Source organism: Rhinolophus sinicus, linkage group LG02, assembly GCF_036562045.2.
Source record: "Rhinolophus sinicus isolate RSC01 linkage group LG02, ASM3656204v1, whole genome shotgun sequence".
NCBI classification, from domain to species: Eukaryota; Metazoa; Chordata; class Mammalia; order Chiroptera; family Rhinolophidae; genus Rhinolophus; species Rhinolophus sinicus.
Genome location: NC_133752.1, coordinates 59,605,403 through 59,749,581, shown reverse-complemented (window position 1 = coordinate 59,749,581; position 144,179 = coordinate 59,605,403). Strand labels below are relative to the sequence as shown.

The window sequence follows — 144,179 nt, the reverse complement described above, 5'->3', positions numbered from 1 at the left end:
ATGGCTTCCTTCCTTAGTGCCACTTTCATACTTTGTTTCTCTTCAGGCAGAAACTTCTCTGGGTTCTTTACCTGGTACAATGACCCACATCTTCATTCCTGAAAGGTCTGAGTCTTTAATCATTCTCCCATATTCTGGTTGTTGTTAGTGTTCCATTAATATTTATAATATGGCATGAAAGTAAAAGAGGCATTCCAGAGAATCCCCTTGGTTCCAGACATAGTTCTGCTCACCTCCATTGTGTAGCAACAATTACACTTCCCCTGTTAATCAGAATGAATCACTCCATACAGTAGATTAACGTGGATTAACTTCTTTTTTTGGTTCAGTGATTTAAAAAGCCCCAAATGGCTAGGTGGTAGTCTCACATTCTAATTCAATAGAACCATTATAATGTCCCCTGGGGGAAGCATTTCCCACTGAGGATTAATATAAAATGCTGGAATGGGAAGCACAAATTCTGCACCTGTAATAGTGTAATCTCACTTCTACTTCTTGATCCCTGCACCCATGTATTCTGGCCAGGGGGAGACAGTTCCATATAATGGTCTCTGAATCAAAGCATACGTATAAACCAGAATCCCATTCTTTCAGGGTCTTGCCTCGAAAATGTTGTGACTTAGTCATCAGTTAGCCATTCCACCTTTCAGTTAGGCAGGTACTGAGTGATAAAACCCATTGCAAACTTCTCTGCTTACACTGTGTGCCTTGTCTATTTCCCTCATTTCATTATGTTTTTAATGAGTAGAGGTTCTTCATTTTAATTTGCTTAAATTTATCTTTTTTCCTTTTTTTTATGATTAGTGCTATTGCTGTCTTGCTTTTAAAGCACTTCTCTATGTTGGGATGATGAAAATGTTCTGTAATGTATTTTAAAAATAGTTGATAGTTTTGCATTTCACATTTTGGTCTTTAATAGTTCGCAGTTGATTTTTGTATATGTTGTGAGGCAAGAGGGCAATCATTTTGTTTTCCTATATAGATATAGATAAGCAGTTGTCCCAACGCAATAAAATGAAATGTGTAGCCTTCTCCTTCTGATGTCTCTAACCATCTCTGTCATATAGCAAATATCTATATAAGCATAAATATTTTTCTGAGTCCTGTGTTTGGTTCTATTGCTCAATCTGCCTATCTCTGCTCTGATACCATATTGTCCTAATTATTAGTTTTCTAAGATGTCATATTTGGATCCTCATATGGCAGGCTGGTTACCAGGTGTTTACGTGGGCATGATTTCCCCCAGGTCCCTGAGCAGATTCCCACTGGTCACTTGAGCAGGCAGGATTAGCCCTGAACTACAGTTAAGTGGGGCTAGAACTGAGTCACACAGCTGCATTAAGGTCCACAGACAGGTCCAAGGAGTATAGGACATGCTGGACATCTTCCTGTTGGGTCCCTGGGCAAGCAGGACAACTCCTGGACCATAACTTGGAGGGGTTAGATCAGAATGAAATGGTTGCTTCAGGACCTGCAGTTGTACTGAGATAATCAGACCTGCCTCCAGGAATACAGATGGGCACGTCTCCCACTGGATCCCTGGGCTGGCAGGGGTGCTCTTAGACCAGTGCTGAGAGGGGCCGAAGCTAAGCTACAGAGGTGCTTCTTGATCTGCAATAGGGACCAAGTTCTGCAGGCCTGTTACTCAAGGTTCAGGCAGGTGTGGCTCTTGGTCAATGATGCTAGTAGCAGGACCACGGCAAGTCAGAGTTCTAGTCAAATCCACAGGGGTATGGGGTCTGAAGCTAGTATGCTGGTTGGTGAGTCTGGGTGCAGGCTGGCCTTTTTAAAATGGCTCTCCTCAGTCTTGGGCTCCATTGGTGTTTCACCACTTCATACATGGATCCCAAATCTCCTACAAAAACACTTTTGTCCATAGATGGCTACCAAATTATTATTGCTGTGGGTGGATACGAGTGAGGGACCTCCTATTCCGCTATTTTGTCAACATCGTTGGCCTAGCTCTGAGCATTTTGATAACTATAGAATTTGAACCGAGTCTCATAAGATACTAATAGATCTTTCCTTAATAGCAAACAATATAGTTCATTATATTCTGTAGTGAGCTAATTATATCTTAAGCATCATGTTCACATTCTAAATTCTATAATGAAGGATTATATTTAAAAACAGAATTCTTTGCAGAGCAGAATTTATTACAGCAAAAAAATAGTTACAGTGAGAATTTATCTCAGGTGAAAAATACAGGTGAAGCTGTATGAGACTTCATCATGAAGCAAATTGAGTGTTGGTGATTGAGTTAGGAAGTTTATCTATCATGAAGTTATGTTATAGAATGCATTTAGAGAAAAGCTGTCAACCAGCGCAGCTGTATATTTTTTCCTCAAGCAATTTTTGAGATATTTGTGGTTTGAACAAAGAAGATTAATCTTTAAGAACATGATGGCAGTACTAGCTGCTGGGTAGGAAAAAATGAGTTGAAAACAGATCTCTTTTTAAGACCTGACAGGGCAATTTTATTGTTTTCTTTTACTTTTGAAGAGCAAAATTATTACCACAATATAGTAAATCCATTCTTTGCATTTTAATGAATGAGAAATATTTAGGATCCAGAAATGACCAACAATGTAAAACTAATTACACAAATTGACGTTTCCAGATCCTCCTGTGGTTTAATATTAATATAATGTGATATAATATACAGTAGTACCTCTGTTTTCGAACGTCTCCGTTTGCAAACATTTCGGTTTACGAATGCCGTAAACCCAGAAGTAAATGCTTTGGTTTTCAAACACGCCTCGGAAGTCGATCATGTCCCGTGGCTTCCACTGAGTGCAAGATCCTGAGGCCTAACTGTCGGCTGTTTTCCAACATTTCAGAACTCAAACAGTCTTCCAGAATGGATTAGGTTAGAAAACCGAGGTTCCATTCTACTTATATTGCTATAATTACTTTAAAACACTTAAGTATAGATTCCGGCATTATGAATAAAAGCGTATATATGTAGTGTGTGTGTGTGTGTGTGTGTGTGTGTGTGTGCATGCATTCCTTTCATTAATACCCAGCAGTAGTTCCCTAACAATGGCATGCCCTAACTAGACTACATCCTAGAGGAAGCTCCAAAAGTCACTTGAATTTTTTCTTTTGAAAAGATCTTGCTGTAACTACACCTGAGCTCAATTTAAGCACAGGAAGGTCATAATCCAGAGTTATGATAAGTGTATTCCATGCTTCAACCTCTCATTCAGCTGATGATTAGTTAATGGGGCTGAACTTTGAACAGCCTGCCAATACCAGTGTTTGAAATTGAATGTGTGGCTACTCTGATCTAAAAGGTCAATCAAGTTGAGAAACATAGCTCAAACTACCAAAAGCTTCCTAACAGCTACATTTAGAGGCTAGGAATTTAAGTGGTTGGAATTAAACACAAATCAAAGTAATATCTAATTGGGTCTATAAAAAAGTCCACCATTGTTCCTTGCCTGCTCAAATATGATTGCTTGGGTTCCTTTCTTGAGATTCATTTGAATGTTTATTCAAACAGAATATTTTCTGTCACTGTGGTATTTTCTTAATATTGGGGTGATGTTAGGTGTGTACTTTGAGGAGTCATACTCTAATTTACTACCGATTTTTTTGTCCCTGGTTTATTTCATTTAGTATAATGTCCTGACATTTCTTCTATGTTATGGCAAGTGACAGAATTTCCTTCTTTCTTAAGGCAGAGTGACATTCTTTTGTATGTACATACCCATTTCTTTATTCATGTTTTCAAGGCCATTTGGCTTACTTTATCTTCCTGGCTATTGTAAATTTCTTATATACATATATGTATACACATACACACACACACACACACACACACACACACGCACACACTCATAAGTGGGATTGCCAGATCATATGTCAATTCCATTTTTATATTTTGGGGGAACCTCCATTCAGTTTTCTGTAGAGGGTACACCATTTACATTCCACCAATATTGCACTGGGATTCATTTATATCCTCTTATTTGTCAACACTTGCCATTTTCTGTTTTTTAGCTAGTGGTGCAATGTGGATATGGTCTAAAGGTTTACTTAGTAATCGGGAATTTAGACTCTCTCTTTCTCATAGAAAACAACTTGTCATATAAATATTTGACTAAGTGGTAAGATACCAAAATTTCAACATGTAAATACTGACTGATTGTGGAAAAGACTGTAGCTGCAGATTTAAATTAATGCTTAAACACAATCATTAAATAATACACCTTAAATTATTTTTAGAGAAGGTTATATTTGGAATTGATGCCAAAGTAAAGCAATGTAGAAGACCTGCCTTTGATGTCCAGGTATATGACCTAAGTCCTTCCTGTGTAATACCTTTCATGATTAATATGCTAATATGCTGATTGAAGGCCCAGAATAGCATGTTGCTAAGGACATGTAAGGCTGTTAATGTCATCTATAAAGTGCAATGATAATATCAACCACATGGAATCACTAAGAATTACAACTTAGTGTGTGAAAATCATGTAACATGGTTGCTGTTAAATTGCATTGGGTACAAGAATGATAGATATTATTAAATCGCTAACATAGTGTTAGTAGCATATTTATTGATAATAAAATAGAAAAAGAAACAATAAAGTTGAAACAGCAATATTATTTTGCAGAAAGCAGAAATTTGGAAACTGAAATAGATTTTAAAGAGAAGTTGGCCACTTATGAATAAGATTGTTTGAGATGGATAAAAAACCTACAATGGAATATGAAAGGGAAGTAGGGAGCAAGACATTCATAATATAGGCTCTTTACTTCTACTTTATCACAGAAAGCTGTTTCTGAGAAAGAAACATTAAATAATCTCATTTATCTTCTGGCCAATAGATAACATGGTTGGGCTAGATAAGATTAACCAAATAGGGCCTGGTGAATGTGGAAACAGAATGTGCCTAATTTCATTTGCACCAATCAATGACATGGAAATAAGGGGTGCCAGTCTTTTGCATAGTATTACTTTGGAAGTAATCTTTATAAAATATTTATTTATTTATTTATTTATTTATTTATTTATTTAGTTAGTTAGTTAGTTAGTTAGTTAGTTATTTGGCACAAATTTGGTTAAACCTATTAGTAAGTTTTAAAGACACAAATATTTGCTATTTAATTTAGACAATAACAGATGACTGATGCTTAATTGAGTAAACCATCCCCCAAATTTTTCTTTAAATTATGGATCAAAAAGAAAATAATAACCTTGTTCTTTGCTCATCTAGACCTTACTCAGTGTTTTCCACACTTTACTGCATATTGGAATCACCTAGGGATCTCTTAAAAATATTAAATTTTGGTCTAAACACCAGAAATTCCACAAATACTAAAATTAAAATTTAAAGTGGATATGTCATTAAGATTATGAGAGTAAACAAACTTAAAAATTTAATATATTTGTTAAACTAAGGTAAAAATGATGACAATATGAATATTTAAAGTAGGAATTTACATTCATAAATATTTAATATACCATATTCTGCCAAGCAGGCCTTTTAATATCTTAAATCCTTAGAATGAAAGTAATTATTTGATGAATTTACATTTCTAGAAGATAGGGACTAGAAAACAATATAATGATCTTACTTTTAGAGTAAATATTTATTTTCTTTGTAGTAAATTATACCTTTGATTATAAATAGTGATTAGAGGTTAGTAATTTTTAAATTGATGAATTGACATTTAAATTCAAGTTTATCCAGTGTACTGTTAACTAAACCTCTCATAAAATTAGTACAGTAATTTTTCTAAATTTCTTATGGTTACTTTTTCTAAAATAATCTTTTTCCCTTTAACGCATTGTTGACATTTTTCTCTCCCTGAGAAGAGACTGATTCCCTTTATTGTTTGAAGATGGAAGCAGATATAGGGCATGCAAGAAATATTAGTACCCTAAAAGCAGAAATGTAGGCCAGCATTATCTAGAAGAATTCTATGAAAATAAAGTAAATCTTTCTTAGAGTATGGCCTTATCACTGTCATGTCAATTCATGTTCTAATCCCAGTAATACTGGGCATGTAGAAGGGCTCATTTTTATTAATAAAGGGAAATCATTGTTTCTCATAACAAGCTATTCTTTTGGGATACTTGCTTGATTTGTATGGTCTGTCACAATTTGTGAATTTTGTTCTTCTGAGATCCCTTCATCCATTAAATTTAGCCCATATTTGGTGTACTCTCCAGGAATCAGCATATCACTGAAGGTTAGATAGTGAAAATAATGATATCCTTAATAGAACATTTTAGTTATGATGCCCCTGTATCAAGAGAGTGAGAGGAAGAGGGTAAAGACATGTGAGACTTCTAGATTTCTGTCTTTCGTGTGATGTTGACTTTATCTATATAATTAGTAGAAAGAGTCTGCACTTCATCTTTTTCTGAGACAGGTTTGTTAGTCACTTTACTGAACGTTTCAAATGTTACTGTGAGAAGCGTTGTGAACAATTGTGGGAGTAGGCTCCTAGTGAGTATAGCATGGAAGACTACACTGTTTGGAAAATATTTTTTCCTCCTGTTTTCAAAGTACTGGATTCTATATACAGATTGTATTCAAAAGAAAATATTATTCATTGAAAGAAAATTCTTTGATTAACTGATTTTTTCTCCTTAATAGAAAAATAAGAGACACTTTTTGATAATCATTTTTACGTGAAAGTAAGAGGAATACCTATTTATTTATAACAGAATGAAAGGATTAGACATTGTGGACTGTCTGAAGTGTTGGATTCCAAAGATTCCACTTTCTTTTCCTTTAAGGTCTCCCTGTTTTATTGCATCCAGGAGATACAAGAGTTGGTGTGACTCATGTACCTGAAATAACTTCATTAAGTGTAACAGAACACATATTGAGAAAGTTAGACTTTGGATATTTTGTCATCAGATTGCTCAACTTCCACAGCTGTAAAGTCACATATCTTCACCTCACTGGTCAAAGATGGGAGAAGGGGTCAGGGGTCACATCTCTGCTTCTTGCATAGCGTGTGGTACTTATTCTTCAAATGAGCAACTCCAAAGCGAGATACAAAGACTTCTACTTTGCAGTTTCTCCTGTTATTATTTGTCATTCTAGGGTCTGTGTAAGTGCTTTATTTGATTTTCCAATGGCCAAGTAGTAGAAAACAGGTAGTTACAACCTAAGGAAAAACAAAATCTCAATATGGATTGCAGCTAGGAAGATGGAAAAGGAAGGTGTTATGAATGAGTATTAAAAATGAGTTTATTTTTGACTAAAGTTCTCAGGATTATCCTGAGGAGACACAGGATTGCATTGACATTTTAGGGAAACAATGGGAAAAATGTAATTATTACTTCCTTACCGAAATGTTATAAACTTTCCTGTAAATACAGCTATCTTTTCTTTCTCTGCCCCAATTACATGAATGAAGTATCCCTATCCTTAACCCCTGTTAAGACAATCAATTTTTTTATTAGTTTCAGGTGTACAAAGCAGCATACTAGTTAGACATTTACACTCCTCACAAAGTGATAACTCCCCTCCCCCAAGCTACTACCCCACTGACATCTTGTATATCTTGTATAACTGTTATAATACCATTAACTATCTTCCTTATCCTATACTCCAGCTCCTGTGAATATATATATGTGTATATATATATATATATATATATATATATATATAAAATAGTTGACATACATATAGTTGACATATACATAATTTATAGTTGACATGCAATATTATTCTACTTCAGCTTCAGTTGTAGAGCACATTGAAAACCAATCAATTTGAAGAATATTGATTATCCTTCTTTTTTATATCTTTAACCTCTTCTCTTTATTGGCTCTTTTGCAGTAAGAGTTACACATTCATGAGGTATATATAATGTAATTTTTAACAATATTTACTCTGGTCTCTGTCTGCTTATGGTAAAATCCTCCCCCAACGACTAGCCAGTAATATGCCATTGGGAAAATTATTTAAATTATTTGCATGTCAGTTTCCTTATATGTAAAACATGTATATTAATAATGATTGCTGTAAGAATTATTTGAATATATTTAGAGTACTTAGAATTATGTCAAATATTTCACACTTAATGTTATGAAGTAAAATACATATGTGGACATATACGTATGGTCTTGATGGCATACATTCCTTAGGCTCCATGTTACCTCCCTTTCCCATTCACCCTCAAACAGTTCACTTCCTAACCTGAATGCTACTTTATGAGAGTTGTCTACATGTTTTGTCTTATTTTCTTGTCTCCCATGTGGTAGTCTAGTTTCTGCCCTATCATTTCCCTGAAATAGATTATACTAAGTTTAGCAACAATATCTCAAATCAGATAAAAATGCTTCAGTAGTTTTGTTTACATAGCCTAGACTGTATTACTATTTTACTTCATCTATTAAAATTATTACTGTGGTTCCTAACTCATTATACCCTACCTTCTATTTGCTCTACTCAGTGTTTCTTTTTCCTTTTTCTGTTAATAGTAGCCTCTGTCTGTCTAGTAAATATAAGTGCTCATTATTCATTCACTAATTCAATTAATAATAATCAAGTACCTTCTAGGTCACTGTTGTTAGTTTCTGGATGCCTTATCATTTCTTTTTATTCCCTGATTATCCACATTTTTTTGTAAGTATCATCTCTTTTTTTTTTAACCACAATGTTTTCTTTTTTTATTTTTTATTAAAATTTATTGGGGTGGTTAACAAAATGACATAGGTTACAAGTATACAATTTTATAATATATCATCTATATACTGCATTATGTGTTCACCACCCAGAGTCGGTTCTCCTTCCATCACCATATATTTGACACCCTTTAGCGTCTTCTACCATTCCACCTCCCCTCTTACCCTCTGGTAACCACTAAACTGTTGTCTGTATCTATGAGTTTTTGTTTATTTGTTTGTGTTGTTTCTTTGTTGCCTTCAGTTTTATATCCCACATATAAGTGGAATTATATGGTTCTCAACTTTTTTTGTCTGACTTATTTCCCTCAGCATAATAATCTCAAGATTCATCCATGTTGTGAAAATGGCAGTATTTTATCTTATGGCAGAGTAGTGCTCCATTGTGTGTGTGTGTGTGTGTATATATATATATATATATATATATATATATATATATATATATATATATATCACATCTCCTTTATCCGATGATCTATCGAAGGACACTTTGGCTGTTTCCATGTCTTGGTCACGTAAATAATGCTGCAATGAACATCGGAGTAAATATATCTTTGCAGATAAATGTTTTCAGATTTTTTGGGTAGATACCTAGGAGATGGATTGCTGGGTCATATGGTAATTCTATTCTTAATTTTTTGAGGAAACTTTATACTGTTTTCCATAGTGGCTATACCAATTTACATCACCCCCAACAGTGTATGAGAGTTCCTTTTTCTCTACAGCCTCTCCAACACTTGTAATTTGTCTTGTTAATGATAACTATTGCAACAGGTATGAGGTGATATCTCATTGTGATTTTGATTTGCATTTCCCTAATGGCTAGAGAATTTGAGCATTTTTTTAAATGTATCTATTGGCCATTTGTATAAGGTTGGACAAAAGTTCAAGAACTTATCCTAGAAAAACTGCTACATACCTCATTGCTGAATATCACTATGGTCACCTTCAAAATACTTCCCTTGGGAAACTACGCACTGACACCAGTGCCTAGTCCACTCTTCAAAACAATTTTGGAACTCTTTTTCTAGATTGGTCATCAGAGCTTTCATCGTATTGCCCTTGATGTCCTGAATGGCATCAAAATCTCTTCTTTTCAATATTTCCTTTATCTTCAGATAAAGACAGAAATTACTGGGGGGTCAGATCAGGTGAGTAGGGAGGATGTTCCAATACAGTTATTTGTTTACTGGCTAAAAACTCCCTCATAGATAGTGCTGTGTGAGCTTTTGCTTTGAGTGATGCAAGAACCATGAATTGTTGGTGAAAAGTTCAGGTCGTCTAACTTTTTTTTTTTTTTCTAACTTTTTCATGCAGCCTTTTCAGCACTTCCAAGTAGTAAACTGGGTTAACTGTTTGTCCAGTTGGTATAAATTCATAATGAATAATCCCTCTGATATCAAAAAAGGTTACCAACATCGTTGTCACAGTTCTTGCAGTTAATTGTCAGACTTTGTATGACTTCTTGGGAGAAGTTTCTGTTCAGTTGGATTGTTTGTCTTTTTGTTGTTGAATTGTATGAGATCCATATGTATTTTCGATATTAGCCTCTTATTGGAAGCGTTTGTTTACAAATATCTTTTCCCATTCAGTTGTTTGCCTCCTTGTTTTGTTGATGTTTCTTTTGCTCAGCAGAAGCTTTTTAGTTTGATATATAGTCATTTATTTCAGCTTTTACTTCCTTGCCTTTGTGGTCAAATTCATAAAATCCTCTTTGAACCCGAGGTTTATAAGTTTAGTACCTATTTTTTCTTCTATGCAGTTTATTGTTTCAGTTCTTATGTTTAGGTCTTTGATCGATTTTGAGTTAATTTTGATACATGGTGACAGATAGCAGTCCCGTTTTATTCTTTTGCAAGTGGCTTTCCCATTTCCCGAGCACCATTTATTGAAGAGGCTTTCTTCATTCTATGTTTTTGTCTCCTTTGTCGAAAATTATATGTCTATATTTATGTGGGTTTATTTCTGGGTTTTCAATTCTATTTCATTTATCTGTGTGTCTGTTTTTCTGCCAATACCATGCTGTTTTGATTATTGTTGCCCTGTAGTACAAGCTGAAGTCAAGGACTGTGATACCTTCAGCCTTATTCTTTTTTCTTAGGATTGCTTTGGCTTTTTGGGGTCATTTGTGATTCCATACAAGTCTGATTTTTCGATCTATTTCTTTAAAAAATGCCATTGGGATTTTGATGGGGATTGCATTAAGTATGGATATTGCTTTGGTGATTTTAACTATGTTGATTCTTCCAATACATGAACACAGAATGTCTTTTGATTTCTTTTTGTCTTCTTCAAATTAAAAAAACACACATATCTTATAGTTTTCTAGTATATTGGTCCTTCATATCCTTTGTTGTTTATTATTATTATTCTTTTTGTTGCAATTGCAAAAGGAATTGTTATTTTTGTATTTCTTTTTCTGAGAGTTAGTATATAAGAGGGCTGTGGATTTTTGTACAGTGATTTTGTAGCTGGCAACTTTAGTGTGTTCATTTATTGTTTCTAATAGTTTTTTGGTGGAGTCTTTAGGGTTTTCTATAGAAAGGATCACGTCATTTTCAAAAAGTGACAATTTAACTTCTTCATTCCCAATTCGAATGCCTTTTATTTCTTTCTCTTGCTTGATTGCTCTGGCTAGGACTTCTAGTACTATGTTGAATAACAGTGGTAATAGGGGGCAAGATTGTCTTGTTCCTGAACGTAGAGCAAAAGTCTTTAGTTTTTCATTGTTAATTATGATATTAGCTGAGGGTTTGTCATATATAGTCTGTAGTATGTTAAGATATTTTAATTCTGTACCCATTTTATTGTTTTAATCATAAATCAGTGTTGTGTTTTGTCAAATGCTTTTTCTGTATCTATTGATATAATCATATGGTTTTTATCTTTTATTTGGTTTATGTGATGTATCACCCAGTGATTGATTTGTTGTATGTTAAACAGTTCTTGTGCCTTGGGATTAACCCCACTTGATCTTGATGTATAATCTTTTTAATGCATTGTTGCATTTGATTTGCTGGAATTTTGTTTAGGATTTTTGCATCTGTATTCATCAGAGATATAGGTCTGTCATTTTGTGTGTATGTTATCCTTACCCAGTTTTGTTATCAGGGTAATGTTGGCCTCATAAAATGAGTTAGGAAGTATTGCCTCTTCTTTAATTTTTTGAGGAGGACAGGTGTTAGATCGTCTTTGAATGTTTGGTAGAATTCACTAGTGAAGCCATTTGGATCCTGGACTTTTTCTTTTGGGAAGGTTTTGGATGACTTAATTTCCTTATTGTTGATTGGTCTATTTAGATTTTCTAGTTCTTCGTGATTCAGTCTAGGAAGGCTATTTGTTTCTAAGAATTTGTCCATATGTAAGTATTATCTTTATTAAAATTTCCCTCTTTGAATCATTTGGAGTGAATTTTGTTATCCATAGGTAAACTGAGTTATATTGAGTTGGAATAGTCTCTTTAGTGTGATTAACAATTTATGCACCACTAAATTGTCCATCATGTTAAAAGAGGGCTCAAAGCTTATTAGACCCATTTTGCATAATGGGAAAACAATTCCATATATGGTTTGTAAGCATAACCTATTTAAGAAGTAACCTGCAAGTTCAAATTTTTCAGTTCATCTAGGACATGAATAGTATCGAGTATATATCCAGGCTGAATTACAAGGTACACATTGACACTCATTATGACTCAGAAATGTGACTTCATGTGCTCTGTGACAGACAGAAATTCTAGACTGATGTCAGCATCATGGCAGAATAGACGACCTTTTTATATTTTCCCTTAAATCTACAATGTGTTGGTCATCTGTAACCTAACCAAGGTTCCTCTCCTCAGCATGCCAGGACACCTGAGGAATCCATTCATTGGTGGATCTGGAGGTGGGTGTATTGGAATGCAGAAGGAGACAGCATAGGGGAAGGATGGAGATGGTGTACACAATCCTGGTTCCATAGCTGCTACAGATAAGATGTGCTTGCAACCCCAGTGGAGGTTGGGGTGGAGGTGTCAGGGAGTGGTCAGAAGAGCACCAGCAGCTTTGGACCTGATTGCAGTGGTGCTCATATTACTTGAGATCCCAGAGATGTGTCTATGGCATTCTGGTCATAGTACAATGGTGCCAGAAGCCATAGGAAACCAGGTAGCTGGCTGGCAGGTTCACTAACCTAGCTACTCCCAACCTGCCACATTCGCATCACAGTGGTGTGCCTCGAGAAAAGGCAACTCTAACACAGTGAGGGCATCCATGACATCGGATCCAGGTGTCAACTCCCATGACCACAACAAGCTACCTCCACACACTCCACAACCCCTGAGGCACAAGAAGTGCCGATAAGAGAAAAATCAAAAGGGTACCTAAATAAGAAAGATCTTTGCTTCTTCAAATGTGCCAGCAGAGAAACAACCCATCCAGGTAACAACTAACCAAGGTAACATGGTAATACAGAAAGAAAACGACTGTTCTCCAGAAATTCACTAGAGAAGCCATTTAGTCCTGGACTTTTGCTTTTGGGACAGTTTTGGATGACTGATTCAATTTCCATACTGTTGATCAGTCTATTTAGATTTTCCAGTTCTTAGTGATTCAGTTTAGGAAGGTTAGATGTTTTTAAGAACTTGTCCATATGTAAGTATTACCTTTATTAAAATTTTCCTATTTGAATCATTTGGAGGGAATTATAATCTCAAAGTCATGGAAGATTATAATCTAAATGATGGAAAATTTAATATAGCAATCATTAATGTTACTGTACACCTGGAATTTTTATAATGTTTATTACCAATGTTACCTCAATAAAAAATAAATTAAAAATCTAGGATTTTGTAGTGAAACCTCACTATATTTTCCTGACTACTCTTCTGTATTTGAGAAACAGCTCTTGGGTTTGGTAGACATCGAGCTCTGATAGACATTGAATGAATGAGATGAAGATTACTAAGGTACCACTTAATACTCTGATATCTAACAGTAAGTTAGTGAAAAGGTGAAACAAACAAACGAAAAACCCCAGATCATTACACTGATTCCGAGTGAATAAAGATTTAGGTCATACAACCAATTAAAGAATCCTAAACACTGGAGGAGCTTCCAAGTATAAAGGACACATGTAATGTTATGGGGGAAAAGTTAAATGATCCACTTCAGCCTGCTGAGCAGCTCTAGGAGCTGGGACTGTAAAGCCTGCACAAAAGTGCCCTGGCTGATAAGCTCTGCTTTGAGATGAGAGTTATGGATGAGAATTTCCTCATCTGAACAACTATAATAAGAATGACTGCTAAGGGAATTCCATTCTCAGTCTTTTTCATCCTGATATTTGCTCCATGGACTCTGGTTAATGCCGTTTGTATCACCCAGGAGTTTTCGCAGCTGAGTTTACTGAGATTCAGCTGGAGGAGAGGCTTACAGATAATCAGAGCAAGAGGAAAGAAATCTGGTAATATCTTTCCTACTACTTCTCTGTTTTGGCCTTATTTCTCTGGTAGTAACTGTGTCACTATGACCCTGTGTCTCCGATGAGACTAGTTTTTCTGGGGTTTAATAATAATATTGTTTCTCTCTGTCCTTTCCACACTGGAATGATAGAGTTTCTTTTGGACACTCATCATCACTTGTTTATTCCCTTGGCTATGCCAACATTTCTGAGAGTAGTCACTAATGTTGCTATAGTTTAATTATTTTGAATTAATTCTGTTTCCTATTGGGACAATAATATTATAGATATGCAAACCTTAATTTCTCTTAACATATGATATTATCTAGTCCCATGGTAGAATATATTAAGGCTACATAGTATGGATATACAATTTTATATTTTTAGAATAGAGTGCCTTTCTAAATTTTAGACTTGGTTTATCTGCTTGGACTTCTAATAGACATACAAAACTTAGTGCATAGCAAAAGGAGCTCTTTTTATACCTTTTGTAGCAGACTGTTAATTTGTTGGCAAGTATAGACAGTACTACAAGGCCAACTTATGTCTGATTATAACTTCATTCAACAGGGAAGAAGTATGAACGGCAGCTATTGAGGGGCAGCAAATGTTCTATGCCAGGATGGCCAGTGTCAGAGTCCAGAGGATGCATGAATGTATGCAGGGCACAGCTCTAGGGATGGCAGGCCACCCCTCACCAGATCTTAGCCATTTGCTGCATTCTGTTTGCAGTGAACAGACTTACCTTAAAGCAAATATAAATAGCTTTCCAGGATACAACACAATTGTAAAAGTCAAAACACGTAAATATGAAGTACTTAAATATTTTCTTTACACATTACATAAGTAATTTTCAGTATTCAAAAAATTTTTGCAGCAATCTATTGGCACTTTTAGTCACCTGACATTCAAGAAATAATACTTATATTTTCTCATTATATAGGTATTTAAAATTGGAAAGTAGTTTATAAATATGCCATATTAAAATATATAGGAATTTTAAAGTATTTACTAAGTCCATGGAGTTCATTTATCTTTCCTATCAACTATGGAAAATAAAACATCAAGTAGATATATGATTGAGAGTATGAGAGGGCAAACTTACTGCAATGTTTCATATGTTTGTTAAAGTAATGCATAGCTGATTAAAATATGAATATTAACCTTACATTAGATAAATTGATAAATTACATTGATAAATATTTAATATGCCATATGTTGGTGAAGCAGGTCTTCTAATACCTTATATTATTAAATAACAACTAATTGATGAATTTACGTTTGTAGAAGGTACAAATGATCTTACATTGAAAGTATATGGCTTTTCTGTAGGAAATTATTTCTTTTATTATATGGAATTATTTAAATTAAGAATACTACAGATTTTTAAATATAATGAATTGACATTTAACTTTAAGGTTATCAATTGTACTGGTCTTTAAAAATTTCATTAGAATTAGTGAAATAATTTTTCAATGATTCTTTATTTCTCCTAAAGTAACCTGTTTACCTTTAAAACAGTACTGACATCCTCATATGCTAAAAAAAAAATCAAAAAAAAAAATCATTCCATTGATTATCTTTATTATTTTAAGAAAATTCTCAGAATTGTCCCTTGTACATAAAAGTCACACAAGAAATATTTGTTGACTAAAGGCACAAACATAGGCCATGATTGTTTGGTAAAGCTTGTTATGCACTGATGTGTCTCCACCCCCTTCAAATTTATATGTTGAAGCCTTAAACCCCAGTGTGACTATATTTGGAGATAAGGCCTTTAACAAAGTATTTAAGATGAAATCAGGTCATAAGAATAGGACTCTTATCCCACAGGACTTACATCCTTGTAAGAAGAGGAAGAGACACAAGGCATCTTTTTCTCACTATGAGAGCACAGAGAAAAGGCCATGAGTGGAAATTTTGTAAACCTTCCGAAGCAGAGTATCTCATTATCATTATTTTCAATTTTGGCCTAATACCGGTAACATTGGGCAAGTAAAGAGGCATACTTTTATTAAAAAAGGAAATCATATTTTTCAAAGCAAACTAATTTTTGAGGATACTTTCCTGATTCACATGATCTGTTGCAACTTATAAAATGTACTATTCTAAGCTTCCTATATCTATGAAATTCTGCTCATATTTTATTCTCTCCAGCAATCGCCATATCACTTAAGGTTTACAATTAAAATAGTGTTAATATAAATAGAACTTTTAGAATTATTAATGTCACTGTGTCAGAAATTGGGTAAAGCAGAAGAGGGTAAGAACAGCTGGGACTAGAAAAAGGAAGAATGGGACATGCTCACTAGTTAATGGTCTTAATGGAATTCTTGGCTTTCTCTTTTGGCTAAAATAGAGAAATGGAAAAATTTGAAAATAGAAAGGACGGGTGGTGTTTTCATTAAATAATTTGTGGCTGAATTGAACAGAATTGTCCACTCAGGACTTTGCCAAACATGGAGGGATCTATTTCTTCTTTTTCTTCTTTCCTGTTTTACCCAATTTTCTACAAGAAAACAGACAACATTTGGTGACTAAGAAGATAGCAGATGCTGCACAGGCAAGTAGAAATCCAATCACATCCAAAGAGTGGTACTGAAACCAGGTGAGGTCGTGGATGGCTGGCCGCAGGTGTTTGGCTCCTTTGTGGCGCATGACAAACTCCATCCAGAAGACTGCTCGATCTAAGGGCTTTACAGGTTGATCATGGTGAATCCTTGATAACCTCATAGCATTCTTTTTATAACTGGAAGGAAAATACAAAGAAAAAATTAATGAAGTTTTATTTTTGTTAGTTATATGATACAAGTTATAAAAATTAAACAATCTAAGGGCCCTAGAAATTATTGTTATAGCTCTGCTCTTTGTATAGAATTTTAACAGGAGTAGTAGGGAGATTGAAAAAAATATATTCTTAACAGAATGTGGTTAAATGCAGACATAGGAAAACTCAGAATAAACCGGTTGTTAATTCAAGACTAATTTTACTAAGAAGGACGTGTGACATTGTCTGAACTATACTTTTCAGGAGTTTTCCAAGACCCCAAGATGGTGAATGATTCAAGATTGGGAAAGTGTCCAATATTAGGTTCATAAGCATGGTCTCTAACATTTTCTTGTGTGTGGCCCAACACAACCAGTGGTAATCCTTTAGAAACCAATTGTACTTACGAAGGATCGTTAATGACTGTTCTCAAGGCGCTGAGCAAATCTGCACTGGTCATTGTGTTCATGTTCAACTCCACAGCCACTCCTTTGGCCTTCATGTGAATGATGTTATCGTGCTGATCGCCAAATATGGGGACTCCCACCATAGGGACTCCATGATAAATAGCTTCATAGATCCCATTTATTCCACCATGAGTAAGAAAAGCTTTGGTTTTTGGATGCCCTAATTTGGGAATAGAATGTGAAGCAGATGAAAATGTCATTATAGCTCATTAACAGAATGTTAGAGAAGGGGAAGATCTGTGGGATAAGTTACTGAAGAAAATACTGAAGAAGGCAGTATTTTCTACTGAAGCTGAGCATATGGGGCACTGCCACCACAGAAAATTGCTATCCTAGGAAAAGGAGGCACTAATTTTACTATATTGCCTGAAATTCTTATCTGAATCATAGCAAGTATGGATCTATAAATGTAACAGTCAACTATTTAATTATATCTTTTAAAACTTAAGGTAAAATGAGAAACATTTACAATTGTTAAATATTTGTTGATATTAATTATATTACATTAACTGTTAATTAGTCAACTGTTAATTAAGAATTAATCAAGTTCTCAATGAACTTCTACACAGTGTTTCTTTCCCATAGTCTTACCAAGAAGATCATTCTGGGGTATCCAGTCATAGAGCCGAGTATTGGCTCCTAATGTGGCCGGTTTCTTTCCTGTGTATCTCCATAAAACCTATGGAAGACAACATACATATTTCACAAGTAAAACCACAGTGTAATGACATTTTCAGGTTGTAGAATTATTTGTAAATCATGCAACCACCTTACTGTAGTATAAAGATATAATTTGTAAACACTGAAAGAAACAATGGGACTGTTTACAACCACCATTTTTAAAGAACTTATCGTAGTTGCCCATTAAGTGTACTATTATTTTGTCTATTACCACTTAAAAGCTTCTGGGAATGAGAGCATAAATGAAGAAGTAGAAAATTCATCAGTACTGGCCTATTCAATCAGAATGTGTAAAATTTTTATGACAACATTACTTCTGTGTAAATTTATGTTCCTTACCATCATAGCTCTATCTTCAAAGTAGTGCTTCTAACAAATCCTATTGCTTTAGATTTTATCTACTTGTTTACTTGGATGTTTGGTTATCCTACCATCCTCCTTTCTATCTTCTTGTTCCTCCCACAAATTCTTTTTCTTTCTTTTAATTAAGAATGAAATATTACATTTGCTTATATTATTTTGTCCAACGATGTATCTTGTTTGTTTTGTTTTTTATAATTAGCATATTTGCCTTTATATAGAATTTTATATAGTTTCACAGAATTTAACCAAATATAAAAATAAAAGGACTCTTGAATATTTAACAAGCACAATATAAAAAGAGTTGAAATATAGAATTGTGGTGATAACATAAAAAATTAATTGAATATCATAAATTAGAACATTTAAATTGACAGAGTATAACACTAAAATTTCTAGGGCCTTTTAATACTAGAAAAAGTGAATTAAGAAGACTGAATGGAGTGTCACCGGTTAGCTCAGTTTGTTGAAGCGTTGGGTTAAAAACAAGGTTGTCATTTAGAACCCACATGGGCTGTGAGCTGCACCTTTCCCCCTTCCCCCCACAAAAAAAGAAAGACTGAATGGATCTAACCTTCTACTTCTATGCACAGCTATAATGAATCAAGTCCTAATACAACCAAAGATGTGGAGAAAATTCTTGAGAGTGTTTCATCTTTATCTCTGTCATTTCAGTTCTCCCTTCTCCTGGTCCTTAGAGTGATTACACTTCAGATCTATTTTGGGAGTTGTCAGAACAGGCTTTAAGATTTCAAATACTAAAAAATATGAGCAATGGGCTTAAAGTTTTCATCTCTATTTTATTAAAATAAATTATTCCAAAGACATGGGTTTCCATAGTAACAGCAAAACTCAGAAGTCAAGGCTCAAATGTGCCAAAACTCACTATTGTGATGGTCTACAAATTTTTACTTGATATTAGTACCTGATATATTAACTGTAAAATGAGATTCAACTTTCACCGGGAAAGACACCATTAACCCCACTCTCTCTCCAATTGGTAAATAGCTGCCCAGAAGGAACAAAGTTTGTACTAACCTTCTGTGGAATCTGGGCTAGGGCTGAGGCAATAATATTGGCCTTCTCTTCTGGGAGATTTTGGATAACTGAACCCAGAGAAAATACCACAATACCATGTTGGCCTGATTTCTGGACAAATTCTTCTATTTCCTGGAGAGAAAACATTCCTGGTTTATGAAGGTACAGCATCACAGGGAATAAAATAAATTTCACTTATACTTCTAACATGAAGATTCAAGGGGATTGTCAGAGGCATGTTTAGACTATTTTTATCTTTTGATACCTAGAGCCACTTAGTCTCTTTAGGAAGAAGTATGTGTCGAAAACCTATGCCTTAAATATATAATAATTGATTTGTGAATAGCCATGGAACCAAATCATTACACAAAAAGATTAGATGATAAGAACATAATATTTTTCATGATTGATGGGCACTGTTACTCACCCGGTTTAATTTTATGAAAGTGATTAGTGATGTCAGACACAGGGCAGTGTGAGGGGTCCACCTTGATCTCTCCCCTTGAAGTTACAACAAATTGAACAGCTATAATTCAACAGAGGATTTCCTGTGCACTCAGACACACATCTGAGAGATCTGGACATTTAAAAATGGGCAAATTAGGGTGATCATGGGAGGAGGGAAGGGCAAAGATCAGAGACAGGTGTGCAGACACAGCCCAGAGCTCACTGCTGCAGACACAGCTCCGAGCTCACTGTGGGTCACAGGAGAGAGGAGGATTCAGTCTGCTGGTGCCTTCTCTGTGGTCCTGAGCATTTCTCCTGGAGTGGTCAGCATATAATACCGCTGAACCCAGCAATTGGGGCAGATACCTTAGGGAAGAGGCCAGATACAGAAGTGTGACAGCTGTGATGTAGTGGCCCTCATTGCCAGTCACAAAAAAAGCCATTGAGCCTGGCTGCCTCTCTCTACTCTCCCAGAGCTTGCCTTCCTGTACCCGCCCAGAGCTAGCAGCGGCCCCGGAACAACATGTATCAGTGAGTATAGGGATAAAGAGCAGAATATGTATAATCCTGCGAACTGGAGAGATAGCTCCTGAGTGGCAGACACACTGCAGCTAATCCCAATGACAAGGGTGGAGATATAGAAGTGAAGCAGCTGTTGTCTGGGAGTCACCATTACTCTGAGGAGAACAAAGCCACAAACACACCAGCAGCCTCTCCCAGCCCACCATGATTCCAACTTTCTTAGCTGATCCCAGTGGGGGTACCTAGGACTGCTCAGACAGCACAGCTCAGCTTGTGGCTACAGGGGCGGTACTGGGATTTCAGGGGTTCAGAACACCATTGCCCATTACATTCTCCCATGGCCCTGAAACAGAGGTGACTTGGTCATGGAGGAGACGTGAACCTCCCCAGCGAATCTTACAACACTGGAGCCAGTACAGGTCAAGGTAAAATAGAACACTCCAGCACCACCTACTGGAAAACAAAAGAAAAAACTTTTGTATCAATCTGCAGCACAGCTCATTTCTGTAAATGCGTAGGAAAAATAAACCATCAAACACCATGAAAAACCAAGGTAACAAGGCAACTCAGAAAAAAAAGAAAAGTCTGTAGAAAGTAAACTTAAAGAAATGAAAATGTATGACTTAAATTACAGAGAATTCAAGATTGGAGTTCTGAAAAAATTTAACAAGATGCAGAAAAACTCAGATAGGCATTTTAATGAACTGAGAAAATCAGTGAAGAAAATACCAAAAAGATTGAAATTTTAAAAAAGAACTGAGTAGAAATTCTGGAGCTGAAGAACTCAATAAAAAATGATGGAGAATGAAATATCAAGCTTAGGATATAGAGCTGACCAGATGGAGGAAAGACTTAGTGATATTGAAGATAGAAATCTGGAAATGATGCAGATGGAAGAAAAGAGAGACTTGAATATTAAAGAAAGAATGAAAGAACTCTACAAGAACTATCTGACTCTATCAGAAAGAGCAATATAGAAGATATGGGTTACCAGAAGGAGAAGAGAGAGAGAATGGCACAGAGAGCCCATTCAAACACATAGTCAATGAGAACATCCCTAACCTATGGAAAGAACTGGGTCCTAAAATCCAAGAAGCAAACAGAACATCTAAGTACCTCAATCCTGAAAAGCCTTCTCCAAACCACATTATGTTGAAACTGTCAAAATTTAATGAAAAAGAATTCTCAAGGCAGCCAGGGTAAAGAACATGGTAACCTACAGATGAAAGTGCATTAGATTATCATCAGGTTTTTCAGTGAAACTCTACAAGCTAGGAGAAAATGGAATAAAATATTCAAACTATTGATAAAGAGAAAATACTAGCCAAGAGTAATATACCAAGCAAATTTATCCTTAGATATGAAGGGATAATAAAGATCTTTCCAGAAATACAGAAGTTGAGGGAATTTTCCACCCCAAGGCCTGCATTACAAGAAGGGGCTTATTCTACCTGAAACAAAGACAGAAGGATACACAATTATGAGTAAGATGCGTAACAGACTGACAAAAGCGGGAAATGTCAATGCTTATTCAGAATAGGGCACTATCCACTTAAATATAACATAAAGAATAAAGCACATAAAAACATAAAGAAAGAAGAACATACTTTGCCAAGGCAACTCAGAAATGAACTCACAGCATAAGTAGATACTTTGTGACAACAGAAACATAAAAGACTAGGGGTAAAGGTTTGACTTTAAAAGACCAATGGAGATCAAATGTATTCTGAAGAAAATAAACTGCTGTGTGTATGAAACTTTATTTACATAAACTTAAAGGCAACCACTCAACAACAACAAAAACAAAATCCAGAACTGCAACACATAATATATATATATATATATATATATATATATATATATATATATATATAATCATAGAATATGACCAAACTAAAATAACAGTCAGAAACACAAAGGCAGGAGAAACAATGGAGATCTCAAGCTACCAGAAAAGAAAAGATGAAATGGTCATAGGAATTCCTCATCTATCAATAATCACCCTAAATGTAAATGGACTGAATTCACCAATATAAAGGCTCATAGTCACAGATTGGATTAAAAAAAAAAAAAAGCAAAAAAACCCAAAAAACCCAACCATATATTTCCTTCAAGAGACACATCTCAGCTGAAACGACAAATATAGACTCAAAGTGAAAGGGTGGAAAATGAAACAAATGGCACCCAGAGAAGAGCAGGTGTAGCTATACTTATATCTGATGATATGGACTTGAAAATAAAGAAGATAAGAGACAAAGATGGACATTTCATAGTGATAGAGGGGACAATATATCAAGAAGACATAACACTTATCAATATATATGCTCCCAATCAGAGAGCACCAAAATATATAAAGCAACTACTAATAGACCAAAGGGGAGAAACTGACAGAAAACAATAATAGTAGGGGAATTAAACACCCCATTGACAGCTATAGATAGATCATCCAAGCAGAAAATCAATAAGGAAATATCAGCTTTAAATGACACATTAGATGAAATGGACATAATTGACATTTACAAAGCATTTCATCCCAGAACACCAGATCATACATTCTTTTCTAGTGCACATGGAACATTCTCAAGGATAGACCATATGTTCGGACGCGAGACTAGCCTCAATAAATTTAAGAAGATTGCAATCATACAAAGCATATTCTCCAATCACAGTGCTTTGAACTTGGAGATGAACTGCAAAAAGAAAGCAAGAAAAACCACAAATGCATGGAGATTAAACAATATGGTCCTAAAGAACTACTGGGTCAAGAAAGAAATAAAATGAGAGATCAAAAGATGCATAGAAACAAATGAGAATGAAAATACAATATATCAAAATTATTAGGATGCTGCAAAAACAGTAGTAAAAGGGAAATTTATATCATCACAGGCCTATCTCAAGAAACAAGAAGAACCCCAATAATCAACATTTCATCTTGAACTACAAAAAGAGCAAGAAGTAAAACTCGTAGTCAGCAGAAGGAAGAAAATAAAAATTAGAGCAGAATTAAATGAAATAGAGACAATAGAAAAAAGACAATAGAAAAAATTGCTGCAACAAAGAGCTTGGTTCTTTGAAAAGATTAATAAAATTGACAACCTCTGGCTAAACTCACTAAGGTAAAAAGAGAAAAGACAAACAAAATCTGAAATGAAAGAGGAAAAGTTATGACAGATACCATAGACACACAAAGGATCATGCAAGAATACTATGAAAGTATGCCACTGAATTTAATAACCTAGAAGAAATGGACAAGTTCTTAGAAATATATAACCTTCCTAGACTGAATCATGAAGAACTGCAAAATCTAAATAGACTGATCAATAGTAAGGAAATTGAAACAATCATACAAAACCTCCTCAAAAGCAAAACTCCATGACCAGATGGCTTCACTAGTGAATTCTACCAAAAATTCAAATGGTTTAATACTTGTTCTCCTCAAAGTCTTCTGACAAATGGAAGAAGCAATATTTCCTAACACATTTTATGAAGCCAACATTACTCTGATACCAAGTAACAATAACACCAAAAAAGAAAACTATAGACCAATATCTCTGAGGAATATAGATGCAAAATAAACTAAATATTAGCAAATCAAATAGAAAAATACATTGAAAAGATTATTCATCACGATCAAGTGGGGTTCATTCCAGAGGTGCAAGAATGATTCATTTTATGCAAATTAATCATTGTAATACACCACATAAAATACAGGATATATGCAGGAAAAGCATTTGAGAAGCTACAACAACTATTTATAAATAAAACACTTAATAAAATGGGCATAGAAACAAAGTGCCTCAACATAATAAAGGCCATATATGACTCGCCATTGGCCAATGTCGTACTTAATGGTGAAAAACTGAATCCTCTTCCTGTATGATTAGGAACAAGACATGGATGCCCCCGCTCACTCCTGTTATTCAACATAGTACTGGAAGTTCTAGCCAGAGCACTCAGGCAAGAGAGAGAAATAAACGGCATCTAAATTGGAAATGAAGAAGTCAAATTGTCCCTTTTGTAGATGATATGATTATTTACAGAGATAACCCTAAAAACTCTACCAAAAAACTATTAGAAATAATAAACAGATACAATAAAGTTGCAGGACAGAAAATCAACTTACAAGCTTCCATTGCGTTCCTATATAGTGACAATGAAATTTCAGACAAATAAATTAAAAAACACTTCCTTTTGCATTGGAAATGAAAAAAAGAAAATACCTGGGAAAAAGCTTTTTAAAAGGTGTGAAGGACATATACACTGAAAACTACAAGAAATTATTAGAAGAAGTTGAAGAACACCCAAAGAAATGGAAAGATACTCCATGTTCAAGGATTGGAAGAATCAACATTTTTTAAATGGCCATATCACCCAAAGCAATATACAGACTTAATGCAATCCTCATCAAAATCCCAATGGCATTTTTTTCAAGAAGTAGAACAAAAAATAATCAGATTTGTATGGAATCACAAAAGATCTCAAATAGCCAAAGCTAAGAAAATCATAAGAAAAACGGACAAGGCTGGAGGTCTCACACTCCCTGACTTCAATTTATACTACATATCGACAATAATCAAAACATTGTTGTATTGGCAGAGAAAGAGACACACAGGCCAATGGAACAGAATTGAGAACCCAGAAATAAATGCATATCTATATGGACAGATCATTTTTGACAAAGGAGGCAACAACATACATGGATAAAAAAGCCTCTTTAATAAATGGCTCTGGGAAAATTGGAAAGCCAAATGCAAAAGAATGAAACTAGATTGCTGTATGTCACCATATATGAAAATTAACTCAAAGTGCATAATAGACCTAAACATAAGACCTGAAACAATAAATTGCATAGAAGAAAGCATAGGTACTAAACTTATGGACATTGGATTTGTAGAGAATTTTAGGAATTTGATCTCAAAGGCAAGTAATGTAAAAGCAAAAATAAATGAATGGGACTATATCAAACTAAGAAGCTTCTGCACAGCAAAAGAAACCATCAACAGAGCAAAGAGTCAGCCAACTTAATGGGAGAATATATTTGCAAACAACACCTCCGATAGGGGGGCTAATATCCAAAATATATAAAGAACTCATGTAACTCAACAGTAGAAATCAAACAATCCAATTAAAAAATGGTCAAGAGTACCTGAACAGACACCTCTCCCAAGAAGACATACTAACAGTGAACAGATTTATGAAAAAATGCTCAAATTCACTAGCTATTAGGAAAATGCAAATCAAAACCCCAATGAGATTCACTGCACACCTGTTAAAATGGCTATTATCAACAAGTTAAGTAATAACAAATGTTGGAGAGTCTGTGAAGAAAAGGAACCCTCATACACTGTGGGTGGGAATTTAAATTTGTATAGTCACTATGGAAAACAGTATCGAGGTTCCTCAAAAATTAAGAACAAAATTACAATACGACCCAGTAATTCATCTTCTTGGTATCTACCCCAAAATTCTGAAAACATTTATTTGTAAAGCTTTATGTACCACTATGTTCACTGTAGCATTATTTATGGTGGCCAAGACAAGGAAACAACCAAAGTGTCCTTTGATAGATGATTAGATAGAGAAGGTGTAGTGCATATATACAAAGGAATAACCCCGGGCCATTAAGAAAAGATGAAATACTGCCATTTGTGACAACATGGATGGATCTTGAGATTATCATGCTAGGTAAAGTAAGTCATAAAATGTTCAGAACCATATGATTCATTCATATATGGCATATAAAACTAAAAGGAACAAACGAGCAAGACAAAAAAATCATTGACACAGACAACACTCTAGTGGTTACCAGAGGGTAAGGAGGGATGGGAAATGTAGAAGAGGGTAAAGGGGATCAAATATATGGTGATGGGAGAAGAATTGACTTTGTGTAATGAATACACAATGCAATATATAGATGATGTGTTATGGAATTGTACATTTGAAACCTATTTAATTTTACTAACCACTGTCGCTCCAATAAATGTAATAAAAATTGAAAAACTACAACAAAAAGCCCCCAAAATAGTAACAACAACAACAAAAAAACCTGAGTGGTTTGCAAACTCATGAAAATATTCCTCAAATGAAAGTTTTTAAATGGGTCTGAATTAGGTGTCTAACAATTTACAACAAATAAATCATCACTGTGTTGATCTGCCTGTTTTTTACACATAACTTCCATGGTAATTTTCTTGTGTTTAACTTTTCTCTTAAGAAGGTTAAGAAGATATTTGTTAGAATTGTGACACATAGTGATGTATTGTAAAAGGAGATAACATATTTAAACAACTCTGTAATCATAAATTATTTTAGGAGACAATGATTGCCTATCTACCTGGTGTATAAAACTTGAATCTTAGTGGACACAAGCTGCACGTTCTTAATTTGAGCCTTAGCACACAATTGATATGTAGTTACTTCTGTAAATTAAACCCCTGCTTCACCATTTAGAGTTGTGCAAGTTGTCCATGGACTCTGGGGTTGGGTGCAGTCAGATCATATTTTATGAGAATGGCATCATCTAGATTTGTCGTGTATTTCTTGTGAAATCTTTTGTGGCAGCTCTGGAGTCACTATGTTCCCCAATTAAAGGCTGTTAAATGATTAGACAAGCGATGATGTCAAAGTTGAAAGTAACTGCATTTTCAGCTTCATTAATGTTAGAACATATCTAGCATCACACAAATTATTGTGTTATTATTGTTATTCATCTTCCCAAACACATGGAATTTGAATAAACTTTTGAATATATATATATGTATGTATATGTGTGTATGTGCATATATATATACACATGTGTGTGAATGTATGCATATATGTTTTATATATAATATACTATATGTATATACACATACACACACACTAAATTCATTGACTTTTTGACTGGAGGTCCTATAATCACTATTTTTTTCCTTAGGTATAAATTTTTTATTTTATTTTATCTTCATATTTTATTAAATATATTGGGGTAACACTGATTAATAACGTTACATACCTATCAGTTGTGTAAGATTATGAATTCAATATCTGTGTACTTGATTGCATGCCTCTACCTGAAGTCTAGTTTTCTTTCATTACAATGTATTTGACCCCCTTTACTCACTGTTTATTTATGTGTTTATTTATTTATTTACTTATTTATGTTAGTTTCAGTTGCCATGGGGATATGAAAGACAATTTGGGGATTATAATGAATAATGTTGTAAAAGTTTGGTAGGGTGTTAGCTGGATGCTTGTCTTATTAGGGAGACCACTTCATGTATGGTGTAGATGCCTCACCACTGCACTGTACACCCTTTGCTCACTTTAATTCTCTTTCCACTCTCTTTATCCTCTGTTAACCAACATTTGTGTGTGGATGTGTTTGTTTTATTTTCTTAGTTTGTTACTTTTTTTTTTTAATATTCCACCTAAGAGTGAAATCATGTTCTTTGTCCTTTTCTGTCTGACTTACTACTTAGCATAATATTCTCAAGATGTATGTTGTTGGAAATGGCAATATTTCATTTTGTTATGGTTGAAAGTATACATATATACACACACACAACACACACACACACACACACACACACACACACACACACACTGGAGATGCCAAAAAATATATACACATTTTAAGAGATGTTATCGATGTATTACTTTTTGAAGTTGAGGTGAATTATGGTAGGAATGTTCAAAAGATGGCATTAATCAAATGAATGCTAGGGTTACCATGCAACAGCCAGGACAGTCAAAGAAAATGGTGGAAGTGCGATTGTTGTTTGGAAGAGCAAGACCATTTTGAAGTGGTATTTGAAATTCCAGAACGTTGTGGAAGTATAGTGGAGGCACGAGTATGCAACAGAAACTCCAACACGCCTAACAATTGCAGGCATTCGTGATAAGTTTGAGATACATGGTACTGTGTGTGATGTACACAATGGAAGATCTGGAAGGCCTTGTATAGCAACAAGTCCTGCTGCTTCTGCTATGTTGTTGGAACAGTTTACACACTCGCCACAGAAGTCTACCAAACAATGTCTGTAATCAGAAGTGTCTGGATGCTGTTGGTAACCACTTTGAGCACCTGTTGTAATTACAGCAGTCAATTGTGACTTGTATTCATCTTTTGTTATTGGTATATATTTAGTATCACAATTTTAATGCACTTTTTTCCTTTCTTATAATGTCTGTACATTTTATTGGCACCATCTGTATTCAGTCATCTTCTTTCTCCAATCATCTGTCAATGTAGACACATTGTTTGTTTTCATGTCTTGGCTATTGTAGTTAATACTACAATGAGCACAGTGGTACATATATCTTTATGAACAAGAATTTTGGATTTTTTTTGATAAATACACAGAGAAGGAATAGTTGGGACAATGCTAGTTACATTGTTAATTTTTTGAGGAACTTTCACACTGTTTTGCATAGTGGCTACACTAAATTACATTCCCATCAACAGAGTATGTATTCCCTTTACTCCACATTTGTTTGGAGAACAAGCAACAGTTGTTTCTTGACTTTTTGATAATAGCCATTCTAATGCGTGTGAGGTGGTATCTCGTGGTTTTGATTTGCATTTCCCTAATAACCGTTGATGTTGGATATCTTTACATATGTCTGTTGGCAATCAGTATGTCTTCTTTGGGAAAATGTTCAGATCCTCTGCCCATTTTTAAATTGGATTGTTTGGGGTTTTTGTTGTTGTTATATAGTTGTGTGAGTTCTTCATATATTTTGGATATTAACCCCTTATCAAAGATATTGTTTAAGTATCTTCTCTCATTCTTTTGGTTGCCTTTTTGTTTTGTTCGTGGTTTCCTTTGCTGTGCATAAGCTTTTTAGTTTGATGTTGTTTCATTCATTTATTTTTGCTTTTGCTTTTCTTGCCTTTTAGGTCAAATTCACTAAATCTTTGAGACTAAGGTCCATAAATTTCATGCCTATGTTTTCTTCTATATATTTCATTGTTTCGGGTATCACGTTCAACTTTTTAATCCATTTTGAATTAATATTTATGTATTGTGTAAGACACTAGTCTAGTTTCATTGTTTTGGATGAGGCTGTCCAATTTTTTCAACTCCATTTATTGAAGAGACTTCTTTCTTCATTGTATATTCTTTGTTTAATAGCAGTTTCCCAGGTACATGTAGGCTTATTTGTGGGCTCTAAATTCAGTTCCATTGGTCTATGTGTCTATTTTTCTGACAAGACCATGCTATTTTGATTACGGTTACAAGTCAGGGAGTGTGTACTTCCTGCTCTGTTCTTTTTGTCTCAGGATTGCTTTGCCTATTCAGTGTCTTTAGTGGTTTATACAAAATTTAGGATTTTTTGTTCAATTTCGGTGAAAACTGCCACTAGGATTGTGATAGGGATTGCATTGAATGAATCTGTTTTCTTTAGGTAATATGGACATTTTAACAATGCTAATTCTTCCAATCCATGAAGATGAAATATCTTTGCATTTCTTTCTGTTTTCCTCAATTTCTCTCAACAGTGTCGTGCAGTTTTCAGTGTACAGTTTCTTCACCTCCTATGTTAAGTTTATCCCTACGTATTTTATTTATTTTGTTGGGATTGTTATTTTCTTCATTTCCCTTTAAGATATTTTGTTGTTAGTATATACAAATGCAACAGATTTTTGTATATTGATTTTGTGTCCTGCAACTTTACCATACTTGTTTATTGTTTCTAACAGTTTTTTGATGGCATCTTTAGGATGTTGTATTATAGAATTGTGTCATCTCAAAGTACTGGTAGTTTTACTTCTTCACTCCCATTTTGGATGCCTTTTATTTATTTTTCTTGCCTAATTGCTTTAGCTATGACTTCTAGTCCTATGTTGAATAACAATGATGAGAGTAGGCATCCTTCTTCCTGATTCTGATCTTAGAGGAAAAGCTTTTAGTTTTTTGCCATTGAGTATGCTGCTAGCTGAGGATTTTTATATATGGCCTTTATTGCATCGAGGTATTTGATTTCTATATCATTTTGTTGGATGTTTTAATCATAAATGGATGTTAATATATTGTCACATGCTTTTTCTGCATCTATTGAGTGAACTGTATGATTTTTATATTATATTTCATTTTGTTGATATGGTAGATTATATGATTGATTTTTGTATGGTCAGTTATCTTTGCATCCCTTAAATGAATCCTACTTGGTCATAATGTATTTTAAGGTGTTGTTGTATTGTATTTGCTAGTATTTTGATTAGGACTTTTGTATTTATGTTCAGTAAAGAGATTGGCCTATAATTTTCTTTGTTTTCCCCTGTGATTTCTTGACCTGGTGTTGGTGTCAAGGTAATGTTGGCCTCAAAATGAGTTAGGAAGTATTCCCTCCCCTTCCGTTTTTTCATTAGAGGTTCAGAAGAATTGGTATTAAATCTTTCAGATATTTGATAGAATTCACCAGTGAAGCCATTTGGTCCTGGACTTTTGTTTTTTAGGTGGATTTGATTGCTGTTTCAATTTCCCTACTAGTGAGGAGTCTATTTAGTTGTTTCAGTTTATCATGATTCCGTCTAACAAGGTATATGCTTAAAAAAACTAGTCCATTTTCTAGGTTATCTAATTTTGTGGCATATAGCTTGTTATAGTATTGTTGTATAACCGTTTATATTTCTGTGGTGTCCTAGTGACTTTCTTTCATTTTTGAATGCAGTTATTTCAATCTTGTCTGTTTATTTTTTCTCTTAGTGAGTGTAGCTCAAAGATTGTCAGTTTTGTTTATCTTTTCAAAGAACAAGCTCTTCTTTCTTTAATTTTTTTTTCTGGTATTTTTTTGTTCTCTATTTCATTAATTTCCACTCTGATTTTTATTATTTTCATCCTCCTACTGACTTTGGATTTCATTTGTTCTTCTTTTTATCATTGTTTAAGATGTAATGTTAGATTTTTTATTTGATCCTTTTCTTGTTTCTTGAGGTAGACCTGTATTAGTACAAGCTTTTCTCTTGGTACTGCTGCTACATCCCCAAAATTTTGGTATATCATATTTCATTTCTGTTGATTTCTATGTATCTTTTGATCCTTTTTTAAATTTCTTCTTTGACCCAGTAATTGTTAAATAGCATGTTGTTTAATCTTTACATACGTTTCGGTTTTCCAGTTTTCTTCTTGGAGTTGATTTCCAGTTTCATGCCATTGTGGTAAAAAAAAATAAAATAAAAAAAATGCTTGGTATCATTTCAGTCCTCTTCAGTTCATTGAGACTAGTTTCTTGTTTCAACATATTCTCTATGGTTGAGAATGTTCCAGGTGTACTTGAAAAGAATGTGTATCTGTCGTTTTAGGATGGAAGTAGTATTTATATTAATTAAGTCCATTTGATTTAATGTTTCATTTAAGACTAAAATTTTCTTATGGATTTTCTGTCTGAATGATTTATCCATTGCTGTAACTGACATATTGAAGTCTTCTACTGTAATTGTATTTTTGTTGGTTTCTCCCTCTAAGTCTTGTAATAATTGCTTTGTATATTTAGATACTTCCAGGTTTGGTACACACGTATGGATAAGTGTTATATCTTCTTGATGAATAGGTCCTTTATCATTATAAAGTGTCCACCTTTGTCTCTTTTGTTTTCTGGTCTTGAAATCTATTTTGTGTGATATAAGTATAGCCATCCCTTGCGGGAGTCAAACTGGCAACCTTGTGGTTGAGAGGATGCATTCCAACCAACTGAGCCATCCGGGAGCTCAGCCGCAGCTCAGCTCAAGGTGCCATGTTCAATCTTAGTTGCAGGGGATGGAGCCCACCATCCCTTGCTGGACTGGAGGAGTTGAACCGGCAACCTTGTGGTGGAGAGCCCACTGGCCCATGTGGGAATCGAACCGGTAACCTTCAGAGTTAGGAGCATGGAGCTCTAACCACCTGAGCCACCGGGCCGGCCCCCTCATTGAATTTTTTAATAAGTTCCTTTTGAATTCTGTGTCACTGAAGTCATAGTCCTCTATGTGTTTTTGTTTGATTTTTTGGAGATTTCAGTTTCTTTTTGTGCTACCTTATTACCTTGCTTTTTTGGGGTACTTGGTGGATTTTTTCCCTACCTGCACGTTCGAAAAAGTGAACTTTTTCTTGTTTAGAACTGTTTTGTTCTTAACAACTCATCAGGTTGAGGGGTAGAAATGTTTTTTGGTTTCTAATAAATGTTGCTATAGTGCAAGTTTTTTTTTTTTTAACTCACACTTAGCTTTTCCAGGATCTCAGTGGGATGGTGTTGCCTCTACGGTGGAAGATGCCCTGCATTTCCTCGGGAGGTGAGCATCCCATTTGTGTGTGGGTCACCTCAGTCTTGGAGCATCACTCCTGTGCTCCAAGTGGAATATTGCTGGCATTGAGGCTTGATGCCTGTGAGCACCAGGTGTTTGCCCCTTGTAACCAGTGGCCAAGACGTGTTTCTGCTGCCGCAACTTTTTCCCACCTCTACCCGCTTCTGCACCAATAGTGTAAGCATGGAGAGGCAGGTTCATAATTTTTCTGCTTTATGTTAGTAACGGCCGTCAGAAGACCAGGTTTTGCCTTTTGCCCATAATGGCTGTGAATAGCTATTTTGTATACCAGCAAAATTGCTGAAGTTAGGCATATATATTACCCACCATCAACAGGTTTGCATTAATGGGAGCTGCCTTTTCGGGCGGGTATGTTGCTTTTGCCTCTAGGGCCCTCTGTGTTGCAGTGTGAGAGCTATAACCCGACTGGTCCACCAGTATATGTTGCGGCTTGCTCTGAACTGTATCTGCAGCCACCATTTCTGTTCTTCCCCCTATTCCACCTACCCTGCTTGTTCCAGTGCTGCCACCTTCAGATGTACTGATGTATACAACTATGAGATGTGTGTGTGTGTGTGTGTTTACCAGAGGATTGTTTGCTAAATTATAGTTGTCCAATTCGTTGTATAAGGGAAGCTATAAAGGGCCTTTTATACTCTGCCATGATGCTGATGGCAGTCTCGCTCATTGCTTTTTGATCTGTGTATCCAGTGACTGGAATAAGTTTTACATAATAACCATAGCCGAGATTAGTATTGTTACTGCGCAAACTTCTTATCAGTAGGAAAGTTGAATTTAGAAAGATAAATTTTGCCCCTTTTCATCATTTTATTTGAGATGATTTTGTGAAATTATGTGGCTCATTACTGTGTGTGTGTGTGTGTGTGTGTGTGTGTGTGTGTAAAAGTGGGAATGTCAGGATAAACCATAGTTTGGCATGGGAGTTAATCTAGAGAGCCACAGAAATTGTTACCTCTTTTTAAAATGTCTCTAGTTAGACATTGGTTCATTATACCAAGACTTAATAGAGCTTGGGTTGTAGCTATTGCTTAATTGCTAAGACAATGCATCTTAATAATCCTGAATTGAAATGTCATTCAACAGTATGCATCTTACCATACAAGAAATCAGAATTTAGCCCCAGAACTCCATTTACCCTGCAAACTTCCTAAAGGGATTTTGTTAATTTTGCCACAATACAAGCAAATGAGAGTTTTCTCCTCAGTCCCTATTGATAGTTAAATGTAGTATCCTTATAATGATTATCTATTACCCTCTTTTGTTTCACAATACTGTTTCCTTCCAATATCCGGGGCACTCAGCCTTTTTTGTTGACGATACAGGGATATGGTATACATTTATTTTTTCCTTCCAAAATAAACCATCAATTTGGTGAAGAATCAGTCAAAGTTTGCATCTCTCATTTTCACGAACTCTTTGCTGATGACCCCCAGTCTTTCCTTTGCTGTGTGCTGAGATTGAAACCTTGTATTACCCAAATGGTTTCTAGAAAATTCTACCTGAAAATCCTACTGGATTCTTTAAGTGAATAGTCAGCAAATAGAATGCATTTCATTAATCTAAAACAAAGTTTAGTTCCACATGTTTCCTATTTCAGTAGAAGCCATCACACCAAATTTCCTGCAAAGGGAAAATACAGGAGTCTTTCTTATTTTTTTCTCTTCCCTTAACTTTTCCTCCTCTCACCTGCTAAATAGTGTGGAGCTTACCCCAAAGTGTCTCACGTTTATCTCTCTACCATCATGATAGACGCCCTGGTTCATAACTCCATCATGCTTGTGAGGAAGACTATAGTAGTCTTTTTAGAAATTTTCATGGCTCTAGTTTTCTGTCACTCCTATCAATGGTATTTTAAGACGCACTTTAATCGTGCCATTTTCAGCCTAATTTCTCAATAGGATGCCGAAAAGACACAGGTCTATAACTCACAAGAGCCCCTCTGACATGGAAAATGGAAATGGAGTGGCCTATCAGAGATGTTCACATCAAGTCTCTGTTATTAAGACCGTAATCGTTAAAAAAAATTCAAGTATCATATCATAAGATACATAAAGTCCTTCAATGTACCATGTTTCCCCGAAAATGAGACCTAGCCAGACAATCAGCTCTAATGCGTGTTTTGGAGCAAAAAAGTAATATAAAACCTGGTTTTATTTTACTATAATATAAGACTGGGTCTTACATTATAATATAATATAATATAATATAATATAATATAATATAATATAATAATATAATATAATATAACACCTAGTCTTATTTTACTGTAATATAAGACTGGGTCTTTATAATAATAATATAATATAATATAATATAATTTCCAATCTTATATTAATTTTTGCTCCAAGACACGCATTAGAGCTGATTGTCCAGCTAGGTCTTATTTTCAGGGAAACACGCTAATATTCCTACCTTAGGTAAAGGTTTTGCAGGTTTGCAGTGCAGTCCTCCAACAAATTCAAAATTAGGTAGGTGTGGACGAGGAAATTCAAAATCCCAATATGTTCGGATTAGCCAAATTTCAGCTTTCCCCAGAGTCTCACACAATGTAGTGTGTCTTCCTAGAGAAAAGTAAAAAAGTTGGGTAAAACAAAAACAGCCTATAATTTCAATGGGAAAATCTTACCATGAATTTAATAATAAGCTATCAAGGAAAAAATAAAGTTATCTATTCTAGAATAATATGGCTTCTAGATGTAAAATAAAAGGGTGCATTAATAGAATATATGAACTAAAAAGAAAGAGAGAAAATAGTAAAGATGAAGAAAGGAGGAAAAGAAAAAAACAGTTATATGCAAGTTTATTTTTACAATATAAAATAAAGCAACCTTTTAATCACACCTCCAAACTACAAATGAATTTATTACTAATTTTTTTTCTCCAATGAAATGGCAAATGATAGATTAGCCTTGCAATATCTGCACCTAAACACCTCTCAATGGTTTCTAGTCAGGAACATGTCTGTGACTCCCAGCATGTTATAATGTCAGGATTACTCATATTGTTATAGGATCTGTCAATATTAGTCCACCTTATACTTCTGAGTTATCTCTCGTCACTTCAATTCATGGGCCACTATTTTATTAGTAAGAACTCCCTGAGTAATTCATACTCGTGATGACCCTCTTTTTAGTATATTAGGCACACGAGTACATACTGCAATTATCACACACTTACTTTACTGCTGTCTTAAATGATGTGTTTTGAAAGGGACACATTTAAGGTTAATCTCGGAAATTTTATGCAGAAGAATGATTAATTACAAATAACCAAGTCAGTCTTTTCTATTTACAAAAATATATGTATATTTTGTGACAGAGAAAGGGAAAAAACTGAGATGAGAATCCTTTTCACATTAGGATTCTAATCTAATTTGGTGGTGATATACACCCAGGGGATGAAAGCCTCATTTTAGAGTCATTATTTTTTAATGTTTGAAATTATATCCAAAGTAATACAGTCTAAGAGCTATAATTTAATAGTAAAGAAACTTTTTCCAGGACACTCTGTTTGAAATTGCCGGAGATAAGATTAGAACTTCACCTCTTAGCTTCCAATTGATGTGTTTTTGTGCTCTGGATGCCTACTTTCTTGGAACTCAAATCCTACCTTGATTACAAACCCCTAGATGATATTTTTATTAGTCATTCTCATATTTCTTTTAATAATTTCTCTCCTTAGGTAACTTATTTTATATAACCATAGGTTTCATTTTAGAAAGGCAGTGCTTAAAGCAGTTAGGAAAATTCTGTATTTAAAGCAATGATTCAAATAATGAGTATAGAGGGCATAAAAGGAGGAGAATGGAAGTGAATTTAAGTATAAAAATAGGTTGCGTTTGAAATGTTCCGCATGAGGAATTACATACGTAAAACAGTGAGAGAAAATTGACAAATACTCCTTTTACTTTAGTTGTGTTTTTCATATAAAATTGAGTCATTATGGGAATGGACAATTCTAAAAATGTATATAATTAGTTGGTTATTAAATTTGAACTATCCAGTAGATATTATTATCATCAAATGATTCTCTTATGTTAACTACCCAGTGAGTCAAGTGGGATGGTTTTTAATTTTGAAGACTTTTTAAGGGTTGCATGAATGCATGTCAACTACAAGTCTTGCTTAATAGAAGATGCTCTTTTTTTTTCCTTTCTCCTTTGATAATGCTTCTGTCCTCTTGTTCTCAACTGGAGTCTTTTCAGGTCTTTACTAATAATCCTATTATATCAAAATGTACCGGTGACCTATTATAGTTCTCAGTTACTTCCAAGGGTAGTCTTGAGGCAAGATCCATGTACTTTTTCCTCGACCTACAGAGTCTAGCATGTAGTCTGTACCCAGGAAATGCATACTGAATATTACCTCAATTAATTAATTGATAATTATAGAAAAATCAATACATTGAAGTTCTAATCATGTCTAAATCAATAAATTTTAAGTGGGTTCATTTGAATAGTAGTTTTGTGAAAAATGGGATAGTGAAATAAATAATGTATTTAGTGTCAAATATGAGCTTTTGTGCGTTAGTTCATATTAGTACTTCTTACAGATAGTTTAAATGCAAGCCTGTCTGAGTTGACTGATTTAGATTAGAGCAGAGAGTATAAAATTGCAAAGCAAAATATTTTTATGTAGAAAAGGGAAGAAATTAAAAATAAGTAGAATAAATGTATATCAGTGAGATAAAAAAATAGAGTTTAAATGGAAGACAGATATTATAAAATGTACTCCTTTCATTTCATAGTATTCATTTAAATTCTTAAATTTATTTTGATGACAAGCTTAAAATGTAAAGTAGAGTCTCTTACCTAATGCCTCAGTGTAAAACTGGTCCCAAAAATGAATGTCATAATCCTGGACCCAGAAGTCAAAGAAAATTGAAAGCATTGTATTCTTTACTCTTTCCAGAAAGGTCATTCGGTCTGTTAGACCCACCATTTGAACAGGTACATAGGAAAGTGGGGCTGGAAGTTTCCCACAGTGTTTCTCCTTCATGCCTGCTAAAGAGGCTCTTAATGTGATCACAAAAGGGACTGCAAGCAATTCAGCCACCAGCTCTCCACAGGGCATCACGGGGTCTATAATCATTACATCATACTTGGTTTCCTGGAGCTTCTTCATGAGTGTCTGATTGTAGACTGTACTCTCACACATGGATTTTAAAAACTGAGTTATTTCAATAAAGAATTCCTTCATTTTAATCACTGATTGCCAGAGTGTTACATTTGGTAAGACATTAAGAGCTAGGTTGATAAATTTATCATTTACATTCTCAATTAGTTCTTTGTCATATGGTACATGCAATACCTCAAAGTTCAGTTGGGAAGGCTTCTTGTAGTCAATGAGCTGAGCATGTGCAGGAGTCAACACTGTCACCTCATGTCCTCTCTCTGTGAGTTCCTCCAGAATAGTCTTTAGATTGAGCCAGTGGCTCATGTCACAGGGCCACACCAGAACCTTCCCACAGAATCCACAGTCAGTGCTGCAGAGCTGCAGCAGCAGAATCACCAAAGCCCACTTGTCAGACATCATGTCAGCAGCTCCCTCACATGCTGCTCTGCAGGAGTTTCGTGTGTTTCTGCTGGGCACAGAGGTGAACAGCAATTAAGACACATAGTAAGTTAAACATTAACTTTTAAAGGGAAACATTTATTCATTGTGTGCAAGTTTAATGTTTATCGAAGGACTAAAACAGAAATGAAAATATATCTGGGAAAAATTCTTCCAGCTTTAGAACTTAAAATTCAGATAAATGACCTAGAAATACAATGATTCTCTAGATTGGCAATAAGGGCAATAAACAGTAAGATTTCTCTAAAGTTCACACACACACACACACACACACACACGAACTCCCATTGCACTCTGTGTTCAAACGTGCAAGGAGATTAGGTGAACACATACTGCACATTGTTTTCCCTGTGTGGAGTAGCAAAATAATTTGCTTAAGTAGACATGGCTGCCTATGGGGAAAACTTTGTTAACAGTCATCTGAATACAGGATGTTCAGAATACCAAAGGAAAAGCAATTAATTTTCTGTGGAAATATTGGGACCAGTTTTATTAAGGCAAATAACATATGAGGTAAGATAAAAAGCCTTGGTAGGATCTAGGCGGAACGTAGCAAAAGGGCAGATTTCACAATGAATAGAGGAATGAGAGAAGTTCATGGGACATTTGGAAAACATTCCAGTGGGTATGGATCACGGAGAAAGAGCTGGGCAGTAGTTTATGGAAGAAAATCAGATTGAACTAGGAGACATAGGTAGTCTTGATAGATACACTATAGGTTTTAAAATAGGCAAAATATAGTTAATCAAATTTAGAAGAAAGGCAGTCACAATATCAAATATTTTCTTTAGCAAACAATTCTAGAGGCTAAACATAGATTGCATACAAAGACAATTATGTTGTTGTTGTTTTTTTTAAATTTTATCGGGGAATATTGGGGAACAGTGTGTTTTTCCAGGACCCATCAGCTCCAAGTCATTGTCTTTCAATCTAGCTGTGGAGGGCACAGCTGACTGGCCCAAGTGGGAATCCAACTGGCATTCCTGTTGTTAAGAGCTCACGCTCTAACCAACTGAGTCATCCAGCCACCCCAAAGGCAAGAATGTGAAAGAAGGGAAAATGATTAAATATGTGAATTAGTAACTTAAACATGGAATCATAATAGTCTGAAACAAGGTCTGAAAATAGTAAATGTTAGGAATACAGTTGAAACTTGTGATTAGTGATTAGATCTGAGGCTGGAAACAATGCCTAAGAGCAAAGTTGTGGTTTTGTAGAAAGATGTAAAGAAATAGGATTTCTGCCTTAAAGACCAAATGGCTGATAGTATCATTAGGTAAAATATGATACACAAAATTGGCAGCAATTTAGAAATCAATATGATCTGTCAGATTTTTTTTTCCTGAAGTGACTGCTTTAATAAGACAACTCTATGGAAATGTTTATATGCCCCTGGGATATTCAGATTTAGGCAGTTGATAAAGTTTCAAGATATGAAGTGGTGGGTAATCATTCATCCTCTACTCATCTGTCTATCCCTCTACATTAATAATTAATATACATTAACGTAATTACTTTTGCATAAACCTTCAATAAGCAGTTGGTACCTCCTACTATACCCAGGTTTTATTCAAGAGAGCTGTAACTCATGATGGGTATTCACCTTGCACAAACTTTTATATTAACAGGTGATTTTTGGGGGAAGAGAACAACTTTTTCCATCTTGCATCACTTACATGAGATGACTTTGTGAAGGACTGCGGTTCATTGTGTGGTATGAATCTGTGCACGTATGTGTGAAAGGTGGGAGTACAAGAGTCAATATGATATTACAGAATGGGAGATTATATAGAGAATCAAGAAATATCTCAATCTGTATGTTTAATAAATACTGATTCATTATCTCCAATAATATTATCTCTTAATAGAAGTTGGATTGCAGTTATAATTTGGCTAGGGGAAAAAAAAGGATAGTCAGATTCTTGAATGAAATTTCAACCTCAATACACATTTATGATAAAAACAGAAATCAAGAGCTCTCCTGGGAACACTATATACCTTGCAACCTTCCTAAAGAATTTTGCTCATGTGCCTACAACCCAAGTAAAAGATGGTCTCTCTTCTCAGTCCTCATTGATTGCTAAGCACATTATTCTTAGCATATTTATATTGTTGGCTTTTCCTTCACTATACTGTTTCCTTCCAAAATCTCTAACACTCTGCATTTCTTCAAAGACTTGGAATGTGTTATATAGTTTTCTTTATTACTTATAAAAGTCAGTCAACATGCTGGTAAAGAAGTAACGCAATATTGCGTTTCTCATTTCCATACTCTACTTTATGCTGTTTATCCTTAATCTACTTTTTTGCTTTTGCTAAAATTGAGATCTTGCATTATCCAAATGACTTGTTTTTTTAAAATAACTGTTTAAAAATTTTTTAATTACAGTTGACATACAATATTATATTAATTTTTGGTGTACTACATAGTGTTTAGACATTTCTATAACTTACGAATGATCACCCTGATAATTCTAGTCCCATATAACCCCATACGTAGTTATTATAATATTATTGACTATTTTCCAAATGACTTCTAAAAATCTCCACCTAAATATTGCTTTGGCTCCTTGAAGTAAACAAATCCAAAAGAGAATACAATATATTCATCTTAAAAAGTTGTCTCTCCAATTGTTTCCTATTTCAGTAAGCCATCAATATGCAAATAAACACACTAGATAGAAATCCGGGAGTCCACCTTAACTCCTCCTCTTCCCTGAACACTTAACCCCTTTCACTTACCAAACCTTTGAATTGACTTCAAAGTGTGCTGTGAAAGTATCTTTATTGCTCTACCGTAATGGTAAATACCCTTTTTTCCTGATCTCAGTTGTGCTTGTCAGGATTACTAAAGCAGTCTCTCTAGTGATCTGTGTGGTTATACTTTCTATGCCTACAATCCACTATCTACACTTTAATTCCACTGGCATTTTAAGATGCCAGTTCATTCATGTCATGCTTCAGCTAAAATTCTCAATGATTTGTCCATATGAGCTAATATTGCTTAGAAGATCTTCTGTTATGTGGAAAATGATCTTGGAGTTGCAAACCAAAATGTCCAGTAGCATGTCACTCTTATTGAGGCTGTATTCTTTCAGGGAATATCAGGTGTCATATCATAAGGGATATAAAAACTTCACTGAAATAGGCGTACCTTAAGTAAAATTTTGGTGGATTAGCAGTGCAATTTTCCAACAAACTAAAAAGTAGCTAAGTACGGATAAGGACTTCAATATCCCAATATATTCAGATTAGTCAAATATCCACTTTCTCCATCACTCACATAATGTAGTGTTTTTCCTAAAGAAAACAAAGAATGGTTGAGTGGAACCAATTCACATATAACTTAAATGGGAAAATTACACCACTTACTGATGCAGTATTTGAGGGAAAAATAATCATAAATTTAGATCTTCTAGAATAATTATGGCTTATAGATATAAATAGAATAAATAAATAGGTGGAACTAATTAATAGGAAGAAAGGAAGATAGGTAGGAAGGGAAAAAGGAATGAAGGAAGGAAAGTGAAGGAGACAGAAAGAGAAAGGAAGAAGAAGAGAAAGGAAGATGGAGCAAGGTGTAAAGGAGAATAGGTAGTGAAAGAATAGATGTGTTAGTGTACTTTCACTACAAAAAAGTCAATCCACAATTAAAGCACCTGACTACTGATGAATTTAAAGCTCATTTCCATCCCCCAATTAAGTTGAATATAATAAATTTGTCCCAACATATTTGCAAGGAATCCCTATCAGTGATTTTCCGCTCTAGTCAGGGATATGTCCCAGTTCTTATCTTGTTATAGTCTCTGGTTGACTCCTATGCTTGAAGGATTTTGAATATTATTCCATCTCATCCTCCCAAGTCTCGTCAGGTCTCTTGGAAGGCCACTATATTCATAGCAAGAATTCTAGTATTTCACGCCGAGGACTACCATCTCTTTGGAATGTGAGGGACATGTGTATATGCAACAACTGCTGCATGCTTACTGTGCTGCTGCCTTTAATTGATGTTGTTTGAAGACAAACGCATATTAGTAATTTTAGGATAAAGCCTTTACAAATAAATATCAACTATTTAGTATGCACAAAAAACCGTTCTTTTCAACTGAACTAAAGAGAAAAATTCAGATGAGAATCCTTTTTCTCTTTAGGTTTCTAATCAAAGTTGGTGATGAAATACATCCCAAGGTTGAAAGTCTCCTTTGAGAGTCATCACATTTGAGCATTCAAAGTTATGTCTGAAGTCATACAGTTCGACGCTTTTAATTTGATAACAAAGAAATTTTTCCTGAGGACACTCAGCATGAAATTTCAGTGATTAATGAGAACCCCACTTACAGAGGATATAAAATGTGCTTATATCCTTCATATGCCTTGTTTTATGTGCCTCACATTCTGCCTTCACTACCAAACCTGTTGGTGATTTTGATTTTCAAGACCTTTAAGTCATGTTTTAAGAATGACTGAGCATATAATGTTTATGAAAATTGTGTATTTAGGAGTTATTCACATTAATAAATATAGAACATATCTAATAAAAGAGAATGAAAGCTCATAAAAGTAATTACTACATGACGTTTATTTAAAATGTTACATGTGAGGTATTGTGGATCAAAAGAGTGAATTATAAGTGACTAATAACAATTTCCTTTAGTTATATTATTCACATACAATTGAGTTATAAAGACAATGTATTAATCTATAAAACTAATAATTGGTAGTTTATTTTTGAGAGGTACAAAGTGCATATTTTTTATGTAATCATATATTTAAGCTCACATAGTAATTCAAATGAGATTGTTTTAATTTCAAAGAATTCTTGGAATTAGCCTTAGCACATATCAAATGCCTTCCTGTAGATAATTGCTTCAATTGTTAGCAATTATCATATTTCAGTTCAGAGTTATATTAGGTAGAAGGATATCTAGAGACAACTTTTACTAGGCTGTTTAGGTATGGCCATGTTACTGAGTTCTTGTGTACAATATCTTGATCACATGATCATAAAAATAAAATATGTCAGTTTACCTTGCAAATGTAACTAAATAGAATTCCCAAGTAAAAGATGTAAACATGTCAGGTTATAAGTATTCAATTATGTACTGGTTAAAAGAGGCACGCCTAAATATTAGTACAGTGTGTAACTTCCAGTAAGTAGATGAAAAAATTGGAAATGCACAGCAAAACAAACAAACAAACAAAAACTCCATCAGTTCTAGGGAATAACAGAAAAATGGGGAAATATAATTTTAAAAACCCAGAAAATCCATGGAAAGATACTGAAATTGAAATACTGTGGTTTCCAAATAAACAAAGTACATGAAAATTTTGTGTTTAGAAATATCTATACAGTTAATTTATAAAACTCTAGTTATAGTCTGACTAAAAAGAAAACATATAAAATATTGAAACATAAGAACATTTAAATATATGAAAAATGACATATATACACTTGACAAAAGAATATAGATGTTATATTGTATTATAAAATAATTGATTTTACCTCAAAAACAGTACCAAAAATGAAAGTTAATAAAAAATGATAACAAAATGTTTCATTCACTGGGACATTATATAAATGAAGCCATTGCCATCTTAAAATCTATAAAACAAGCATTGAATCATAAAGAGATTCAATTCTCTTTATGCATTGAATAAAGAGAAGAATTGAAAGATCTGGCCTGCTTTACAGATCTACAGGCTCATGAGCAGTGACTAATGGATTAATTAATTGGTATAAGACTTGGGAAGATTTAGAGGGAAGATTAAAGGCAAGACGATCTGGAGTAGAATTATGTGGATAAATTTTTGGGGGATTTGCATAGATTATGAAGGTCTTCATAATTCACTGGAATTTCCTTCAGGAATCCAGTGTTGTAGGCAAATGTCTCAATAATAAGGTGTTCTGACTGAGCAGTCTGGTGTATGCCACTGTCTTTTATCAGACCTTCCAGAATTTTATCATAAAACTCATGTACAGAGAAGCAATGGAGAATGGGATGGAAATTCTACATGAATGGACAGCATTGAATTCACCTCACCAAGGCTCATAAGGCTACTTCAGTTGTTTATATACTCAGTCTGTTAATAGACGATATTTCTCCACTTCGTTCTCCATATGACACCACTCCCTAGGGTTCTAGCCATCCAGAAGGTAGAAGATTGCATTGGTCACCTTCCTTCCTAGAGGATGCATCCATTTTCTCCTTAGAAGTAGTTATAATTTCTAAATACAAAGTACCGTCCCAATCCCCGGTCTCTGTAGTATTTTTGCCAACATCACAAACCACGGGCATGGAGTCTTAGTAAAAACCATAGTATTGATATTATCATTGTGTATGTCTAGGAAACATATTTATAGTTAAGGAAATGCGACAAAATCTAATACTGATGCAATTTGCTGATTTTACCAAGTTCCCTGTTCGCTAATGAAAGCTTTTCAGGATTTTAGTTGAGACAATACACTATGTATTATTAATGTCCCTGTGATAGAAATTGGGTAAAGCCAAAGAGAGGAAGAACAGCTGGGACTAGAAAAAGAAAGAATGGGACATGCTCACTAGTTAATGGTCTTATGGAATTCTGGGCTTTCTGTTAAGGCTAAAATAGAGAAATGGAAAAATTTGAGACAACACGGAGGGGCTGTGTTCTTATTAAACATTTTGTGGCTGAAATGAACAGGATTGTCCACTCAGGACTTTGCCAAACTTGGAAGGATCTATTTCCTCTTTTTCTTCTTTCCTGTTTTACCAAATTTTCTACAAGAACACACACAATATTTGGTGACTAAGAATATAGCAGATGCTGCACAGGCAAGTAGAAATCCAATCACATCCAAAGAGTGGTACTGAAACCAGGTGAGGTCGTGGATGGCTGGCCGCAGGTGTTTGGCTCCTTTGTGGCGCATGACAAACTCGATCCAGAAGACTGCTCGATCCAGTGGCTTTACAGGTTGATCATGGTGAATCCTTGATAACCTCATAGCATTCCTTTTATAACTGGAAGGCAAATACAAAGGAAAAATTAATGAAGTTTTGTTTTTGTTACTTGTATGATACATGTTATAAAAGTTACTCTAGAAATTGTTGTTATATTAACTCTGATCATTGTATAGGATTTTCATAGGTATAGTAGGGAGATTGAAACAGAAATATATCCTTAACAGAATGTGGTTAAATGCAGTCATAGGAAAACTCAGAATAAACTGGTTGTTAATCAAGACTAATTTTACTAAGAAGGACGTGTGACATTGTCTGAACTATACTTTTCAGGAGTTTTCCAAGACCGAGATGGTGAATGATTCAAGATTGGGAAAGTGTCCAATATTAGGTTCATAAGCATGGTCTCTAACATTTTCTTGTGTGGTACCCAACATAACCAGTGGTAATCCTTTAGAAACCAATTGTACTTACGAAGGATCATTAATGACTGTTCTCAAGGCGCTGAGCAAATCTGCACTGGTCATTGTGTTCATGTTCAACTCCACAGCCACTCCTTTGGCCTTCATGTGAATGATGTTATCGTGCTGATCGCCAAATATGGGGACTCCCACCATAGGGACTCCATGATAAATAGCTTCATAGATCCCATTTATTCCACCATGAGTAAGAAAAGCTTTGGTTTTCGGATGACCTAGTTTGGGAATAGAATGTGAAGCAGATGAAAATGTCATTATAGCTCATTAACAGAATGTTAGAGAAGGGGAAGATCTGTGGGATAAGTTCTGAAGAAAATACTGAAGAAGGCAGTATTTTCTACTGAAGCTGAGCACATGGGGCACTGCCACTACAGAAAATTGCTCTCCCAGGAAAAGGAGACACTAATTCCCACTATTTTGCCTGAAATTCTTATCTGAATCATAGCAAGTATGAATCTATAAATGTAATGGTCAACTATTTAATTATATCTTTTAAAACTAAGGTAAAATGAGAAATATTTACAATTGTTAAATATTTGTTGATATTAGTTATATTACATTGACTGTTAATTAATCAACTGTTAATTAAGAATTAATCAACTTCTTCATGAACTTCTACACAGCGTTTTTCCTGTAGTCTTACCAAGAAGATCATTCTGGGGTATCCAGTCATAGAGCCGAGTATTGGCTCCTAATGTGGCCGGTTTCTTTCCTGTGTATCTCCATAAAACCTGTGGAACACAATGCATATATTTCACAAGTAAAACCACAGGATAATAACATTTTCAGGTTGTAGAATTACTTGTAAATCATTCATCTACCCTACTCTAGGTCATGGTGGAAAAGGTAGTATATAGATATACCTCGTAGACACTGAAATAAGTAGTGGGACTGTTTACAATTATCTTTTTTTAAATTAAATTTACTGGGGTGACAATTGTTAGTAAAATTACATAGATTTCAGGTGTACAATTCTGTATTACCTCATCTATAAATCCCATTGTGTGTTCATCACCCAGAGTACAACCATCATTTTTAAAGCACTTGTGGTAGTTGCCTATTAACTATGCTATTATTTTGTCTATTATTAATTAAAAGGTTCTGGGAATGAGATCATAAGTGAAGAAGTAGAAAATTAAACAGTACTGCCCTATTCAATTAGAATGTGGAAGTTAAAATTTTTATGACCACATTACTTCTACATAAATTTATGTCCAAGGCTGTCATAGCTTTATCTTCAACTTCGTGTTTTAACACATACTCTTCCTTTAGATTTTTTCTACTTGTTTATTTGGGTCATTGGTTTTCCTTCAATCCTATTCTTTCTACTTTCTTTTTTTCCCCCACACAACTTCTTTCTTTTAAAGTAAGAATGAAGCAGTACATTTGCTTATATTCCATTTTCCAATGAAGTACCCTGTTTCTTTTGTTTCTGTAATTAGCATATTTACCATATATGGAATTTTATATGGTTTCATGGAATTTAACCAAATATAAAAATAAAGGGACTCTTAAATATTTAACAAATAGAAATATATAAAGAGTGGAAATCCAGATTCATGTTGATAACATAAAACAATAATTGAATGTCATAAGTATAACATACAAATTGATAGACTAGAAGATTAAAATTTCTATGGCCTTTTAATTCTAGAAAACTCTAATTAAAAAGACTAAGACTAAAATAATCTAGGCTTCTACTTTGATACTCAGCTATAATGGATCAAGTCCTAATACAACCAAAGATGTGGAGGATAATCTTGAGCATGTTTCATCTTTATCTTTGTAATTTCAGTTCTCCTTTCTCCTGGTCCTTAGAGTGATTACGCTTCAAAACTATTTTGGCTCTAGTTGGAAGAGGCTTTAAGATTTCAAATACTAGAAAATGAGCAATGGATTTAATTTTTCAATTTATTTTATTAAAAACAAATGATTCCAAAGAGATGTGTTTCCATAATAACAACACTCAGAAGTCAAGGCTCAAATGTGCTAAAATTCACTATTGTGTAGATCAAAAAATTTTTACTTTATATTGTTACCTGATATAATAACTATAAAATGAGTTTCTAGTTTCACCTGGAAAGACACCATTAGCCCCATTCTCTCTCCATTTGGTAAATAGCTGCCGAGAAGGACCAAAGATTGTACTAACCTTCTGTGGAATCTGGGCTAGGGCTGTAGCAATAAGATTGGCCTTCTCTTCTGGGAGATTTTGGATAGTTGCACCCAGAGAAAATACCACAATACCATCTTCACCTGAGTTCTGGACAAATTCTTCTATTTCCTGGAGAGAAAACATTCCTGGTTTACAAAGGTACAGCATCACAGGGAATAAAATAAAGTTCACTTACACGTCTAACATGAAGATGCAAGGGGATTGCCAGAGACGTTGTTAGACTGTTTTTATCTTTGGTTATCATTGATTAATTTGCATATGTTGAATAATTCTTGCTCCCTGGAAGGAACCCCACTTCATTATGATGTATAATCTTTTCAATGCATTGTTGTATGTGATTTGCTAGTATTTAGCTTATTTTGCATCTGTATTCCTCAGAGATATTGGTCTATAGTTTTTCTGTATGTGTTATCTTTACCTGTTATCAGAGTAATTTTGGCTTCATAAAATATTAAGAAATATAGCTTCTTCTTCCATTTCTCAGAAGACTTTTAGGAGTATAGGTATTAAATCATCTTTGTATTTTTGATGAAATTCTCTAGTGAATCCATCTAATAATGGAGTTTTGCTTTTGGAGAGGTTTTGTATGATTGTATCAATTTCTCACTGTTGATCAGTCCATTTAGATTTTCCAGTTCTTCATGATTCAGTCTAGGAAGGTTATGTATTTCTAAGAATGTGTCCATTTCTTCTAGGTTATTAAATTCAGTGGCATACATTCATAGTATTCTTGCATGATCCTTTGTGTCTCTATGGTACCTGTCATAACTTCTCCTCTTTCATTTCAGATATCATTTGTCTTTTTTTTCCTTAGTGAGTTTAGCCAGGGGTTGTCAGTTTCATTAATCTTTTCAAAGAACCAGCTCTTTGTTGCATCAATTTTTTCTATTGTCTTTTTGGTCTCTATTTCATTTAATTCTGCTTTAAGTTTTATTATTTCCTTCCTTCTGCTGACTTTGGGTTGTATTTCTTTCTCTTTTTCTAGTTCCTTATGATGAAATGTTGATTATTTGGGATTTTTCTTATTTCTTGAACTAGGCCTGTAATGATATAAAGTTCCCTCTTACAACTGCTTTTACTGCATCCCAATAATTTTGATATGTTGTTGTATTTTCATTCTCATTTGTTTCTATGTATCTTTTGACCTCTTCTTTTATTTCCTCCTTGACCCATTAGTCTTTAGGAGCATATTGTTTAATTTCCATGTATTTGTGGTTTTTCTTGCTTTCTTTTTGCAGTTCATCTCTAATTTCAAAGCATTGTGGTTGGAGAATATGCTTTGTATGATTTTAATCTTCTTACATTTATTGAGGCTAGTTTCGTGTCCCAACATATGGTCTATCATTGAGAATGTTCCATGTACACTAGAAAAGAATGTATAGTTTGGTGTTCTGGGATGGAAAGCTTTGTAAATGTCAATTATGTCCATTTTGTCTAATGTATCATTTAAAGCTGATTTTTCCTTACTGATTTTCTGTTAGTATGATCTATCCATAGCAGTCAATGTAGTGTTTGGTTCCCCAAATTAATGGTGTTTCTGTTAGTTTCTCCCTTTAGGTCTATTAGTAGTTGCTTTATATATTTTGATGCTGTCTGATTGGGAGCATACATATTGATAAATGTTATGTCTTCTTGATGTATTGTCCTCTTTATCACTATGAGATGTCCATCTTTGTCTCTTATCTTCTTTATTTTCAAGTTCATATAATCAAATATAAGTATAGCTATACACGCTCTTCTCTAGATGCCATTTGTTTGGAGTATCAATTCCCCCCCTTCCACTTTGAGTCTTTTATTTATCCTTGCAGCTGAGATGTGTTTCTTGAAGGCCCTATACGGTTGGGTTTTGTTTTTTGATCCAATCTGCGACTATGTGCCTTTGTATTTGTGAGTTCAGTCCATTTACACTTAGAGTGATTACTGACATATAAGGAATTCTTATGACCACTTCATCTTTTGTTTTCTAGTAGCTTGATGTCTCCATTGTTTCTTTGCCTTTGTGTCCCTGTCTGTTATTTCAGTTTGGTATATTCTATGATTTTTTTTCCTCTGTTTCCTTTTTTTTTTTTTAAGTGTGTCTCAGTTTTGGATTTTTCTGAGTGGTTACCTTTAAGTTTATATAAAAGAAAGTTTCATACATGCAGTACTTCATTTTCTTCAGTATGCATTTGCTCTCCATTCCTCCTTTAAAATCAAACCTTTACCCCCTCCTCTTTTATGTTTTTGTTGTCACAAAGTATATACTTATGCTGTGAGTTCATTTCTGAGTTCCATTAGGAAATTGTCTTCTCTTTTTCTTTTTCATTGTTTTATGTGCTGAATCTTTATGTTATATTTAAGTGTATAGTGCCCAATTCTGAATAAGGGCTGCCATTCCCTGCTTCTGTCGGTCTGTTAGGCATCTTACTCATAATTTTGTATCCTTTTGTCTTTGTTTCATGTAGAATAACCCCCCTCCAGTAATGCAGGCCTCATGGAGGAAAATTCACTGAGCTTCTGTACATGTGGAAAGATCTTTATTATTCCTTAATATCTAAAGGATAACTTTGTTGGATATATTATTATTATACTATTGGATGGTAATTTCTGTTTTTCAATAGTTGGGATATTTGATTCCACTTCCTCCTAGCTTGCAGAATTTCTGCTGAAAAATCTGATGATTAATGTGCTTTCCTTTGTAGGTTACTGTCTACTTTTCCCTGGCTGCCTTGAGAATTCTTTGTCATTAATTTTTGACAGTTTCAACATAATGTGGTTTGGACAAGGCCTTTTAGGATGGAGATAATTAGATGCTCTGTTTGCTTCTTGGATTTGAGGATCTAGTTCTTTCCATAGGTTTGGGATATTCTCATTTACTATTTGTTTGAATTGGCTCTCTGTGCCCTTCTCTTTCTCTTCTCCTTCAGGTATACCCATATCTCCTATATTTCTCTTTCTGATGGAGTCAGATAGTTCTTGTAAATTTTTTTCATTCTTTTATTAACGCTCAAGTCTCTCTTTTCTTCCATCTGCATCATTTCTAGATTTCTATCTTCAATATCACTAATTCCTTCCTCCATCTGATCAGCTCTATTTCCTAAGCTTGATATTTCATTCTTCATCTCTTTTATTGAGTTCTTCAGCTCTAGAATTTCTATTTGGTTCCTTTTAAAAATGTCAAATTCTTTGATACTTTGTTTTTTCATTTTATTTCTGACCCATTAAAATGCCTATCTGAGTTTTTTTGCATGTTGTTGAGGTTTTTTTCAGAACTGAAGTCTTGAATTCTCTGTCATTTAAGTCACACATTTCCATTTCTTTAACTTTATTTTCTGGAGATTTTTTATTTTCTTTCTGAGCTGCCTTGTTACCTTGTTGTTTATGGTATCTTATGGTTTATTTCTCCTCTGCATTTATGGGAATGAGATCTGTAGCAGATTGATATGAGAGTTTTCTTTCGTTTCCCACTATATGGTGGTGGAACATTTTTTTCTCTTACCCTGTTCTGGCTTCTTGTATGTAGATTTTCTGAGGAGCTGGGAATCTCATCTCTGATCAGACCACGTCAATCCCCGGCACCACCACCTTGGGAGAATGTGGTGGGCAATGGTGTTTTGAAACCTGAAATCCCAGTGCAGCCCCTGCCGCCAGATGTAGAGCTGTACAGCCTGAGTAGTCGTAGGTGCCCCCACTGGGATCAACAGTGAAAGGTGGGGTCAGGGTGTACTAGGAGTGCCTGCGGATGGGTGTGGCTTTGTTCTCATCAGAGTAATGGTGACACTTTTGCATAGTAATGGTGACACTGCCTCACTTTGATATTTCTACCCTTGTCACTGCGATTAGCTGCATTGTGTGTCCGCCACTGAGAAACTCTCCAGTTCTCAGGGATGTAGATGTTCTGTTCTTTCATCCTACACTAACTGCTACATGTACTTCTGGGGCCTGCTGCTAGCTCTGGGAGGGTGTAGGAAGGCAAACTCTGGTAGGGAGGGTGGAGGCGACCAAGCTCATGGCTGTTTCCTGATTGCCAGTGAGGGCCATTACATCACAGCTGTCACACTTCTGTATTTGGCCTCTTCCCCGAGGTCTCTGCTCCCATAGCTGGGTTCAGCGATATTATATGCTGACCACTCGGGCAGGAACATTGGGGACCAAAGAGAGTGAATCTGTAGACTGCATCCTCCTTTCACCCAGGACCTCCAGTGAGCTCTGAGCTGTGTCCATGGCAGTGAGCTCTGGGCTGCATCCACACACCTCTCTCTGTTCTTTTCCCTTCCCTCCTGCCTTGTTCACCCTGTTTTGACCACTTTCAGATGTCTCAATGTACAGATATTGCAGATGTGTTTCTGTTTTGGGCAGGGAATCCTTTGTTGAATTATGGCTGTTCAACTTGTTGTAACTTCAAGGGGAGAGATCAAGGTGGACCCCTCACACTGCCATGTGTCTAACATCATTAATCACTTTCATAAAATTAAACCTGGTGAGTCACATTGCCCATCAATCATGAAAAGTATTGTATTTTTATCATCTAATCCTTTGTATAATGGTTTGGTTCCATGGCAATTCACTAATCAATGATTACATATTAAAGACAAGTTTTAAACACATACTTCCTCCTAAAGAGGCTAAGTGGCTCTAGGTGTCAAAAGATAACAACAGTCTAACCATGCCTCTGGCAATCCCCTTGAATCTTCATGTTAGAAGTGTAAGTGAAATTTATTTTATACCACATAAAGTACAGGATATATGCAAAAAAGCATTTGACAAGAAGCAACATCTGTTTATGATTAAAACACTTAATAAAATGGTTATAGAAGCAAACTTCTATTTCATTTATTTCCACTCTGATTTTTATTATTTTCATCCTCCTACTGACTTTGGATTTCATTTGTTCTTCTTTTTATCATACTTTAAGGTATAATGTTAGATTTTTTATTTGATCCTTTTCTTCTTTCTTGAGGTAGACCTGTATTGGTATAAGCTTTTCTCTTAGTACTGCTGCTACTTCCCCAAACTTTGGTATATCGCATTTCATTTCTGTTATTTCTATGTATCTTTTGATCCTTTTTTCAATGTCTTCTTTGACCTAGTAGTTGTTAAGTAGCATGTTTTTTAATTTTCACATATTTGTGGGTTTTCCAACTTTCTTTTTGAAGTTGACTTCCAGTTTCATACCGTTGTGGTAAAAAATATGCTTGGTATCATTTCAGTCTTCTTTAGTTCATTAACACTAGTTTTCTGTTTCAACATATGGTCTATGGTTGAGAGTTTTTCAGGTACACTTGAAAAGGATGTGTATCTGTCATTTTGGGATGTAAGTTCTATTAATATTAATTAAGTCCATTTGATCTAATGTTTCATTTAAGACTAATATTTTCTTATTGAATTTCTGTCTTGATGATCTATCCATTGCTTTAACTGGCATATTCAAGTCCCCTACTATAATAGTATTTTTGTTGGTTTCTCCCTCTAGGTCTTGTAGTAATTGCTTTATTATATTTAGATACTCTCAAGTTTGGTACATATATATGGATAAATGTTATGTCTTTGGATTAATAGCCCCCTTTATCATTATAAAATGTCCATCTTTGTTTCTTGTTAATTTTTCATCTTGAAATCTATTTTGTGTGGTAGAAGTAAAGATATATCTGATTTTCTCTGGATGCCACTTGCTTGGAATATCATCTTCCACCCCTTTACTTTGAGCCTATGTTTGTCTTTGGAGCTGAGATAGGTCTCCTGAAGGCAACAAATGGTTGGATCTTGTTTTTTAATTCATCTCACTATGCTTGCCTTTTGATAGGTGAGTTCCATTTACATTTATGGTGATTATTGATATGTTAGCACCTACTACAGCCGTTTTATTTTTGTTTTCTTTTTATTTTCTTTGTGAGCCATGGCTAATGGGAACACTTTATTTCCAGAGAGCTATGGGAGAAGTCTTTCTGTCTCCTGTTGAAGAATTTTCAAGAGGCTTGACTTAAGCCAGAAGATGGAGAATTCATACGTTTGAAATAAATGAAATTTGAGTTTGGTAGACATTTGTTGTGAAGAATAATTTACTATTAGATCAGCTCTTTTAGAAAACACAAGTTTGAAGTTCCTGTTTGAATTAACCTACTAAGTGTATCTATGTGTGTATGTGTATGTGTTTCATTTTAGAAACATGTACTGCTAGGAATTGTTAAAAATAGTATTTTAATTCCTTGAATCATAAAATTAATATACGTCATATAAATCTGTGTTTAAGTCAACTCTGTCAACCCATAAATTATTGAGACATAAATATACACCTGTAGTGTCATATTTTAAACTAAGTACTGAATTTATATGCATTGCAGTTGTAAACCATTTAGACCTTTATAGCTTTTAAAAATATTTAATAATTTTATTCCCATCCTTTACCCTCTTCTGCTTTGTCAACCATGAACTTGTTCTGTATATTTATGGATATGTTCTGCTTAGCAAGAAGTACAGGGCACACTGAGGCTACATGATACTTATTTGAGGTTTGTGAACCTTTGAGAAATTTTAGGAAAGTTAACATTATTAACCAAATAAGGCCATCTGTATGGAAAAGCCACTGGAAGCAGCTTGGGTAGGTCAACGTGTTGGGTGGCAGTGGAGTACTTAGGGAATCACCAGTGCATGGTAATGATATTAGCCAGGTTGATGGAAACTCAGACATGGAAGCCAACTGCTCCTGTACTCTGAGTGGGGGAATGGTTCAACAAAGTAACAATGGCTTCTGCCACCACTTCTACCTGGGAGAAAGCTGCCTCTCCAGCTCTTACCTAAAGCCAGACAATTCATATCCTCCCCATATGTTTCTGGCACTTTTAAAGCTGTTGCCTCAGAGCAACGGAGCAATCCACCAATGACTAAGTCCATGTGTGGGCCCTTTAAGAGGAGCTCCTAGGACTCCAGCCACTCTCCGTCTCAACCAGCCACAATCTCTGCTGGTTTTCACAGGCAGAAGCTTTGGGGACTTCTCTTCCTGTCACTGGACCCTAAGCTCGGGATCCTGGTGTGGGACTGGGATCCTTGCTCCTCAAGGAGGACATCTGTAGCTAAGATATCACTTCATATTTTCAAATGCCACACGTGGGAGTTCGACTAGCTTGGTTCACATCTCTGCCCTTATTACCAGTCTCAATGTGGCTTCTTCTGTATGTCCTTACTCATAGGACTTCGGTTTAGCTAGAGCTAAGGTAATTCTCAATGACAGTTGTCATGTAGTTTAGTTGCAATTTTGATGTGGTCATGAAGAGGAGGCAAGCACAGCAGTTACATACTTAGTTATCTTGACCAGAACTCTGCATAGGTCTTTTAAAATCAGAATTTCTGTTTTCTTCAGATAAATACCCAGAAGTAGAATTGCAGGATCATATGACAGCTCTATTTTAATTCGTTGAGGCCTCTCCATACTGTTTTCTGTGGTGGCTGCACTAATTTACAATCCCTTCCACAGTATATGAAAGTTCCCGTTTCTCCACAGCACATCAGCACTTATTATTTGTTGATTTGATGATAGACATCCTGACAGATGTGAGGTGATAGCTCATTGTTGTTTAATGTACATTTTCTTGGTTATTGGGAGTGTGAAGCATTTTTTCGTATGTATTATTGACCATGTGTATGTTGCCTTTGGATAAATGTCTATTCAGGTCCTCTACCCATTTTCCAATTGGATCGTTTTAGTTAGTTAGTTTGTTTGTGTGTGTGTTTTGGTGTTGTTTGAGTTCCTTATATTTTGGATATTAACCCTATGTTGGATAAATCATTTGCACATATCTTCTTTCATTCAATAGGTTGTCCTTTTGTTGATGGTTTCTTTCACTGTGCAAAAGTATCTATTGTTTTCTAGTTGTTCTGTATCTCCATTGTTTTGTTTTGTTTCTCTTGCATTTCTCTCTGTTATTTGATTTGATAGTTTACTATTTTACCTTCTGTTTCCTATTTTTATTATGATTTGTATCTCAGCTCTGGAGTTTTCTTTTGTGGACATTATTATGTTTGTTTAAAATGTCTCATATACTGAAATAATACATTTTCCTTGCACTTATCTTCACTCACTTCTACATGTTCAGTCCTTTTCCTCCCCCTTTTTCATATTTTTGTTTGTCACAGATTATCACCTTTAATGTTGTGTGTTCATTACCACATTACAGTATAGTTATTTTTAATGCTTTTACCCCTTTGACCTTTATGTTATAATTGTTTAATATTTTATTCTCAAGTAAAGTTGCACTTCTGTCTGTGTTGCTCCTCATCTTACTCAGTTTTGTCTGCTTTTGTCTTTTTGTTTCTGGTAGAATGGATACTTTCTATATATCTTTCACTGGGGGCTTAGGGTGGTAAATTCTCTTAACTTTTGTTTATCTGGGAAAGCCTTTCTTTTTCCTTCATCTCTAAAGGATAACTTTAATGAATATACTATTTTTGACTCATGGTTCCTCTCTTTCAGTATTTTGAATGTTTCCTTTCTTTGAATATACCCTCTCCAGTCTTGAAGGTTTTCTGTTAAAAAATCTGATGATAATCCATTTGGGTTTCTTTTGTAGATTAATATTTTTCCTCCCTGTTTGCCTGGAGAATTCATGTTTTTGTCTTTATTTTTTGACAGTTTAAATATAATGTTTCTTGGTGAAGTCCTTTTTGGGTCGAGATCGTTAGGTGTTCAGTTAGTGTCGTGTGTACAAATGTCTAACTCTTCCCATATGTTTGGGAGGTTTTCATCAATTATTTCCTTGACTAGACTCTCTGTTCCCTTCTCCCTCTCTTCCTCTGGAATATGCATTATTCTCACGTTGCTCTTTATAATGGAGTCAGATTGTTCTCACAGAGTTCTTTCATTTTTTAAAGAACACTTGATTCTCTCTCTACTTACTCCTCTGTCATTTCTGGGTTTCTATCTTCGAGGTCTCTAATTCTCTCTCCCATGTGCTCTGCTGTTTTTCTAATACTCTACAATGCATTCCTCGTCTCATTTATTGAGTTCTTCAGCTCCACAATTTTGGTTGGGTCCTTTTTTATAGCTTCAGTTTCTTTGGTGAAGTACTCCTTTTGTTCATTAATTTGATTCCTGAGTTCACTGAACTGCCTTTCTGAGATTTGTTATAGCTCATTTACGTTTTTTATAACAGCTATTTGAATTCTCTGTCATAGAAGTCATAGTCTTCCATGTCTTTGAGTTTGGTCTTTGGAGATTTCAATTTCTTTTTGTGCTACCTTTTTACCTTGGCTATTCATGGTACTTGATGGATTGTGTCTCTGCCTGTGCATTTGAAAAAGTGAACTGTTTTCTTTTTTAGAACTGCTTTGCTCTTAACAATTCAGCAGGTGGACAAGGAAAAGTCTTTCTTTTGTTTTTTAAGAGATGGTGCTATAGCCCGAGTTTTGTTTTTTCTTACTTACACTTAGGATCTCAGTGGGGTGGTCTCGCCTCTGTCATAGAATATGCCTGCATTTCCTGGGGTGGTGGCGTCCCTTTTGTGTCTGGGTCACCTCAATCATAGAGCGCCACTCCTGTGGTGGGATATTGCTGGCATTGAGGCTTCATGCCTGTGAGATCCAGGTGTTGCCCCTTGTAACCAGTAGCCACCAGGGACCCTGTATTATCAAGACGTGTCTCTGCTGCCTCCACTGGTTTCCACCTCTACCCGGTTCTGCTATAATGGTGTGAGCATGGGGAGGCAGGTTCATAATTTTCCAATTTGCTTGTTGTTAGTAATGGCCATCATAAGACCAGGTTTTGCCTTTCTTCCCATAAAGGCTATGGTTGGCTATGCTTGTCTGCCAGCAAAATTGCTGCAAGTTGGACACATATCTCCCCCACCATCAACAGGTCTGCATTAATGGTAGCTGCCTTTTGAGGCAGGTATGTTGCTTTTGCCTCTACGGCCCTCTGGGTTGCAGTGTGAGAGCTATAACCTGACTGGTCCACAAGTACAGGTTGCGGCTTGCTCTGAGCTGCATCTACAGCCACCTTCTCTGTTCTTACTCCTATTCCACCTACCCGGCTTGTTCCAATGCCCCCACCTTCAGATGTACTGATGAATGCAACTCTGAGATGTGTTTGTGTGTTTAGCAGAGGATTGTTTGCTAAATTATAGTTGTCCAATTTGTTATAAGTATAAAGGAAGCTATAAAGGGCCTTTTATACTCTGCCATGATGCTGATGGCAGTCTCGCTCATTGCTTTTTGATCTGTGTATCAAGTGACTGGAATAATTTTTACATAGCAACCATAGCCAAGATTAATATTGTTACCATGCGAACGTCTTATCAGTAGGAAAGTTGAATTTAGAAAGATAAATTTTGCCCCTTTTCATCATTTTATTTGAGATGATTTTGTGAAATTATGTGGCTCATTACTGTGTGTGTGTGTGTGTGTGTGTGTGTGTGTCTAAAAATGGGAATGTCAGGAAAAACCATAGTTTGGCATGGGAGTTAATCTAGAGAGCCACAGAAATTGTTACCTCTTTTTAAAATGTCTCTAGTTAGACATTGGTTCATTATACCAAAACTTAATAGAGCTTGGATTGTAGCTATTGCTCAATTGCTAAGAGAATGCATCTTAATAATCCTGAAATGAAATGTCATTCAACAGTATGCATCTTACCATACAAGAAATCAGGATTTAGCCCCAGAACACCATTTACCCTGCAAACTTCTCAAAGGGATTTTGTTAATTTTCTCACAATATGAGCAAATGAGAGTTTTCTCCTCAATCCCTATTGATAGTGAGTTAAATATAGTATCCTTATAATGATTATGCATTACCCGCTTTTGTTTCTCAATACTGTTTCCTTCCAACATCTCTGGCACTTAACATTTTTCTTTGAAGCCTTAGGGATATAATATATACATCTTTTTAAATTCCAAAATAAATCATTAGTTTGGTGAAGAATCAATGTTTGGGTCTCTCATTTTCATGAACTCTTTGCTGATAACCCCCAATCTTTCCTTTGCTGTGTGCTGAGATTGGAACCTTGTATTACCCAATGGTTTCTAGAAAATTCTACCTGAAAATCCTACTAGCTCCTTTAAGTGAATAGTCACAAAATATAATGCATTTCATTAATCTAAAACAAAGTTTAGTTCCACATGTTTCCTATTTCAGTAGAAGCCATCACTATCAACTAAGTCTGCAAAGGGGAATACAGGAGTCTTTCTTATTTTCTTCTCCTGCCTTAACTTTTACCTTCTCTCACCCACTAAATAGTGTGGAGCTTACCCCAAAGTGTCCCATGTTTAGCTCTCTACCGTCATGATGGATGCTCCTGTTAATAACTCCATCATGTGTGTGAGGAAGACTATAGCAGTCTTAGAGATCTTCATGGCTCTAGTTTTCTGTCACTCCTATCAATGGTATTTTAAGATGCACTTTAATCGTACCATTTTCAGCCTAATTTCTCAACAGGATTCCTGAAAGACATAGGTCTATAACTCACAAGAGCCCCTCTGATATGGAAAATGGAAATGGAGTGGCCTATCAGAGATGTTCAGTACAATGTGTCTGTATTAAGACAATAATCTTTAAAGAAAATTCAAGTACCATATCATAAGGTACATAAAGTCCTTCAATGTAATATTCCTACCTTAGGTAAAGGTTTTGCAGGTTTGCAGTGCAGTCCTCCAACAAATTCAAAATTAGGTAGGTATGGACGAGGAAATTCAAAATCCCAATATGTTCGAATTAGCCAAATTTCAGCTTTCCCCAGAGTCTCACATAATGTAGTGCGTCTTCCTAGAGAAAACCAAAAAACACTTGGGTGAAAAAAATAAAAGCCTGTAAGTTCAATGGGAAGATCTTACCACTAATTTAATGATAAGCTATCAAGGGAAAAAGAAGTTTAACTGTTCTAAATAGTATGGCAACTAGATATGAAATGAAAAGGGGCATTAATACAACTAAAAAGAAAAAGAGTAAAAGTAGAAAAGATGGAGAGAAAGAGAGAGAGAGAGACAGAGAGAGAGAGAGAGAGAGAAATGAAAACATAATTATATGTACTTATTTTTACAACATAAAACAACCATTTAAGCACATCTTCAAACTACAAATGAATTTATTACTAATGTTTCTCTCCAATGAATGACAAATGATAGATTGGCTCTGCAATATCTGTACCATAACACCTCTCTGGTTTCTAGTCTCCCACTCAGGAATATGTCCGTGACCCCCAGCATGTTGTAATCTCAGGATTACTCATATTATAGGATCTATCAATATCAGTCCACCTTATCCTTCTGTGTAATCTCTTGTCACTTCAATTCATGGGCCACTATTTTATTAGTAAGAACTCCCTGAGTAATTCATACTCGTGATGACCCTCTTTTTAGGAATGAGTACACGAGTACATACTGCAATTATCACACACTTACTGTACTAGTATCTTAAATGGTGTGTTTTGAAAAGGACACATTTAAGGTTAATCTCAGAAATTTTATGCAGAAGAATGACTAATTACAAATAACCAAGTCGGTCTTTTCGATTTACAAAAATATATATGTTTTGTAACAGAGAAAGGGAAAAAACTGAGATGAGAATCCTTTTCACATTAGGATTCTAATCAAAGTTGTCGGTGATATACACCCAGGGGAGGAAAGCCTCATTTTAGAGTCATTACTTTTTAATGTTTGAAATTATCTCCAAAGTCATACAGTCCAAATGCTATAGTTTGATAATAAAGAAACTTTGGTCCAGGACACTCTGTTTGAAATTGCTAGAGATAAGATTAGACCTCCACCTCTTAGCTTCGAATTAATGTGTTTTTGCGTTCTAGATGTCTGCTTTCTTGGGACTCAATTCTGCCTTGATTACAAGCCTCTAGATGATATTTTTATTATTCATTCCCATATTTCTCTGAATCATTTTTCTCTTTAGGTAATTTACTTTATATGATGTTAGGTTTCATTTTAGAAAGACAGCGCTTAAAGCAATTAGGTAAATCCTGCATTTAAAGCCATGCTTCACAATAATGAGTATTAGGAGATATAAACATGGAAAATGTAGGTGAATTTAAGTATATAATAGTGTGTAAATAATTTCATAATTTGAAATGTTCCACATGAGGAAGTATGGACATAAAACAGTGAGATAAAATTGACAAATACCCCCTTTCCTTTAGTTGTATTATTTATATAAAATTAAGTCATAATGAGAATGGATAATACTAAAAATATATATAATTAATTGCTTATTAAATTTTAACTACCAAATAGGTGTTATTATCAAATGGCTCTATTATATTAAGGTATCCGGTGAGTCAAGTGGGATTGTTTTTAATGTTGAAGACTTCTTAAGGGTTGCATGAATGCATGGCAAGTACATGTTTTGCTTAATAGAAGATGCTCTTCTTTTCCCTTTCTCCTTTGATAATGCTTCCGTCTTCTTGTTCTCAGCTGGAGTCTTTTCAGGTCTTTACTTGTAATCCTATTGTACCAAAATGTGGCAGTGACCTATGATAGTTCTCAGTTACCTCCAAGAGTAGCCTGAAGCCAAGATCTTTGTACCTTTTACCTAAATCTATAAAGCCTAGCATGTAGTCTGCACCCAGGCATTGCATAAGGAATATTAACTCAATTAACTAATTAATTAGTTAATAATTGTAGAAAATCAATGCATTTAAGTTCAAATCATGTCTAAATCAAACGATTTTTTAAAAAAAATTTATTGGGGTGACAATTGTTAGTAAAATTACATAGATTTCAGGTGTACAATTCTGTATTACATCATCTATAAATCCCATTGTGTGTTCACCACCGAGTCAATTCTCCTTCCATTGAGAGTATAATGCTGAGTGAAATAAGTCAGACAGAAAAAGCAGAGAACCATGTGATTTCACTGATATGTGGTATATAAACCAAAAACAACAAAAGAACAAGACAAACAAATGAGAAACAGAAACTCATAGACACAGACAATAGTTTAGTGGTTACCAGAGGGTAAGGGGGGTGGGGGGTGGGAGATGAGGGTAAGGGGGATCAAATAAATCAAACGAATTTTGACGTAGGTTTCTTTGAACATTAGTTCTGTGAAACATTAGATATTCAGTGAAGTAAATTATGTAATACATTTAGTTTTAGATATAATCTTTTGTTTGTTAGTTCATATCTGTACTTCTCAAAGGTAGTTGAAGTGGAAACCTGTCTGAATTGACTGACTCAGATCACAGCCGAGAGTATGAAATTGCAAAACAAAGCTTTTTTATGCAGAAAAGGCAAAGGATTAAAAAATAAGCAGAATAAGTGTATATCAGTGAAGTAAAAATAAAAAATCAACTCTCTGTTACTGCTAAAGACACGTCTTTTTCAGATTTTTAATTCCTTTTTCAGATTTTTGCATAGCACTCCCCAAGAAGTATAAAGCATCCTAGTAATATTTCTATGACGAGCCATGGTGTAACAGTCCAAATAGGGTTTTCTGAAGTTTATGAGAGGGATAAGAATGGGGGGCATCCCGTTCCATTAAAAAATGGTATAAGATTGAGTATAATCATCACTAATTACCAAAAACTGTTGAAGCAAATTCAGAAGGATTAAATATAATCTTTACTAATAACGGTCATAGTTCAGTGTGTTATTGATATCAGACAAGTAGGTTATCTTACTGTTAGAAGAAACATTATTTTCTCTTTACCAAAACTAGCTATGAATCCTCTAATATGGAAACTCAGTGTAGTAAACTTATATGTAATATCCAGATATGACATAGAATCCATCTTCCAGAGGATTAACATCTTCTTTGTGTTCTATATTGTTTTGGAATGAACCTAACAGTTATCAAGCTATCTTATGAGAAATAGTTTAATGACTGTAAACAAAGAGTAACCATCTCAAGATATTTCTTTTCTCCATTTACACTTAGTTTTTGATAACCGGTACATTGCTGTCACTTACAGAGTTTAAATGGAAGACAGATATTTTAAAATGTACTCCTTTCATTACATAGATTTCACTTAAATCTTCTCAAATTTCTTTTGATGACAAGCTACAAATGCAAAGTAGAGTCTCTTACCTAATGCCTCAGTATAAAGCTGGTCCCAAAAATGAATGTCACAATACCTGTCCCAGAAGTAAAAGAAAATGGAAAGCATTGTATTCTTTACTCTTTCCAGAAAGGTCATTCGGTCTGTTAGGCCCGCCATTTGAACAGGTACATAGGAAAGTGGGGCTGGAAGTTTCCCACAGTGTTTCTCCTTCATGCCTGCTAAAGAGGCTCTTAATGTGATCACAAAAGGGACTGCAAGCAATTCAGCCACCAGCTCTCCACAGGGCATCACAGGGTCTATAATCATTACATCATACTTGGTTTCCTGGAGCTTCTTCATGAGTGTCTGATTGTAGACTGTACTCTCACACATGGATTTTAAAAGCTGAGTTATTTCAATAAAGAATTTGTTCATTTTAATCACTGATTGCCAGAGTGGTAAGACATTAAGAACTAGGTCCATAAATTTATCATTTACAATCTCAATTAGTTCTTTGTCGTATGGTGAATGAAATACCTCAAAGTTCAGTCGAGAAGGCTTCTTGTAGTCAATGAGCTGAGTATGTTCAGGAGTCAACACTGTCACTTCATGTCCTCTCTCTGTGAGTTCCTCCAGAATAATCTTTAGATTGAGCCAGTGGCTCATGTCACAGGGCCACACCAGAACCTTCCCACAGAATCCACAGTCAGTGCTGCAGAGCTGCAGCAGCAGAATCACCAAAGCCCACTTGTCAGACATCGTGTCAGCAGCTCCCTCACATGCTGCTCTGCAGGAGTTTCATGTGTTTCGCTGGGCACAGAGGTGAACTGCAATTAAGACGCATAGTAAGTTAAACATTAACTTTTAAAGGGAAACGTTTATTCATTGTGTGCAAGTTTAATGTTTATCGAAGGCCTAAGACAGAAATGCAAATATATCTGGGAAAAATTCTTCCAGTTTTAGAACTTAAAAATGAAATAAATGACCTAGAAATACATTGATTCTCTAGTTTGGCATAAGGGCAATAAATAGTAAGAACTCCCTAAAGTTCACACACACACACACACACACACACACACACACACACACACACGAACTCCCATTGCACTCTGTGTTCAATGGTGCCAGGAGATTAGGTGAACACATACTGCACATTGTTTTCCCTGTGTGGAGTAGCAAAATAATTTGCTTAAGTAGACATGGCTGCCTATGGGGAAAACTTTGTTAACAGTCATCTGAATATAGGATGTTCAGAATTCCAAAGGAAAACAGTTAATTTTTTTGTGGAATTATTGGGACCAGTTTAGTTAAAGCAGATAACATATGAGGCAAGCTAAAGCCTTGACAGGATCTAGGCAGAATGTGGTAAAAGGACAGATTTCACAATGAATAGAGAAATGAGAGAAGTTTATGGACATTTGGAAAACATTCCAGTGGGTATGGATCACAGAGAAAGATCTGGGCAGTAGTTTATAGAAGAAAATTAGACTGAACTAGGAGACATAGGTAGTCTTGATAGATATACTATGGGTTTTAAATTGTAGGCAAAATATATTTAATCAAATCTGATAGATATACTATGGTGTTGGATTTTAAATTACAGGCAAAACTTAATCAACTTTTAAAGAAGGGCAGTCACAAGATCAAATATTTTCTTTAGCAAACAATTCTGGATGCTAAATATAGATTGGCATACAAAGAAAGATTTAAAAGAAGAGAAAATGATTACAAATGTGTATTAGTAACTTTTAAAAATTAGTTTCAGGTGTACAAAACAATGTAATAGTTAGACATTTATCATTTATATCCCTTACACAGTGATAACCCCCCCAAATCTACTACCCCTCTGACATCGCACACAGCCATTACATTTCCACTGTCTCTATTCCTAATGCTATACTCCGCTTCTTGTAAATATATATATATATATATATATATATATATATATATATACACACACACACACACACACACACACACACAAATATGTGTGTATGTATACATATATATATATGTACACATGAATATATATAATTATAGTTGACATTCATTACTGTTCAGCTTCAACTTCAGGTGTACAGTGCAGTGATCAGGCATCTATATCATCCCTGAGGTGGTCTCCCTAATGAGACAAGTGTCCATCGGATACCCTACAAAATCTTTACAACATTATTGATTACATTCCCCAAATTGATTTTCATATCCCTGTGGCAATTTTGTGGTTACTTATTGTGCTTTCTAATCCCCTCACCTTCCCCCTTATCTCAATCCCCCTATCTAGCAACCCTCAGTTTTTCCTCTATGTCTCTGAGACTGTTTCTCATTAGTTCGTTCATTTATTCTTTTCTTTAGATTCCACATATAAGTGAGATCATATGGTATTTTTCTTTCTCTGTCTGACTTATATAGCATAATGTTCTCTAGGTCCATCCATATTGTTGCAAATGGTAAGATTTCATTCTTCTTTATGGCTGTATAATACTCCATTGTAGAAATATACCACAGTTTCTTAATCCAGTCGTCTACCGATGGGCATTTTGTTTTTTTCTATGTTTTGGCTATTGTGTATAGTGCTGCAATAAACAGGGATGCATACATTTTTTCAAATTAGAGTTTGGGATTTCTCCAGATAGATACACCTAGGAGTGGAATTACTGGGTCATAAGGTAGTTCCATTTTCAGTGTTTTGAGATACCTCCATACTGTGTTCCATAGTGGCTGCACCAATCTGCAATCCCACCAACAGTGCACAAGGGTTTCCTTTTCTCCACATCCTCGCCAGCACTTGTTGTTTGTTGATTTATTGATAATAGACATTTTGACTGGGGTGAGGTGGTATCTCATTGTGGTTTTTATTTGCATTTGTCTAATGATTAGTGAGGTTGACCATTTTTTTCATATGTCTGTTTGCCATCTGAATGTCCTCTTTAGAAAAGTATCTCTTCATATCCTCTGCTCATTTTTTAATTAGGTTGTTTGTTTTTTTGGAGTTGAGTTGAGTGAGTTTTTAATAAATTTTGGATATTAAACCCTTATCGGATATATCATTGGCAAATATCTTCTCTCATTCAGTAGGATCCATTTTTGTTTTATTGATGGTTTCCTTTGCTGTGAAAAAACTTTTTAGTTTGATGTAATCCCATGTGTTTATTTCTCTTACTTCCCTTGTCCAAGGGGATATATCAATAAAAATCTTACACCAGGTAATGTCTGTAAACTTTCTTCTTATGTTTTCTTCTAGGAGTTTTATGGTTTGAGATCTTATATTTAAGTCTTTAATCCATTTTGAATTTATTCTTGTATATTGTGTAAGGAGGTGGTCCAGCTACATTTTTTTGCATGTGTCTGTCCAGGTTTCCCAGCACCATTTATTGAATAGACTGTCTTTACCCACCGTAAATTCTTGCTTCCATTGTCGTAGATTAAATGACCATATAGGCATGGATTTATTTCTGGATTCTCTATTCTGTTCCGTTGATCTATATGTCTGTTTTTATGCCAGTACCATGCTGTTTTGATTACTGTAGACTTGTATATAATTTGATGGCAGGTATTGTTATACCTCCCACTTTGTTCTTATTTCTCAAGATTGCCGAGGCTAACCGGGGTCATATAAATTTTAGGATTATATGTTCTATATCTGTGAAAAATATCGTTGGTAGTCTGATAGGAATTGCGTTGAATATGTATATTGCCTTAGGCAGTATGGACATTTTAACTATATTAATTCTTCCTATCCATGAACATGGTATGTGTTTCCATCTATTTGTATCTTCTTTAATTTCTCTCTTCAGTGTCTTTAATTTTCTGAATACAGATCTTTTACTTCTTTGGTTAAATATATTCCTAGGTATTTTATAGTCTTTGAAGAAATTGTAAATGGGATTGTTTTCTTAATGTCTCCTTCGGATATTTTATTATTGGTATATACAAGTGTATGATTTCTGAATATTAATTTTGTATCCTGCTACTTTACTAAATCCATTTATCAGTTCTAATAGTTTTTTGGTGGAGTTTTTAAGGTTCTCTATATATAGTATCATATCATCTGCATATAATGACAATTTTACTTCCTCCTTACCGACTTGGATGCCTTGTATTTCTTCTATGTGTCTGATTGCTATGGCTAGAACTTCCAGCACTATGTTGAAATAGAAGTGCACAAAGTGGGCAACCTTGCCTTGTTCCTGATCTTAAGGGGAGCGTTTTTAGCTTTTCCCCATTGAGTATGATGTTAGCTGTGGGTTTATCATATATGGCCTTTATTATGTTGAGATATGGTCCCTCTACTCCCACTTTCTTAAGAGTTTTTATCATAAATGGCTGCTGGATTTTGTCAAATGCTTTTTCTGCATCTATTGATATGATCATATGATTTTATTTTTCATTTTGTTAATGTGGTGTATCACATTAATTGATTTGTGAATGTTGAACCATCCTTGCATACCAGGAATGAATCTCATTTGATCACGGTGTATGATCTTTTTAATGTATTGCTGAATTCTGTTCGCTAATATTTTGTTGAGGATTTTTGCTTCTATGTTCATTAGGGATATCGGCCTATAGTTTTCTTTTTTTGTAATGTCTTTGTCTGATTTGGGAATCAGGGTGATAGTGGCCTTGTAAAAAGTGCCTTTGGGAGCCTTCCCTCCTTCTGGATTTCTTGGAATAGCTTGAGGAGAATAGGTGATAATTCTTATTTGAATGTTTTGTAAAATTCACCTGTAAAGCCATGTGATCCAGGGCTTTTGTTTGTTGGGAGCTTGTTGACTACTGATTCAATTTCCCGGGTGGTAATCAGTCTATTCAGATTTTCCGTTTCTTCTTGAGTTAGCTTTGGAAGGTTGTATGCTTCTAGAAAATTGTCCATTTCTTCCACATTGTCTAATTTGTTGGCATATAGTTGCTCATAGTAATTTCTGAAATTTTTTTGCATTTCTGTGGTGTCTGTTGTCACTTCTCCTCTTTCATTTATGATTTTATTAATTTGAGTCCTCTCTCTCTCTCCCTCTTTTTTTTTTTGGATGAGTCTGGCTAAAGGTTTGTCGATTTTGTTTATCTTCTCTAAAAACCAACTTTTGGATTCATTGATCTTTTGCATTGTTTTTCTGGTTTCTATTTCATTTATTTCTGCTCTGATCTTTATTATCTCCCTCCTTGTACTCCTTTTGGGCTTATTTTGCTGTTCTTTTTCCAGATCCCTTAAGCGTGAAGATAAACTGTTGATTAGTGATTTTTCTTGTTTCTTTAGGTAGGCCTGCATTGCTATGAATTTCCCTCTTAGGACTGCATTTGCTGCATCCATAGATTTTGGGTCATTGTGTTTCCATTTTCGTTTGTCTCGAGATATCTTTTGATTTCTCCCTTGATCTCATTGTTGACCTGTTCATTATTTAGTAACCTGTTATTCAGCCTCCATGTATTTGTGTGTCTTCCAGTTTTTTTTCGTGTAGTTGATTTTAATTTCATAGCACTGTGGTCAGAGAAGACAACTGGTATGATTTCAATTTTCTTAAATTTATCAATACCTGTGTTATGGCCTAACATGTGATCTATTTTGGAAAATGTTCCATGTGCACTTGTGAAGAACGTGTATTCTGCAGCTTTGGGGTGAAATGCTCTGAAAATATTGATTAAATCCAACTGTTCCAATGTGTCATTTAAGGCCATTGTTTCCATATTGATTTTGTGTCTTGAAGACCTGTCCCTTGTTGTCAGAGTTGTGTTGAAGTCCCCTACTATGATAGTGTTGCTGTTGATCTCTGTCTTTATGTCAGTCAATATGTTTTATATATTTTGGTGCTCTTATGTTGGGTTCATAGATGTTTACTAGAATTATGTCCTCTTGTTGGATTGATCCCTTTATTATTATGTAATGTCCATCTTTGTCTTTTAATATATTCTTCATTTTAAAGTCTATTTTTTCATATATAAGTATAGCAACTCCAGCTTTTTTCTCATTTCTGTTTGCATGAAATATCTTACTCCAACCCTTCACTTTTTCTGTGTGTGTTTTGATCTGAGGTAAGTCTCGTATACAGCATATACAAAGGTCTTGCTTTCTTATCCACTCAGCCACCCTATGTCTTTTGATTGGAGCATTTAATCCATTTACATTTAAAGTGATTATTGATGGGTACATAGTTATCGCCATTTTTTTTTATTTGTAATTAGATTGTTTTCATCTTTCTTCTGCTTACATAAGCCCTTTTAATATTTCCTGCAATGCTGGTTTGGTGGTAATAAATTCCTTTAGCTTATTCTTTTCTGGGAAGCCATTTATCTCTCCTTCAATTTTAAATGATAGCCTTGCTGGATAAAGCAATCTAGGTTGTTGGCCTTTGTTTTTCATCACTTTGAGTACCTCCTAACACAACCTCCTGGCCTGCAAATTTTCTGTAGAAAAGTCATTTGATAGTCTTATAGGAGTTCCCTTGTACGTAACCCATTGTCTTTCTCTTGCTGCTTTTAGGATTCTCTCTTTGTCTTTAACCTTTGCCATTTTAACTGTAACGTGTCTTGGTGTGGATCTGAGTTTCCTTCACCAGGTTAGGGAAGTTTTCAGTCATTATTCCTTCAAATGTGTTCTCTATCCCTTACTCCCTCTCTTCACCATCTGGTATTCCTATGATGCTCATGTTGTTGCACTTGATGTTATCCCAGAGGTCTCTTAAACAATTTTCATTGTTTTTTATTCTTGTTTCTTTTTGTTGTTCCGTTTGAATGATCTCTGCTAACTTGTCTTCTAAGTAGCTGATTCAAATCTCTGCCTCATCTAACCTGCTGGTAATTCCTTTACGTGAGTTCTTTATTTCAGTTTTTGTGTTCTTTAGTTCTAACGGGTCATTCATTATGATTTCTCTATCCTTCTTGATGTTGTCACTAAGCTCCTTAAACATTCTTATTATCTGTGTTCTGAACTCAGTCTCTGATAGGTTGGTTACCTCTATTTCATTCTGTTCCAATTTTGGAAGTTTCTTCTGTGCTTTTATTTGGGACATGTTTCTTTGTTTCCCCATTCTGGCTGACTCTCTGTGTTTGCTTCGGTGTATTAGGTAGATCCCCTAGGGTTCTTGGTCTTTGCTGGGTGGTCTTATGTAGTACACGTCCTTTATATTTCACTTGTACCACTTCCTTATTCTCTTGTGTGTGTGCTCCAAAGGTGACCCTTGTGTTATGTATATTGTCCTGTTAAAGTTGAGCTTTAGTTGCTTTTGGCTTGTCATTAGGTGGGATTGACTCCTATGCTGACTAGTTGGGAGACTTGGCTCTGTCCATAGTGGATGATCTACTGCGTGAGGGTTGACCGCTCAATTGAGTCTTGGCCCCTGTGGGCTCTTGTGCCTGTAAAGAATTCCCTTTGGGTGTGTCACTTGTAGGTCATACCTGGTAATACTCTGGTTTGGTCTGGAGTTGGCCTCTGGGTGTGTTGAATCTTTTGCCTCCTTGGCTGGGCCCTGGTGTAGGGCAATTTCAGAACAAAGCAAATCACCAAGCACAACAATAACAACAACAACAAAAAAACCAAACACACTCACATGTAAAAACAACCGATAACCTACACTCAACACAGGCAAAAGTATCCAAAATACAAAAACGAAACAAAACATAAAAAGCAGCGCCAATCTTGGCTTAAGCCCACCAAGTAACCTCCAGGTTGTCCTCTGCTGTGCCAAAGAGTCCTCTGCATCTTGTGCAGGCAGAGCCAGCCACCTGATGCCCAGAGTGACCCTGGGACTGCAGTTCTAGATGAGTGGGGCTATAAAGTCTGGATGGTAGTTTTTACAAAGTCAGTGCAGTTTCTGCTCTTGCCTGCACATATGCACACTGAGAGTAACACAGCCAGCCCTGTGCTCAGGTTTCCTGAGTCTTAGGGCACTTCTTCCGTGTGTGTGTGTGTGGCGGGGGGGGGAGATTTCTGAGCTGTTGAAAGCCCAGAGCTGCCTCTGCCACCAGCTGCTGACCCCTGGTGTGTCTCAGCAGTTGTAATTGCCCTGCCCTAGGCAGGCCAGAAAAGGTGGGAGCTGGGGATGGAGGAATCTTCTCTCTCCCAGCCCAGCAGTGTCACAATCTTCTCAGTGTCTTCCCTGGGTCACAGCAGCTGCAAACAGGGTCCTCCCAGTTCCTGAGCCCTACTCCCCCTCTATAATCTGACACTACTCCTCAGGTCAGGGGCCAGCTTGAATCTCTGGAAGGGCGGGGGGGTAAGATTGAGAGAGTTGGGGGAGGGGCCCAGGTATGGTGTTTACTTCCTTTGTCCAACCTAGCACCTAGCTGGAGGTCTCAGCTGAGGTTACTGCCTCAAACACTGGATATGCTGCTCTTTCCGCAGGAGAGATCAGCTGTGGGACGCAGGAAAAGAGCCCACCTCCTGGCTCTTGCGGTCTCTGTTCTGTCCTGGGTCTCCCTTCATCTCCGCAGCCACAGATGCCGGCTGAGTCTCCACTCCGCTCCCTTCCCTCTTCCCCTGCTTGCCCAGTTTGCTCACCTTCAAGTAATCCTCGTACAAGTCTCTCGGCTGTTGTGTGTGGTGAGCAGAGAGTCTTTTCATGGGTTATAGATGTTCAATTTGTGGTAAATTCCAGAGGAGAACCCAAGAAGACCACCTCACTCCTGCCATTCCTATGACATAACTCCTGTATTAGTAACTTAAACATGGAATCATAATAATCTGAAACATGGACTGAAAATAGTAAATGTGAGGAATACAGTTGAAACTTATGCATAAACACTCATAAGCAGTTTGTACCTCCTACTATACCCAGGTTTTATTCAGGAGAGCTGTAACTCATGATGAGTACTCACCTTGCACAAACTTTTATATTAACAGATGACCTTTTGAGGAAGAGAACAATTTTTTCCATCTTTATCACTTACATGAGATGACTTTGTGAAGGACTATGGTTCATTGTGTGGTATGAGTCTGTGCACGTGTGTTTTTATGTGTGAAAAGTGGGAATAGAAGAGTAAATATGATGTAGAATGGGAGATTATCGAGAGAGCCAAGAAATATCTTAATCAATAGGTCTAATAAATATTGATTCATTATCTCCTATAATAGTATCTCTCGATGTAAGTTCGATTGTCGTTACAACTTGACTGGTGGAAAAAAGGATCTTGAATGAAATTTTAGGCATCAATACACATTTATGATAAAAACAGAAATCAAGAGCTCTCCTGGGAACACTATGTACCTTGGAACCGTCCTAAAGAGATTTTACTCATGTGCCTACAACCCAAGTAAAAGATGGTCTTTCTTCTCAGTCCCTATGGATTGCTAAGTACATTATTACCATATTTATCTATTGCTATCTTTTCCTTCTCGGTACTGTTTCCTTCCAAAATTCCTAACACTTGATAGTCCTTTAAAGACTTGGAATGTGTAATATAATTTTCTTTATTACTTAAAAAAATCAACCAACATGTTGGTAAAGAAGTAACCCAATATTTGGGTCTCTCATTTCCATACCCTCCTTTATGCTGTTTATCCTTAATCTACTTTTTTGCTTTTGCTAAAATTGAGACCTTGTGTTATCCAAATGACTTGTATTTTTTAAATAACTATTTTATTTTTTTATTCATTTTTATTAAAGTTTATTGGGGTACAACGGTTAGTAAAATTACATAGGTTTCAAGTGCACAATTCTGTAATACATTATCTATGTATCATATTGTGTATTCACCACCCAGTCAGTTCTCGTTCTATCACCATATGTTTATTCTGTTTACCTTCATCTACCATCTCCCTCCCCCCTTACCCTCTGGTAACCACTAAACTATTGTCTATGTCTATCAGTTTTTGTTTATTTGTTTGTTTGTCTTGTTCTTTGTTGCTTTCAGTTTTATATTCCACATATCAGTGAAATCATATTGTTCTCAACTTTTTCTGTCTCACTTATTTCGCTTAGCATAACAATCTCAAGATCCATCCATGTTGTTGCAAATGGCACTATTTCATCTTTTCTTATGGCAGAATAGTATTCCATTGTGTGCAATTACTTTTGACATACAATATTATATTAGTTTAAGGTATACAACATAGTGATTAGACATTTATATAACTTACGAAGTGATAACCCCAATAATTCTAGTACCCATCTGACACCATATGTAGTTATTATAATATTATAGACTATATTTCAAATGACTTCTAAAAACCTCGACCTAAATATTGCTTTCCTTGAAGTGAATAAATCCAAAAAAGAATGCAACATATGTGCATTTATCTTTAAAAAGTTGTCCCTCCAATTTTTTCCTTATTCTGTAAAAGCCATCAATATCCAAATAAACACACTAGATAGAAATCCGGGAGTCCACCTTAACTCCTTCTCTTCCCTGAACACTTAACCCCTTGCACTTACCAAACCTTTGAATTGACCTCAAAGTGTCTTGTGCAGTATCTTCTAATTAAATTATAATAAGAAAGGAAGGAAGGAAGGAAGGAAGGAAGGAAGGAAGGAAGGAAGGAAGGAAGGAGGGAAGTTAGGAAGGAAGTTAGGAAAGAATGAAGAAAATAAGAAAAGAAGGAAGGAGAGAGAGGGAGAGAGAAAGAGAAAGGAAAAGGGAGAGAAAGGAAGATGGAATAAAGTAGAGAGGAGAATAGGTAGAGAAAGAATAGTTATATGTTAGTATTCTTTCACTACAAGAAAGTCAACAAACAATTTAAGGACATCTCCAAACTACTGATGAATTTAAAGCTCACCGCCCCACCAATTAAATTGAAAATAATAAATTACTCCAACCATATTTGCAACGGATCGCTATCAGTAAATTTCCACTCTAGTCAGGAATGTATCCTGGTTCTCATCGTTTTACGGTCTCTGGTTGATTCCTGTGCTTGAAGGATTTTGAATATTACTCCATCTTATCCTCCTAAGTCTAATTGCATCAGGTCTCCTGGAGGGCCACTGTATTCATAGCAAGAATTCTAATATTTGACATGCAGGACGACCATCCCTTTGGAATGTGAGGGACATGTGTACATGCAACAACTGCTGCATGCTTACTGTAGTGTTGCCTTTAACTGATGTTGTTTGAAGGGAAACACATACTAAGTATTAATTTTAGGATTAAGTCTTTCCAAATAACCATCAATCTTTTAATATGCTCAAAAATCTTGCTTTTCAACTGAACTAAAGAGAAAAACTCAGAATCCTTTTCTCTTTAGGATTTTAATCAATATTGGTGGTGAAATACACCCACGGCAAAAAGTGCCCTGTTAGAGACATCACATTTTAGTGTTCAGGGTTATGTCTGAAGTCATACAGTTCAACGCTTTTAATTTTATAACAAATAAATTTTTCCAGAGGAAACTCTTCATGAAATTTCACTGATTAATGAGAACCCCACTCACAGAGGATATAAAATGTGTTTATATCCTTCATATGCCTTGTTTTATGTGACTCACATTCTGCCTTCACTACCAAACCCATGGGTAATTTTGAGTTTCAAGACATTTAGGCCACATTTTAATAATGACTGAGCATATATTGTTTACCAAAAATTGTGTATTTAGGAGTGACTCACAATAATAAATTTAGATCATATCTAATAAAAGAGAATGAAAATTTACAAAAGTAAGTATTACGTAAGGTGTATTTTAAATGTTACATGTGAGGTATTTTGGATCAAAAAAGTGAATTATAAGTGACTAATAACCATTGTGTTTAGTTACATTATTCACATACAATTGGGTTCTAATTAATACAATGTATTAATCTATAAAACTATTTAATAATCTGAGTTTATTCATTGAAAGTTACCATGTGTATATTTTTTATATAATGATTATATTTTCTAAGCTCACATAGTAATTCTAGTGAGATTGTTTTAATTTCAAAGAATTCTGGAATTAGCCTTGGCACATAGCAAATGCCTTACTGTAGGTGAAGCAAAAGGGGAAGGTGCTTCAATGGTTAGCAATTTTCAATATTTCAGATATGAGTTATATTAGGGAGATTGATATCTACAGACAGCTTTTACTAGGCTGTTTAGGTATGGCCATGTTACTGAGTTCTTGTGTACAATATCTTGATTACATGATCGTAACAATAAAATATGTCAGTTATCCTTTACTGGGGATAAAATTCCTCAGTAAAAAATGTAAAACATATTAGATTATAAATATTCAGTTGTATATTGGTTAAAAGAGGACATACCTAAATATTAGTACAGTGTGTAACTTCCAAATAAGTAGATGAAAAAATTGGAAAAGCACAAAACAAAAAACACTCCATCAGTTATAAGGAGCAAAAGAAAAATGAGGAAATATAATCAGAAAAACAGAAAATTCATGAAAAGATACTGAAAATGAAATGCAGTGATTTCCAAATAAACAAAAATAGGTGAAAATTTTGTGACTAGAAATATCTATACAGTTAATTTATAAAAGTCTAATTATAGTCTGACTAAAAAGAATACATAAAACATGGAAACATAACAACATTTAAAGTAAATATATGAAAAATGTCATATATACACTTGACAAAAGAATATAGATGTTGTTATATTGATATTAGATAATTGATTTTACTTCAAAATACATTACCAAAAATGAAAGTCAATGAAAAATGATAACAAAATGTTTCATTCATTGGGAAGTTATATAATTTTATATAAATGAAGCCATTACCATCTTATAGAACAAGCATTGAATTTTAAAGAGAATGACCTGCTTTACAGATCTACAGACTCATGAGAAGTGACTAATGGATTAATTGATTGGTCTAAAACCTGGGAAGATTTAGAGGGAGGACTGAAGGCAAGAAGATCTGGAGTAGAATTATGTGGATAAACTTTTTTGGGATTTGCATAGGTTATGAAAGTCTTCATATTCCACTGGAATTTCCTCTAGCAATCAAGCGTTGTAGACAATTGTCTCAATAATAAGGTGTTCTGGATGAGCAGTTCTGTGTATACTACTGTCTTTTTCCAGACCTTCCAGAATTTTATCATAAAACTCATGTACAGAGAAGCAATGGAGAATGGGATGGAAATTATACATGAATGCACAGCATGGAATTTACCTCACCAAGGCTCCTCTAGCTACTCCAGCTAGTTATATGCTCAATCTGTTAATAGAAGATATTTCTCCACCTCTTTCTCCATATGACACCACTCCCTAGGGTTCTAGCCATCCAGAAGGCAGAAGATTGCATTGGTCACTTTCCATCTTAGAGGATGCCTCCATTTTCTCCATAGAAGTAGTTATAATTTCTAAATACAAAATACCCTCTTAATCCTTGATCTCTATGGTATTTTTGCCAATACCACAAAGCATGGGCACGAAGGCTTAGTAAAAACCATGGTATTAGTATGATCATTGTGTATATCTAGGAAACATTTGTAGCTAAGGAAATGCAACAAAGTCTAATATCAAAGCAATTTGCTGGTTTTACCAAGTTACCTATTCGCAAATTAAAGCTTTTCAGGGGTTTAGCTGAGATAATACACTATGTATTTTAGGTGCTATCTTAAAAGATGCAGTCTATGCTTAAAATCATGGCCTGCTATGTGATGCCTTATGTATTTAATTTGCATACATAGGTTCAGAGTTCAAGGGATTGAAAGTGAGAATGCATCCCCTAACAAGTAGCCTAGCCATTTCCCTTAGATAACTTTGTTTTTCATTATTACAACTTAGAGTCAGGCAATTTGGAGGTTTACCTTGATCAGAAATTCAGATGCTACTCGATTATTCTGAGTTCCTCTGCTTTAGAATTCAGTGAGAGAAAGTGTTACTCTCTTGGCTATGGTGATGATTCAAAATACCAGATAAACTACCGTGTTTCCTCAAAAATAAGACCTAGTCAGACAATCAGCTCTAATATGTCTTTTGGAGCAAAATTTAATATAAGACCTGTTCATATTTTACTCTAATATAAAACTGGGTCTTAATATAATATAATATAATATAATATAATATAATATAATATACTGGGTCTTCATCTCATTTAAATTTCATGGTAAATCTGTTCATATGTACTAACTTCCACTTCATGAGCTCAAAGTGACCTGTCCCAGGTTGCACAATAAGAAATAAAGGGGCCAGGGTTCAAACCCGATCACTTTGGCTCCATAATCCAGAGGCTGCACTATTTTCTGAATCTCCTTGTTGCCTCCACATCTGGCCAAGGATCTTGGCGGTTTACTAAGAGAAATTGAAAAGCCCTGAGAAATTAAAAAACCCCAGTATCACAGTGTCCAAAGCTATAGGCACATGGGGGGTCAAAGTATCTTCTTAACATTCATCCCTTCATTAAGTATACACCGATGAAACCCGTGGCATTGCCTTTTCTGTTACACGGCAGAAAGTGACAAAAATTGATTTAGTTAACTTTGTCCTTAGCTGAGTTGCAAACTATGTTGCTAGTGTCTCAGCAGCTATACAGGAATCAGGTAAAAACAAAGTCATGGTGTATAAAAACAGCTATTGGTTGCAGTTGGCCATTTACTCCAAGAATGAGATGAATTTAAGAGATGAATGGCAAGGAAATAGAGATTCCACAGATTCTGGGCTTCAAACAGTTTGAAAGACCAACTGCTTTTACGTCCACTAGCAATTACATTTTAGGTATTTTTAGTGGCAAAATTCCCTCATCACACAGCCCTATGGAAAAAGATTCAATTTAGGGTGTATCACCTTATAAATAAATGAATTCTACCCTGAAAAAAAAATACTGGGTCTTATATTAATTTTTGCTCCAAAAGACGCATTAGAACTAATTGTCCATCTAAGTCTTATTTTCGGGGAAACAGAGTATGTTGGTATGTTGCCGACATGTGATAAGTGTAGGCAAAATTATGTCTAATATCAAGCAGGTTACCGAACCCATCTTAATACTCTTATGTCCAATAGTAAAGTTCAGTGGAAAGCTGTGACAAATCATTCAGATAGGATATATTACCACACTGATTTTGAGTGCATGAAGATTTGGATCATCCTGCCAAGTAAATAACCCTGAAAGAGGAGATGCTGCCATAGCATAAGGGGCACATGGAAAATATATGTACGAAATAAAGTATAAGGTTTTGCCTCCTGAACATCTCTAAGTTCTGAGAATGTAAGACTTGTGCAAAGTATTCTGGTTGATGGAACTTGGTTTCTGCTGTGTTAGGGATGAGAATTTCCTGATCTGAACAGTTTTATGAATGACTGGTAGGGAAAGTCCATTATCATACTTTGTTTTTTAATCCAAGTATGTGCTGCAGTTATACTAACTAATGCAGTTGGTATCACCCAGGAATTTTTGCCAGCTATCTTCTGATGATATTCAGTCAAAGGAAGAAATATGCAGATAATCAGAGAGCAGAAGGGGAAAATCAGGTGAGCAGTGGATATTGAGCAGAAGCCTCTCCTGTGCAATGGTGACCAGTATCAGAAATCAAATGGATGCCTGAAACTGGGTAGTGTGCAGTGCTACAGATGGCCAGCTCACTTCTCATTGGATCATAGCCATTCACTGAATTCTAATTGCAGAAAATAAACTGGGCAGAGCAAATATAAACAGTTCTTCTCCAAACACAGTGAAATTGTAAAAGTAAAAAATACATCAATATGAATCACCCCTTAAAAATAACATAACAAATACATTTTCAGCCTTCACAAAAAAAATTGTAGAATTTATTTGCATTTTCAATAATGGACATAGTCAAGAAGAAATACTTAATATGTTCCATTATACAGCTATTTTTAAACTGAAAGTAATTTTTAATATATTATATTGAAATGAATAAGAATTTCAAAAAATCAGTAAGCCAGTGGATGTCAGTTATTACCTCAGTCAAATATCAAATACGGAAATTAAATCTTTAGATACGTCATTAAGTTTATACAGGATAAAGAAAGTTCAGTCTTTATTAGTTAAATTAATACAAAGCTGATTGAAATATGAACATCTGTCTTTAGTTTTATTTATTTGCATTGATAAATATTTACTATAACATATTTTTTGGTCAAGAAGTTCTGCTAGTATCTTATTATATTTTCTTTGCATAACAATTAATTGATGAATTTAAATTTGTAGAAGATAGAGCCTGAAAAATAACATAATGATCTTATAGCCCAAGTAAATATTTGTTGTTTTGACTGAAAACTAGACCTTTGATTATAAATGGTGATTATAGATTATGAGCATTAGTGATTTTTAATATAGTGAATTGACATTTAACTGTAAGGTTATTAATTGTATTGTTAATTAAAAAATTCACAAAATTACTAAAAGTTTTTTGTATTGTTATTTCCCCTAAAAATGATCTGTTCACCTTTAATATATTGCTATATTCTCTGTCCTTGATAAAAAATAATGACTCAATTTATCTCTTTTGTTTGAAGGTAGTACCCAAAGCCTTGCACTAAAAAGCATCCAAGAATACTTGTTGACTAAAGGTGGAACTTAACTCATGATTATCTATGTGTTTATTGGAAATTTGTAGACTGTTCCTAGTGTGATGTGCCATCACAATCACTATCAATGCATGCTCCGACCCCAGTAACACTGGGCAAGCAGAAGGGCTTATTTTTTATTCAGAAAGAAATCAATATTCTTCTTAAAATGCACTAATGTTCTATGATGTTTCCCTGATCTGTATGTTCTAGGGGAACTTGTAAATTGTATTTTTCTGTGTTCCCTACATCCACCAAATTCAGCTCACATTTTGTGTGCTCCCCAGGATTTAGCATATTGTCAGTCAGCATATCACTTCAGGTTAAAATTAAAGAAAAAATTGATATTATGCCTAGAATATACATAAAACCATTCATGTCCCTGTGTCAGAAAAGTGAGAGGAAGAGGGTAAAGCCACCTGGGAAAAGACAAAGGAAGAATGGAACATGCTCACTAATTAGTTAATGGTATTGTTGAATTCTAGGCTTTATTTGTAGGCTAAGGTAGATGAATAGGAATTTTGAAAACAGGATGGAGATGATATGTTTTCATTAAGGTCACTGTGGCTTAACTACACAGGATTGCCTTTATCACACTTAGAAAAAGCTATTCCCTCTTTTTTTTCTTTCCTGATTTACCAAATTTTCGACAAGAAAATAAACAACATTTTGTGACCAAAAATATAGCAGATGCCACACAGGCTAGCAGGAATCCAATCACATCCAAAGAATGGTACTGGAACCAGGTGAGGTGGTGAGCAGCTGGCCTCAGGTGTTTGGCTCCTTTGTGGCGCATGACAAACTCGATCCAGAAGACTGCTCGATCCAGGGGCTTTACAGGTTGATCATGGTGAATCCTTGATAACCTCATAGCATTCTCTTTATAACTGGTAGACAGAAGCATAGACAGAAATTAGAGTTTTTGTTTTTATTAAAGGTTAAGTATGTGATACGTTTGTATAACATATTAGTTTGGTGCAGAAGTAATTGCATTTTTTGCAATTTTTAACCTTTTAAACTGCAGGTACTTTTGCTCCAACCTAATATTATATGTTATGCTAGCCAAAGGGCATAGATGTGTTGAGGAAACATTTTGTTCTTGCTGTGATATAAACTTTGCTGGTTGCATAGCTTTTTAAGAGTTGTAAAGGACATGGTATGTGAAAAATATGTTTTTAAAAGAATGTGGTCAAATGTAAACATATAAAAAAAGAAATAAGCCTACTTTTTCAAGAAGGAATTTTAATATTGTATGAAGTATGATCTCAAGTATTGTTCTAAGACCAAGATTGTGGCTAACCCATATTGTGGGAAAATAGCCATTAAAAAGTCCATAAGCATGGACCCTCATGTCTGACTAGTTAATAATGACAGACACAGGAAATTGGTGGTCAACATTGATGAGTCATTTTTGCAGTGTCTGAGATTCCTCCATTGCACACACTATGTGTTTGTTATACAAAGGACATTGTCTGTATTAGCAATGTCAAAATTAGATGAGGGTACTAGGGTAATTTTAGAAATGATGAGGAGATGGAATTTGAGTTTTGAAGATAAATAGAAATATCTCACTAGAATTTGAGCCCTAACCATTGTGGCATCACAATAGTCAATGCTATAGAGTCAATATCTCAAAGGGCCTCTCAAACAATGGGTATAAAGTATATATTTGAAAGGCAAGCTATGTCTTCACTTGACACTTCTTGATGGCTGAGACAGAATTAGTATGTTTCTCTGTGTACCTTTTTTTAACAGAAATAAAATTTCCAACCTGGAGACATGAAGTTGATGGAAAGGAAGTGGTATTTGATGGTATGTTCTAGTGTGAGCAGGACATTGTTGGGATTGGGGAAGAAGAAATATGATATGATTTCATTCACCAGTGAACGTGGTACAGATCCAGCAGCAAGGGGTACTGTGTTCTTTTTTGTGCACAATGAGAAAGAATAATCATATACTCTTTTAATTCGATAAAAATATAGATAGGGTCAAAACAGTAATTTCACATGCTTCTTTCTAATACATTTTAGGCAATGTGATAGAAGTTTATCTCTCCAAGTCAAGTCTTTCACCATTTATAGAGATTTAATATTTGAAATGCACATATGCTTAATAGATAAACTTATACATGTGAATCTAAATAAAAATATTCTTTCTTATAAATGAGATAGGATAAGAAATAACTATGCTCATATTTAAAATGATTTCATAATTTATTCCACACTAATGTTGTATGACTGTTCTCTTAAAATATTATAATTGAAATTACTGTGGTTTATGTATTTAAATATAATATTTTGTGTTCATTAATTCCTTTAAGTAATAAGAAAATAGGATACAAATACATGCATATTTAAATCTATACTAGATTCTTTTGTTCCCAGGTAATTTCAGATAATTAGATTTAGAGTTAATGTTAAGGTATTTTAAAATAAATAATTTTAGGTATTTTCTTCAAAAATTCTAAGAGTTATTTGTGATTCTGTTGTTTACATCAATAGTTTTCAAATCACCAATAAAATTTAATGAGCATTCTATATAATTAAGCACAGTTAAAAAAAAATTACAGAATATACTTACTTTGATATTTAGTAAAATGAACCAAATTACCATCAATTAACAACCTGCTAATAGCCTAATAGATTAGACATCATGACCATCATTTATGAGGAAAAAAAAGATATGCCATATATGTATGGTATCAGTTGGGTAGTAGACTTGTTGGGGTTATCACCTTGTGAGGTTTATAAATGTCTAATCATTATGTTATTCTGTACACCTGACAATAAAAAAATTTAAATTAAAAAAAGATTATAGTAAGCTTTACTGAACCTCCTAACCCCATACCCAGCTCCTGAATTGGTATTTATAATATTCTGAAAATTATGACTTAAAGTTGCATATTAATAAAAATCATTTGATTGGAATGTGAGTGAGAGGGAATAGCGGACAACCAGGGCTTATGTTTTAGCAAGGACTTAAGGCAAATATTGAGTATCTCTCTCTTGGAAATTAATACACTGACTCTTTTGTCTAGAAAACCCTGATTCTAGGGCTTTGACCAGATAGTTTTATTCAAAATAGTTCCACTAAAAAAAGCTGCTTAAAATTCCATCTGAGTTTATCTTCTCAGCTACTGCCTGAATTTCAGTTTTGAGTAATGGGAATGGAATGTTATAACTAGCCTTCAACTTTTGCCTCTGAATAAAAATAATTGCATCTAAGATAACCTGGAACAAGTTTAAATATAAGGCACCTATACAAATTCGGAACAGATACTGAGAGAGCAAGATGAAAAACATGTCTTGATAAAAACTTACACAATATTGGGCAAAAAACAAAAAATGGCAGACTTAGAATTCAAAAAAGAAGAGATTTGAAATATACATATATATATATATATATATATATATATATATATATATATATATATATATATATATATGGCAATGATCCAGGAAAGAAAAAAAAACATCTGAGAGAGTTTATGTAATCATTATATTATTTATGTTGGAAAAAAAATTGATAGTTATTTGAAGTCTGAGGGTTGTTCTTTTCTTTCTTTTCTTTCTTTTTTTTTTTTTTTTTTGCCGTTTTAGCAAATCACTGCAGCAATTTGGGAAATGGAATAATAAAGTAGTTTTTGTATTGGTCATAGTATGGTTATTTGAAAGCATACCAATTACAAAAGCATGAAACATTGGACATTCTCAAATATGATTCTCAAACATAATCAATGGTAAACCTTTCAAAGCAGTAGTACTTACGAAGGATCATTAATGACTGTTCTCAAGGCGCTGAGCAAATCTGCACTCGTCATTGTGTTTATGTTCACCTCCACTGCTGCTCCTTTAGCCTTCATGTGAGCAATGTTATCAGGCTGGTCAGCAAACATGGGAACTCCCACCATAGGGACTCCATGATAAATAGCTTCATAGATGCCATTGGTTCCACCATGAGTAATGAAAGCTTTTGCTTTGGGATGACCTAGTTTCGGGGGGTGGAGTGAGAAGCTGGTAAAGATTTCATTATAATATTTTAACAGAATTTCAAAAAGAGTTGGAGAAAAGCTAAGGGATAACTCAATGAAGAAGTCTGTATTTTCTACAGAAGCTGAGCACAGGGGTTATTGCTATCTCTAGAAAACTGTGATCCCAGGAAAAGGTGAAATTAACTCCTCTGCATTGTCTGGAAAGATTTTACTGAGGAAGTGATGTCTGAACTGAGATTGAATCTTGAAAAGTGATCAAAGTTTTAACTGAAAATGTTCTATTGTGAACTAGAAGAAGCAGAAATCTATTATATAAGCAATGGCCAATTTTTAAATTATATCTACTTTAAAATAGGCAGTAAAATTTTTATATTATTAAGTATTTATTAAAGTTATTTGCTGTTAAACACTCAACTTGTCCATGATCCAACTATACAACTTTTTTCCTGTAGTCTTACCAAGAAGATCGTTCTGGGGTATCCAGTCATAGAGCCGAGTATTGGCTCCTAATGTGGCCGGTTTCTTTCCTTTATATCTCCATAAAACCTGTGGAAGAAAGTGCTTTAATTTTGCTTGTAAAAACACACCATTAAGGAATGTTTTTCTTTTTCTTTTTTTCACTGAGGCAGGAAACTTTATTCAGTGCAAACAGCTCAATTATGGAATTGCATGGCTGCTGGCTGTGAGGCAGCCCTGGGGTGAGACCCCTCTCTGGCCACACAGCTGGACTCCAGCTTGGCTGCAAAGCTGTCTTGATGTTTCAGTTCTAGCCAGGGGAAATGCAGCCCTCAATCTTCAGTGTAGTAGGGAAGGATACTCGCTGAATCAGAGGAGAGCTGTCAGAGATAGAGAAAAGTCCCTGTCTCTGGTCCCTGGTTGCCCTTTCCATCTACAAATGAGGACTCTAAATCCTTGCAGTTTGATTGGTTTAAACAGCACTTTCCTGATTGCTTGTAGAGCTGCTATGATTGGTCAGAGAAGATGCTAATGAGAATATAGCTGTGCAGCTCCAATTGGACAGGGAAAGTCTCGGTCCTATTGGTTGAAATATGATTCCAGGAATTCCTTTAAAAGGGTTGGCTCAAATGGTAGGAACAGTGCAGGCTGGCAGTTCAGTGTGTCAACTCATGGTTGTTGGCACCAATTCAATGCCAATAGGAATCCCCAATTTGGGGTGAGGTGAAGAAGGAAACTATTCAGTGCAAATAGCTTGATTGTGACATAGCAGGCCTGTGAGAACACCACAGCTATGGAACAGCTCAATAGTGTTACAGCTCAATGATGAAGCAGCAGGGCTGTGAAACAATATGGCTGTGAGGTGGCCCAGGGGTAAGGCCTTCTCTGGCTAGACAGCCCTGTTCTGCTCAGCTCTGTTGTACCTGCCTGCTCTACTCCACTCTGCCTTGCTCTGCTCTGCTTTTCTCTGCTCTGGTTCCGCACGATGTCTTCGGTGTTTCATCTTTGGTGTTTCAGCTCTAGCTGGGGAAATGCAGTCTTCAGTTTGAAGGGAAAGTGCACTCCATAAGGAATTTTAAGGCTGTAGAGTTATGTAAAAATCATGTAGCCCACTCTACTTTATGTGATAATTGAGAGAAATGTACAAATGGTGTAGCTCACAAACATTGAGAGATACAGCAGTTTACTGACATCTACCTGTTTTGAAAGAGCTTATACTAATAGTCTATTAAATATATAGTATTATCACTTAGAAGTGATGTTTATCACTTAAAACTATGTTATGAAAGATCAACATCCTAACAAGGTACTTCATAAAATAATGGGTTATAAGCAAACCTTCAAAACTAGAAGAAAGAAAGAAAGAAAAAGAAAGAAAAAGAAAGAAAGGAAGACAGAAAGAAAGAAAAAGGAGGGAGGGAGGGAGGGAGGGAGGGAGGGAGGGAGAAAGAAAAGACAATCATCCCAAAACCAGGCAATAAAAATCTAAAGCTAATTACATTTTTAGAAAAACATTACATTTGAAACTTGACAGCTAGGATGGCCTCCTGACATAAATAAATTTACACAGTGTTGTTTGTTTAATACTTTTTAATTCCCAACTCTAGTTGACTAAACTAGTCCTGTTTATTGTATTCCAAACAACTGTTTGCAGAGTTAACAGGAAGCAGACATCCTGACTACTGGACTGAGAATTACAGGCATCTTTAGAATTAGCACCACCATGTATAGCTAAAGAATAACTTAGCCTATTTGCACCTGTAGAAATTCCTTTCTTGGCTTTTTAATGCCAACAGAAATTTCCTTTTACTTATGTAATTATTCCCCTTTCCTTTCTCATAAATACTTGCCTTCCCTACCTAATCAGAACACTATTTGGATTTCTGCCTGAATCAGTTCTTCCCAGAATTACAATTCTTTTTTGACCTCAAGCAATTGTTGCCTCTCACTTTGGTCTTTTATTTTTTTAGGTTAACAGAGTATATAAAGAGTAGAAATCTAGAACTGTAATGATTTAAAAAAAAATTGAAGTTAACCGAGTATCATAAATTAGAAATATATATTGTTTGACAATAATATGAGGATTTAAAATTTTTTTTTAACTGTAGAAAGTACAATTTAGAAAGATTAGGCTTTTACTTCTTAACCAAATATATTTTGATAGAGTCCTAATAAAACCTAGAGATATGAAGTATATGCTTGAGCCTGATTCCTCTCAATGTATCACCTCTTCTTTTCCTGGATCTTGGTGCTAACACACTGGAGAACTTTGGGGAGTAGTCAGTGCAGGCCATAAGATTTTAAATAGTAAGAAGCTATTAGGACCGTAACATTTTTATCTCAATTTCCTCGAAAATGAATGACTTCATTAAAAGTTGTATTTTCATAGTAAAGCAAAGGGTAAATAGGCAAATGATCAAATGTGCCCAAATACAACATTTTAATGTTTTAATTAAAGGTGGTGCCAGTTGTGCTCTGTGTATAATGAGTTTCAGCTTTCATCTGGAAAGAGCACTACACTATTAGCCACACTCTCTCTTCAGTTGGCAGAGTGGCTGCTTACTAACATTGGAGGTTGTACTGACCTTCTGTGGAATCTGGGCGAGGGCTGAGGCAATGAGATTGGCTTTCTCTTCTGTGAGGTTTTTGACCATTGACCCCAGAGAAAACACCACAATGCCATATTCACCTGAACTTTGGACAAATTCTTCCATTTCCTGCAGTGATAAAATTACTTCTATTACGAAAGTATAGGGTCACAGTGGAAAAAAGTTCAATATACTTCTAAATAGGCAGAGTCAAGAGAAGTATCAGACATATTGTTATGTTAGACTTGTTCTGTCTTCTGCTACATAGAATCGTTTAGTCTCCTTAAGAGAAAATATGTTTCTGAAAACTATGGCTTAAGTATATAATGAGTGATTACAAATAAAGGCATGGAGTCAAACCATTGTACCTAAGGAATAGTTGATAAGAGGCAGATTTTCTCCTGCTGTATGGACGTATTATTCCCAAAACTTAATATATAAACCAAAAGACTTGTTTGCAAACTCATAAAAACACTCCTTGGATGGAAGCCCAAAAAAGAATTTTGAAATAGGCTTTAAATATTTTTAGCATGCCAGTTTATAACCAATAAATTTATTTAACTTTCTTAGGTATTTAGAATATTTTTTTAAATTTATTAATTCCCTGATTCATAGGGCTAAAAAGGGCTTTTTAATGGGATATATAGTAATATGTTTAAAAGGTGACAGCACAGTTAAACTCTTGCTACAATCATAACATTTATGAAACAGTGATTCTCTGTCTTCCCACAAGAGTGGGACACTAACTACATACGCTTAATTTGAGACTTAGCACAGAAGTAAAATATAAATTTCTCTGCAAAATAAAATTTTCTTGTTCATTACTTACAGTTATGTGAGTTGAGTACTGTAAAGTCTGGGATTGGGGTCTGACATCATAATCTATGTGAATATAACCCTCTAGAGATGTGACATGCATTCCCTTTGTAACTATTTGTGGTTGCCCTGCAATCACTGATGTTTTTCCATTTAAAGCTAATAAAATTACTAGGGGAAAGATGATGCCATAAATGAAAGTAGACTACTATTTTTAGCTTAGTTCATGTTAAGAAAATGTCTCTGAAGTCCCAAGAATTGGCTTTACTATTTTTATTGATCTCCTTACACAGATAATGATTGAATAAAAAATCATATGCAGTATACACAGACACACACACACACACACACACACACACACACACACGCTAAAATTTACATATGTACCTGTTTGATTCAGATTCTTGATTTGACTGCCTCTCATTGCCTTTTCATTCTGTGTATTCAGTGACTGGCATAAGTCTTTCATCTGAGATAGAAGCCATGATTGGAATTCATGTTGCCCAAATATCTATATTGGTAATTGGATTTGAAATGGAATAATTCCCCCCTCTTGTAAAACATGTCTGCGTTGTTTTTGTGAAATTGTATGTGTGTGAAAGTGGGGGTGGGAGGATAAACATAATAGCGTGGCAAAGTATTATCTACTGAGCCGTGGAATATGTCATATCTCTTACTGCATCTTATTTAGATATTGGTTCATTATCTCCTGTAATGATACTCTAGAGCTTGCCTGCAGCTATAACTTGGCTGATAAGAAAAGCATATTCAGATTCCTGAAATGAAATTTTAAACAAATATGCATCTTGCACTAAACAGAAATCAACTCTCCTGGGAACACCATTTAACTTCCAATCTTCTACAGAGATTATTTTTGTTTACCTACAACCCAGGCAAATGAATTTCTGTCTCCTCACTCTCTATTGACAATGATGGTTAAATATAATATTATTACTATTTTTCCCTATTATTGTTTTACTTCTTAGTATTGTTTTCTTCCAATACTTCTGGAAGTCTACATTTATACTTTGATAACTTTGGAATGTGTTATACAATTTTCCCTTTTACTCCAAAAAAACCTGATGTCATGGTTCTAAAGAATCAATTCAACATTTGGGTCTCCCAGTTCTATGATTTCTGCTTTATGTAAATGACTCCCAATCTATTTCTAGTGCTCTCTTCTGGGATAGAGACCCTATATTACCCAGATTATTTCTAGAAGTCTCCTCCTGAAAATCCCTTTGGCTCCTTACAGTAAATTTAAAATTGAACTGGTAATTGTCATCTCAAAAAAGTGTTTCCACTAATTGTTTCTTATTTCAGTAAAGGTAACTGCTAGCCAAGAAGCCATATGTGATTCCATGCATTCTGACATTACTTACTTTTTCTTAATGACCAAGTACTGTGGAATCTACCCAAGAGTTCTTATGAAAGCCTCTTTATCACTCAATTGTAACAAGTGTTCCTATTCATAACTCCATCGTGATTGTTAGGATAACTACAGCAGTCTCCTTAGTGACTTCCAAGCTCTAGTTTCCTGTCTCTTCAATTTAGTACCCACACTGTAGACACACTAATATTTTCAATATGTTCCTTAAAATCACTTCATTCTTCAGCTTAAATATCAAAGTGAAGTCCAGAAAAAAAAAGTAATATCACTCGTAAGAGACTCATATGACTTGGAAAATTGATTTGGTGTAGCAAACTGAAAAGATCCAGCAGCATATGTCTGCTATTTAGGCTACAAACTTTAAAGGAAAATCATAATTTTTATCATAAGGTACAAAAATCCTTCACTATAAAAACCTACCTTAGGTAATGGTTTGGCAGGTTTACAATGCAATCCTCCTACAAACTCAAAATTAGGTAAGTATGGACGAGGAAATTCAAAATCCCAATATGTCCGCATTAGCCAAATTTCTGCTTTGCCCATAGTCTCACATAACGTAGTAGGTCTTCCTGGAGAACATAAAGAAAGTTGGGTGGAAGTTATTACCATATAAGGAAGGAAGAAGGGAGGGAGGGAAGGAAAAAGGAAAGGGAGGAAAAGAGGGAGGAAGGGATATGGGAAAGAGAGAGGGAGAGGATATCTGGGTAGTGAAAGAACAGTAATGTGTAAAATAAAACTACATTCAATAAAATCTACAAAATCAAATAAAAATAAATTCACAAAAACAAATTCAATTAAAAAATTTAACCAGAACTCCAAGTACTGATGAATTTAATACTGATTGTTTCCCTCCAATTAGATGGCAGATGATAGATTAACCCCCTCATATCAATACCAAATCACCTCTCAATAGTTTTCTAATTCCCAATCAGAAATGTATATCTACCTTCCAGCTTGTTATAGTTTCTGGGTCACTCATAATGTTGAAGAATCCCACCATCAGTTTATCTTATTATCCTGAGTCAAATCCAATCACTTCAATTAATTTGCTATCCTTTTCTCAGTAGGAATTCCCTGATTAATTCCCTGATTAATACCTAGTACAACCCTCTTTGTAAGGTGAAGTACATATTCCACATTACAAATATCACACACTTATTGTTACCTTTAAATTATGTTTTTTTGAAAGGAACAGATTCTAAATATTAATTTTAGGAGATTTGTGGAGAAGAACAAATATTTGCAAATAACCAAGTCAACCATTTTCACACCCAGAAAAAAATGTTTTGCATCTAAGCAAAGAAACGTTTAGATGACAATCTTCCTTTCTTAAGGATTCTAATCAAAATTGGTGATGATATATACCTCATTTTAGTCATTATTTTGTAGTGTTTGAATATAAGTCTGAGATTATATAGACAAATGCCTTAATTTGGTAATGAAGAAGCATTCACAAAGACAGTTTGAAATTGCCAGAGATTGGATGAGAACACCACTTCACAGCTTCCACGCCAATGTTTATGTCCTTTAGATGCCTTGTTGCATGTGTGTGATAGCCTACCTTCATTACCAACTCCCTAGGTGAAATTATTGTGCATAAACTGTAGACCACATTTTAAGAAAAACCTAGCTGAAAGTACTCACAAAAATTTTATATTTTAAGTGGTGATGCACAGTATAAAATATAAGACCAATCAAAAGTGAAGGGGACAGTGACGTCATCAACATGGTGTAGTGAGGTGAGCCTCTGGAAATCTCCCCTATAATTTACAACAAATTGAACAACTGTAACTCCACAAAGGACTCCCTGCACAGCAGACAGGCAAGACAATGAGTCTCACTACTGAAGTCACCTAAAGGTGTGCAAATTACACGAGCAGGGGAGGAGGGAAAGGAGAAATGCAGGGATGGAAACGCGCGAGCTCAGACCTAGCTCAGTGCTCTGAGCTTGCTGCATCCTGGAACTACCGCAGCTGTGGGAGAGGGAAGAACTCAGACTGCTAGGGCTCCACTTGTGGCCCACAGGGCTGAGGGGACAGCATATGACACGGCTGAACCCAACGCTCACGGTAGAGACCTCGGAGAAAGACTGAGGGAAGAAGGCTGAAAATGGTGGATTAAGCCCTCACTGTCGCAGAGAATGGAAGCTTTAGGCACTGAGACTAGCCGCCCCCTTCTTACCCTCCCAGAGCTCATCCCACCCCCACCTGCCCAGTGCTAGAAGTGGAACAGTAGCAGTGTCAGATCAAAAGCACAGAATATTTGCATTTCTGAGAACTGTGGTCCGCAGACACAGATTTGCAGCCCAACTAGTTCTGGCAAAGGGGAGGGAGCTGTGGAAGCAGGACTGGCTGTGGTGGTGGTTGCTGCCATTGCTCTGAGCCACCTCTCACAACCCACTCTGCCCCTGGCCCCACCTATCTGGGCAGATCCCTGCAGGAGTAAACAGAACTGAAACACATGGGCTCTGAATCTGGTGCAACCAAAATGTCCTTCGATAGATGAATAGATAAAGAAGTTGTGGTATATATACACAATGGAATACTATTCGGCAGTAAGAAAAGATGAAATAGGACCATTTGTGACAACATGGATGGATCTTGAGATTATAATGCAAAGTGAAATAAGTCAGATAGAAAAAGCAGAGAACCATATGATTTCACTGATATGTGGTATATAAACCAAAAACAACAAAAGAACAAGACAAACAAGTGAGAAACAAAAACTCATAGACACAGACAATAGTTTAGTGGTTACCACAGGGTAAGCGGGGAGGAAGGTGGTGGATGAAGGTAAAGAGGATCAAGTATATGGTCATGGATGGAGAACTGACTCTGGGTGGTGAACACACAATGGGATTTATAGATGATGTAACACAGAATTGTACACCTGAAATCTATGTAACTTTACTAACAATTGTCACCCCAATAAACTTTAATTAAAAAAAGTGAAGAGAATGAAATTGAGCAAAAGTATGCAAAAACTGGTAAATAATTTTACAAGACATTGTAAATGTCATACTGAGAAATTATGAAACAAAAAATACGCAAATAAAATTTACCACCAATCTTTCCCCCATAATTATGTTATTATACAAAGTGAGTTATGAACACAGTGAAGAATGATGTAAATAATATATAATTAATAAATTGGCTATTAAATTTGAGTTACCATGTCAATATAGTTATTGCTTGAATCTATTATATTAATCCTACATAATGAGTCTACTGAGGTCTTTTAATTTTGAAGAATTCTTAGAGGTAGCCTGAATTTATGGCAATATGCCTTAAAATATATGTGAGATGGAAAATTCAGTGGGAGACAGTTACCAGTTCCTCGAAGGTAAGTCGTGTTAGCTGTGTTAATCTAGAGACAGCATTTCTCAGCTCCCAAAATTATTCTTTCCAAAAGCATGAGAGAAAAACTTATACTGGGGATGCAAAGAAAATGAATACAAGTGGACACTTTGGTCAACATTGTTCAAGCAGTAGTTTGCCATAATCAGAAGTGTCTGGGTGTTGATGGTAACCACTTTGTGCACCTCTGGAAATTGCAGAAGTCAAATGTGACTCGTATTCATCTTTTGTTACCAGTATATATTGAGTATTACAATTTTAATATAGTTTTCCTTTCTTAAAATGTATATATTGTTTTGACACCCTCTGTATGTACAATTTCTAAATCACCATTTAAAAATTAATATTTTATATTAGAACAAGGGTGGCAAACTGACCTACCACAAGAATGGTATGCCTCCAAAAACAGTTGCAGGGACCCTGGATGTTTCTTTTAACAGGTTTTATTCCTTTATCAGAGCCTACCCTAGTTCCACCAATCCACAATGAACAGCAGTTACCGAGAGTAACTGATTATGTGGTTCTTTTTGAAAATTGACTAATCATTCTGAGTTCAAGATTCACCTTCAGAGTCCTGTCTACTGACAAATAGAGAATTTAAAAATTATATCTTCAATTTTTTGGATGGATTAAGCACTTTAGCTTTGTTTACTGAGCATATGATAAAATACATATATAATACAAAGATATAAAGAATATTATACGCATTGTGTCCTTAAACATCATGCTGAATAGTTTTTAAACAATTCTCACTTTGTAGTAGTTGATTTAGATGTAGCCCATCAGTAATATGCAGTCAGTTTGTATTTCTTAGTGATTCACAAATATAGTTCTTGGAGGCAGCTGAGTGATGCTTTGGCTCAGTCCCAACTGAAGCAGGCCACCAGGGGTGCCATCCCCAAGGCCTCCTAGGAGGAACCCTACCACAAGTTAAGTTCAGCCACAGCCTGTGTCCTGTCTGGGGCCACCTGGCATGAACCACAAAGCAAACCACAGATGGCAGCCACCTTTGCTGGGTTTGGAGTTGCCTTGAGAGGCTAAGCAGTGAACTGGGGCTGGCTGCCAGTAGTGCTGGGCTTGGGGCTGCTCAGCAAGGGCTATGGGGGAATGCTGAGGCCAGATGGTGATTGTTTGGGGTTTGTGAACCTTTGAGAGATTTTTGGGAAAGCCATAGCATGGGCTAGGACAGGCCATTTATACAGCAAAGCCACTGGAAGCAGGTTGGGGGGGGTCCAAAAGTTGGGTGGGGTGGGATCTCAGGGAATCACCAGGGCAGGGCCAATGGTGTTATCCAGGTTGATGGAGAATCAAGTACGGCACCCACTTGCTTCTGCACACCAGGAGTGGGAGAGCACAATAAAGGAACAATGGAGTCTGCCAGCACTTCTGTATGGGAGACAGCTTCCCCTCCTGCCCTCATCCTGCAGCCAGACAACTCAGTTCCTCCTTGTTTGTCCCTGGCTCCTCTTGAGTTGCTGCCCAGTATTGGAGCTTAGAGTAGGTGAGTCCATCAGTGATTAAGTCCATGCATGGGCCCTTTAACAGGAACATCTGGGACTCCAACCATCCTTTGTCTCACTCAACCACGATTTTTGCTGGTTTCCATAGCCAGTAGTTATGGGGACTTCTTTCCCTGGGGAATCCCAGACTGGGGAGCCTGGTGTGGGACTGGGACACCTCACTCCTCCAGCAGGACCTCTGCAGCTGACATAGCTCTCCCAATTTTTAACTGCTACACTTGGGTGTGGGACCAGCTCATTCCGTGTTTCCACCCCTCCTACCAGTCTCAAGGTGGCTTCTTCTATATGTCATTAGTTGTAGGACTACTGTTCAGCTAGACTTCAAGCGATTATCAATGATAGTTGTTTTGTAGTTTAGTTATAATTTTGATGTAGTCATGAGAGGAGGCAAGCACAGCATTTACCTACTTTACCGTCTCCTAAACGTATTTTTTAATCACAGCAAAACTGAGGGAAGGTTGAGATATTTCCCATATACTCTTGTTTTGGCAATTATGCATAAAGTTGCTCTAACCATCCACATGCACATTTTTGTGTGGGCATGTTTTCAACTCCTTTGGGTAAATACCAAGGAGCACAATATATGGTAAGAGTATGTTTACTTTTGTAAGACACTGTTAAAGTGTCTTCTAAAGTGGCTGTACCATTTTGTATTTCCATTTTCAATAGATGAGAGTTCCTGTTCCACAACTCACCAGCATTTGGTATTGTCTGTGTTCCACATTTTGGTCATTCTAATAGATGTGCAGTGGTATCTTGTTTAAATTTGCATTTCCCTCATGACAAATGATATGCAGAATTGTGTTTCATGCTTATATATTTGCCAACTGTATATCTTCTTTGGCGAGGTGTCTGTTAATGTCTTTGACCTATTTTTAAAATCAGATTTCATGTTTTCTTATTCTTGAGTTTTAAGAATTTTTTAAAAAAACATTTTTGGTAATGGTTCTTTATCAAACGTGGCTTTTGCAAATATTGTTTCCCAGTGTTTGTCTTATCTTTTCATTCTCATGACCTTGTCTTTAACAAAATAGAATTTTTAAATTTCAATAAAGTCCATCTTATCCATTATGTCTTTTATGGATTGTGTCTTTGGTTTGGTATTGTATCTAAAAAGTCCTTGTTATTCCTAAGGTCACCTAGGTTTTCTCCTATGTTATTTTTTTTTAAGAGTTTTGTAGTTTTCAATTTTACAGTTAGATCAATAATTCATGTTGAGTTAAATTTTGTGAAACTTCAAAGGTCTGTGCATATATATATATATATATATATATATATATATATATATATATATATTTTGCATGTGGAAATTCAGTTATTGCAGCATTGCTTTTGGAAAGACTATAGCTACTGTATTATCTTTGTTCCTTTGCCAAAGATCAATTTACTATATTGTGTGGGTCTATTCATGGGCTCTATTCCATAGATCTCCTCTGTTCCATTGATCTATTTATCTGTTCTTTTTCTAATACGACACTGTCTTGATTACTGTAGCTTTATAGTATGTCTTAAAGTTGGATAGTGTTCATCCTCCAACTTTGTCCCTCTTCTTAAATATTGTGTCAACGATCTGGAATATTTTGCCTCTCCATGTAAACTTCAGAATCAGTTTGTCAATATCCATGTAATAACTTGCTGGGGTTTTGAATGGGATTTCATTGAATCTTGGATCAAGTTGGAAAGAACTGACATTTTGACAATATTGAATTGTTCTATCCATGGACATGGAATATCTATCTATTTATTTAGTTCTTTGATCTTGCTCATCAGTGTTTTGTAGTTTTCCTCATATAAATCTTGTGTATATTTTGCTAGATTTATATCTAAGTATTCATTTTTGGGGGTGCTAATACAAATGACATAGTGTTTTAATTTCAAATTCCACTCGTTTATTACTAGTATATACGAAAGTGATTGAGTTTTCTATATGAATTGTGTATACTGTAACCTTGCTATAATTGCTTATTAGTTCCAGGAAGGATATTTGTTGTTGTTTTTATCCTTTTAGATTTTCTACATATTTCACTTAATGATGGATAAATAATCTTAGAAATGTTTTGTTAGGCTATTTCGTTGTGCAAACATCATAGAGTATACTTACACAAACCTAGATGGTATAGCCTATTACACACCTAGGCTATATGGTATAGCTTATTGCTTCTAGACTACAAACTATTCATCATGTTACTGTAATGAATAGGTAGTTGTAACAATGGTATTTGTGTATCTAAATAAATCTACGCATAGAAAAGGCACTGTAATAATACAGTATAAAAGGATTTTTTTTTTTATGGTATACCTGTATAGGGCTCTTGCTGTGACTGAAACTTGCAGGACTGGGAGTTGCTCTGGGTGAGTCACTGAGTGAGTGGTGACTGAATGTGAAGGCCTAGAACATGACTGCTGTTGACTTTATAAGCACTGTACACTTAGGCTATGTTAAATGTATAAAAATGTTTTTTTTCAATAATAAATTGGCATTAGCTTACTGTAATTTTTCTTACTTTATAAGTTTTTAAAATATTTTCAGTTTTTTCAATTCTTTTGTAATAACACTTAGTTTAAAACAAACACATTGTACAGCTGTACAAACATATTTTCTTTATATAGTTATTTTATGTTTTTTTTAAATATTTTAAAAATTTTAAACATGTTTTTAAACAGTGAGTGAGCCACCTGACTGCAAGCCTGCCTTCAAAGAGGTCTTTCCTCAGTCTTAGACTGCCCTGAGCTTTCAGTCTCCTACCTAGATCTCAAAGCTCACACAAAGGCACACTTGTCTGTGGATAGATTCTAAATTATTTTTGTTGGGAGGGATTACGTGACGGTCACCTTATTTGGTATCTTGCTAACAATTGGTTCTTGATATCTGAAAGGATAATACCCTCTCCCCTTGTAACTCTTCTTCTAGAGTACATTGATTATTCTTAGCTCTTTGCTCTTCTATATTGATTTTGAAATCACATGTAAAATTCTACAAAAAGTGTCAAGTTTTATGACACACATCTATACACAGGTCGTGCTTACTGGCTGTTTAATTATTTGCTGTTAAATCACTGCAGAATAAATTCAAATTATGTATACAGCTAAGGGTTTTTTAAGTGGGCTTCTTTGAATGTTAATTCAGAGAAACTTGTATCTAATGGAAAATCAGTGTTATGGACTGAACTGTGTTCTTCTACCATTCATATGTTGACATCTGACTGTATTTAGAGATAGATCTTTCAAAGAAGTAAATAAGGTTAAATGAGGTCAGAAGAGTGGGCCCTAATTCAAGATGACTGGTTTCCTAAAAGAAGAGAGACACTAGGTATGTGTATACACACAGGAAAGAATATGAGAGGATATAAAGAGAAGGTCATTCTCTACAAGCCAGGGAGACAGGCTGCAAGAGAAACCAGCCAGACTACACTGTAGTCTTGGACTTCTAGTTTCCAGAACTGCGAGAAAATGCATTTCTGTTTTTGATGCCACCTAATTTATGGCATTTAGTTATGGCAGCCCTAGAACACTAATATAAACAGGGAGTTAAATTAGTTAATATTTCTAATACTCAATATGATCTTTCATTTCTTAGTTCATGTTCCTTAACAATGCTCAAAAATAGTTGAGTGGAAGCCAGCCTCAGTTGATGGAATCAGATGAGAGTAATATATGTGAAAATTGAAAAGCAAAACCATTCTTTGTCAGGAATGACAAGCAATGAAAAGTAGACAGAATCTATGTAATTCACGAAGTAAAAAAATATGTTATCTTTCGAAACGTCAAGCTATAAACTCTTAGAGTTTTCTATTTAATTGTTCAGGCTTCTGTACAATACTCCCTGAAGCAGTATAAGCATCCTAGGAAGCTTTTCAGTATAACCAGCCATCATAATACAGTTCACATAAGACTTACTGAAGTTTCATTGTAAATTTATGAGAGACTAGAATGATAGGTACTCTAGTCCAACAGGAACATGGTATACATTTTGAATGCAATAATCCTTAATTCTCAACATTTGTGGAAAAAATCCAGGCAAAGTCAATTGTATTCCAAATTTAACCTCATTGTTAAGATAGCTCAGGTTTCAGTTTATTACTGGAATCAGTCAGGGAGAAGGTCTTACTCTTACAAGGAACACTACACTCTTTGTACCAGTAAGAAGTCAAACCTCCTCCACTACGAAAACTCAGTGTATATTTTTATTTGTGGTATCCTGTATCTGACAAAAAATATAACTTCCATTGGATTGACATTTAATAGTGTGTTTTATATTTTGTTTTGTTTTGATAACAATCTACTGAGTATCAAGGTATCTCACAAAACAGGTGACTGAAAAGAAAGAATAACCATGGCAAGGTATTTCTTGCTTCCCCTTCCCAATTAATATTGATAACAATTTATTGCTATCATTTGTAGAGTTTTATGTGAAAATGAAAGTTTTAAAGTACATTTCTTCAATTTTCCTAGATGTTTCTTAAATCTCCTAGGTTTCTTTTAGTAACTACTTTGGAATGAAAAGCAGAGTCTCTTACCTAATGCTTCACTGTAAAACTGGTCCCAAAGCTGAATGTCATATTGTTGGAGCCAGAAGTCAAAGAAAATGGAAAGCATTAAGTTTTTTACCCTTTCCAAGAAGGTCATTCTGTCTGTTAGTCCCCCCATGGCAACAGGCACATAGGAAGGCAGAGATGGAAGTTGCCCACAGTATTTCTCCATAGTGCCACCCAAAAAGAACCTTAGTGTGTACACAAAAGGGACTTCCAGCAACTCAGCCACCAGCTCTCCACAGGGCATCACAGGGTCTATAACCATTACATTGTAGTTGGTTTCCTGGAGCTTCTTCATGATTGTCTGGTTGTAGACTACGCTCTCACACAGATGTTTGAAATTTCCAGTTACTTGAAGAAGAAAATCTTGCAGTTTTCTTGCTGCCTGCCAGCGCGACAATGTTGGCATGACGTTAGTAGCTAGGTCTAAAAAGCCATTTAATGTATTTGCAGCAGTCTCTGTGTCTTGAGGCTCAGGGATCACCTCAAAGTTCAGTGAGGAAGGTGTGCTGTAGTCAATGATAAAAGAGTTTGGAGAAACCAGCACAGTCACCTCATGGCCCCTTTTTGTGAGTTCCTCCAGGATAATCTTTAGATTGAGCCAGTGGCTCATGTCACAGGGCCACACCAGGACCTTCCCACAGAACCCACAGCCAGTGTAGCAGAGCTGCAGCAGCAGAATTGCTGAAATCCATTTCTCAGATACCATGACAGAGTTCTTTCACACGGTGCTCTGCAGTGGTTGAATATTTGCTGGACATGGAAGTGAAGTGGCAGTTTATACACAGATTAGTTAAAAATTAATTTCTAGAGTTAGCAAGTGATACTTACATGCAGAGAACTTTGTCACTGTTGTAGATTGGGCACAGTACTTGTGCAGGAGGAAATATGAAATATTTAAAGATTTTATAGGAAATGTTTGCAGCATTGTAGGTGTTTGTTTTAAATATGTTCAAATAGAAAATAATATTTTTAATTGAAAAATTTTAAGTATTGTGGAAGAACCCATTTAAGTGGGTCTAGTAAATAATATGGTATAGCTTATGGAACAAGATGATTGATAATTCGGGGAAACATAAAAATGTAGGTCTTCTCATAAGGTTGGTTACATGCTAGTATATGGATAAGACACATACATCACATAATAACAAGAGGAATATCCCAAGTGTTATACACAGGTATAGTGTTTCAGAACCCCATGAGATGCTGTCACTACAATGTGAGGAAAATTAGACACAGCTTCAGGTTGGTGGGGGCATTTCAGATGAGCCCAGAAGCAAAAGTGACAGAAGGAGGGTTCTGACAATGAATGGAAGAAAAGGAGAAGAAGAACGATTACATGGAAATCATGGTCATTTAAGTACACTGTTATCAGTGCAGTATGCATAGAGCAGAGGCTAACACATAACAGTGCAGAAAAGGAAAACATTAGTTAAAAAGGACGTTACAGAAAAACTTGAGTGCTATAGTCTGGGTTCAGTTTTAATCTCCATGAGAAGATGTTTACTCAGATTTTCAAATCAAGTTCAGAATATGATCATATGTATCCTTTAATAAAACAATTCTGGCATCTAAATAGGATATGAGTTGTAGAGAGAAAAAAAATGTCTAAGGCATGAGAAAATTGATATAAACAGAGCCATCTCAAAATGGAAATGGAGAGTCATCCCAGAGGAAACGCCTTGCATGTCTTGCTCCTTGAATTCTTTGAAACATTTAAACTGAGAAAAATAGCCTTTGGATTGAGCCAAACCAACATTGTCTTGTAAACAACTGTTTGTAAAGCTAACAGAAAAGCAGACTTCCTGACCACAACAACTGATGAATTATGCACATTTTTTATCAGTAACCAGCATGTATATAGCTAAAGAGCAATTTAGCTTATTAACATCAATAGACATTCCTTTCTTTTATTTATGTAATTTCTCTCTCTCATAAAAACCCCTTTTCTTCACCCCATAATTGGGACATAGTTTGGGTTTGTGCCTGAATCTATGCCACCAGATCGCATTTTTAAAAAAATCTCCAATAAATGGCTGTTGCGTCTTACTTTGGCTTTTTATTTTTAGGTTAATGGGTTAAAAATAAACTTTAGGAAAACAAGATTTGATGAGAGTGTCAGAGAGAATATAATATTGGTTTGTGAATGGGAAGTATAGAATGAGAATCTATGACTGATGAGAAGTGAGAGGTGATCAGTAGTTAAAAAACAAAAGAAGTGCTCAGTTTATGTAGTTTGAGCAATGAAAATATGATACTGACTCTAGCAGAATCATGACACACTAAAGAAGAAGTAGCTATGGGAACATCTTTTGACCTGCAGTGTATGAGTTAATGATTAAACAAGTCTGTGGAAATATTGGTTTGTCTGTGGACACTTAAATCTCAAGCAGGGGTAAAATTTAGAACCACAGATTTTGTGTCTGATTATCTGTCTATTCAATCCAATCATCCATCTCTAAATCCTTTAATATTTCATACCTTCAATAAGCAATTTTTAGCATTTAGTATGTGCCAGATTCTATACTATGCACAGGGCATAAAGAGACAAGCTAACAATTCCAATTCAAAATGAGTTCACAGATTATTGCAGAAAAGTCAGTTAAAACAATGCTTATTGCACAGTAGGGATCTTAAATGGTAAGGATGAATTCAGGAGGGGCTAAGCCCATGAAGGAGATTGCTTGGTGGAGGAAGGAAATGAAGAAATAATACTTTAACTAAGTCTTTGTATTTCGCTGGTTGAAAAGTATCGTTTGGAAGTAAAAGAAAATATTAATGTATCTGTGTTCTACGTGTGATGTAGTTATATCCAGTGTTATATTATTATAAAATTATATTCATTTCAATAATTTGAAACAGACACATTATTGAAATTTTAAATCCTTTGAGAGTACTTTCATTTTGCTAAAAAGAAAACTCAGAGTAGATTTGTTTAGAAGATGCAAAGATAAATCCAGGGTCAAGGATTGGAGAGTTATACTGTGTTGAGTAATTAGACATTGCATAAGTTCTGGTGGTAACTGGTAGAAAGCAGGGCCAAACAAGAGTCAGAAACAGGAAGATAGGACAGAGCCATAAATCCACTAGAACAAAATTGAGGTAACATTATATATAATCTTAGAGGATGAAAGTCCTTTTATACAGAATAAATAACCCAGAAGTGATAAGAAAAAAAGACTGATAAATTTATCTCCTCACTATGACAAGGTTCATGATACACTATAAACAACTTAAACAAAGCTAAAGAAAGAACAATGATATATAATGTAGCTCAGATATTGACCTCAAAGTATGTGTTATTAGAGAAATATCTCCAAGTTATTTTATTATATGAGAAAACTAAGGTAGAAATCAGGTTATGTAGAAGGATTCTTTTGCACAGTACATTTGGAACTATAGCATAATTTCATTTATGTCAAATTGAAATATTTAAATTCTGGATGAAATGTAAAATTGCCCCCTCCCTTTTTGATCTGTCAAGGTAATAAAAAGTCAGCAGACTCCTTAAACTAAGTAAAACCAGGAATTTTGATGTACAGTTTCCACCAAAACTTGAGATGTTTTCTTGAAGAATACACAGTATGTGGCAGAAGTGGGGGAGTAAGAAAGTCTGAAGTTTTGCACAAGATGCCCCACCCCACAATACTTTCATGTAATGCCAGACTCCCAAGATCTGTCCTCACTTGTTCAAATGAATTCCTTTATATGGAAATTTTATAGCAAGAAAAATTGCTGGTTTTCACTTGGCAATATTTCCTTGGAATTCTTAACACAGTCAGCCTTCATATGGATTTTCAGTTCAAACTATAAAAGCTTCTTCTTAGAAACTTTGATCCTAGCTTCAAAGGCTTCCCACAGATAAAATTCCAAGGTAAATAAGCAGCTCCCTTTTACAAGGAAACAAGGCTTCATCACTGAGAACCCACAAAAGCAACAGACCAAAAATAATAAGACAATGACTTGAAATATTATTACATAATGTAAAACATAAACTTATTTTATACAACATGTTTAAGGGTATGAAAGAGAAACCTGAAAATATGAGGATGAAACAAGAGATTAAAATAGTTGTGAAAATTTGCTAAAGATCCAAAAAGAATGTCTAGAAATTAAAAATTCAGTAAACTAATATAAAACTCAATGGATAGATTAATGAGTAGATTAGACACAGCTGTAGAAATAAACGGTGACTGAAACGGAAATCTGATGATATTGTTTAGAATTAAGTTTTGAATTAAAAAAAATATGCAGGAGGAAATATGATAGAATGGTTAAGAGACCTGGAGAATAGTTAAGTTGTCTGAACCTAGTTCATTTTGCCTATTTGTTGCCTCTTCTCTCAACTCTTTTGCACTCTTTAAAGCTTGCTCCTTTTTCACACAACCAGACTGCACAACTAAGCCCTACATTTATGTTCTTTTAACCCAATCTTCCAATTACTTTTAATTTTTTTAACAATCATTTTTGACATAAAAATGTTGCAAATGAAGTATAGAGATTTTTGTATACCCTTCGGATATTATTACTGTGGTGTTTGCATAAAGTTTTTATTTCATTATTCCTTTTGCAGTTGTTTATTGGAATTTTACTGCAAAGCATTGCAAAAGTGTTGCAAAAATATGATTAGTAAAATTTGCATAGTGTCATGATACCTCTCTTTAAGATACATATTAATTACAGAGATACAATAGGGAGATTCCTGGCAGACATCATCTTAACTAAATGATCAAAATAATTGTTATTAGTAATAACCTATCTAATTATGTACCTCCTGATGAGCTATACTGTGAAGGACACAAGATCGCTTCTCTAGTATTCTTACTAAAAAATGCATAATTTCATTCTAATCATGAGAAAATATCAGTAAAACCCAAATTGAAGACTATTCCAAAAAATAACTAACCAGTATTGTTCATAAATGAAAGACAAAGGAATATTAGGAACTGTCACAAATTGGAGGAGAGTAATGAGACTGGGCAAGTAAATGCAAGAGGAGAAACTAGATTGTATATTGGAAAGAATGGAAGGACATTAGCAGGATATTTGACAATGGTTTAATAAGAATTCCTCGTTTTGATAATTTTGTTATGATTATGTAAATGTTAATATTAAAAAGTAGGTCAGTGACGTCATCAAAATGGCAGCGTGAGGTGAGCCTCTGTAAAGCTCCCCTGGAATTTACAACTAATCGAACAACAATAACTCCACAAAAAACTCCCTGCACAGCAGACAGGCAAGACGAAGAGGCCCACTACTGAATTCACCTAAAGGTGGGCAAATCCCATGAGCAGGGGAGGAGGGAAGGGAGAAGTGTGGAGACGAAGCCGCAGGGCGCAGAATGCAGACCTAGATCAGTGCTCCGAGCTCGCTGCATCCCGGAACTACCACAGCTGTGGGAGAGGGAAGAACTCGGACTGCTAGGGTTCCACTTATAGCCCACAGGGCTGAGGGGGCAGCATATAACACGACTGAACACAATGCACACGGCAGAGACCTCGGAGAAAAAACTGAGGGCAGAAGACTGAAAATGGTGGTTTAAGCCCTCACTGCCGAGCAGAGAACGGAAGCCTTAGGCACTGAGACTAGCCGCTCCCTCCCTACCCTCCCAGAGCTCGCCCTGCCCCCACCTGCCCAGTGCTAGAAGCGGAACACTAGCAGTGTCAGATCAAAAGAATAGAATATTTGCTGTTCTGAGAACTGTGGACCGCAGACACAGATTTGCAGCACAACTAGTTCTGGCAAAGGGGAGGGAGCTGTGGAAGCAAGATGGCTGTGGTGGTGGTTGCCGCCATTGCTCTGGGCCACCTCTCACAATTCACCCCGCCCCTGGCCCCACCTATCTGGGCAGATCCCTGCAGGAGTAAACAGAACTGCTGAAACATACGGGCTCTGAATTCAGTGCAGGAAGAGCTTTGGAACTTCGAAAGCTCCCCGCATATCCACACGGACACTGCGCCCTGTGCCCCAGGTGAGCTATTAACAGAGAAGCCCATCTCCCAGGGAATCCCCCCATTGTGTGAGAAGCTGGAATAGTGCAGAGAAAACATAGCACTACCATGTGAGAGAGAAGAAAAGGCTGCAATCGGAGAGAAAATAAAACGTTCTACCAACAATTACTGGAAAATGAAAGAAAGACCTCTTCCTATCAACCTGTTGCAGAAGCCACTCTGGTAGATGTCTAGGAAGAGAAATAATAAATCAGTAATTGCCATGAATAACCAAGAAAACAAGACAGCTCAGAAAGAAAGTGAAAAGTCTACAGAAAAAGAACTTAAAGATATGGAAATATGTGACTGAAATGACAGAGAATTCAAGATTGCAGTTCAGAAAAAACTCAACGAGATGCAAGAAAAAACAGAAGGGCAGTTTAATGAACTCAGAAACACAATCAAAGAACAACATGAGCATTTTACGAAAGAGATTGAAATTTTAAAAAAAGAACCAAATAGAATTTCTGGAGATTAAGAACTCAATAGAAGAAATTAAGAATGAAATAACCAGCTTAGGTAGTGGAGTTGACCAGATGGAGGAAAGAATCAGTGACATCGAAGATAGAAACCTGGAAATTACACGGATGGAAGAAGAAAGAGACTTGAGACTTAAAAGAAATGAAAGAACTCTACAAGAACTTTCTAACTCCGTCAGAAAGAACAATATAAGAATAATGGGCATACCAGAAGGAGAAGAAAGAGAAAAGGGAACAGAGAATACATTCAAACAAATTGTTGATGAGAACTTCACAAACTTGTGGACAGAACTGGATCCTCGAATCCAAGAAGCAAATAGAACACCTAATTACCTCAATCCCAACAGGCTTTCTCCAAGGCACATTGTATTGAAGCTGTCTAAAATAAATGACAAAGAAAGAATCCTCAAGGTAGCCAGGGAAAAGAAGACAGTAACCTACAAAGGAAAGCCCATTAGATTATCATCAGATTTTTCTGCAGAAACTCTACAAGCCAGGAGGGAGTGGAACCAAATATTCAAACTACTGAAAGAGAGAAATTAGGAGCCAAGAATAATATGTCCAGCAAAGATGTCCTTTAGATATGGAGGAGGAATAAAGACCTTTCCAGACCTACAGAAGCCAAGGGAATTTTCTAATACATGACCTGCACTATAAGAAATACTAAAGGAGGCTATATGACCACCATCAACAGGGACAATTTGAGGCAACCAAAACATAAAAAGGGGGAGAGTAAAGGCCTGAACCGGAATATGGGAATGGAGAAAGTAAGCGTGCTGAAGGAAATGGAATACTCTAAATATCAAACTTTCTTTTACATAAACTTAAGGGTAACCACTCAAAAAAAATCCAGAACTGAAATATATACTGTAATAAAAGAAGAAACAGAGGGAAACATCATAGAATACCACCACACAGAAATAATAGACAACAACAAAAAGGCAAAGAAACAATGGAGACACAGCCTTACCAGAAAACTAAAGATAGAATGACAGGAAATCCTCACATATCAATAATCACCCTAAATGTAAATGGACTGAACTCACCAATAAAAAGGCACAGAGTAGCAGATTGGATCAAAAACTAAACCCAACCATATGATGTCTCCAAGAGACACATCTCAGCTACAAGGACAAGCATAGACTCAAAGTGAAAGGGTGGAAATTGACACTCCAAGCAAATGGTACCCAGAGAAAATCAGGTGTAGCCATAATGATATCAGATGAAACAGACTTCAGGGTGAAAAAGATAACAAGAGACAAAGATGGACATTTCATAATGGTAAAGGGACTATACAACAAGAAGACATAACAGTCATCAATATTTATGCCCCAATCAGGGAGCACCAAATATACCAAGCAACTACTAACAGAACTAAAGGGAGAAATTGACCAAAACACAATTATACTAGGGGACTTAAATACATCATTGACAGCTATGGATAGATCATCCAAACAGAAAATAAATAACAAAATAGCAGCCCTATATGACACATTAGATGAAATGGACATAACTGACATATATAGAGCACTGCATCCTAAAACATCAGACTATACATTCTTTTCTAGTGTACATGGAACATTCTCAAGAATAGACCACATATTGGGACATAAAGTCAGCCTCGGCAAATTTAGGAAGATTGAAATCATACCAAACCTATTCTCTGATCACAAGGCTTTGAAATTGGATATCAACTGCAAAAAGAAAGGAGGAAAAAAACACAAATACATGGAGAGTAAACAACATACTTTTAAAGAATGACTGGGTCAAAGAAGAAATTAGAGGAGAGATCAAAAGATACATAGAAACAAATGACAATGAAAATACATCCTACCAAAATTTTTGGGATGCAGCGAAAGCAGTTTTAAGAGGGAAATTTATCTCATTACAGGCCTATCTCAAGAAACAAGAAAAATCCCAAATAAATAACCTCATGTTACACCTTAAAGAACTAGAAAAAGAAGAACAAGTGAAACTCAAGGTCAGCAGAAGAAAGGAAATAACAAAAATCAGAGCAGAACTAAATGAAATAGAGAACAAAATGACAATAGAAAAAATTAATGTGACAAAAGGCCGGTTCTTTGAAAAGATTAACAAAATTGACAAACCCTTGGCTAGACTCACTAAGATAAAAAGAGAGAAGACACTAACAAAATCAGACATGAACAAGAGGAAGTTATCACGGACACCACAGAAATACAAAGGATCATCCAAGAATACTATGAAGGACTATATGCCACCAAATTCAATAACCTAGAAGAAATGGACAAGTTCTTAGAAACCTATAGCCTTCCTAGGCTGAACATGAAGAACTGGAAAATCTAAACAGACCGATCACCAGTAACGAAATTGAATCAGTCATCCAAAACCTTCCCAAACGCAAAAGTTCAGGACCAGATGGCTTCACTAGTGAATTCTACCACGCCTTCAAAAGAGGATCTAATACCAATCCTGCTCAAACTCTTCCAAAAAATTGAAGAAGAGAGAGTAAAAACTTCCCAACTCAATTTATGAGGCCAACATTAACCTGATACCAAAACCTGGTAAGGACAACACAAAAAAAGAAAATCACAGGCCAATATCTCTGATGAATACAGATGCAAAAATCCTAAACAAAATTCTAGCAAATCGAATACAACAATGTATTAAAAAGATTATTCATCACGACCAAGTGGGGTTCATCCCCGGGGCACAAGGGTGGTTCAACATCCACAAATCCATCAATGTGATACATCATGTAAACAAAATAAAGGACAAAAATCATATGATTATATCAATTGATGCAGAAAAAGCATTTGACAAGATACAACATCCATTTATGATTAAAACACTTAATAAAATAGGTATAGAAGGAAAATACCTTAACATAATAGAGACCATATATGACAAGCCCTCAGCTAATCTCATAATTAATGGTGAAAAACTGAAGCCCTTTGCTCTACGTTCAGGAACATGACAGGGCTGTCCCCTATCACCTCTGCTTTTCAACATAGTGTTGGAAGTCCTTGCCAGAGCAATCAGGCAAAAGAAAGAAATAAAAGGCATCCAAATTGGGAATGAAGAAGTTAAATTGTCACTCTTTGCAGATGACATGATGCTATATATAGAAAACCTTAAACTCCACCAAAAAGCTATTGGAAACAATCAATGAATACAGTACAGTTGCCAGCTACATAATCAACATACAAAAGTCCATTGCTTTCCTATATACTAACAATGAAATCTCAGAAAAAGAAATACAAAAAACAATTCCTTTTGCAATTGCAGCAAAAAGAATAAAATACCTAGGAATAAACTTAACCAAGGATGTGAAAGACCTATATGCTGAAAACTATAAGACATTTTTGAAAGAAATTGAAGAAGACACAAAGAAATGGAAAGACATTTCGTGCTCATGGATTGGAAGAATCAACATAGTTAAAATGGCCATATTACCCAAAGCAATATACAGATTTAATGCAATCCCCATCAAAATCCCAATGGCATTTTTTAAAGAAATAGAACAAAAAATCATCAGATTTGTTTGGAAACACAAAAGACCCCAAATAGCCAAAGCAATCTTAAGAAAATGAACAATACTTGAGGTATCACACTCCCTGACTTTAGCTTGTACTACAGGGCTACAATAATCAAAACAGCATGGTATTGGCAGAAAAACAGACACATAGACCAATGGAATAGAATTGAGAACCCGGAAATAAAACCAAATAAATATGGACAGATAATTTTTGACAAAGAAGCTAAGAACATACAATGGAGGAAAGACAGCCTCTTCAATAAATGGTGCTGGGAGAACTGGATAGCCACGTGCAGAAGAATGAAACTGGACTGCTATCTGTCACCATGTACTAAAATTAATTTAAAATGGATCAAAGACTTAAGCATAAGACCTGACACAATAAACTGCATAGAAGAAAACATAGGTACTAAACTTATGGACCTTGGGTTCTAAGAGCATTTTATGAATTTGACACCAAAGGCAATGGAAGTCAAAGCTAAAATAAATGACTGGGACTATATGAAACTTAAAAGCTTCTGCACAGCAAAAGAAACCATCGACAAAATAAAGAGGCAACCAACTGAATGGGAGAAGATTTTTGCAAACAGTGCCTCTGATAAGGGGCTAATATCCAAAATATACAAGGAACTCATGAAACTCAACAACAAACAAACAAACAAACAAACACCAATTGAAAAATGGGCAGAGGACCTGAAGAGACATTTCTCCAAAGAGGACATACAAATGGCAAATAGACATATGAAAAAACGCTCAACATCACTAATCATCAGAGAAATGCAAATAAAAACCACAATGAGATATCACCTCACCCCAGTCAGAATGGCTATCATCAACAAGACAAATAGTAACAAGTGTTTGAGAGGCTGTGGAGAAAAAGGAACCCTCACACATTGTTGGTGGGAATGCAGATTGGTGCAGCCACTATGGAAGGCAGTGTGGAGTTTCCTCAGAAAATTACAAATAGAATTACCATATGACCCAGCAATCCCTCTCCTGGGTATCTACTCCAAAAATCTGAAAACATTTATCCATAAAAACAAGTGCGCTCCAATGTTCAATGCAGCTTTATTTACAGTGGCCAAGACATGGAAACAACCAAAATGTCCTTCGATAGATGAATGGATAAAGAAGTTGTGGCATATATACACAATGGAATACTATTCAGCGGTAAGAAAAAATGATATAGGAACATTTGTGACAACATGGATGGATCTTGAGAGTATGATACTAAGCGAAATAAATCAGACAGAAAAAGCAGAGAACCACATGATTTAACTGATATGTAAACCAAAAACAACAAGAGAACAAGACAAACACATGAGAAACAAAAACTCATAGACACAGAAATAGTTTAGTTTTTACCAGAGGGTAAGGGGGTTGGGGGGTGGGAGATGAGGGTAAGCGGGATCAAATATATGGTGATGGAAGGAGAACTGACTCTGGGTAGTGAACACACAATGGGATTTATAGATGATGTAATACAGAATTGTACACCTGAAATCTATGTAATTTTACTAACAATTGTCACCCCAATGAATTAAAAAAAAAAAACAAAAACACTAGGTCAATTTAAAAATGTTCATTTTTCTTCTGTGTTTGTTAATTGGAGTTTAAGGAATTGCCTGTTTATTCAATTATTTATTTCCTTATATCAGTATAACTCATATAAATTTATTTTATTTTATACATTCTATTAAATTATAATTATTTTATTGTTCAAACGGTCTCAGATTTTGGGAACTTTTTTATGTATTGGTTCCTATGCCTTTTTGATATGGTCCTCTCATTTTTAAGTACTTTTTACTTTTTTGATTCTACAAGATGTTCAAGATCTCTTATTTTATTATCTATTATCTATTATTTTCACTGCCCCAAACTTTAAATTAAATCTCTCTCCAAAGAATACTGGTTAATTGTGTTAGAGAATGGCATTTAAAAATCAAGATGAGTATGCTAAGTGTGTTCGTTGCCAGGGGGTTTAGTCTTATTCAGTGGGCAAAGCTGGTAAACATACTTGCACATTCTAATACTCACATAAATGCATATTTACAGTACTTCTATCTAGCCTTCTCTATTTCTTCTAAGTCCTTTCTTCAACATTGAGAAACATATCTCCTAATAACACCATACGTTTACTTACTTGATGACTCTTAGTAAACACATGAGATAGAATTGCTAGCCCATAGACCTGTAAAAACCAAATTTGCAAACTAGACTACAGTATTTGCTTTATAAATATGTCTCAATAGAATTGAGACAACAGATAAATACCTTTTAACAACAACAAAAACAACAAATATTACACGGATATGATTTTATAGGTGTATTTTAGCAAAATTCCAAGAAATATTTCTTCCTTCCATAGGCTACGAAAAAAAAGAATGGAAGAGAGGGAGAGAGATAGGAAGGGAGGGAGGGAGAGAAGGATATATATATATATATAAGCTTGTAATGCCTTTTTGGAGTGAATGAAGTGAGTCTTTCTCTCTCTCTCTCTCTCTCTCTTAGAGAAAAGGACTGAAGGAGAAACATATTTAAGATCCATAATCACTCATGAATACAAAGGCAAATATCTCTTTCAAAATATGAGCAAAATCGATTCAATGATGAACAAGAAACCATAAAATACGAGTATTGCATTGAGATTAGTTCAAGGGTAGAAGGAGGGCTTTATAGAAAACATTTAATGTCATATACAATATTAACACATTAAAATAAAAGGAGAAAAAATAGTTAATATCATTAATGGATTAAAAAGCATTTGGCATAATCTTCCATTTTCAATAAAATATTTTTTTATAAATTTGAGAAGAAAACTTCTTAGAACTAATATGAATGGTCATATATTTAACATCATTTTAAATGAAAGAAAAAATTAAAAACATTCCCTTTAAACTCAAACATGAGAAAGATCTAGACTACCCACTTCTATTTAATATTAATTGGAAAGTCTCAGGAAAGTCTTTATATATATATATATATACATATATACATATACATATATATATATATATACACATTAAACACCTAGGAATTAAAAAGAAGACTATAAGATGGCCATAACTTTCAAATAATAAAGTTGTCTATATTGAAATGGAAAGAAACCTATAGCCAAATTACAGCTCTGTACTGAGGGAGACAACTTTCAATTTTTATATACCCACACATATATAAAAAATAAATTATGTAATATTATTATATAGAGATGTGTTCAACATATATAATGTTTTTCAAATTTGAACATATCTACACATAAATATTGTATATGCACATACATATTGACATATATAATATATATGTCATAATACGTATACACGTTATACATATGTAATGTTTTATAAGTTATAAATTGAATATAATATATAGTACATATAGTATTATATACCACTTTATATATATAGATGTTCAACTTTAAAAACATCATCAATGTCAGCATAGACACACATGTATATAATATTGATGATTTTGGAATCAGAAGACCTTAAGAATAATAAGTAAACCAAAGATAGTGTAGCAAAACAAAGTTCGATTCATAATTGCAATGTAAAGTATTTTCTCCATACCCTTAATCTTGAATATGCAAGTACAGTAGATATTCCAAATGCAGCATGGAAACTTTCATTTTAATTTCTTTCCCAGATTTAAATGAGACTTCTCATAGATATTGAGGATTATATAAAAGATTATATAAAAATAAATTCATAGCTCAAATGCAGTTTAAAGAGTTGCAACTTTCAGAGGCTATTTTTGGAGACATTTGTCTTTTAAAGAGGATTTATCAATAGCAATAGCTCCATCTATACTTGGTCATTTTTCCAATATTTTTTGTTCTATATATCTGAGGCAACTTGAGTGGGATCACATGTTTCAAGACCCTTACACAGTCTCCTTCTTCCCAGATGTGCTTTGGGTCATCTTTAGTCCCCATAATTCTCCATCCCCACTCCCTCTGTGTTACAGTTTTATCATGACTATGCCAAAGCTACATTTTCCGTTTTCCAAGCACCACAAACCATGGTTTACTTGCATCCTTACTATATCATCTTCTACTTTTTGCAGCCTTCAATAGAGTTCTGCAGATTTTATGATATTTACAGTTTCTATTCTAGTTTTCTACAAACCAGTATCGATCCCCCTCACTCCAAGTAAAAAAATGTTATAAACTGGAAATTATGAAATAAGTATCTGAAAAAAGAAAAAGAGAAATGCAAATAAAACAAAACGGGGTTTCAGTAGTTAAACTGGTTAAAATTAAAACCATTGATTATAGCCAAATTGTCAAGGACATATGAAAATTATAAATCTCAAATATTTTATTATGTTAGTACTACAGTATTACTGAGGTACTGAGGACAAAGCCATGGATGCAAAACTATAGCTGGAGAAATCACTGGTGAACTGATTCTGCAGCACATACATACTAATAATTACATTGCATATCAGCTGTATGTATATATATATATATATATATATATATATATATATACACACACAAATGTACATGCAAAAATTATTACATTGTTGTGTTTACTAAAGAATTCATGACTAAGTGACCGAGTTAACAATATTACCTAAATTCTATTAATAACTGGTATCTGCTGTCTGTATGGGATGCCGCCACTTTTTAGATATAGATTAACATTGACACAGTTTTTACTGTTCCCTTTTGAAAGAATATAATGGTACTTTTTATTTTGAAAAATGAAATCCGTGTTACCAGCCTCAGTATTAAGTGATATCTTTTGTCTTTTCATTGATTTATTTTTCTAAAAGCAGGGAGCTAAAACTTGAGTTAATCCTAGAACTACAGGGGTCTCTATAAGGTATTTAGTGAAATTAGATGGATGGTCTTTGGAGATAAATAGACTTATGTTCTTATATTGTTCACAAAATGATGTTTGTGATTGGGAGAGTTATTTAATTTTTTCTCAGCTTTTATTTCATCATCCATAAAAATGGAGTTAATGATAACATTTTATTAGCATATTGTGAGAAATCATCATAATAATCCTAATATTTAGAAAAATGCTTCAGTGGAGGGTTAAGTCATCATAGATTTTAATACAATACTGAAGATTGTACCATAAGAAGGTAGGTCATCCACAGATTAATTGCTTAGACATCAATATTGAGAAATCGTGTGGTGATATTTCCATATCCCCAAATATAACAGAATTCATAATATTATTTTGAACAATATTATTCATATTATCATAAGATCAACAAAAATTGACAGACAAGAAAAATATAATGCTTAGTATGGGATTTTAAATTAAGAATGAAGATTAAAAGTTGACTTTTATTTAGTTGGCTGAGGTTAGAAAGATATGGAGTATCTAGAAGAATACACAAAGAAGTAGATTTTAAAAGGTACAATAAATTTGATTTTTTGAAATGAAAATTCTTCTCTCTGTGCCATGAGAGTCAGAGTTTGTACTGAGTTAAATGAAACTAGAGAGTCTCTGTGGCACTGTAGAAAGAGAAATGTTTTTTGAATCAGAAAGATATATTTTCAAAGAATATACAGGAAATAGGAGAAACTTAGTTTTCTATGAGTAAGAACCATGTTTCTTATAGAGTAGTTTAAAAGAAATAAGGTGATTATAACAATATATGTTTAATATATATAATGGCACCAGGCAGTTAGAAGGCATTCAAGATGTGGTGCAAAGAGGATGAGAGATTTAGAAAATAATATGTCTGTTATAAAACCATGAATGTGGTAAAAGGCATGACTAAAAGCTTCCTAAGAAATACAGAGGATTTTATGAAGTGAAGAACCTTAACCCCAAATGAGTCACATTGACGTGTATTCCAACCCGTCAAGCAAGGGGAGGAAAATTGTGAATATAGGCATTGATGGATGCCCACTAATTCTCCCAGATGGCCATATTGAAGGTATTACATATTGAGGACGTGTACATGAGGATAAGTGTAGCCACTGCCTCAGGAAGTTTCCAGGGGATTGAAGAGTGTTGACATATTAGTAGGCTCATACTGATGCTGGGATTAAAGTATTGGGTGAAATAATAATTGAACTCAAAACAAAGATTGGTTGAATTCAATTCCTAATCCAAGATAAGGATAACATTTTCATTTTTTAAGACTATTTTTAAAGCAATTTGAAGTTCATAGCACAATTGAGAAGAAAGTAAAGAGATTTCTCAAACAACCCCTGCCTCCATACGTGCATAGTCTGCCCAATTATCAACAACCTGCACCAGAGTGGTACATTTGTTACAACTGATGAACTTACATCGACACATTATAATTACCCAAAATCCATGGTTTATCTTAGAGCTCATTTTCAGTGTATACATTCTATGAATTTGGACAAATGTATAATGGTATGAATCCCTCATTATATTGTCAGACATAGTATTTTCTCTGGACAAATAATCTTCTATACTCCATTTATTCATGTGTGCTCCCACTTCCAACCCTTGGCAACCACTGATCTTTTTACTGTTTCCATAGTTTTGCTTATTCCAGACTGTCATATAATTGAATAATACTGAATGTAATTTTTTCAGATTGGATTTTTTCACTTAGTAATATGCATTTAAAGTTCCTTCATATGTGTTCATGGTTTGATAGCTCATATTTTTATAGCACTAAATAATATTCCATCATCTGAATCTGCCACAGTATATGCATCTTGGTTGCTTCCAAGTTTTGGCAATTATGCATAAAGCTCCCATAAACATACATGTGAAGATTTACTCGTATGTGTAGACATAGTTTTAAATTTCCTTTGCTAAATAGTAAGGAGCCTAATTGTTGGGTCCTATGGTAACAGCATGTTTAGTTTTGTAAGGAACTGCCAGGTGTCTTCCAAAGTGGCTGTACCATTTTGCATTCCTACTAGCAATGTGCCAGAGTTCCCATTGCTCCACATCCTCATCAGGATTTGGTGGTGTCAGTGTTCCAGACTTTGGCCATTCTAGTAGGTATGTAATAGTATCTTATTGTTGTTTTAATTTGCACTTCTCCCATGACAAATGATATGGAACATCATTTTACATGCTATTTGTCATTTGTATGTCTTCTATTGTAAGGTGTCTGTTATATTTTTGGCCCATATTTTAATCAGGTTCTATGTTTTCTTATTGTTGAGAGCCTGATTCAAAAATCCTAAATTCTAAAAGGAATTACTAATATTTAAATAAAAGAAATTAATACTATTATATAAGATAAACAATCAGTTGTCATTTTTCTTTTTTTTCTCTTTTATTTCTCTAAGTATCCAGAACATTGGAAACATTTTATGAAAATGTCAAGCCTGTTGCAGTGTTCAATATTAGTCAATTGTTAAAGCAATAGTTCTTTACTGGAGGATTGTTAGATGACATATTTTTTCCCCTAGTAAAACATCTTTCCTAGAAGGTACTCTTTTAAAAAGTACTTGGGAAGATGTTGGGAAAATAGAAATATTCTATCCATTTGACTTTTCAGAAATATTTAAAAAAGTAATAGTTTTCCTGAAGAGTGACAAATGATACATGCTGAAAATGCATATATTGATGATATACGCAGTGGAGATGCGGTATGCTGTAGCTGTAAAAGTGAACCATAGAGGAAGATACTTATTCCCCCCAAAAAGAGAAGCTTCTGCTTTGCTAAGCAAATAATTTCTATATGCTTATATTCATTATTTGATGAAATATCTGGGCCTAATATTTATAGGCCCAGTTAGTCTGCAAAATGTGTTGGAGAGAATAACATTTTTCTGTGTAATAAAACTAGTGTTCATGAACTTTGACATGTGAATGAATCAAGGCTGATGTCATAAATGGATCTTCCAGAAGTTATCTGGATCTGGCTATCATAGCTCATGAGAGTTAATTGTTAATATTTAGGAGTTTTTTTCATGCTAACTGTTATATCACCAATAGCATAAAGTTAGTAAAAGTGGGAAAATTTACACGACAGGTATCAGTAAATGCTACAAAAGTACTTGGTTTTTCTTTTTGTTCTTTTATCATGGAAAGCCAGTTGTTAAACCTTTATGGCATGTCACTGGATACTGAAATGTAGGAAAGAGTATGCATATGTAGAAAGCAAGATAGAATTCTAGGAAGTAACAAATGGAGTAAGTCAAAGCTATGTCTTTTTATTTTCCATTATTGAATGACAAACTACCCAGAGTCTTAGTGTCTCAAAACAATAACTTCCTATTTAGCTCATGATTTTGCTCACCATTCTGATCTAGGCTAAGCAGAGCTGTCTGGGCTGGTCTAGTTCATGCTCATTTGAATATGGGTCAGCAGGAGAGGAGCTGGTCCAAGAGGCCATCACTCACATATGTTTCGCAATTGTCTGGCTAATACTTTGTGGGTAAATATCTTGGAACTATGAGTCCCTCACCGTTCAGCCTGCTAAATAAGTTAGATCACAAAACAAACATTCACAAAGCAGTGAGAATATGCTTCAATTTTTAAGAGACCCCTTATATTACAAGTTACATTGGCCAAAGCAAGGTAAATAGCCAAGACTAGAGTCAGTGCGGGAGATGACTGTATATATGAGTAGATATAAGAAAGCAGAAAAAGTCATAATAAAAATAACTTTAAAAAATGTAAAAAGAGTAGATACGATGACACTTAAAAAGCTAGTTCACAGAACTCTAAGAAAATACACTTGACAACTTAGATAATGATGGGTAACATAATATTATCTATCTATCTATCTATCTATCTATCTATCTATCTATCTATCTATCTATCTATCTATCATCTATTCTATCTAACATTAACCAAATTGACATGAGTAGAGAGAGAATGCTTCTACATTTCAGGAAGTATAGAAATTGCCAAAGACTCCCCTGCAATAAATTTCTCAGCCCTAGATATTTTAGGAGAAAGAATACCAAAAAGTCCACAGCTAATATACTCAATGGTGAAAGGTTGAAAGTATTTCCTCTAAGATCAAAACAACACACAAGAGTACCCAATCTCACCACTCCTATTCCACATAGTACTGGAATTTATTGCTAGGAAAATCAGGCAATAAAAGGGAGTAAAAAGTAACCTGAATTAGAAAGGAAGAAGTAAAATTAACTGTTTTCAGATGACATGATCTTATCTGTGGAAAGTCATAAAGACTCCACCAAAATACTGTTAGAACTAATAAATGAATTTAATAAAGTTGCAGGATACAAAAACGAGTTGTATTTGTACTTGTATACACTAAAAATCAAACAGCTGAAAAATAACTTTTTCCCATTTACAGTTGTACCAAAAACAATAAAACATTTAGGAATAAATTTAACCAAGGGAGTGAAAAATCTGTGCATAGGAAACTGTAAAACATTGATGAATAAAATTAAAGAAGACACAAATAAATGGAAAGATATTCTGTGTTCATGGATTGTAAGAATTAATATTGTTAAAATGTTCATCGTACTCAGAGCAATTTATATGTACAATGAAATCTTTATAAGATTTGATTGGCATTTTTACAAAAATAGAAAAACTAATTCTAAAATGTGTATGAAACCACAAAAGACCTTGAATAGCCAAAGCAATCCTGAGAAAAAAGATCAAAGCTGAAGGCATTACACTTTCTAATTTCAAACTATATCACAAAGCTATAGTAATCAAAACTGCATGATACTGGCATAATAACAGACACACAGACAATGGAATAGAATTGAAAGCCCAGAAATAAACCCATGCATATACAGTCAATTGATATCTGACAAGCAAGCCAAGAATACTCAATGGAGAAAAAAGTCTTCAATAAGTGGTCAGACAGAGCAAGACAGATGCAATATGATTTCACTTATATGTGTAATCTAAACAATAAATTAAACAAAACAAAAACAAACTCATAGATACAGAGAACTATTTGATGGTTGCCAGATGGGAGAGGGGTTGGAGGACAGGGTGAAAAAGGTGAAGGGATTAAGAAGTACACATTTCTAGTTACAAAATAGGCAGAGGAATATAAAATAAAGCATAGAGTATATAGTCAATATATGGTAATAACTATGTATAGTGCCACAGGAGTACTACACGAGTCATGTGGATCACTTCTTAAATTATATAAATGTCTAACCACTATGCTGTACAGCTGAAATTAATATGACATAATATTGAATGTCAACTGTCATTGAAAACAATTTTAAAGGGGGATGAAGGTGAAGGAGAATAAGAGGTTCAGTTAGCAAAGACATTAATTAGCTGCAGAATCACTGAATAGAGAATAGACCAGAGATTCTTGATGGATCACAAACTGGAGTGGAAATGTAATAATCTTACTTGTACAATAAAAATGATTACAAGATGAATTAAAAAGGCCACAAAGAAAAAAAAAATAGAAGTGAATAAGAATAAAGAAGGAAACTAAGTAGTAGTTTTAAAAACTGGGATAACACTACATATAAACAGCATGGTTATAATAAAAAAAAGTGCAAAAGAAAACTCCAAGTGTTGGTAAAAATGGAGAACAACTGGAATTCTAGTAAATAGTTGATGGGATTATTAATTGTTAAAAGTACTTTGGAAATTAAATTTTAGCAATACCTACTAAAACTAAACATAAGCATGTCCTATGACCTAGCAATTGCACTCTTATGTATATACCGAAGTCTATGGTGCATGTATATTTATTAAAAAACATTTAAATAATATTTATAGCAGTGTTTATCATAAATAACCAAAACCAAGATAGTCTACGTGTTCATCAACAGTAAACTGGATAAGTAAAATGTGGTATATTAATTCAATAGAATCTATATAACTATGAGAATGCACAAATTATACCTACATGAAACAACTTGGACAAAAATAAAAACCGTAATGTTAAGTAAAAGAAGCAAAATATAAAAGAGTACATAATGTGTGGTTCATTTATATAAAGTTTAAAGTCAGGAAAAATCTATGGTGTTAGAAGTCAAGAAAGTGTTAACCCTTAGATGAGAGTTATAGGGACTACTATGGGTTGTAATAATCTGTTTCTGGATTTGGGTGCTGATTGCATGGGTGAGTTCATGTTGTGAAATTTCAATGAGCTGTAAATCTTTGGTTTATGTTTTACTTCAAAAGAAAGATTACACAAAATTTAAGACAACATCACAGCATTGACCATAGGAAAGCTGCATGTGACAGGAATTAAAAGACACATGTGACAGAAGATTATCAGAGGTCCAAGTACGCTATACACCTGAAACTAATATAATATTGAATGTCAACTGTAATTGAAGAAAACTTAAAAATGGGGGGGGGGGAATGGAATGTTGGGAATGGGGATTAGAATGGGAGTGGGACACAGAAAAACAAACAAAATACTGGGCCCAGAAAGGGAGCCAGAGATCAAATATAAGTAATGTGAGTAATCTAACCCAGGTCTAGGCAAGCGGGATAGAGGGGAGATGTTTAGAGGCTTATTTCTTTTCATGAGCTGGAAAAAGGTAGCCTTAATTCTAAGAAATCCATCTAATATTTAGCAGCAGGGAAAGAGAGACCAACATGGAACCAACATGGTACTGACAGGTAAAAGTAGACTACACTGGCCAAGTGGTGCATCGATTAGTACTGAACTTTCCACTCAACTGATCTTCAGTGTACTGGGAAAGATGGAGACGGACTGGGAAACCAAAAGACAGGCAAAATGGGGCTATCCAAATGGCCTTACCGGTTTAACTATTTTCACTACAGCGTTCAAGCCCTTGCCTTCCTATAGCTGCAGCAAAGACTAGTCCAAAATCCTACCCATAATGAGAATTATCTACATGTGGCACAGCAGATCTCTCAAGAGTTGGGGTAGAGATCAAGCTCAGTGCAGTTTGAAGGTGACGTGCAGAACTCTTGGCCTGGGCAACATTTGTTAATAGATTCACTCCTGGATGTGAATAGCAACGATTGTCGTATTTCCAAAAATGCCTGTTTCATTAGGTGGTAGAAGCATATTTAAAATTGAACTAATGATCATTTTTATTTGCTTCATCCATAAGATTTAAGTTTTCACCCCTTATAAATAAAACAGAATATTGCAGTTCAATATTTCTTTGTTACTTACATCTATTTCCTTCAATATAGATATTTGGGTTTCTTTCTTTACCACTGTTAAACATGCTATTTTTCTGGTCTATTTTTTTCCCACAGAACTGAAGAACAGTCATTGAAATGGAAACTCCACAGAAATTTGACATGTTATTAAATCTCTTGTGTTCAAAGATAATATCAAGTATAAGGTACCTGCCCTATTTCAGTATCAGCTTACAGTTACCAGGTGTCCCTAATACTTTAAAAATGTAATTGCAAACAAAAGACAATTTGGATTATACCATTTCTTCCTGACAATATATTTCAATTTGAAACAAAATATCCAAGATAACTACTTGTTGTTCAGATATGTTTAGTAACATGAGGAGCATAAAGAATTTAAGTAAATAATACACTGAATTTCTCAATATATGGGATTTCTGAAACAGGTTATTATCCTGTGAAAATGAGAAGCTGCAAACATTCTGTTTGATAAAGCCTTTTTCACATATTATATAATTTGTCATGGCTTCCTTTCAGAGGAAAAAAAAAATATTTAGTACATCGCAGAAGCCATTTATTTTCTGTAGATACTTGACTACTTTCTATGTACAGAACTTCATGGCAGTGTAATTAGGGCTTTGTCATTGCCAAGTTCTTGTATAGTTTTGTGTAAATAACACTCAGCGTAAGTATAATTCTTTATAATTGACATAGCATATCCACACATCTGGTGTCATATGATCCTCCTGAGGAGTACAGTGAAATAATTACCCATTTTCAAAAGCAGCACACACTGTGACTCAGAGTTTTAGTTACTTGCCTGAGATCACACAGTTAGTAGGTGGAAGTTGAACCCACAATCTTTTGTGTTTTTCAAGACGCTTCACCATCTTACTTTTTGTAATTCCCTTATTTAAGGCATCTAGACTGTTATTTCATTGAGTACCTGCAATAGTCAGTATGTGATATGTATATGGGCAGTGATAATTATAGTTGAACACATTTCAGATGTATTAGAAAATAATCATGTGACTAACTTCTAAATTTTTAGCAAAAAGTTTTTGAGGCATAGGAAATTTAGAATTCAGGAATAAAGAAAATATAGTTAAGTTGCATTATAAAGAGTATAAAAACACAGAATTTTACTTTCAAAATTCTAATGGTCATATCTTCAAAAGTATATGTAAATTTTAATTACTTTGTATATGTTTTATTTATATGTGTGATATGTTTAATATCCTCTCTCTAGACCAATTCTATGAAGAAGTTTAAAAGTTAAGTGATTGAAAATTAGATGAAGAATATTCCAAAATCAAGGAAAGAAAAAATATATATGCAATTCCTACTTGTGAAAGTAAGATTAATGTCAAGTTATAGTAAGAATATTCCTGCATCTTTGGCTTGCCACAGGTCTTTGCCTTACTCTTATCTATGCTTGAAATGTTTTTCTTCTAGGGAGACTTCACTGCCCTCAGCTTTCACCCTGTCACCTTCTCAGGTTTTTGTTCCAATGTCACCCTTTGAGACCTTCCAATGTCAGCGTTTGAGACCTTCCCTGGCTATCCTTTGTAAAAGTGTAACCCTATTCCCAGAACTATCCAGTCTTCTTTACTATGTAGCACACATCACAGTCTAACATCCTATATATTTTACATATTTATTTTATTTATTGTCTGTCTCCTCTTACTAGAATGTAAGCTCTATGGGGATAGAGTAGAGATTTTGATCTGTTTTACTAACTGTTCTATTCTCAGTAACTAGAAAAGCTGTAGGTACTGGGTTGGTGATCAATAAATATTTGTTTTGCACAAAAAAGCAAAATGGAAGGAAGAGAAGGAGGGGGGATGGAAGGAGGGAAGGAAGAAGGAATGAATAAAAAAATATAACTGAAGGAACAAAGGGAGAAAGGAAGGAAAACAAGTGAAAGGAGAGAGGAGGGACAGACATGAACCCAAAGGGCTTATGACTTGGATTAAATTTAGCTTTAAATCCTAGTTGTAGAAATCATATCCCTCCTCTTTGTATACCCCTCAGTGATCTAGCATTTTCCCAAGATAATCAACAACCACCAAGGCAGCAGAAGATAGTAGCCCAAACCTGACTAATGGCCACATCTTCTAAACCTCTGTAGACTAAAGATAACACCTTGACGTAAGTTATATTTCAGATCCTGAGCCCTAAGTTGAACAACCCCCTGGCTGCTTTCCCATGAGACTGGACAGAAGGACTCTGGAAAAGACCTCAGAACTGTCCTCAAGACCTGAAGAAATGATTCATTACCCTTACCTCAGCTCTGACCAATCAGCTCCCAACACAACCTTGAATCCCTAATCCCCGGTGTTTTATGAGTTTGCCTTGTGTTTTGCAATTCGTAACTTACATATCATCTGAGAGCCAGGTCTTTGAGTGCTAGCTCACCTGTGTCTCTAGGCTTGGTGCCATTTCCTGAAACAAAAATCAAAACCAAACAAAAAAACTCTCTACCTTCTTTGCCAAAAGCTCTTGTTCCTGTCTCCTTTGGCTTTGATGTATGCAGGAAAAACAAACCCCTTCAGTTCGGGAACAAAAGGTATATTAAAAAAACAATATTTTGAATATTGCCTTTGTAAGAAAGTACCATTGATAGCCTCAATTATTAATTCCCGCTGTTAATCAATACCACTGTTACTACTAACAGATCTGGAGGGAAAAAATGAGGAGAAGAAAAAAGAAAAATAAAGGAAAGAAGGCTCATGGAGGTCACTAAGTGGGGTAATATAAATAGCCAACCAGAACTGGCCTTGATAGTTTGCATTATTTTGTTTGATCCTCATAAGGAATCTGCAAGGCAGGGAAACTTGAGGTTTGCCAAAGGATATCAAGCAGAGAGGAGAATGGTCATTGCCAGGAGCTGGAGGTAGGGGGAAATGGAGAGGTGATGGTCAAAGGTTACAAAGTTTTAATTATACTACATAAATAAATTCTGGAGATCTTCCACACAGCATAGTGCCTGTAGCTAACAACACAGTACTTTATACTTAAATTTGCTAAGAGGGTAGATCTTATGTTAAACATTCTTAAATATAATAATAATAGAGACAGGAAGAAACTTTGGGAGATGATGAATATGTGTATGGCCTGGATGATGGTGATGATTTCATGGATCTATACTTATCGCAAAGTTACTGAGTTGTAAACATTAGATATATACAGCTTTTTATGTGTCAATCATATTTTAATAAAGTGCTTTGAAAAAGAAAAAAAAAAAGAAAAAAGAAATTGAGTAGGAGACAGTGCTAGCCCAAAAGCACAGAGGAGACTAAGGATGGAGAGATAGTGAGAGGCAGAGGATGGTATAAACTCAGGACTTTTAAAAGTTTTCTCTAGACAAAGAAAAGAATGAAGAACCAAGGAGGGAAAGTAAATCATGTATCACTTCAACATGTTAGCCAAAGTATATTTTGGCAGTGTCATAATTTATCCTAGTAAAGGTACTTCAATTTATTATTGAGCATTGAGTTCCATATTGAAAAACTATTACTTAAATAGGCACAAAATTATTTGCATTAATAGCACACATATTAATACCACCAATCCATTTCTAGGAATTTATACAAAGATAATGGTCAAGGACTTGTATGAAGATAGTGGTCAAGGACTTGTATGAAGATATAATTTACTTCAGCTTGGCATATGCAGTGAGGTGGGAACATTTTGCTGTATTAACAATAAGAATAAATAAGGTTATATATATATATATATATATATATATATATATATATATATATATATAGTATCTGGAGTCATTAATAAGAGAATATTTTAGACTTACCTAGAACTTTGCTGTAGTACAAATTCCATTCTCCCCAGTAGGATTGAAATATATAGTCTTGAAGAGCATAAGACATGGTATTTTTAAGCCTTTCACCAAAAGTCATCTGGTCAGTGAGCTCTGACAATGCTGCAGGTACATAGGAGGCTGGTGCTGGGATTTTCCCACAGTGTCTCTCTACTGTTGAGGCTGGAGAGAACTTCAATGTGTACATAAATGGAATTCCTAATTTCAGAGCAACCAGATCCCCACAAATTGTTACTGGGTCAGCTACCAACACATCAAAACCACCTTTCTGAAGTCTTGACATTATCTTGGGGTTGTTTAATGCTCCATCACAGATTTGTATATTAATTTGAAAAAAAGTATCTAGAAGTTTTCCTAGTTCTTTATAGAAAGTCCAGAGTGTGAGAGGAGTTGGTCTGTGGTCTATCCATAGCATTATCATATGTTCAATTAAGGAATCTATATTGCTCTTCTTGAAGGAAACAGGTATCACTTCAAAATTCACAGGAGAATCAGGACTGGAGTTGATGAATAGAGTTGATGATGAAGCCAGTATGGTCACATTGTGATTTCTTTGAATCAACTCATCCAGAATGATCTTGATGTTTAACCAATGACTACCATCCGTTGGCCAAATTAGCACGTTCCCACTTAGAACAATTTCAGTCAGAGTCAAATTAAAAACCAGCAAATGGACAAACTTCTTAGGCATGGTGATATCCATTATGGAAATCATCCTACTGTAGTTCTTTTCAGATGAAAAGAAACTTTTAAAGTATATTTAGGTAGGTTTTTTTTTTTTTTTTTTTTCAAATAAAATAATATTTAATTTAATGCCTACACTCATTCATAGGTCAATTGATCTATAGATTAAAAGGAAAACAATATAATTAAAATTCTTATGTGCATTAATATGATTATTTCAACAACAAAAATGGAATATGATCGGTCCTATTTTAAAGAAAAAGAAGCAAGCAGGTCATTAACCTGACATCTGTGTATGCCATGATAATAACTGTGATATACAAAATATGTCTTCAATTTGATATATCTTTCCAAAATTAGGTTAAACGAAAAATAATGGTTCTTACTGCTAAAGCCGCTTTGTCAAAACTCATAATACCTTCAAGTTGTATGTCTTTATTACAAGGCATTTTTACATGGGTTGCCTGATTCTTTTCACAATCTTATGTGGCAGAAGTTATATACTCCATTTGATGGATAGTGAAACTAACGTTGAGTTGCACACTCAAAAACATATGACAAGATAGTGGAATTGGGATTATAATCATAACATCATTTGATTTGTTGCTGGATTTCTACAATGTTACACCTCAACTTTACATATTTTAGGAACTTTGGTAATGCACAATGACCAGCATGATTATCATTTCCGCAGGGTGGATATTTAGAAAAAAATTTAAAACAAGCTTCACTTAGAGGACATTTGCTCAAACACTTTAAGATGGTTTTAGATTAATTGAATTATAGAATAAATTACTACATATTTGATAGAGGATAATTTTCTTCTCTGGTAAAGCAAATTGATCATTGTCTTCCTGAGGTAGGGAATTTTTCATTTTCTTCCATATGACATCTTCATACACAAACCAAGGAGATATGGCATGGATACCAAGGAACCATGTGCTTTTTCACTCAGAATTGTGTAGTAAGTAGATTAAATTAGGTGTACTAGAGTTCAATAGCCCCAGATTCAAAACACTCCTTTTATAAGCTCTGTGACCCTAAACACTCTCATCTTTGGTTTTGTCATGTATAGATGAGAGATACTCATACTAATTTTTATATGACCTTGTGGATTAACAAGAATGTCTGCAAAGCATTTTTGTAAAGTGCTTGGTTCACAGCAAGAGTTTAGTAACATTAGCAGTTTAATAAATTTGCCTCAAGATTGGTGAGTAAATCTGTGGGCTAGCTACAGATTGTCTGTATACACATGGATATAATATCTATCATTTGAGACTCTTAGTGAATGACAATTGAACAACGGCAACTATATAATAATGTTATTTTAAAAGTTGAAATCATTAGAGGCTACCATTAAAAAGAGAAAATAAGAACAAATAAAATGATTAGAGGAATGGAAATCAGAAATTGAGAATGGAAATAAAGTGGTAGGTTTTTCTTCAGTCAATTACCTTTGAATTGTGTAATTTCAAGCCCTTGAGTAACAAAAGGAACAGAAAGGCAGAGAAAGGGAAGAGGGGAGAGAGAAACAATGCTTTTAGAATTATTGTATTTGTGTCCTTTCAAGAGTTAGTCTTAATTTGGATGTAGAGGCAGTCCCTTTAAATTTAATTAGAGTTTGAAACAAAAGAGCAAAAATCTTTCTGGTCATTAAAATAGGCCTAGTGAAAATAATTTGAAATATCTTCATAAAGAAATTGGTTGCTGTCATGACCTTCCAATAATAAGGATACAAAACACAACAAAGCATAACTGAAAGTTTATGTATAAAATACTTAGCTTTGTCAAACTATTGAGTAAAATATAATTAAGTAGGGATTGCTGACTAGCAATAGCTATGATATCCCTTAAAAGCTTATTGAAACATATCCCAGAATCAAATACATGTCAGCAACCCTAAATTACCCTGAATAAAAAAATAAAATAAAATAAAAATAAAAAATTGAAGAGTTCAAGGAATCAATTTCCCACTAAGTGGTCTGTTCAGGACAATAATAAAATTATCTAAATTAGTGAAGAACAATAGAGCTAATATAATTATATTAATAACTGAAATACATATTTTTTGTTTTCAAATTATACTTGGATATTAAAGTGTTTAATCTCATTGGTGTCTGTTACATTTATTCACTGGTTTCTTGTATGCCTGAAATATTTCATTATTGTAAATTCAAAAACTATAAAAAGATGGAAAATAAATTATGTTTGGGGATTTATGTACATACAACCTTAGATTTAAATTTCCATCAATGGAAAAAAATAATAACTCTTACCAAATATACTTAATTTCATGACAAATATGAAGTTCAGTAATTTAAAATTCTAATGTATTTGTTTTATGAGTTCACTAATAGGTATTCTAAATAAGGGTTGAATAAACAGCATAGTGGGATTGTCATTCTGCAGACATCCTGGGTCCAGCTTGTGCAACTCCACCATTTCACATGTAAGATAATAGATCAAGAGAGGTTTGAATAATCTCAAAGTCACAATGCTAGTGCCAGGGAACCAAGACAGGCCATCCCAAATATCCCACAAAGGCATACTGATTACTTTGAATTAAAATTACTTGACAAGCAGCCAGTGTCAGAAGTGTATCTTAATCCTCCTTTGTCTTTTTAAATGCAGGACACAAATCCCCCATGTGAAAGGTGTCCTTTCTACACCTGGAAGACACACCTTGTTGCTAGAGGTAAACAACTCAGAGTTGAAAAGTCAGTTCTTTCTTCTGTATTCTGCTTTTTAAATCCAATAGTTAAGATACATTTTATATTAGTAAAAATGAGAAAACATTATATTTCATAATTGTGAATAATTTTGTTTGAATATGTGAATTTTTAATAACTGACATCTTAAACATAACTAATGAGCCTAGAAAATAATTTTAAAAAACATGTGCCTTTGAAACATCAATATATGAGTACCATAAGTTAAAAATAGATTAGTCATAGAAAATTTGCACTAATTAGAATATTGTCCTTGTACTTTGAATCAAGTTCTCATTTTCATTTCAATCTGTTTACTTCAAAAGGAAGGACTCCAAAGGGTAACAAAACAGATATAAAGTTCTCAGAATCATATTTAATAAGATTTTGTATGTAACAATTTCTGAAGAATGTTTAGTTCATCTGTATAAAATTAAATTAAAATAAAGTTTCTTAAAATATGTGTAACGCTATTAACTTGAATTAGTAATCCTTAAAACAACATTTGTGCATGGAAGTTCTTCCTTACATTTTTTTTCTCCCCAAAGACATGCCCTGGCTTGAAGGTCTCTTTTTCCTGTGTGCTCCCTGAACATTGCACAGGATGGGAAGGATATAATTGTGCTGATTCATTTCTCATTGTCTCTCAGGTTGGAAGCAGTGCCAGATGCCACAGAAGCCTAGAAACCAGCCTTCACACTGTCTCAGGAACATGAGTAATCAAATCCTGAGTAACTTCAAGTTTTAGCCTTGCATAGGTGCTTCAATTTTGAGTTTCTTGATGGCATTTAGTTAATTCTTTTGAAAGCTTAAATTTAGATAAATTTTTTCCTCTTTGTTTTGTTGTATATGAACTATCTTTCTAGAGCTTTCTTTTTAGCCCTGGGTGTGGCATCAAATGATTCATCACTTTCTTGATTGTAACCTCAGGCAAGTTACTCAGCCTCCTCATTACAAAATAAGGAAGAATGATGGTGCCTATTTCCTGTAGCTGTGAGGACTGAATGAAACAATATATGTTAATTATTTAGAATAGCATCTATACTCAATAAATGTTAGCAGTATATGATATTGTAGGGAGAAAATCTTACTTTAAAAATGACCAGTCTAACCAGATTGCATCACCTCCTCTCTTTTACTCCTCAGACAATGGCCCATCGTGGGGAAGCAGGGTTTACTGCTGTAAAATATGCCTTTGGGGATATTGATTATTTTAAGCTGGCTATTTTCAAGAAACGGAAACTCAGGAAAAAACTTTGATCTCACCTCTAACTGCATAAAATAATTAAAATAGAAGACCTGCTTCAAGAAGGGAGCTATCATCACAGAAAAGTATAGTTTAATATGAACTAATGTGTGGTGCACAGGGAGGCACCTGGCAAGGCCCATTTGATCTAAGTGCTCCCTGTGTCTCATTGTTAAAGACGGCCCTGCAAACATTAATTTACCAAACACTTTTCTGTCTCCATGTGAATTACCTTCTTGCCCTTTGAAGTCCCAAACCACACTACCCCGGTCTCCTTAGCTCAAGATGGCATATAAGCCAGATCTGTCCTGTCTCTCCTATTGTATGGGACCCACGTATGTACATACATAATAAATTTAGTTGTTTTCTCCTGTTAATCTGCCTCATGTTAATATTATTATTAGTTCAACCAGAAGAACTTAGAAGGATAGGAGGAAAATTCATTTTTCTGCACCCACAGTGCAGATGGTTCCAAACACTGCAATTTCCTCTTCAAGCACCAGGCATGCTCAGTCTCCAGTCATGCCACAAATGATCTATTTCTAACAATGTATTCAGTACTAGAGTTCACAAATGACGTATTTTAAGAAAAACACAAATACTGTAAAAAAAAAAAAAAATATATATATATATATCATCTATATCTAGGTATGTATATAAACAGAGCCACTTTAAAGTAGAGTTAGAGCTGCCATCCCAAAGGAACTGTCTTGCACAATCCATGCTTCAGACCTTTGGGATGTTAAAACAGGGCAAAATAACCTTTGGACTGGGCCTAAAAAACATTGTGTTCCAAAGAACTTTTTGTAAGAAAGCACTGAACTGAAAATTAAAAACATTGCTTAGAAGATCGTCCCTATGTTAGCTTATCTGCACCAATAGAAATGTCTTCCTTCTAAAATAAAACAAAAAACAAAAAGTAATACTAAAAAAAGATAATAAAAAACAAAAATTAAACAAAAGAAAGTAAACAAACAAACAAGCAAAAAAACACCAAAACAATGCCTTCCTTCTACTAATGTAATTGTTCCCATTCCCTTTCTCATAAATACCCCTTGCCTTTGTCTTTTAATTGGAACACTACTTGGCTTGGGTTTCTGCCTGAATCAGTGCTTGCCAAATAGCTATTCATTTTGCTCACAAATAATGGTAAATGCTTGTTGCCTCTCACTTTGGCCTTTTATTTTTAGGTTAACAATGTAAAACTCAAGATTATACTCACAAAAATTATAACCTCCATTCTCTTTCATTGAATGCGAGCAAAAAAGTGTGATAGCTTTCTCTGGGAACTGTGCATGTCCCACAACACATTCCGTCTTGGATGACATGCCTATGGCTGTCACATGGCTTATGAGTCATTGTGGAAAGGAAATGCTACCAGAGTGATTTGAAAGGTTAACAAACGAATATTAAGTTAAATTTAAAAGTGGAAGGAAGAAAAGAAGGATGGAATGAAGGAAGGAAGGAAGGAGGGAAGCAAAGGAAAGACTAGGAAGAAAGGAAGAAAAAACAGATCCAAGCCAAAATATATTACTCTTCAGGGAAAAGACTCCAATACGTATTTTCCTCCTTTAAAATGTCTACTGTAAATCAAGCACTATGGAGATATACACACTCAAATTTGTTTCATTTCTATCATTTTATTTTACGTTAATTACCTGTGCTCTGTGAGTACCTAGTTCATGCGAAGATCTAAATATTATGGTCATAATCTTTCCTGTTTTCAAGACCTGTTGTTTTTTGCTATTTAATTTAATATATTTGCAAGATAGTCTGTTGTTATTATAGATGGCATTATTTCTTAGAGATTATTCACCTAATTATTTATAATAATGCATTATATTTATATACATCTAATATATAAAGATTACTCACAAAAAGGAACCTGTTTGTTTTCAGTGGCCAAAGAGTAAAACTTGGTAGCAATAGGTAATGTTTATGGATTACAAATATTTTTAGTGGCATTAAAATGCTACATTATTCTTTCCGTAAATGTTTCCCCAATTTGGGTGGCTTTTTTTGTTTCTAATATGAACATAAAAATAAAATTTACCAGGTTCAACGTTAAACAAATATATTTGAAATCCGCAGGAGACTTTTCTTTCTTTTAGTTAAAGAGAAGCTCTCTGAGGACCAGAAAACTATCCTCAGGCAAATCACCTCAGGTAACAGAGTCACTATGAGACTTGTGCCTATAGGAATTGCAGTTCCCTAGTTATAACATTGCCCAATTAAGCACCATTCAGCAAACTGAAATAGGTGAGAAATAGAACAGCAGATTTCAAAAGCTAAATACATTGAAAGGAAGAAGAAAGTACCCAAGAAAGTTTAAACCTAAAATATTCTAAATAATTTTTGGATTTGCACCTGAAATTTTAAAAGGAGAAACAAATTTTCTAGAAGCTTTGGTGTCAGAAAGACTTTAGTTAGAAAACCATTTTCTCAAACTAGTAGCTATATGATTTTAGTTTAACATGCTTGATAGTTCTAAGCTTCAGTATTCTCGTCTGTGATAGTAGCTTTTTCTTCACAAATTTATTGCAAGGATTAAGAGATAATACATGAGAAGCACTTTTCACAGTGTCTAGTCATAGGAGATCATCAAATGTTAACTGCTATTACTATAGTGATATCCATGAGTTTGAACAAAATACCCATGGCCTGAAATTAAAAAACAAAAAGAAAAAGAAAAAGGATTTTGACAATATAATATCCAATTTCTAGCAATTAACAAAGATTAAGGACTCACTTTGAGGTTCTTATTGCATTGCACTGTAGAAAAATAATCTTACAGAAAGCTGTCCTATTTATTTACTCAGGTGTGACAATTTGGGACCTGAGTATATATGGATTTATTGCAATGACTTTGATTAAAGCATTCAAGCTAAAGTAAAAGATAAATTCAAATTACAAACTTGAAATAAGTAATTTTTACAAGTCAGTTCCATTTGTCATTCTCATTTATCACATGTACAAAGACTTAAACAAAAAATAAATTACTCTGTCATGTCACTACTTTTACTTCTTACCTGGTCTTCTGAATGTGAGTGTACATGTCCCTGGACATCAGTAAGAATATCATGTTTTAGTAAAGCAGACTTAAATAGTCTTTCTAAGTTAGAAGAGTATAATTCGATTAGAAACATGATATTATCAAAATAAGATGGTAAGAGCATTTTTAGAAATCTTCATTACATTCCCATGAACAAATTGTTAAGAAATATTAGTCTCATGTATTAAGACTGAAAGAATAGTGTGGTTTTATTACAAGCATTAATTTACAAGCAAAATACAATGGACATGTGATTTGAGACTGCCAGCATAGGGAAGTTTTATCTGGGGGTAATCTCATCAATATGAATAAGGAGAATTGTAATCATAATAATTATTATTCCAAGGTTAAGAAGATGTAGTTGATAAAAACATAAATGATGAGAGACATATATTGTGAGCAAGGAATCCTCCATGTTCATTCCTCTATTTCATGAACTGGGATGCTGCACATATTCAGATGTCACTGTTAGTTTAGTGTACGCATGAGGAGTTGAGACAGTTTTTGCAGATATTAATAGCTTTATTGCCAAATAAAATGGCCATCACTTCATCTTCTATTTTTCATTTCTAAGATCCACTTTTAGCCCCATGATGTTGACTATTTACTTCTATCATTATAGGATAATTTATATTCATCATAGTAGCTATGCTTATTCTATCCAGATGACAGAATAAATAGGTCTTTGTTTACATCCCAAGAGATAAACATCTATTTTTTAAAAATTTGGAGACTATTTAGCATACTCAGAGAAGATGATGTGGAAATTGTAACTGACACCTTTCTTAACACTCCTCACCGATAAACCCACCCATATATGGTCAATTAATTTATGAAAAAGCAGCCAAGAATATACAATGGGAAAAAGAAGTCTCTTCAATAAATGGTGTTGGGAAAATTGGCCAGCCACAAACAAAAGAATAAAACTTGAATACTATCTTACACCATACAAAAAATTAAAATGGATTGAACACTTGATCATAAGATTTGAAACCATAAAATTCCTCAAAGAAAACATAAGGGAATAAGCTCCTTGACATGGACCTTAGTGATGATTTTTTGGATTTGAACCCAAAGCAAAGACCACAAAAGCAAATATAAACAGTGGGACTACATCAAATGAAAAAAGCATCTGTACAACAAAGCAAATAATGAACAAATGGGAAGACAACCTACCAAAGAGTGAATATATTTACCAATCATATGTGTGACAAGGTATTAATATGCAAAACATAAAAATTCATACAACTCAATAGCAAAACAATATCTGATTAAAAAATGGACATAGGATCTGAACCGATACTTCTCCAAAGAAGACATACAAATGGCCAACAGGTGCATAAAAGATATTTGACATCATTAATCATCAGGGAAATGCAAATCAAAACCACAATGAGATATCATTTTGCACCTGTTAGAATGGCAATTATCAAAAAGATAATAGACAACAAGGATGTGGGAATGTAAATTGGCAGAGCTACTTTGGAAAACAGTATAGTCATGCACCACTTAACAATGGGGACATGTACTGAGAAATGCATTGTTAGGCAATCTCATCATTGTGTGAATATGAGAATGCACTTACACAAACTTAGATGGTAGAGCCTACTACACACCTAACTATATGCTACAGCCTATTGCTCCTAGACTATAAGCCTGTACACATGTTACTGTACTGAATACTGTGGACAATTATTAACAAAATGGTAAGTGTGTGTGTGAACATGTAAACATAGAAAAGGTACAGTAAAAACAGTATAAAAAAATTAAAAATTGTACCTGGTTGGGCACTTACAATGAATGCAGCTTGCAGGACTGGAAGTTGCTATGAGTGAGTCAGTGAGTGAGTGATTAGTGAGTGTGAAGGCCTAGGTCATTACAGTACACTATTGTAGATTTTTAAACACTGCACTTCAGCTATTCTAAGTTTATAAAACAACATGTGATTAAATCAATTACAAGAGAAAATGATGCAATCCAGAGACGCAGTAAACATGAGACATCTGAGGCTATTGGTGTTTTACAGCAAACTTTTTAAGTAAGTAGAGTACACTCTAAAATACTGATTAAAAGTATAGCATAGTAAATACATAAACCAGTAACATAGTTGATTATTATCAAGTATCATGTACTGTACATAATTGTATCTACTATACTTTTATATATCTGGCAGCACAGTAGGTTTGTGTTTATCAGCATCACCAGGAACAGGCAAATAATGCATTGTGATACAATGTTACAACATCTTTTGTCATTAGGTGATAGGAATTTTTCAGCTCCATAATGGTTTTATGGGACCACCCTCATTTAGCGGTCCATTGTTGACTGAAATGTCATTATGCAGTGCATGATTTTATAGAAATTACTGAAAAAATTAAAAATAAACTATTAGGTTGGTGCAAAAGTAATTGAGGTTTAGAAGGTTAAAAATATTGCAAAAACTGCAATAACTTTTGCACCAACTTAATACCATATGATCCATCAATTCCAATTCTGGAAAAAAGGAAATCACTGTTTCAAAGAAATATCTGGAACACCATGTTCATAGCAGTATTATTTACAATAGCCAAGATATGGAAATAACCTGTCCATAGATGGAGGAATAGATAATGAAAATGTGACATATATATAATAATATATATTGATATAGTATGTGTATATAATTATAATGGAATATCATTCAGCCATAAAAAGAAGGAAACCCTGTCATTTGTGACAACATGGATGGAACTTGAGGGCCCTGTGCTAAGTGAAATAAGTCAGACAGAGAAAGACAAATACCATGTGATCTTACTTATATGTGGAATCTTAAAAAAAAAACCACAACCTATAAAAATGAAAAACTCAAGCTCGTAGATACAGAGAACAGATTGGTATTTGACAAGTGGGAGTAGGGAATAGGCAAAATGGGTAAAGGGGTCAAAAGGTACAAACTTCCAGTTATAAAATAAGTAAGTCATGGGGATGGAAAGTACAGCATGGTGACTATAGTTAATAACACTATTGTATATTTGAAAGTTGCTAAAAGAGTAGATTTTAAAAGTTCTCATCACAATAAAAAAATAACTAGACTTATTGTAGTGATCATTTTGCATATATCGAATCATTACCTTATACACCTGAAACTAATGTTATAGGTCAATCATATATCAATTAAAAAAGAAACAGTTTAATCTCTTTCTCACCCCTTATAACACTCACCAATTAGTCATCAGCTTTTATTTTACCTGATAAACAACTAACACTAATTGAACAGTTTCTATCTTCCAGAAACTATTCTAAAACCTTTTTATATGTTAATTAATTTAGTCCTTTCAGTATCCTTGTTAGAGATGGGATTAATAAGTGTAGGTCCAAAGAAACTTGATTACTTCTTCATGGTCACACGTGTAAGCAGAAATTGTCTATCAAGAGCCTGCTCTCCTGATTGTGTTACAATGTATTCTCATCTGCTTTATGTTTTTAAGTTCATAAGCTACTTCACTAGTACATGCTTTTACCACATCTTTCCTGGAATGATGCAGTAGCCTACAGCCTGACATTTCTCCACTCTAGGTCCACATTTGTCCGTGTGCTTTATATAAGATGCAATCTAGTCATAATACATTCCTTTAAACTGTTCCCAGTTGTTTATTAGATACAAGCCAAGATGCTTAGCATGACATACAGGGTGTTTTTAAAATATTTAAATTCATTGAATTAGTTCATTCTTGCAATCCTGACCTCTCCAGCATTCTTTTCCATGCCTCCCCACTTTACACTTTGACCTTCATACATGCTGAATTATCAGCAATACCCAACATCATGTGTTATTTCTAGACTCCACAACATTGGGCATACTGTTCCTTTCTCCACACCAGTTTGCAAGAAAATTCACACTTATGTTTAAAAATTTCCTTGTGCATCACTTCGATTCTGAAGTTTATCAGGATACCTTTCTCTCCTGTCACATACTGCCTACCTTCTTTATACTATCCCTGTTCCTTGTACATATTTTTATTATCCACATCATTCATATTGTAACTATTCCCTTTCATGTCTAAGTTCTCTGATTGACTCTGAAATTCTTGAAGCCAGGAACTTCATCTCAGTCTTTGTTGTACCCACTCTATCCAAGGAAGTGCCTAGTAAACAACAGGAAATCTATGAGCAGTGATCAGAGATGATCCATATACATGTTTTTAACATGTTTTTAAACACACACACATTTGTCAGTATTAATAATGGGCTTGTAGAAAGCTTAATCTCTTTCAGCTTTCCACACACACGCCTGAAGTTTCTAGGCAATTTGTATTTTCAATGCAATATATATATGAGAATCCAGTCCTAATTTTTAATTAAGGTATTTGTAACTATATCTTATGTGTAATAAACTTGGTTGGTATCCTCAAATCCATAAAATTAGAAAAACAACACACTATAGTTTCAAAGCATATTGTCTTTTATGTTCTTTCCTGCTAGCAAATGATAGCAATAGATAGTAATCTACGTGTAGAATTGAAAAAGAATAGGCATAGGGAAATAAAGAAGAGGTGATATAAATCTGTTTGTTCAAATTCAAATAATACAAAAAAATATATATTACATACCCAAAGCTTTACTATAGTAGGAATCCCATGATTTCCAAAGAGTATTAAAGATGTAGTCCTGTAGGTGGTAGGAGATGAAATTTCTTATTCTGTCAGTAAAAGACATATGGTCGGTGAGTTCTGATAAAATAGCAGGAACATAGGAAGGAGGGTATGGTACCTTCCCACAGTGTTTTTCCACTGTTGATGCTGGAGAAAACCTCAAGGAGTATATAAATGGAATTCCCAGTTTTAAAGCTACTATATCACCACACGGAAATACTGGATCTGATACCAGAACCTCAAATTTGCTTTTGTTCAGCTTCTCCATCAGTTTTTGGCTTTTGAGGACACCATCACAGATTTCTCTAGATACCATGTGGAAGTCCTTGATGGCTTTGGTGATCTCCTGATAAAATCTCCAAATGGTTGAAGGAGATGGTCTATTTTCCATCCATGTCAAAACAAAGTTGTTGATTACTTCTTCTATTCTTTCTTTGCCAAAGGGCACCTTGTATGTTTCAAATGTCAGAGATGAGTTATAGGTGGGCGTGATGAAAAGTGCACCAGAAGCAACTAGGACAGTCACATTATGCTCATTTTTAATCAACTCATCTATAATTATCTTAATATTTAGCCAATGACTACCTTCCATTGGCCAAATCAGAATGTTCCCACCAAGAGTGTTTCCTAGGAGACTTATCTGAAGAGACAACAGCAGAATGTTCTTTATTAACATGACGTAGCTTGATGTAGAAGATTTGAGGAGATGAGACAAATGAATTTCTCTGCTTTTCAAGCAAAAAAGAAAGAAATTATTTTTTAGTTTGGATTCAAACCAAAAATACCCTTCAGAGCCTTCTTTTTATGACATGATATTTGACATAGTAGCTCCATATTTTATGGTAATTACATGTTTAGGAGTAACATATGTTGTACTTCTCAACCTGTTGCTTTAGCTTTGGTTATGATTCTTTTTCTTAAATTTAATCCTTCAATCCTAACTCTGCATCTCATAATTCTTAAATTCTTACTATTAGATTGCTTGAAGTCACTGTATTTCTGAACTCTACACTCAGGCCTGGGTACAGAAAACTCAGATAGGACCAGAGATATAGAGATCTAACTCTGTAGGTTTTCCAGTACTAAATACATTTTATATAACGTCATTAGCAACAATTAAACAGTATAGTAGTTACTAGTTTCTAATAAGATTATTACAAAGAGAATACTTAAAATGTGAAGTACAAACACAATAAGTATAACATTTACTACTACTTTAATAATATGTTTGGGAAAATATTTTATCTTAATGAATCAATGAGAAAAAAATTACAAGTAAATAAACTTGTACAAGTATCTCTGGAAGAGATAATGCGTAATTTTACTAGTGAATGAGGGCTCTTTAAAGAAAATTGCTAGGTCAAGCACGCTTCTATGGAAGTGCTGCTCAAAAAGCTAGCTAGCCTGCTCTCTGTCTCCTGCTGGCTCCTGACCAGGATGGAGGACTGCCCTTCCCATGGCTCGGTTGCACCCCTTCACTTCTGGGATCTTTAAGTAATAAATCTTATGACTCTGTTTCCCTTGTGTGGGTGTACTGAAACTGCACCTTCAATCAAAAAGACCTAGTGTATTTCACATCCCCAAAGTGGGAGCTCAAATGCTGAGGGAGATATCTGCCAATTCTGAGTGAGTGGGCTGTGCCTCATCATTCAGCAGGTCATAATCTGCGTATTCTCAATTCAACACACCAGTTGCAGCTTCACAACACAGTAATATGACTGGTATCAAGAGATTTCTCAAACTATTTAGGCTAAATTCTAGATTTGTTTGTGTTCCTAAATTTAATATAAAACTAAATGATATTATATTGACTGTAAAGGTTTAGAGATTGTAAAAATTTTTTTCCAAAATGAGTGTCTACACTTGTGATTTTAATTATTCTGATTTTAAGATCATGGAAAAGCTAGTCTATTTCCAGAATTTTGGGGAGAGATTATACTAAAAACATGATTAAAATATTAGTGAATTCAGGCTTGTTCAAACAAAAATTAATATATTTAAAAAGAAGCTAGTATATACAAATATTTTTATCATAGATGGGAATAAAAGATGTGCTTTAATTAATTTCACAAAAAGGAAGCAAGCATGATATTTATATTACGACAATTGGTTATTGCTTTTACAACAGGATTTTCTTGAGAAACTTTAAATTTCTTCTTTTTTAATAAATAAATTTGATTTTGCATAAAACTTATTTGCTATATATATGTATATATGATATAAATTTACAATACATAAATAAATAATCCATTATAAAATATTAAGAAAATAAAATACCTACCAAAGGATCACATTTTGATCCTTGTACACTTGCTGCTTTGAAGACCATTGTGGTCACTTATAAGAATCATTTTTGCCTTCACCATACATTTGTATAAATTTTATTTGTTACTTTATGTGTGCCTAATGAAGGAACAAATGAACTCTCCACTGGTAGGAACTAGAGGCAATAGAGGAACTTTTAAAGAGGCCAACAAACTCACACTTAGATAAAACTCTCAATTTATTGCTCTATAATGCATTTCCTTTATATCTATATAATTATTCTAAAGTGTAACACCTGGGGTGGGTGGGGAAACCTTCAAATTATTTCAAAACAGAACTGAAAACTTCTTCAAAGGGAAGTGAAAAAAGAAAACAAAAGTTAATCCACAAGCTTATAATGGTTGATATTGTTTCTAGAGGAAAATATAAAATAAATCCAAATGTAAAATATAAAATAAAGTCCACACTATTTACTGGTTTTATATAGCTTATATATTGCCTTAAATATCTTACCTGAAGTTTCCAGCTGGAACTTTAATAGCAATAACTTGCTATTAGGAAGCTGAACTTAAATAACGCGTAGTTGGGTAAGTGTGACATGAAGAGAAATATGATCTTAAGTTGAGAAAAGATTACACAGACTTGTTTACTCTCAGCATTCCTCATACATTACATTAGTAAGCAGATTAACCTTTGTTAAAGGTATATTCTTTTATTGGTTCCCTGGCAACTATTTGCTTTGAATATTGCCTTTGTTAATGTTTTCCACCACTTCTACCAACCAAGTATATTCACATGTTTCTGAAACAATGACAGGTAATTATTAATAATCTTGGGTTATTATTAAGAAGTATGTAAAATTAATATCTTTTAAATTCATGCAATGTAAATTTATTAATTATAAAATATATGTATTTTTTAATTGAAATGTCTGTTGTTTTTCTGAGTCCTACAATGATGAGAGTTGGTTATGTTAATTCAAATGTATGAACTACAGCAGAGCTGAATTGTTCTGTATAATGAAGATATATCTGAAAAATCCTAGTGGTTTATTGATCTTTACATTTATATATAAAAAAAGAAGGTACTAATTTAGATTCTTAAATGTTTTAAAGCTTCACACTTTCATTATGCAACACCTTTGGGAATACTAATTACCATTATGTTTCTCTGTGCAACCATCTTGAAAGAGAAAAAAGTTAATTGAGTAGGTCTTTTGTCATAGAGTTCCAAATATGTCATATTTACTAATAACTAATTATTGGAATAGAACATGACCATTTATTGTTTTAATTGGTAAACAAATGTAGCAATAATTTCACGCAGATTTTAAGTAGGGATTAGTCCCTTAAGGATGCACTTTGTGTGATGGTAATAGAGAGGAAACGAAAGAAATCTTTGGAAGCACCACACAGCTCTTCAAGTTCAAGTCCATTTACACTGCATACACCTGACTACAAATATTCTTGATCAGTTTGTGGAGTTCAGGTTCAATCTAGATTTTAAAAAAAAATCAGCATATATTTTATACAGTAATTTCTCCATCTTTGAATTGCTAATATAATTTACCTATCAGCTAAATAAAATGAGTCGTGAAGCCAATTTGTATGCGGTAGTTAGTGTGTATGCTGAGTTTGATTTTCATTAATCTATAAATTATTTGTCATAATGTATCTAGGTAATAAACTCATTCAATATATGAAACACATGTTTGGAGAAATAGACAATAAATTAGACAAGAGAAGGTAACCAGTTGTAAAGGAAGAGGTAATCTATCTTCATGTTCATATAAACTGCTGTTTGGAAAACTATTTGGAAAACTATTACAATGTACAAGAGAGTGTAGGAAATCGCAAGACATAAAACATAAATTGAAATGTAAGTTTAACCTTATGTATACAAACAATAGGCAGTAGAACAAACAATGAAATGTTTAACGAACATTTTAAATGAATGAAACAATGAAATGAAAAAGCCGTTTATAATACTCACAAAAACAGATAAAATTACTAGGGATAAATTTACCAAGAAATATACAAAACCTGCATGAGGAGCAATTTTAAACACTCCAGAAATACACAAAAATAGTCATATTTCATTAAATTAAATTAGTACTTTTCCTTCCTATCATCTTCAAATTATTTTTTCCTAATTTTCACCATTTTTTTAAAAACAGCTTTATTGAAATAAAAGTGATATATAAAGAACTGCAGATATGTAATGTGTACAATCCAAGAAAGAGTTCAATGTGGGCAGGGCTGGCTGCTCATTGAGAAAGTGCTTCCACTGGTGCCTGAGCCAGGTGGGGCAGGATTTCAGCTGAGTGAGCTGGGCGGAGCAGCAGAGCTCACTAGGCCAATCAAATTTAAATTTGGCCTGTGGGAGGCGGGTTTAACATAGGCAAGATGGCACCTACCTGCCCTGCCTGCTGCACGGAAGGAGGACCTCTAACTGGGAAAATGCTGATTGTCCGCCAGTCCTCCCACCAAAGCCACACACTTCAGTGTGCCCCTTCCCGTATGTCTCCGAGGCATACCAAGTCATGGTCCCTCCGCCAGAGACCAAGGTGAGTGCCTGCAAGTGAGTGTGTCCATGTATGGGCCATTTAAGAAGACATTTGAGTTTCCCGCAGCTTTCTATCCCACCTGAATGGTTGGAATCCTCACTGTTTTTTACAACCAGATGTTTTGGGGGTTTCTCTTCCTGGCACCAGTACTCCGAGCTGGGAAGCCTGGTGTTGGGGGCTGGGGTGCCTTACTCCTCCAGGGGGAGTCTCCACAGCTGAGATATCCCTTCTGATTTTCATCCGCCACCTGGAGTTTTGAGGCCGTTTCTGTGTCTGTACTCCTCCTACCAGTCTCAACTTGGCTCCTTCTTTATAGATTTATTAATAGGATTTCTGTTCAGCCAGACTCCAGATGGTTCTCCAGGTTTATTGTTCTATAATTGAGTTGTAATTTTAATGTGTTCATGGAAGAATGCAGGCACAGTAATTATCTACTTCACCATCTTGCCAGGGTCTCCAGTTTGTCTTTTTTATAATTTTAAAAATAAAGGCTAACTAAAGACATTTTTCATAGCTATGACAACCAAGAGAATTAAATTTTTCTAGACCACCACTTTAAGAAATGTTAAAGGCAGAGGGAACATTATCTCCAATGGAAATATAGTTCTGTACAAATGAATGAAGAGTACTGAAAATGGTAAATATGTGAGTGAACATGAAAGACTGTTTTTATTGTATTTAGTATCTGTAAAAGCTAAATGACTGTTAAAAACCAAAAGAATAGCAATGTATTGTGACCTTTATAATACATAGAAATAATACGTTTGAGAAAATAGCAAAAACTCTGGGAAGCGGTAGAGGAAGTAACTGTAATGTTATGCTAAAGATGATGCATAAACTGTAAATTTAGAGTAACCACTAAAAAAACAAAAACAAAGAGAAATATCTAAAAAGCCAATAAAAATGACAAAACAGAATCACAAAAATATACTCTATTAGTCGAAATGAAAGAGGAGGAAAAAAACAAAGAGAAGGAGTAAAGAGAAAACAAATAGCAAGATGGTAAATTTGAACTCAAACACATCAAACATATGGATAATCACATTAAATGTAAATGGTTTAATGACTGTAATTAAAAGGTAGATATTGTCAAATGGGATTTTTTAAAAAAGCAAGACTAAATTGTTCTATCTACAAAAAACCCACTTTATCTACAGAGAAAAGAAGTTACAAGTGAAATGAGAATACATATACCACGCTAATACTAATGTATTAATATTAGTGGCTATAGTAAAGTGGCTATCTTAATATCAAATGAAGTAGATTTTCAGAGTAAAGAATATTACTGGGGATAAAGTGGGTCATTTTATAGTTAAAGGTGTTAATTCATCAGGAAAATATAACAGCCTTGGATGTGTATGTACCTAATGTGTATGTGTATGTACCTTCAAAATACATGAAGCAAATTCATGGAAATGAAAGGAGAAATAGACAGATCTACGATTATACTTGATGATTCTGATAACCTTTTCTCAGTAATTAATAGAAGAAGCAAAAATAAAGTAAGTTAACAAATAAAGGAGTTTATATTATTCATGCAAAAACATTTGTGAAAATTAGGCTTTCTTATATATTTTACCTTATACAACATGCCTCTTCAAAGTTCTTTAGGCTTTTTTGCCTGCATTAATTTTGTGAAAACCTTTCTCTTTCTTGTTTCTTTTATTTTCTGATACGTTTAGTCCAGGTCTTTATTTTGCTTAATTTTTTTCAGATGAAATTATTATGAAAAGCATTAAGCTGGATCTTTAACTCTAATTCCAGAAGTGCAACTTAAATTAATTTAAAACATAGTATAAATAATTTCACATATAAAGTGAGATAAAACAAATACTAATCTATCCGATAGCCAGCTAGAGAAAGTAAACATTATAATGCAATTCTTTATACCTTGCCTGCTAATTTGCCCTTATAACTGTGAATTCAATCTTTACATTCCTTTGCATGCTCTGAATTTCTTTGTGGTCGTATTTATTTATGTACTTATTATTAAATAACATGATATTATTTTTGTACTTTTAATCTTTAGATATTGTTAATTTTATTATGTATGCATATATGCATACATATTTTTATATAGAGAGCAAAAAGTGGTTAATATGTGGTTAAATCTTACCATTAATTGAATACAGCATAAAAAAACAACACTCGTGACATTGAAAAACATAAAAGAAAAAGGAATAAAATTTTGATAATAATAACATGTAAATCATGAGGGGTAAATGGAGTTAAAGTGTCCTAGGGTTGTGCAGGAGAAAAGTAAAAATATTGATTAATTTTATGCATTGATAAGTACATAAATAAATTACATAAAAAATGGACAAATAAGTTAAATCTATTTGTCCCTACAATCATATAAGAAATTGAGTCAGTGGTAAGTAAATTCTTACAAGAACACTCCAGTTCCAGACCAGATGGGGTCCTGGTCAAGTTTTGCCAAATTTTCAAAGAATAGGTAATTTTAAATTTTCTCCTATGAAGGTTGGTAACCATGATACCAAAACATGATTTAAGAAGTACAAGAAAGAGAAATAACAGAAAAATCACAATGATAAGGCAATAATATAAGGCAATAATATAAGGCAATAATAAAACAAGTATTAGCACAACCTTTTCAGTTAAGTATAATAAGCTTCAAGTATGTCAGGATTATTCTAGAAATTCAAGTTTAACATTCAAAATCAATTAATATAATCCACAATATTAACAGATTAAAGAAGGAAAAATAATGTAACTTTAATAAATGTAGAAAAAGCCATTAGTAAAATTCAACAGCTATTCATGATATTTAGAAACAATAGAATACTAGGATTAAAAGGAACTTTTTTAATCTGATAAAAATCTACTGAGGAATAGCTCCTTAAAGATGTAAAAACAAGCTAAATTAAACCACTTTATCGAGTGATGAATACATATCTGTTAAAACTATGACAAGGAAACAAAAGGGTTCCTTATCAAAAAGTGAGGATAGTGGTTAAATCTGAAATAAAAGGAGGAGGAAGTGACTGGTAATGATGGGTTCTTCTAAATTATTGGAAGTGTTCTAGTTCTAAAACAAAGGATGGTTACATAGATGTACACTTTACAATTACTATTTAAAATATTGGAGAATTTATCTTTTTCAGTTTGTTCTCATGTGACAATGCACTTTGCCTCTTTTTACAGTGGAATCTCCCACTAGACTGATTAATTGGATTTTGTGGAGTTTATGACTCTATTTGCTTTCATGCCCCCAACATATTTTCAAGAGAACTATAATCACTCCCATCAAATTGAATGTATGCCCCCCAACACACACACACACACACACACACACACACACACACACACACACACAATTCCCTGCAGGATCATTTCTCCATCTATATAGCTATCCAATATTAAGAGAGAATCTTGCC

General features: G+C 34.7%; 3 protein-coding genes across 4 annotated transcripts; all 3 read right to left on the bottom strand.

Annotated features, from left to right (window-relative positions):
- Positions 1–16,084: 16,084 nt before the first annotated feature.
- LOC109436819 (UDP-glucuronosyltransferase 2A3) lies at positions 16,085–38,236 on the bottom strand. The gene is made up of 6 exons (XM_019715652.2): positions 37,471–38,236; positions 35,073–35,221; positions 19,406–19,537; positions 17,918–18,005; positions 17,267–17,486; positions 16,085–16,841 (listed from the first exon to the last, which is right to left on the bottom strand). The coding sequence occupies exons 1-6, from the start codon at positions 38,192–38,194 to the stop codon at positions 16,562–16,564; spliced, it is 1,593 nt and encodes a 530-aa protein (XP_019571211.2). The 5' UTR covers positions 38,195–38,236; the 3' UTR covers positions 16,085–16,561.
- A 4,558-nt stretch (positions 38,237–42,794) lies between these two features.
- On the bottom strand, positions 42,795–63,585 carry LOC109436820 (UDP-glucuronosyltransferase 2A3). Its single transcript, XM_019715653.2, has 6 exons — positions 62,827–63,585; positions 59,408–59,556; positions 47,803–47,934; positions 46,294–46,381; positions 45,646–45,865; positions 42,795–45,231 (listed from the first exon to the last, which is right to left on the bottom strand). Exons 1-6 carry the CDS (start codon positions 63,536–63,538, stop codon positions 44,952–44,954), a joined length of 1,581 nt encoding a protein of 526 aa, XP_019571212.2. The 5' UTR covers positions 63,539–63,585; the 3' UTR covers positions 42,795–44,951.
- Positions 63,586–78,370: 14,785 nt separating this feature from the next.
- Positions 78,371–138,811, bottom strand: LOC109436818 (UDP-glucuronosyltransferase 2A1). 2 transcript variants are annotated; one of them, XM_019715651.2, is made up of 7 exons: positions 138,729–138,811; positions 135,909–136,678; positions 88,825–88,973; positions 86,196–86,327; positions 83,613–83,700; positions 82,931–83,150; positions 78,371–80,050 (listed from the first exon to the last, which is right to left on the bottom strand). In XM_019715651.2, the coding sequence occupies exons 2-7, from the start codon at positions 136,624–136,626 to the stop codon at positions 79,771–79,773; spliced, it is 1,587 nt and encodes a 528-aa protein (XP_019571210.2). In that variant the 5' UTR covers positions 136,627–136,678; positions 138,729–138,811; the 3' UTR covers positions 78,371–79,770. The 2 variants fall into 2 exon arrangements, with proteins under 2 accessions (XP_019571210.2, XP_019571209.2); XM_019715650.2 differs by lacking the exons at positions 135,909–136,678; positions 138,729–138,811 and adding an exon at positions 97,798–98,561.
- Positions 138,812–144,179: the final 5,368 nt, after the last annotated feature.

Bases quoted from the DNA above. Each gene is read 5' to 3' on its own strand.
- LOC109436820 (XM_019715653.2), bottom strand. From the start codon at position 63,538: ATGTCTGACAAGTGGGCTTTGGTGATTCTGCTGCTGCAGCTCTGCAGC. The intron at 45,866-46,293 runs GTAAGACTACAG...TTCCCAAACTAG, and splicing joins ACCCCAGAATGATCTTCTTG to GTCATCCGAAAACCAAAGCT. The intron at 45,232-45,645 runs GTAAGTACAATT...TTTGCCTTCCAG, and splicing joins ACAGTCATTAATGATCCTTC to TTATAAAAGGAATGCTATGA.
- LOC109436818 (XM_019715650.2), bottom strand. From the start codon at position 98,521: ATGGTATCTGAGAAATGGATTTCAGCAATTCTGCTGCTGCAGCTCTGC. The intron at 83,151-83,612 runs GTAAGACTACAG...CCCCGAAACTAG, and splicing joins ACCCCAGAACGATCTTCTTG to GTCATCCCAAAGCAAAAGCT. The intron at 80,051-82,930 runs GTAAGTACTACT...TCTGTCTACCAG, and splicing joins ACAGTCATTAATGATCCTTC to TTATAAAGAGAATGCTATGA.
- LOC109436819 (XM_019715652.2), bottom strand. From the start codon at position 38,194: ATGATGTCTGACAAGTGGGCTTTGGTGATTCTGCTGCTGCAGCTCTGC. The intron at 35,222-37,470 runs GTAAGAGACTCT...ACTTTTCTCTAG, and splicing joins GTTTTACACTGAGGCATTAG to GAAGACACACTACATTGTGT. The intron at 17,487-17,917 runs GTAAGACTATGG...TTCCCAAATTAG, and splicing joins ACCCCAGAATGATCTTCTTG to GGCATCCAAAAACCAAAGCT.